Source organism: Paramormyrops kingsleyae, chromosome 4 (genome assembly GCF_048594095.1).
Source record: "Paramormyrops kingsleyae isolate MSU_618 chromosome 4, PKINGS_0.4, whole genome shotgun sequence".
NCBI classification, from domain to species: domain Eukaryota; kingdom Metazoa; phylum Chordata; class Actinopteri; order Osteoglossiformes; family Mormyridae; genus Paramormyrops; species Paramormyrops kingsleyae.
This window is the reverse complement of record NC_132800.1, coordinates 11,625,333-11,769,511: the sequence shown is the minus strand read 5'-3', so window position 1 is coordinate 11,769,511 and position 144,179 is coordinate 11,625,333. Positions and strand designations below refer to the sequence as shown.

The 144,179-nt window shown below is 43.7% G+C and overlaps 1 protein-coding gene and 1 long non-coding RNA gene across 2 annotated transcripts; one reads left to right on the top strand and one right to left on the bottom strand.

Moving 5' to 3' along the window:
• Positions 1 to 26,714: 26,714 nt before the first annotated feature.
• Positions 26,715 to 46,643, bottom strand: LOC140588725 (tripartite motif-containing protein 16-like). Its single transcript, XM_072710651.1, has 6 exons — positions 46,020 to 46,643; positions 40,254 to 40,349; positions 39,439 to 39,672; positions 39,109 to 39,268; positions 38,671 to 38,730; positions 26,715 to 27,678 (listed from the first exon to the last, which is right to left on the bottom strand). Exons 1-6 carry the CDS (start codon positions 46,608 to 46,610, stop codon positions 27,149 to 27,151), a joined length of 1,671 nt encoding a protein of 556 aa, XP_072566752.1. The 5' UTR covers positions 46,611 to 46,643; the 3' UTR covers positions 26,715 to 27,148.
• On the top strand, positions 46,285 to 136,057 carry LOC140588726 (uncharacterized). The gene is made up of 4 exons (XR_011989899.1): positions 46,285 to 46,431; positions 46,525 to 46,693; positions 46,913 to 46,987; positions 135,769 to 136,057. It is a non-coding gene; the product is annotated as an uncharacterized lncRNA (long non-coding RNA).
• Positions 136,058 to 144,179: the final 8,122 nt, after the last annotated feature.

The following is a 144,179-nucleotide window of genomic DNA, read 5'->3' as shown; positions in this document are numbered from 1 at the left end:
AGGAATAACCAAAGTATGTATTTCAGAAACCTTTGCAAATAGTTGTAAATAAAAGTTTCACCCTTTGTGCAGTTTCATCATTGTGGTTTCATTTTACCTTTCGATTTATTGACATTCGTCCGTAGATCCCTTCGTACTTTCCGCTTTTACAGCCACGGCTTTCACTGTCAGTTTTATTTCTCTCTTTTGAGTAACACCTATTTCATCTTCATCATTACTATCCATTTCCCCTGATTTGCCAATACGTACACAACGGATTAAGACATTCACCACCTGACCTGTAGTGACAATATCAGCTGAACAACTTCCCCGTACTTCATCTTCCATAGCAGCATTCACTGATTTTCCTGTAATGTCCGCTTTAAAACGTGTTTTTACCGCATTTGTAGTTTGTATTATTTAACTTATCTGTATAACTTGGCCGCTTCGTCCTATAGTGCTGCTGCGCAGCTGGGAGAGTCTGCTTGATGCGTGTTTTCTTATTTGGAGAAACTTACCCATTGATATGTTAGCTTGATTTATTAAACGCTGACATTTTCTTTGTCCTTCATTCACAATATACACAAATGTGCGCCTATTGCACTGAGCCCAATACCCACATGTTTACGTGAATAAATAAACATACCAAATTAACACATATAACAGTTAACAGAAAGTTCTGAATCCCTGCTCACTTACACTCCAATAGTAAAAGATAAGCTAATTATTTAAATTTCATACTTCAGTTTATTCATTTATTTTCTTTATTATTTCTGCCGATTGAAGTCCCAAAACGGGTTTGTGAAAGTCATGCAGTAAAGCCTAGTTCATACCTCACCTTTCTGCGCGCACTATCGTGCACTTTCTAGCTGGGGACGGTCGTGCTCGTAACCAGCTCGTGTTCATACTATATTTGGCTGCGGATGGTCGTGTTCGGTGCTGCAAACAGCAGTGATATTCCATCACACCAGGAGAGGGCAGATGTATTCCAACAAACACAAATACAAGCAGTATATCGAGACGGGGAAACGTTTTTGAACAGTTGAAGTTATTACTCTAGGTTTGAGCGGTATTACAGTGATAAGGCATATTGTGGTATTTTGAAATCCTTATGACAAAATTAGCTGGGACCCCAACCCCCCCACCGGCTCAGCGAATTTTATGGCCAAGAATTCAAAATGCCAGAGCAGTGTGGTTTTTTCAAATGCTGTATACCTCAGTATAATGTCTGGACAGTATGAAAAATTAGATATGCAGGTACCTCTGACCCTCCTGATAGAACTGCTCACTAAAACTACTACAACAGCAGCTATTCTTCCTCTACTCTTTTGTCGTTGAGCCCTGATGCGTGAAAGTCAGTGCTGCCATCTACTGGAAACATCTAATCAATTATCATGCACACACACGGTCCATGTGCATGGATGTGCAAAGTTTCCACTAGACATAAAAATCTGGGCCACACGTGCAGCGATCACAGCTGTCCGCTGCCAACCCCTGATGGTGAAATACATGTCATGCCCTGTCGTCCGCAACCAAAAGCGCACGCGGAAAAGTGAAGTACGAATTGGCCTTTAGAAGGAAGAAATCATTGTGTGATATAATGAGATATTAATAATAGATCTCTGAAGCATCCTCCGCCTCCATGTCAATGATCCTCAGACTCTTGACGTTGTAGTAGAGCTGCAAGAATTGCTCAAGTTGAGCAGCACCCTGTAGCAGAAATAGTAGCATCAGCAGGGGTCACAGTGATTCCGACACATCCCTCACGTCACAGTATTTATCTGTCTGATACCCTGCTGGTATTAGCTTTTGACTCCAAAAATATCTCTGGAAACATCAAAACTGTGGCCTGAGCCTGGGTAGGTCAGTGTCTGCCTGTGAGCTTAAAGTCACATCTGAGAGGATGTTGCACTGGCCAAATGGTTCTTTGTTTAAGTTGGCATGTCTGTGGGGGGGGGGGGGGGTGGTTGCATGATCTCCTCATACTTCCAGGTCCGAGTTGAATTCTCACCACCTGGTCTATGTCTGTGAAGTTTGCATCTTCCTTGTTCTTGTGTGGGTTGCCCATGGCTATTGTAGTTCTGCCTTAAATGAACTGGGGCCCAGGGTGTGAAATTGCATGTAAGCAACTCACACTCGCGGAGCAGGAACATGCGTCACTGCAGTGGTAGAGCTCCAGTACTCACCGCGTAAATCGCATTGTCTACTTCGTACATGTTGATGGTACTTGGAGCCCGGAGCTTGAGATTCAAGTTGATAAACACCCTTATATCTGTAACGAGAAACGAGAGGCGCTGTTTCTCTGCCCTTATTCTGTCCTGAATGCTGGTGGAGTTGTGTGCATTTTCCACATGACACCAGGAAAACATGCAATCTCTACACAGAGAGGGGAGAGAGGATTCAAAGCCCCCAGTCCTGGAGATGCAAAATTGAATGACACCGTTATGGCATTAATAAGTATTTTTCAAATTTTGCTTAGAATTCATAAGTATGATGCTAGTTTTATTTAAACAAGCCCATAATGCAATATATTAGGAGTTATTAGGTCTACAGCTTACCTGGAGGCTGAGATGGAGTTGTAGTCGAAGGAGGCGGAGTTGTAACTGGGCCAGTTGTAGTCGAAGGAAGCGGAGTTGTAACTGGGCCAGTTGTAGTCGAAGGAAGCGGAGTTGTAACTGGGCCAGTTGTAGTCGAAGGAAGCGGAGCTGGATATGTGCCAAGCGTTTTAGTGTCACTGATGTAAGGTACAATCATATAAGAATAATCAAGCTATGTTTTGGTAGAATATAATCCATTTAGGTAAGGGGCCCTCAACTAGTTTTCTCTAAGGGCCAAATTCCATCAGCAACACAAAGCCCAGGTCCACTGCCTCTGATGAACAAAAATATGCCACTGCTGATAAAATTTGCCAAACTGGGTGTGGCGGCACAATCTGGATGACTTAGGTTATATTCTGACCTATGCCGCTTTCCCACTGCCACCAAGAACCAAGCCGTAAGGCAAACTGACGGTTTCCCATGTATTAAATGAGTCGTACCTGAGCCAAACCTATGCTGACATGGACCCGCTCTGGTCTGTTTGTACTCAAAGAAATCTTCTGGTTTAATAAGGATTTACAAAATAACTCTGTTGAACAAAACAGAAAAAAAACCTGCACCTGTCAGCGACTTGCGTACAATTTGACAGAACATAGCTCAGGGCTCTTCCTTACAGAATATTTACAGACAAAGACATAATTTTACCACGCCCGATTCAACGGGTATGTAACCTTTAAATAAACCACAGCAGATGTAGCCAAACCCAAATCTTACGCCAGGAGTATTTCTGGATGATTACCCCCTACGACCAGCAAACCCCCATCCTTGACTTTCGTCATGGGTTTACCCAATTCAGCTGTCAGGAATACACAATTAGCTATGGGCTAATTAAGCCATTTACAAGAACAACAACTGATACATAAATCCTATACGGACGATGCTGTGACCACATAGATGGCATCACAGGCCGTGGAACTAAACGGAGGCCATGGAGCGGCAGCTGAAGGTGATTAACACGAGGGTTAGGAATGAGAGGCAAGACAAACGAGTAACAGGTAAGGCTTGTTAGGGCCATGCTGGGGAGGAGACAGGGGGGTCACGAGGACATGGTGGGCAGGAAGGGACACAAGTAACTAGTTATCTAATTAAGATGAGTTTGCTTAAGAAGTGGACTGAGAACCACAGAAGTAAATTACAGTCTAAGCTGCACCACAGTCAATTTTTCAACAGCAATTGTGAGTCAAATAATGTCTCTGGACTGTTCATCAGTCCATCATGGAGTAGCAATCAGTTCTCTTTCTTCCCCGTCCCCTAAGACATAATTTACCTGTTGTGGACTGTCCTCTCTCCACCAGCAGAAGAAGCAGGAACACAGCGATCACAGAGAAGCTGCCCATCTTGATTCCTGACAGTCAGTTCCACAGTGAAACGTGATGAAACCAAAACTGTCCATTTATCCCATCCACCCACTCTTGGTGGGAGGGGCTTTGTATGCTGGTTCTTCTCAGTATTTAGCTTAGTCAACTCTTGTTCGCTCTCAAGTTTGCCTCTCCCACAATTAGGAAAAAGGAACAAATATTAAGAATTGTAAATATACATGTAGTGCTCCTAAATAGCTCCTTTACTTCATTTTCAATGGCCAATGCAAACCCACTACTGGTTCCTACTGGGGGGTGGAACACTGCCCCTAACATAATTAACCAGAATGAGGCTTATCAGGATGGGTCCACATACTACACAAACACACCAGTCTGGCCAGTAACTCAGGCCGGGCAGGTACAGATAACAAATTCACAGATAGTATTGTAGTCACTCGAAGCACAGGAATACCTCACCACACACACACACACACACGCACACACACACACACACACACGGCACTCAATACGCACAGGAAATGTTAAGGCAAAGTTACATGTACACGCATTGCGGCAGACTAGCCACCGGTGTGGTTTACAAAGAAAAAAAAAAAACGCAACAACCATAAAAAAATCAATAAAAAGCGACAAACCAATGATTCAAACGAAAAATACAAGACGCACACAGAGTTAGTTCCGCTCTTATGACCGGGCCGCACACGCGGAGCCACACGAGCCAGAGAGCACTGGAGGGACGACCCCACATGCCACAGTCCGGAAGAAGGAATTCCTCTGCTCTGGGAATGACCGAACAAGATCACCATATAGCCTATTGGTATAGGCAGTACCAAGTCAATCAGGGCCCAGTTAACGTAAACATCACATTGATTAGGAGGTGTAGGAATTATTAGCTCAGGTAATTTTAATATCTCCACCAATATGTTTGAAATTAATTAAAGCTTAATTAATTATTATTTAATGCTTATTATTAACCAATCGTTATGCCGAATGGTCGGCTCCTCCAAACTCAATTGCGGTATCCCTGTGAGTCTGTTAATGTGAGACTTAAATGGGATTCACTAATTACCAGTATCGCTTAGTAACCTGGGTTAGAAGGCTCGTCCAGCGAGCTGCATCACCAGGTAATGTAAACGATTGGTAGCGAAGCTCCCCTCACAGCTGATGAGAGAGAGTCTCGCGATGTTTCAGGCAAGTTTGAGGTTCAGACTCAAAGCGTGTAGCAAGATCGCACAAAGGCAGGAACTTATTGTGGAACACTCAATGACGGAGGCTAAAGTTGTGTAAAAGACATGCATTTATTCCTAGCTGACACTACAACTAACATAAGACAGACATTACACCTAACACAAACAACAAACACGAAATAACGGAATAAAACAAACGATGTAATTATGAAAATGCAATGACCGGATTTAAATGAGTAACCTTAAATGGGAAATACTGTTCTGCAAAGCAAGCACAGTTTGTGGAAACACGACCCTAAAGTCTTATAGCAGGTTAACAGAACAGCTTAAGTTGTTAGAATGAAAGGAACTTGGTTTACTTGGTTGAAGAGTGGGGGGGGGGGGGTCTTGGCAGTTGATGGCAGAGCTGCTGAGCTGATGGCACTCAGGAAGGCGCGGCGTTTGGAGCAGTGGAGTGGAGTCCCTTTAGATCAGGGGTGTCCAAACTTTTTGAAAGGAGGGCCAAATTTGATAAAGTGAAGATGTCCGGGGGCCACTAGTTCCTTCTGACATTTTTTTAACCACAAAAGTTACATGAAAATACACACTGTTGTAAAACAATTTTCATTGTCACGATTACCTTTATTTTTTAAATGCCAATGTAACCAAACATAACATCAACAGTTATAACCAAATCTTATTAGAGTTTAATAAAATAAGTGACATAAGTCTAAGTTTATTATTGTGCTTTAGGCTTTTCATTGTTAATAGTGACAGATGTTACCGTTCAAAAAACACTCAATTTCAGATTGAACAAGGAACAGATAACTTGCTGATACTAATGAGAAGGGTGATACTGAGATCTAGATTTCAGTAAAGAGACCAGGTCTGGCTTGAGGGCAGTGGTTGAGATGCGTAAAATGTCACGTAAGTGGGAGTCAGTCATCCTTGACCTCAATCGGTTCTTGTGCAGATTCATGACTGAGAATGTTTGCTCACACAAATATGTGGAGCCGAATAAGCTCAGCATTTTCTTAGCGAGTGATCGCATTTTTCAGTCCCGCTCCCGCAAGATTCTGTCCCGCTCCCGCAAAAAATATATATTATTTTCTCCCGCTCCCGCCCGCAGTATTCAAGTTTTGTCCCGCTCCCGCCCGCAAAATCCCGCAGGTAAAGATATAAGTAGTTTTATTTTTACCGCTTCTTCCCGCTACTCTGTTATTTGTTTCACTTGCTTCCCTTTTGAGTATATATAAAAAAGAAACAGAAAACAAACAAATATGTTTCGTTTTATTTGAGTTAAATTAAATGGAATGATGAACATGGACACGAACGAGGATATAGATATAGCCTATAGTTCCGCGCATGAACCACGCGAGAATTAGCTTCCAACCTTGTGCCTGTAAATTATTATTTTAATTTAGTCGTTCTTGTTGCTTTTGTGCAGTAGATAAATAATAGAGTATTTGTTTTTAATAAATTAATTTTAAGACAATTCCATTTTGCGGGAGTCCCGCGATTAATTCTATTCTCCCGCAACCCGCACATACATGAGGACCTTACCGCCCGCACCCGCATTCACCCATCAAATCTTGTCCCGCGCCGCACTCGGTGTGTTGGATCCCGCGGGAGTGCAGGTCTCTAATGCAGAGCCAGATAGCATCGGAACCGTGTGGTGAAAGGAGGAATTACATTTTTAAAGTATTTATTTATTCTGACAGAGCTAGTGGGCCATAAATAACACATTATGAGACCGAAGCTGCGGGCCGTATGAAATCTGGCCGAGGGCCGTGATTGGCCGAGGGCCGTGATTGGCCAGCGGGCCGGACTTTGGACACCCCTTCTTTAGATTCTCTCTCCTGGTGAAGCTTTGTCTTGGGTGCTGTTCTCTGTTCAGCTGGGCCTTCACCGGAGGGTTCTTGTGGGCTTCTCTTCTCCCGGGCTAATGGTCTTTTCTGCGCTTGATGATCTGTTTGCCCCGGCTGATGTTCTCCTTCGGGCTGGCGGTTATTCTCTGCGCACCTTTGTTCTGAGGTGCTAGATTTTTATGGTCTAAAGTTCATGAATAGGGATGACCAGGAATTCGACTCCTGGCCCAATGGCTGGCCATCCATTTGGCAGGCTTTCGGAAGCTGGTCTGTATCAGTCCTTTTGGGATTTATGGCCCGACTGATTCTCCCTTTACTGATGATTTTCATTAAGCTGTTATAACTTTTGATACATCCACTTTTATGGTAATCACTGACCAGATTTGGAATCAGGGGTGATTAACAATCAGTTTGACACCAAACATGCCATACCAGCTTCACAGGTACATACCTCATACCATCTGTATTAATTGATTAAACAATTAATTATTTTATCTATGTGACTGATTCACATCAGTATAGGATACAGGTGTTTTGGGTTGCACCTCAACAGATGTTACACTTTGTGCAGACATTACATCAAATATTCATATTACAAACAGCACATCTTATCCATAGATAGGCGTGGCCATTAGTTTGTGGTAATATCAATATAAGTTGCACATCTGGACACAACATATCTTGGTTGGTGTGGCTTATTCTAATTGATCTTCTCCAAAATGGATAATGTACACCTAAATTCAGTTCTTTTAACATAGCATGGTAGAAACAAAGAAACTTGGTAACCGTTCACCAAGATCAGATAAGGACCACAAAGGAATGTTGGAAGAGAAGGGGGGGTTTTTAACAAAGAAGACTCTCTAAAAGTTAGGACACATTGGTTACACTCACTTTCCAGATTCTTCTGGTATACCATGAGAACATATATACAATGGTAGCTATACCTATCTATTTATTTAAATTTATATGTGTTCAAGTGCAAAAGGGTAAAATAGGTGATACTTCGTGAACATGGTTATAAGGGTGGCACACAAAAAACTAAGATTGTCTAAGGACACATACAAACATAACCTATCTGTATATTGAGACTAGTAGTCGTGAGTAAATCAATATACAGGGTATACAAAAGCCAAACTTAAATGAAATTTCCTTTAGGGTGTTCGTCTGTTGGGTGAGTGAGATGTAAGGCAGAGTGTATGTGGAGGGGGGTTGTGTGCCAAGTCAAGGGCAATAAAAGTTGGAGTGCTGGCCTCCCTTGTTATCTGTGTGTGTGTGTTCATGTGTGTAACCCCCTTTTGGTGCCTCTCGTACCAGGCTCGGCCTTGTCTCAGGCCACCTGGAATTTAGGCCCTGTGATATGTGCATGTGTGATCCTACAGAGGCTACATACCAGCAGATAACAACGAGGCCACGCAACACTCGCTGTTCAGCACGAGAGCGTTCTAATTCCGGACACAGTCTCTGAATGCTTCCGAAGCATCACTCCAAACTGCGCCCTAGCCCACAGGGAAAGCTTAGAACGTCTGATCACAAAGTACGATCACAGGGTATCCCTGTTTAGACATACATACCTTTAACGGAGCGGCGCCCAATTATCACCAGCTATTACACACAGACAGGCTCGTCTTTAAAGGGACGCGCACTCCATTTCAACCCAATACATACACATTGTGCCATTTTTGTGCAAATATGTTTTGGAGCCTATAGCTATTTCTCTCTATGAATGTTTATTGCTGGCTGACAATTTATCACAAATATTTATAACACGCCTCAATTCAAATGCAACCAGTCAGACGCATCTATTTTAAAAATGTTACGCTGTATACATTTTCTCAATGGACACTGCCAGCGCTTCACAGTCCATACACATCATACACATCGCATCATGGCGAAGTCGGCAAAGAAATGTCCGAAAATATCCACGAAGTCGCCAGTAATTTACTCTTACAGGTATTTTACATTCATTAGAAAGCACGGTCTTGGAGGTGCAAGTCAATCTGGAGGCTCATTCTCTTCAATTCAAAGCAAGGGATCATTACATAGCTGTATTCATAGCTTACCCGAGGCCTCTGTCCCTGGTATAAGAGACTTAATATGAACATCTTTCTGGTACATCCCATCTCTTTCCCTTGACGAGGTCTGATAAAATGTTTATAGGAGAGGATTGCTGAGAATATTATTTTCCATCAGGCCTTCTAACTATGACAAATCTGGGAGGTTTTAAATGAGAGACATATGGACAATATAATTGAAAAGATAACATGAATTTGATTTAACAAGTAGTGACACTTTACAGCAATGCCTATTTTCTCTACAGTTGATCTGAGTAATGTGATGTTGATTCTAGCCCTAGTCTGTTTTCGGTCTTGGTCTTGGTCTCGACCAGCCTTGGTCTTGCTCTCGCCTTAGTGTGTCTTGGTCTTGGTCTTGGTACCCTCATGTCTCAGCAGTGTCTTGGTCTTGATAGCCTCCGGTCTCGGCAATGTCTTGGTCTCGGTCTTGACTACAACACTATTAAACATTTATAAGTACGGGGGGGGGGCATTGGCCTCTTTGGAAAAGAAAGTTAAGATAGATCACTACAGTTCAGCCTTCCACACTGAGGGGGTTAAGGCCCATGTTCTGGAAAAACGATGTCAAATGTTTGGGTCCCTTTGGTCCCCTTGGTGAGTGAAGAAAGTATGCAAGTAGAGTGAAACAAAGCAGAAAGATATGAGAATGGTGAAATACCTAGATCACTGCAAGATCCCTGTGAGATATGACAAGAGAGGCCGCGTAAACACACTTGGCGTCCTCTAAACCAGGACTGTACATAAATTTTATGCATTTATGAGTTACTGAACTTTTGTGTGTCATCTGCTGGCCTTCACATGTCGTCTGTCGCTTTTGCAAAACTCCTAGGGAATTCCTATTAAATTTCTTATGCTGATCCCATGATGTGGAAACTGCAATGGGGAAAGACACGATACAGAAGGCTATCCTGTATATTTAAATTATTACGTTGTATCCCAACCCCAAACAAACTTTTTCCTACATTGTTGGATTTGTTCCTTCATGGTTCTCAGGAGGTGTGCCAACAGAAGAAGAATATTTTCATAAACTGAAATAATATATGAAAATACAATTTTAAACTGCAACTACACAAAAACTACAGACATTGTTTCTGAAATTAAATAAAATGTGAAATACTTTCTGTTATTATTTTAAAATATGTTTTAGCTAAAGTAATGATTTGTTTATCTTTCTCTCCTTACTGGAATACATTTATGGAAACATACCCCCCTGTATTACCTTTGGATGGCCCTCTTTTGGGCAGTACACTTGAACTAGCTGTGAACTAGGCATGTAAATAGCCACTAGCCCTACATAGTGAAATTTTGTAGTACCTACAGTAGCTAGTGTGAGACACTGTGTGTGAACATGTGTTAAGTGTTTTGTTTGCTGAATTTTCAGTGGTTATCAGGAAGTTCAAACTTGAATATCGGACACAGAGCCAGACATAGTGGCATTTGAGTTCTGTGGACTGAACAACAAAACAGATCTCCTCAGCATACCTGAAACCCATACTGTGAAAAGCCAGGAGAGCTGAAAAACAGGTCTTCAGCAGCTTCAGACTGACCCAATCTTCCGTCTTCCCCGCAACAGACACACGAGGAATCCATGTGATGGCCTTGCTATACAAAGGGAAATATGACTCTCAGATGACACAGGAGCACCTCAAATTCAGCCATTTTCTTTTCATCACACTACTGTATACAGGTTCAAGATGGTGTTTCCTGCTTGGCCTTCTGCCTGTTGCACCTCCTCCAGTGCACTTTGGGTCAGATGCGGGGTCGTCAGCTGGTGCCACCTTTCACCGATGTTTCGCCCCCTAACCAGTACATCTCCAGGTGGGGGGGCAAGTGGTTTCCTAGGGACGTCTCCCTACCACTCCCTGCATCTGACCCTATTGAGGTGTCTGTCCCCATATACTGTCCTTCCTCCGTAACCACAACCAGTAGCTTGCTTTCTCCGCTTCCTCCGCTAGCTCCTTGACCGCTTGCTGCAGCCTTGCCCCTGTTGTTCCTGTCGCGCGTAGGAGCTGGATCACTGACCTGCCTACAAAGCCCCTGCACCCAACCTCCACCGGGTGGATGGATGCTGCCCACCCTGCCTCTTTGCATTCTGCTGCCAGCTCGGTGTATTTGAGCCGCTTTAGCTCATGTGCAGCTGGTATGCCCTCTTCCCAAGGAACAGTCAATTCAATAATGAGGACCCGCTTGGCAGCTGTGGACCACATCACAATGTCTGGTCTCAGAGTTGATTGCGCGATCTCACTTGGGAAGACAAGCTGCCTGCCAAGGTCGACGCGCATCTCCCATGCCTTTTCAGGGGTCAGCAGTGATCTTATCTGCCCCCCTTGTGGCTTCTGCTGGATCTCTCCTGGTCGGACGAAGGAGACACGTTTGGCTGCTTGGTGCGGTGTTTGCAGTTGCTCTGCTCATCTCCAGGTGCTCTGCTAGTTTCCTTAGGACTTGGTTGTGCCGCCATCTGAGACGCCCCTGTGCCAGTGCCACTCCACATGATGACAGGATGTGTTGGAGGCCTGCATTGTCTCTTTCACACAGGGGGCATTTGTCCTCACTCCCAAACCACGTTGAGAGGTTTTGTGGGCAAACGAGGGTGTCGTACGCTGCCCTGACCGTAAAACTGAGCCGTGCCTGTGGGGCTTGCCAGATATCATTCCAGGTGATGGCCCTGTGGATAATGTCCTCCCACCGGGTCCATGCCCCCTACTTGCCCTGGGACACAGCCTTGATGAAGTAGTGCTTCTGCTCCACTCGAGCGACTTCTTCTACGATCATACCCTTCCTCTCCTTTCTCGAGGCTTTCGACCAGAACCTGATTGGTTCTCCCCAGCTGACTCCGGCCCGGCCTTCCTGGACCTTCCCCATGACCTCCCAGTCCTGCAATCTGCTGACAGCCTGGTCTACCTCTGCATGGGCCCTCCACTTGCACCCTGTCCGGACAACTACTGCCGCGCCTTTTATTGTGTGGTCCCTGGACTCCTTCAGCTCAAACACCAAACGGACCTTCTCCTGCTTGTACCCAAGGCCCACAGACTTCAATGGAAGCTGCAGTGCATTCTTGCCAAAGAGTCCTGCGTTGGAGAAGCATTGAGGAAGGCCTAACCATTTCCTAATATAGGTGTTGGCAATGCCGTCCAGCCTGCTGGCCATGGTAGATGGGATTTCACACACCTTTAACGGCCACATCACACGCTGGAAAAGTGTGAACTGGTAGCACCACAGCTTGAGTTTCCCGGGGAGTTGGCTGCTATCAATCCTTGCCAGGCCATGTACCAGCTGCTTTTGCACCAGCTTGCCCATTTGTCTATCGGAGAGGTCAGCGGTGTACTCTCTCCCAAGGCTTCTAATGGGCTGTTCCGATAGCAGGGGGATCTTCTCACCACCTGCCGTAAACACTATCCTATCAGTCCTCACTCCTCTCCTGATCGAAAGGATCCGGGACTTAGCAGGCTTGATTTTCATCCTTGCCCATTGAGTGAGCAGACGATGTCGTCCTGTTGGCTTCATCTGCTGGGGATCTCCAGCATGCACTGGGGCGGTTCGCAGCCGAGTGCGAAGCGGCAGGGATGAGGATTAGCACCTCCAAATCCAGTACCATGGTTCTCAGCCGGAAACGGGTGGTTTGCCCTCTTCGGGTCGGGGAAGACGTACTGCCTCAAGTGGAGGAGTTTAAGTATCTCAGGGTCTTGTTCACGAGTGAGGGTAGGCGAGATCGCGAGCTGGATAGACAAATCGGAGCGGCGTCTACAGTTTTGCAGGCGCTTAACCGGTCCGTCGTGGCTAAGAAGGGACTGAGCCAAAAAGCAAAGCTCTCGATCTATTGGTCCATCTTTGTCCCTACCCTCACCTATGGTCATGAGCTATGGGTAATGACCGAAAGAATGAGATCGCGAAAACAGGCGGCCGAAATGAGGTTTCTCCGCAGGGTGTCTGGGCTCTCCCTTAGGGATAGGGTGAGAAGTTTGGATATCCGGGAGAGTCTCAGAGTAGAACCGCTGCTTCTTCACGTCGAAAGGAGCCAGTTGAGGTGGTTTGGACATCTGGTGCGGATGCCTCCTGGGCGGCTACCTGGAGAGGTTCTCCGTGCATGTCCTACAGGGAGGAGGCCCCGGGGCAGACCCAGGACTCGCTGGAGGGATTATATCTCTCGGCTGGCCTGGGAACGCCTCAGTGTCCCCCCCGAGGAGCTGGTGGAGGTTGCTGGGGAGAGGGAGGTCTGGGTGCCTCTCCTGAAGCTGCTGCCCCCGCGACCCGAACCCCGGACAAGCGGCAGATGATGGATGGATGGATGGATGTTCTGCCTTTTCCGTAATCCTTCCATTTGTAAATAGTGCTGCATAATTAAGCTAATCGTGATGTCAGCCTGATCAACTCTAGATAATTATCAGTAAGGTTTTCAACAGCATCATAGTACAGAAACTGCCCTCATAAAAGTACTGAATGACATTCGCCTGAATACAGATGTAGGTAAAATAACTGTACTGTTCCTATTAGATCTGAGTGCGGCTTTTGACACTGTTGACCATAACATACTGCTAGACAGGTTGGAAAATTCTGTTGGCTTCTCAGGCACAGTACTCAGATGGTTTAGGTCATACCTAGAAGGCAGGAATTACTTTGTATCAATCAGCACATGTGAATCTGAGAAAACTGCCATGCCTTATGGAGTCCCACAAGGATCCATTCTTGGGCCAGTCCTGTTCAATCTGTATATGCTTCCACTGGGTCAAATTCTTACAGAGAATAATGTGTCCTATCATAATTATGCAGATGATACTCAGATCTACTTAGCGCTTTCCCCAAGTGATTTTGGTCCCATAGACTCACTGCTACAGTGCCTTGATAAAGTACATAAATGGATGGACCAAAATTTTCTTCAATTAAATAAGTCTAAAACTGAAATAATCTTGTTTGGACACAAAGAGGGGAGATCAAATCTCAGCAATTATCTTGAAACTAGAGCTCTTTCAGCATTCTGGCATCTTAAAAACATAGCGAAAGTAAGAGATTTTGTGTCCCACCAGGATTCAGAGAAACTTATCCACGCCTTTATTTCCTGTAGAATAGACTACTGTAATGCCCTCCTCACTGGGATTCCCAAAAAGTCCATTAGACAGCTGCAGCTCATTCAAAATGCAGCTGCCAGAGTCTTAACCAAAACTAAAAATCACTCCAATTCTCAGGTCTTTACACTGGCTTCCAGTTCAGTTCAGGATTGAATTCAAGGCACTACTAATTGTGTACAAATCACTTAATAGTTTGGGCCCCAAATATATTTCTGATATGTTTGATGTGTATAATCCAGTGAGGTCTCTGAGATCTGTAGGCACTGGACAGCTTAGGGTGAGAAGAGCTGAAACTAAACATGGTGAAATGGCTTTTGGTCACTATGCAGCCGAACGCTGGAATCAGTTACCACATCATATCAGATCTGCCCCAACAGTAGCCATTTTTAAAAACCTGTTAAAAACTGCACTGTTCTCTACTGCTTTTCCTTAAACTTATGGAACCCATAAATCCTGGGTAAATTATTATTATTTTTTTTTTCCCTATACAGTGTTGTTTTTTGGATTTTTAAAAAAATATATGTTATTTTATATTAACCCCTCGTGCTTTTATATTCTGCCATATATTATTGCTTTTAAATTTATTTTATTCTCTTTTATTGTATTATACTTTCTGCTTTGCCTTGCTTTGTAAAGCACATTGAATGACCTCTTGTAGATGATAATGTGCTATATAAATAAACTTGCTTGCTTGCTAACTGCAAAAAACTGTGATTTATTAAATAAAAAATGTAGGTGTGTGAACGTGATAGCTTATTCTTTGTTTGTGTGCAGTCTGCTCATTATCATTTCTGAAATGCAATTGCAAATTGCATTCGCAATTCCTTTTGAGAAATGTCCGGGATTTCCCTCCATACACTCACTCATTCATGCAACAGAAGTAAAATCCAAGCGCTGTTTTGCAAAGTCGCGTCACACGTTATCGAAAGCGTTATCAGATCACAAAAAACACAATAGGATTCTGGGGATGCATGACTTTCCCGTCCCTTAGTCACCAGTTAGCGCTCATAGTGGCGGTGTTAGGCACTGCCCATTAAAACACATAGGGAGGGGAAACGTTGCCCCAGCACGTAAAAAAAGCCGAAAACATGATCACAGCACGTTTAAATAGATTTTATGTCGTGATGGCTGCACGAAAATTCGTGAGACCGGGTTGAGCCAGGAGTCCTACAGTACAGGCAACAGTGATCCCTGATGTGACAAGCTCACACATCAGCAGAGAGGGGTATTATCTCCAATCGCCTGGCTTCCTCTTGGGCAGATATTGTGGAATGGAGGGCTGGTAGTGAGGGCCTGAGTACACCCCAACAGCATGGATGGGGTTATGATCTGGGGTTGTGGGAGGTGGTACATCAAAAAGATGGGGCTGGCATTAGCATTCACTCAGGTGGTTGTCGACCCCAACAGCCTGAGAGAGAGCTGACTCCAGGTCCAGGCACAGCTCATGTGAAGCCACCTCGTGTTTATGTAACTCTGCGCATCTCAGAAATGTTCTGGTTGAGTTCATGGTTCCTAATGGCTGTTCCCAAGGTTACCCATCAGCAGAGAGATTATGCATACCACGTTAGCTCTGACTAAGGGATAGCTGGATCTCAAACTCAAAGCAGAGCATGCACTATGTTAGGAAAATCTGACACCTACTTGAACTGCTATTATACCTCTGTCAGTCAGAGAGGTACGTGTCAGAAATGCAGGGCTTGATGGAGGTTTTGCTGCAATGTTTTGCCCTCCAGGGTCTTGCAACTGACTGTTTGATCCAGCTCGCCCATGGTGTTCTGCTGCTGGAGACAGGAGATCTCTGCCAGTTGTGCTGCTGGGCAGAGATCTAGAAGCAAGGATAGATCAGACCAGGATTTAATGAAGGTAAAACCAAGGTACAGGACAGCAAAGGCAAAGACAGGGGGCATCTAGACTAGGACTAACTGAGGCAACAACAAGGAGAATCAGATAGGAAACTCAGAAAGCAAGGACTAGTGCAGACAAGGAAACAAAAGCTAGTGGATCAATGAACAAACAAGGACTGCTGGAGAGCTTGGGCTTAAAAAGGCAGAGGGGAAATGGGGGAACTAGAGAGGGTGTGCTGACTGGAACTGGTAGAACTGGTCTGGTGAGCTTGAGGAGGGGCATTGAGGACAGGCAGTATGTGCCCTCTGCTGGTACAGATATACAGATAAATAACTGTAATGTTAATGGAACCATGACTGTTAGCACCAAGTCCATCACATATGACCTTAGGTGACAAATCCTAGATAAGCATGAGTCAGTGTCCTCAAATTAGCTCAGGAATTTGGAGCAATAGTGTCCATCTGACATCCTTCATCACAGAAAGTTAAACTGGAAATGATCTACCTCACGTGCACTAGTACTGGGGGATCCCTAACCCTATTGGGGAGACTGCGGAGGAGCTGGGTGCTGGGCAGACCGCTGGGGAACCTGGGACTGGCCGGGTCACAGGGGAACCTGATGCAGGAGGTGCCAATGGTACAGCAGGAGGTACCAACAGGACAGCTGGTGAGACGTAGAGCTCTTAATTCCAACCACAGATTCTAGCCAGTCCAAATGAAATATTATGGTCCACAGTATCGAATGCTGGAGTTAGATCTAGTAACACTAACAAAGATATACAGGCACGATCAGGAGCCATAAACAAATCACTCATTACTTTGATAAAAGCTGTTTCTGTGCTATGGTTTGGTCTAAAGCCAGAATAAAATAATTTATTAGCATTATTTTTCTCTAGGAATGTAGACAGCTGATAAACAACATCTTTTTCCAGGAACTTAGAAATGAAAGGAAGATTTGAGATAGATCTATAATTTCCTAATTCACTAGGTTCAGATTTGGTTTCTTTAGAACAGGTATTTTAAAAGGTTTTGTAACATATCCAAGCCTAAGAGACAAGTTTAACAAGTTTAGCAGGGTAGTGCTGCTAATCAGTGCAATCTCCTTGAGGAGTTTTGTAAGAATTGGGTCTACAAGGCTAGTAGAAGACTTGCAGGAAGAAATTAAGTTAAAAGTTGAATGTTTTATAGGAAAGAAAGATTCAAAGGTGTTATTATCAGTACAAATAGGACTACTGTAGCAGAAGGCTGGTAACTGTATGTAGCTACAGACGTGCTCTGGATGGTTTGTCTAATCTTGGTTATTTTACCATTAGAAAATGTAATAAAGTCATCACTCAAAAGCTTGTGGGACTATGGAAGTTGGTTGCCATTTGGTCGAGGGTTATGATTAGAACTGCAATCAGCTGGAGTCGATTCATTTAGTGCCATCAATTCATTTGGTTTAAGGCAGGTCTCAGTAAAGCAAGGACCAAGACTAAAATCAGCAATCATTTCATTTATTAGTATTGCCTTAGGAGCCAGTGATCTTACATTCAATAGTCCAATTTTTTAAACCTTGCATTACACCTATTATATAATAGCTGTTACGACATACACTATGGTGGAATAGACCTCCATGATTAAAAGTGCGGGGAACAGAGACTGTCTCAATAGTATGAACCCTAAGTGATGATTCTAAGCAACTAGCAGGCAGTCGGTTATGCTGGATTGTCTGCCACCTGGACTTGGCTCTGGCTAGTCAGCGATTTGCCTGGAGACTATGAGCGATGCTTCTGGACAGGAGATCGGCACCAGCCCACAAGGGGTGAATACCGTCCCTCTTCAAAAGTACCAGCCCTAAACCAGAACGTCCACCAATTATCTATAAAACCCACACTGTTTGGAATGAAGTCTGGCGCGCACAGGGAGATGGGCGCTGACCCCGGCATACGTATGTGTTAATGTGCTCACACAATGACACTGCAAATGCTCTCATGGCTCTGAACACAGTGGACTTGTATACATGCATCGAATCACCCATAAGACTGTGAAAAGAGCCAGAGGCAAAGTACCTAAGCACCAGACATACTTGTGAAGATGGATTGAGGCTCTATTTCTGTTGGTGTCGTGTTGCAGATCAGCAGCTAGTAGATGGTTGTCTTTTTGCAATCTGGCATGACGAAAACGAGAGTCCCTTACAAAAAGTTATCATGGTATTATCATGTCAGTATCGATGTACTGGATTATACATTCAGTGTTTTTCTATTTTTTGCATGGTACATTTATGGTGTTATGATACACAGTACTGTGTAAAAGTCATAGGCAGGCAAAGAAAATGATGTTTAAATTATCCTCGTATTGGTGTAAAACTATGATATTATGCCTGTCAAAGTGTGTCCGCTTAGCCATTTCAGAACCTCAAATCATCCCAGTATTTGCAGTGACCATCCAGTGCAGCCATGTATTTTTTGACTTGGCCACTAGCCCACCTCATACAGCTAGTCAATCTGTCACTGACTTTTTAAACCAATTCATTTAATTATTTAATTGAGCTGTTGGTGAAATATAACAAAATCATGGAACGGCTGATGTGCCCCCTAGGAGAGGTTTGGGAACTGAAGCAGTGTTCATCTAGCCATCCAACTAGATATCAGTAACTTTTTAGAAAACAGAAGAAATTATTACTAGCTTTTATTGTGTTACTCTTAATTTGCACATGTTCTAATGTTAAATTGTGTTTTTTGTTCTAAGCCAAAGTACACTTGCTACCCAGATAAACAGCTTTAAACATTTCTTTGGACTGCCTAAGACTTTTGCACAGTGCTATACATATGGTTTATATGTTCCTACTATTTGAACAGTAGCCTGTTTTATTTTATACTATGGGATTTTTTTCTGATACCATAATATTCTGCTATGTCTAATGGTATTAATTTTCATCCTGATTCAGTAGTATGGAATTTAGTACTCATGATATTACCAAGAAGCACATATTATATAGTTCCCCTTACAAAAAAGTAACTGCATTGTGGACTGTGATCATTTCAGTTGTACTAGTGGAATTCTGAGAATTTCACCTAAGCCACTTGCAGAATCAGCAATTATTATCTTGCATTTTATTGTCACCATTACAAAATGAACAGTTTTATTTCTGTTTTTTGAACATGTATCTTAAAGTTTCTTTCAGTTTTTGCCTTTAAAACACATATTGGTAAGTGGTTATTGGTCTGATGCATGTGGCTATTAAAGTGTTTTCTTCACTAAGCCTAAACATTTCATGCAATTTTAGTTCTGTATCATAATAATACTATAATTAAAATTACATAAATAAAATAAGCTTATAGGCTATTACCATAGTATAGCATATTTAAAACATGTTATTACCATAGTTCAATACAAAAAGCTTATAAGATTACCATTGTATTTTAACTGAGGATGCATTAAAATGCTATGTAGTATACCATGGTATTTCTGGTATAGGTTGTCATTCCATAGATTCGGACTGGGAGAGCATGGGGAGTCAGGGGGTCGCTGGATAGGGGTGTGTGGCACTCCTGATATCTTTGTAAGAGGAAGAAGGTCCAAGTCTTTAGAGTGCTGGTGCTTCCTGTTTTGCTGTATGGCTGTGAGAGATGGACGCTACCCAATGACCTGAGACGAAAACTGGACTCCTTTGGTACTGTGTCTATTCTGTATAATCTGTATAAATTAGATGTATCCTTATGTTTATTAAATTCGGTTAGTGGAACATGCCACATGATTTACTGCATGTTTCGGTAAATCATGGAAGCTGATAAGCACTGAAGTGGCGGTGAAGAAAGGAACAGCTCAACAGCCACAGCATATTTTAAAAGAGGAGATATTGTTGATAAACAAGGTCAACCGTGGTCAATTAACATGTCGGACTTTAAAGAAAATAGAAATTTAGGATTTCACACAATCACTACAGTGCAGGGGGGGGGGCATGGACATTTTCATAATTTGTATTTATTACTATTTATGAACTCTACATTATGGTCTCATGGTCATCTCTCTATTATAAGGATGCTTCTTAAAGAGAAAAGGCATTAAAAGATAATTACCAAACCATAAACAAGTTGACTTTGCAAACAAAGGTGGAAGTGACCTGCACTGCGCTGGTGCGAAGTGGGCAGGGAAGGTGTAACATCACTGCCTATACTGCCCGCAGTAACAGCCCACAGGGAAGGTGTAACATCACTGCCTGACCTGCCCACAGCAGCAGCCCACAGGGAAGGTGTAACATCACTGCCTGACCTGCCCACAGCAGCAGCCCACAGGGAAGGTGTAACATCACTGCCTGAACTGCCCGCAGTAACAGCCCACAGGGAAGGTGTAACATCACTGCCTGAACTGCCCGCAGTAACAGCCCACAGGGAAGGTGTAACATCACTGCCTGAACTGCCCGCAGTAACAGCCCACAGGGAAGGTGTAACATCACTGCCTGAACTGCCCGCAGTAACAGCCCACAGGGAAGGTGTAACATCACTGCCTGAACTGCCCGCAGTAACAGCCCACAGGGAAGGTGTAACATCACTGCCTGAACTGCCCGCAGTAACAGCCCACAGGGAAGGTGTAACATCACTGCCTGAACTGCCCGCAGTAACAGCCCACAGGGAAGGTGTAACATCACTGCCTGAACTGCCCGCAGTAACAGCCCACAGGGAAGGTGTAACATCACTGCCTGAACTGCCCGCAGTAACAGCCCACAGGGAAGGTGTAACATCACTGCCTGAACTGCCCGCAGTAACAGCCCACAGGGAAGGTGTAACATCACTGCCTGAACTGCCCGCAGTAACAGCCCACAGGGAAGGTGTAACATCACTGCCTGAACTGCCCGCAGTAACAGCCCACAGGGAAGGTGTAACATTACTGCCTGAACTGCCCGCAGTAACAGCCCACTTGGTACAATGGGACCATGTATTTTGTATTTTGGTAGTTCGTGGTTTAATTTAGCTCTGTTGAAGTCCCCAAGGATGATGAAGAGGGAGTCTGAGTGCTTCTTTTCCAGGCTGGATATCTGCTCGGCCACAGTTTGCAGTGCATCCTTCATGCTGGCCTGAGGTGGAATGTACACACCGACCAGGATGAAGGAGGAGAACTCCCGTGGTGAATAAAATGCCTTGCAGTTGATGAACAGTGTCTCCGAGTCCTTGTTGCAGTGCTTGGCTAGTACAGTGAAATCTGTACACCGACCTTCATTTACGTAGAAACAGATGGCGCCACCCCTCGTCTTTCCCGATAGCTCAGATACGCGTGGAGCAGATGAAAGCCCGGCAGACGCAATCTGTTGTTGGGGATCGTTTCACTGAGCCAGGTTTCAGTGAAACGAAGGGCAGCAGAGCACGCAAAGTCCTTATTAGTTCCGTTTAGGAGAAGCAGCTCGTCCATCTTGTTGGGCAGAGAGCGGAGATTCGCAATCCTCGCTGTCACAGCTTCACTAGTGCACCGCCGCGCTTCCCCCGTCAGCGTCTCCTCCATGTCCCGCAGACCGCCGCAGCTCCTCCGACTAAGATCTCCAGAAAAGCTTCCAGGTTTGTGCAAAATGGTGGGAAACTGTCTGGAGTGCACTGCCTAAAGTTCTGCAGTTCTTCTTTAGAAAAAGTAACTGGGTTTGGGTTACTGAACACACAGAAAACTAACAAAAACAAAGAAAGTACTAGAGAGCTCAGTGCCGAGGCGACCATCCGCTGCGCCATCTTGGTTGTACTCATAATACGTGGAATGATGAACAGTTTGTGAATGTGCATCTATACAGTGGTATATACATAATGCATTAGTATATACTGTACATTGAAATGGTCTAGAACCGCCACTGTCCAGAGTCTAGTGGCGGTGTGTTTTACACCACTCCATCCAATGCTTGGAACAGTGTTTGTCACAAATGTTTGTGAACCTGACTGCATGACTAGGAGCTTGATTTTATACACCTGCGGCAATAGGTCTGAGTGAAACACCTGAATTCAATGATTCATAGGAGATTATGGGCACAAGTCAGGAAACATCCTAGGACAGGGTTCCAACCCATGACAGGGCGTATCCACACACCATTCACGCACACAAGCACGCGTAAGGACAATTTGGTAACAATTAACCAGTGGACATTGCCAGTTTCAGCTTTGAATTTTGGGATTCTGTGCAATGTCATAACCTCACATTGTTTATAACCAGGAAGGTGTATTGTAGGTCACTATTAAATAGTTTTGCTCATACTATTTGGATATCAAAATACTGCATGCATTAACAGGAATCGAGAAATAATAATGTTTTATGAATGTAAAATTAACACAATCTGTTAACAACAATCTGTTACATTTCCCGGCCCTGATAGCAGTGCAGGTATTCCTGTTTTGCCAGTTTAGACGTTGCACACACATTCACATGTTGTGGCTTAGGAGTCTCTGTCTGTAGGGTCACTGGTTCAAATCCCCTGTCTGGCAGAATAATCACATCACTCTGAGCAAGGACCTTATTCTCAAACCTGCCCCAGAGACAAAGGAAATATGGACGGACCCTGCTCTCTGATGCCAAGATTCACCATCACAGGAGAGCAAAAGAGATCTACAAAAACCAAAGTTCTCCTGTGTGCTTGTACAAAAGGCAAATAGAGTATTAATATATTTAAAGCATAGTTTTTTTGCATGTTCTGTAATTTGTGGATTTCAGTTTATGAGAAGTCACTGAATTCTTTCTGAGAAGAGACTCCTCCTTGTCCTCCCTGCTAAAAAAGATAATAATGCAGAAAGAGACAAGAGGTTCAAATAAGTTTTACCAGTTTGTAGATTTTCCACATTGTTACAAAAGATAGGGTGGTAATGCGGAAAGAGACAGGAGTCTCAAATACGTTTTACCAGCCTGTCCGGTTCGTATTTTCTGCCCTATAGCAATAGGTCCTTCATGCCCCAAATTCATGTGTGAGGGACGTCAGCCATCATTCCCAGACTGCCTAAGTGAGAAAATCCCTCCAGGCTGATTGGTTACCTCACCTCTGGTGCATGGAGCACTCATGCTTACCCATGGCTATGGGCAGCCCATAATCACGTGGAAGGGCGTCCCTGGAGACCATCTCTGCTTGGACACCAGTCAGACTCCTACAGGGACTGTCCCCAGCACCCCTGCCCACTGCAGCCTGATAAATCAATCGTAACACTTGGTAAACCAATAAAAACGTCAACAACTGGAGCAGAAACGTAGCTTTTTAAAAAAAATAATGATGGCTATGGCTTGCGGAATTCTTCTTTAGAACTGTCTGTTATGAGTGTTATTATTATTATATTCTTGGCCACTGAACTTTTGTTTTTTTTAATAAAGGGACAATGGTGGTGGTGCAAATTAGCAGTGATGGTCACCTGTTTTTCCAGTCTCCGTGGAAAACAATCGATCGGCGGGCTGGTTTAAAAACCAGCAGCACTTTTTATACCATGTATCCACCTCAGAAAGTATTGCGTTCATGAAGACGTTGTTGGGGGTGTCAGAGACATAGGCTTTAAGGCTGAATTGGAAGCAAAATGATAATCTGATAAATCTCACTCTCTCTCTCTCTCACACACACACACACACACACACACACACACAGTTGTGTAATCATATCTTTATGGGGACCGCTCATTCAAACACACACACACACACACACACACACAATCATATCTTTATGGGGATTGCTTATTCATTTCTTTGGAAAAAATGCTAATGCTAACTATGATAGCCTTAACCCCCACCCAGCCCTAACCATAACCATATGTAACCAAACAAAATACAAGAGTTTTTGCATTTTTAGTTTTTTCATCGCAGTCACAGATTTTTATAAAGTACAGTTTTCCCATATGGCTGTCATGGTGACGAGGGAGCTGAGCTGAAAGGCGTAATGGTCAATTTACCGGCAAATCTACGCGACCAAAATAATGAGATTGAGGATGCAAGCAGCAGAAACAAGATTCCATTGCAAAATCTGTGGGCTCAGCCTTAGAGTGAGGAGCTTGGACATCCAGGAGAGGCCTAAAGTAGAGCCGCTGTTCCTCCGCATCGAAAGGAGCCAGCTAAAGAGGTTTTAGGATGCTTTCCTGGGGAGGAGCTCCAGGTATGTCCAACTGGGGGGGGGAGACCCCGGGGCAGACTCAGGACATGCTGGAGAATTTATCGCTCTTGGCTGGTCTGGGAGTGTCTGGGTAACCCTCTGGAGGAGGCAGCTGGGAAGAGGAAGGTCTGGGCATCTCTGCTCCCCACGATGTGGATAAGTGGTGGTGAATGGATGGATGGACATTTGGTGATCATGCCAGACACTCATTCTTCATTGATACTGAAGTACTCCAATGGCCTTTCACATGATCCTTGACAGTAAATCATGTACCAGCAACATCACAGACAGAAATACATTAAGAATTATTCAAGTATTTATGCTGTTTAGTTATACACTTCAACTAAATGAAACATAATACATTTCCACACATTTCCACAAAATGTTGTTCTTAGCGTGAAATAGGGGAAATCTAACTTGTCTGATGTACAAGAGGCTCCCATTAAACAAGGAATAATATAGTTTACCTACAGCTGATGATAACATGATTCCCTGTTTCATAGGATTGTGTTCTGACAGGAGGCTTATTGTGATACAGACTGATCAGTTTAAATGGTCAGTTTAAATATAACACTTTATATTTATTCATTCCAATCCCGTTGCTATTGTGAACATGTCCACATCTATGCATACCTGGTCCTTTACACACATATTGCACTCTTGCACAACTTGCCTAATTTGCACAACATAACTTACTCATTTTACTTACCTTGTATATTTACATTCAATCACATTCAGATATTTATATGTAAATAGGTGTAATGTAAAAATTATTGCCCCTCTCATCCTCATTGTGATCTGTCTTGTGTGTTTTATGTTGCACTCATGGTCTTGGAGAACGATATTTCGTCTCACTGTATACTTTATTGTGTATTGTTTGAGATGACAATAAAGCTCTACTTACTTACTTACTGAGCTTCCTGATTATTTCCACTAGGGGGCGACCTCTGCAAATCACATTGCACCATATTATATGGATCTTCTTTCCGGACTGTTGGTGTATAATTAATTTTTGGTTCATTGACTTTTGATTTTAATGTCATGATTATGAAGGTGAGGAAAGTCATGCAGTTGTTGAAAAGCCCCCTTGTACATATTGTGAGTGAGTGAGTGCATGAGCGTGAGAGAGAAATAAACTCAATCAACAATCAAGCTGTTTATTAAAATATCTATTAATGTTTATTAATATGTGTCACGCCCCGCTCCGTCCGCTCCTAGTGTGTGCCACGCCCCCTCATTATCCACGTGTGCTTCCCCGATCGTGCCCAGCTGTTTCCTGTTTCTTTTGCCTTGTCCTCTGTATATGAGTCCACGTCTCCCCATGTATGCCAGATCCGTCATTGTATTGTTACGTGTTGTCCGTCAGCGTCCAAATAAACCCCGTTCCCTTACGTTTTGGCTGCACGTCGCCTGCTTCCCTGCTCCACTACAGTATATTTTGTATTGTGTGTATACATATATATACATATACATATATATATATATATATATATATATATATATATATATATACATACATACATATATATATATATACATACATATATATATATATATATACATACATATATATATACATATACATACATATATATATATACACATACATACATACATATATATATATATACATACATATATATATACACATACATATATATATATATATAGACACACATACATAATATATATGGAGGTAAATTCACAAAATAGCTTTAGCGCGGTAAGCAGTCCGTTAAACCCAGCTAACAAACGGGCCTCACTGGCACGTGCATTAACATATCCAGCAAAGCTTCACTTACAGTTACCTGAATGCTACATATACCTTAGCGGAACTCTAACTTACATTGAGAAGTTATTATAAATCACTGCAAAATACTATCGACATACCTGAAAGAGGTATGGTCTGCTCCAGTCACCAGCTGATCTTGCTTTCTGAAGTGTACGTCACTGTGGATAAAAGCATTTGTTAGATTATATATATAACATAACATAACAGAAAAGGACAATGAAACACTGCTGCAGAGCCGAAGCCAGCGTGGTGGCTGCCACAGGATCCATTCCTCCCCCCTTAGCCGGGAACCCACCTTATAGACCCACCCCCAGGGGAACAGGTGCACCACGTCTAAATTAGACAGGGGGGAGAGAAACAAACAAGCGGCCAGCAGAGGCAGCAGCACAGAATGTGGAGCTCGTCACTAGAGGACGGGGAGGGACGTCAGAGTAAGAATCCACCTTTCCACTATGTTATATATCTGTATTGCTGCAATGCCGCTGTGAGTGTATTGTGGGACACATTGTGGCTGACAGTCTCATTCCTAAATTGTAAAAAAGAAACTTAAAAAAAACCTATATAAATATACATATATATATATATATTAGGATTCCTAATGAAACAGAATTCATGCTTTTTCTGGTAATTGGTAATCACCTACATGCCATCATTGATGATCAGGTGTTTTTTTGCAACATCACAAAATTTTTGTTGTAGTACTACTTTATTAAGATTTAATGTCATTTATCTTTACTTAGTTAACATATGATTAATTTGATTATATTATTTGTCTTTACTCAGTTACCTAAGGACCGCTGTAGGTTTTGAGTTAATAAAATGTCTGCCGTCTGCCGCCCCCTGCTGGCCAAAGCATCGCCGCTGCGATATCAGCTGCTGCGACCAGAGACGCGGATTAAGTGTGTTACTCAGTTACGCTTTGGGCAGCGCTGAACCGGGACATTAATAGGACAGAATAGGAAGCCTTTATTGTCAGTGTACAGGTAGCAAATACAATATATAGACAGAAATATATAAAATGTACATATAAAGGGGAGGGGAAAAGTCCCCCCACTCATCAGGATTACATTTCATTACATTTTATTTTATTCAGAATCAGAATTCACTTTATTGGTACAACTGCATGTACTATGAATTTGTTTTGGCAGTTTTTGTGCATTTACAGACAACACAGAACAGAAGTCAGAGAAAAACAGTCATTTTGCATGAGTTTGGCAACTGAACAAACATTCATTTATTTTTGTCTGACACGTCACACTTCAGACAGAGTAAAAAGGGTTATACTGGTTAAAAAGCAGAGATTTTACCTTTTTGCCATGGAGAAGCAGCGACATGTGACACTCTGATAAGGTAAAAATGATTCCTCCAGCACACAGTGAGCTATCCCAGCATGCACAGGGATACGGAGGAGTTATAAACATAAAACCCTGGATAGAGGGGTTCAGTGAATGAGGAGGTGAAGCTGTACAGGAGGGTCAGTCCATCAGAGGAGACTCTGTAGAAGGACAGAGTACCAGCCGCCCGGTCCAGATACACTCCTACTCTGCGGGAGCCTGAGGGCTTTATGGGTATGACAGTCTGTTTACTATTGTGACAGACAGAGTAACTGTCAGGAGAGCAGCTCAGACTCCATGATTTGTCATTGGCTCCAAGCCCACAGTCAGCACTGTATCCTTTCCTCCTGATTCCGTTATAAGTCACTGCTATCCAGGCTACATCTCCACTCCACTCAGCCTCCCAGTAACAGCGACCAGTCAGACTCTCTCTGCACAGAACTTGGGGCCAGTAGTCAAATCTCTCTGGATGATCAGGATATGGCTGCTTTGCCCCCTCTGTCACCTTCCTGTTCCCCTCTGACAGAGACAGGTGGCTGTTTGCTGTGTTGGGGTCCAGCGTCAGCTGGCAGGAGTCTGTAGGCAAGAGGAAGAGCGATTAATCCCATCACGAAGCCCAGCATCTCCATCATCATCACTGTCACACCTCACACACTCACTAACACAGAACTCGCTCCAATACACACATTTTATTCCCAATATACTCATGTAGCCGCCCGAGTCTGCGGCGCTCCGGCTGCCCCCTGCGCTGTGAGACGCCGCGCTGAAAGACTCGCTGGGGACCGAACTGCACTTTAGCAGGATGCCCGTGCGACGACGGCAATAAGACGCGCCAAAATGATGCGCTTGTTAAACTAATATGCTTAATTACAGGTAAATAAAATTACAAACAGCATTCATCAAACGTTAATCATATAATTATACGACAAAGATTACCACTAAAAGTGAACTTCTTTCAAACCACTTTGGACACACACCTCTCTCCAGCAGCGAGCCGACGCAATGCTCCCAACTCGGACGCGGATGCATCTAGGCTGGTTCTCCGCAAAGCGCAGCACTCGCGTATCTACACCGCGCATGCGTACACGGAAACGTTAATAGTTCTCCGGTCAAGCTGTGTACTTTGCATATGCGCACGTGTCCTATTTACGTATTATTATTAGTAAATTATTATTATGATATTCCCTGCACACGTACCACAGCAGTGAGGTCTGTGTATATTTCCATACATTTTACAAATTCAAAGCGCCAGTTCACAGGGCTGCCAACTTTGATCAACTGGCTGGCGTGAGATTTTCACGCATTTATATGCATGTGACAGTTTTATTACCTTGTAAATTGCCTGTAGGGTTTGCAAACTACCATGCTTCGTCTGTGCATCTACATGAGGATAACGCGACGCATGCGCAAGGTGCAGTACCACCAGAAATTGGGGTGGCAGTATGGTCACGTTTTGTCACGGGACATTGTCATGATTCATAATGATTGACATGAGTGTTATGGAGCAGTAGTCATTCAGGCTAGTCACTGATGGCTTCTTCCACACTGGGATGATGATGGTTGATGTGAAACATGCTGGGACAGACGACTGGCTTAAAGAGGTGTTGAAAATGTCTGTGAGGACACCAGCCAGGTGGTCAGTGCATTCTCTCAGCACATGGCCAGGTATGTTGTCAGGTCCTGCAGCCTTGTGTGGGCTGACTCTGGATAGAGTACTCCTCACATCAGCTGTGGACAGACAGAGTACCTCGTCACTGGGGGGAGGTGTCGGCTCCTTATTCTGTACATCAGAGTCTGCAAAAAAGTTGTTCAGCTCGTCTGGAAGGGAGACATCACTACCACTGATGTGTGGGTTGGGCTTGTAGATCGTGATTGGCTGAATGCCCTGCCATATGCGGCGTGTGTCTTTGGTGCAATTAAAGTGTTCATTGATCCTCTGTGCATGATTAGCTATCCTCAAAGCTCGGGACACGGTTGCCTCTGGGCGTCCTGAGGGCAGCCTTGTCTTTAGATCTGAAAGCTGCATTTCTGATTCTTAGCTGTGTGCTCATTTCCCCCATCATCCAGGGCTTTTGGTCGGCTCTCGTGGTCATCGATCACAGAGTTTATATACTCCTCCAGGTTAATGGCATCACCATTTATAGCAGCCTCCTTAAAAATGTCCCAGTCAGTAGATTCAAAGCTTGGAGAGCTGAGACGGCACCAGCTGGCCACACTCTTACTGACTGGTTTGTTGTGCTTCAGCAGGGATTTATACGCAGGAACCATGAACACAGAGACACGGTCTGAGTAGCTGAGGTGAGGGGGGGGGGGGGAAGGGCCTTGTAGGTCACAAACGTTGTGTAAACATTGTCCAGACAGTTTCTCTCTCTAGCTGGGAAGTTCACATGTTGGAAGAATTTGGGGAAAACTGGCTTCAAATTTGCCTGATTGAAGACTCCAGCAATAATGAAAAAAGTCTCTGGATTAGCTTAAGGACCTAGTGGTAGGATTGGAACTCGGTGGTTAAGTGAGGAGTGTCTGTATAGAAGATGCTGCAGCAGGGCTACAAGATTAGCAGCTCCCTGTGGAGGCAGCGATTGTACAACATTTTTTTCCCCAACTTTTATGTTTTTCCCCATTATATGTCAAAACAAGATAAAACACAACAATACAGGTAATGCATCATGAAATTGTTCATATACTTTTATACTAGCTGAAAGCGGAAGAAAAGAGAAGACGAGAAAAGAAAGAAGGAATAACAAAGAAGGAAAGAAAAAGAAAAAAGAATGAATAGCACAGGGAGAGACAGGGAGAGGGCAAACAGAGTTCAAATTCCTTTTTAAAACTGTAAAGGTCAGGTTGTTATGTGTGAATTTACATTTATGGATATAAAATTTGCTGAGAAATCACATTAAATTAATAATAAAATAAGCATTTTTCTTTCTATTGTTGGAGCAGTGGCAACCTAAAATAATATGTCTAAACGAAAGCTTAAAATTGGGCAGGACATCATTCCCTATGAATGTGTTTAAGTCTTTCCAAAGATTGTTTGTGAAGTTACACTTCCAGAATAGATGTGATATGGTTTCTGGGTACAGACTGCAATGTGAGCATGTGGGATGCTCATTTTGGTCAGGCGGGGGCTTCAGATTCGTATTCGCAAATTGGGAGGGGTTGCTGACAGCAGGTTCTGTTATGTTCTTTCTGACCTGGGGGGCAGGAAGGTCTGTTTTGTTGCTGCTTATGCTCCCCCCCCCCCCCCCACACACGGCTCATTCTTCTTGGATCTGTCTAATTATATTCTTAAATTGCAGGAATTCAAGCTTATTATTGGTACTGATGCCAACACCGTCCACAATCCTGCCCTGGACAAACCCCCCTCTCTCCTGGGTAGCCGGGTGCCCCCCCTCCTCCCGCTCCTTGTGTAAATTTATGCAGGACTTGAATTTAGTCGACTCATTCTGTTTAATTAACCCTCCGCCAGAGAATTCTCCTTCTTCTCTCCTGGCTTCCAGTCCCAGTCTCGTTTAGATTACATCCTTGTTTCTCTCTTGGCTTCCAGTCTCAGTCTCGCTTAGATTACATCCTTGTTTTTCTCTCTCTTCCACCTGCTGTTTCTAATGCTTCTCTGATTTCTTCTTCTCTATCTGATCACAAGTCTGCCTTCCTCCAGTTGGCGCTGCCTTCTCTACCTCCTCAGGCCCCGCGGTGGAAATTTAATTCTTCTCTGCTTTAAAACCCCAAACTCACAGCTTATTTAACCCCCAGCCTCGAAGAATTTATTTCCATTAATATCGGCTCAGCTGATGACCCAGCCTGCTGCTGGATGCCTGTTAAGGGCTTCCTTCCTGATGCCATGGTCGCCTTTGCCAGCGGTTTGGCTCGCGGTGGTCGATGGTGCATGATGCAGATATTCTTCAATGCCAGGAATTACTACTTTACTCTAAAAAAAATGATAAAAGCTTAACAAGTGAACCAAACAGTTTTGACAGACACAAGAAACTTCTATGTACACATGAACTGTATGTACAAGTAGTGGCATCGCGTCAAATTGGACCAGCTTCTGATGATGTTCGGTATGTTTCTGCTTGCAGATCCTGGGTCTGGTCTTCTCCATGACCATGTTCTCCTCAGGCAGCTCCTTTCCCTTCCCTGCTGCCCTTCTCTCCTTAGATGCGCAGAAGGCATTTGACAGGATGAATTGGACTTTCTTATGGAGGCTCCTCGATCAAATGGGCATCGGCATGTATTTTATCAACTTGGTCCAGACCCTCTACTCCTCTCCCTCCTCAGTCCTCTTGACTAATGCCAACACCTCTCCTCCTCTTTGACTTTCTCAAGGTGCCAGGCAGGGCTGTCCCTTATCTTCCTCACATCCTTAATTTGTTTTAAACATATGAATCCCTCTCTGGCTATAAGATTAACAGGTCAAAGTCTTCTCTCCTTCCACTGAATCTTGCCTGTCGCTCTTCTTCATTTCCTTCTTCTATTCCTCAGATGGACTCTTTCAGATACCTGTGGTTGGACATCTACCCCTCTGTCCCGGAGCTTACAGCTGCTGGTTTCCGCCATGTTCTGGAGGGTATTAAAATCTCGATCTCCTCATGGTCTCTTTCCCTTTCATTCCAGGAGAGACTGGCCATTATTAAAATGAACGTCCTCCAGAGGACTAATTTTGTTAGTTCCTTACTTCCGCTTCCTCCTCCACCTAGATACTGGGCTTCTGTTAAGTCTGTAGTTTCTGCATTTCTTTGAGATGGTAAGAGACCTTCTGTTAAACATTCCACTCTAACCCATGACCGGTTAGATGGGGGTGTCGCCCTCCCACATTTTGAACTGTACCACCATGATTTCACCCTAAGGGAGTTGGATCAATCCTCCCCAGAATCCCCCTGTCTGGCTTCTCATCCAAGCAGGATGTCATTCCCCACTGTCTAACCTCTCTCCCTTTCTTGCCCATTAAATTAAAATCTATCTTGTCCTCTGTTGGTCCAGTTATTTCCCATGGCCTTCGTACATGGAGGAGGGTTGAGCGATTGCTGGGCCTCTTCCCGAAGTGACACCCCCGCACTCCGCTGTTCCACAACCCTGTCCTGAACATTGGAGGCCCCATCTCCAGCTCACCATGGTCATCGTCAGGCATTTCTACTCTCCGTGATATTTTTGACAGCTCGGGTCTCAAAACGTTTCAGTCTCTTGTGTCCATGTTTAACCTTCATTCCTCTTTGTATTCTTTTTACCTCCAGCTGAGATTTGTGCTTAGGGCTTGTAGTCTCTCTTTCTCCTCTCCTCTTCCTCCTCATCCGCTCTGCACATTTGCTTCGACTCTCTCCCCCAGTTCTAAGCCCGTATCCAGTCTCTATTCCCTTCTCCACAAATCCTCTTACAAACCTCTCTCTGTCACTTCCGTCTGGCAGATGGAAAAAACTGTTGTAAAAATCCAAATCATCAGCAAACACAATTTAAATTTGTCCATAGTTTGTACCCCACTCCCAGGAAACGCCATCTCATGGGTTTAGAGCCTGATCCATTATGTCACCTCTGTCCCCTTCCAGTCCCTGGCACCTTTCTCCATATGTTCTGGGACTGTCCTCCTGTTGCTGCTCTTTGGGATTACGTAGCTAGATCTCTCACATCGCTTTTTTCCTGTTCTATTCCTCTCTCCCCTGCAGTCCTTCTTCCTCTGGACTTCTCCTCTCTCTCCCTTTCTCGCTCCCAGCAGAGGCTCCTGATATCCGCCTCCTTGGCAGCTAAGTTGTTATTAACCTCTCACTGTAAATCTCCTGACCGCCTTTCCCTCTGTCTGGACGTCTACCTTCTTTAACTTGCTGCTGCTCGCACTGTCTGCGGCCTGAATTAATAATCCCTCTAGCTCTACTCTTCAGAGCTTCAACATGGGCAGGTAGTCAAGGGCTGGCTGGGGGTCACTGCGTGAGTCTGCATTATTTATTTATTCATTTATTTATTCATTTACCTACGATCTACTCATCTATTTTAAATAAATTATCTGACTCTGTTATGTCTTTATTTTCACTGTTTCTACTTGTATCGTTGTTTTATCCTCAGCTTTCAGCTGTGCTCTCTCTGGGGCTGGGTGTGCCGGCGACTTGATGGATGATATATATATATGTGTGTGTGTGTTTTTTTCTTTTCGCTTACATGCTGTCTTAGGGTATGGGGGGCGGATTGTTGTGTTTTGTTCTATGTTAAAATTGTTACATAAAAATTTGATCACAAAAAATGCCCAATTGAGCGGGAAAACCATGGACCTGGCAACCCTTCATATGTAATGGTTTATAGATACACCTGTAAAGTGTGAGATGTCTGAATGTGGTTATACTCTGATAACGGCACTCACAGAACGCCTCTCGTCCAATCAGATTTCTTGGTCGGAACTAACTGTTATGTAATGCATTATGAATGTTATTACTAAAAATATGGCCTTCAGTGAAGTGTTACCAAAACCTTTTATTACATTTAAACAGATTACACACAACTCTACATTACAGTGTCCCTATGTGACTATAGTGTCACATGGGAAGGGGGGGGGGGGGTGTAGATATCTGTTTTCTTTCTCCCTCTTTTCCCAGATCTGTCAAGAACAGGACTGCTGCTCCTGGCTGTTAAGCCCTATCCATCTGAAATACAGGGCAACCCATCATTGGTGCTCAGTGTTCCAGTGGAAGATCTAACCAATCCGACTGGTCTCTTCCTGATGGGAGGGGCCAAGCATTCAAAGCTGGCTGTGTCTATGTGTCTAGGAGGGGAGATATGGATGTGCTGTTAGTGTCATTTGGTGAATTTGTTGTCTTTGATACTCTCCTCCTGTCTTCTGCAATCCCCCCCCCCTTGTGAAATTGAACAGGTAAGAAGTGTGTGCACATACATTAACACGTAGGTCCTCTCTCTGTATAAACACACTGGGTTAGAGGTCGAGTGCCACCTTCTGTATTTATGTTCGGGTGGGTAAGCCTAGTGTAGTCTGGGTTTTTATTTTCAATCTTTGATTTTAGTTATAATCTTAACACGGTAGGGAAGAGGTGTTATGTTTTGTTAATTTCTTTCCTTTGTTCTGGAGTGAGCGTCCATGTTTTTTTCCCTGGGTCTGGCCCATCCTCCTGTGTTCCCAGCAACCAAATCCCTCTATTGGTTCAGTCAGAAAGACTGAAAGCTATTGCTCACCATGAATCCATGACACTGAAACCTACAAATCAAGCCAGAAATCTTGGTGTAGTTCTGGACTCAGACCTAAATTTCAACAGTCACATAAAAACAATTACAAAATCAGCCTCCCACCACCTTAAAAACATAGCAAGAATGAAAGGATTTCAAGATACAGAAAAGCTTGTTCATGTGTTTATTTTCTGAAGGCTAGACTATTGTAATCGTGTCTTCGCAGGTCTTGGTAATAAATCAGTCAGACAGCTGCAGCTCATCCAGAATGCTGCCACCAGAGTCCTCACTAACACCAAGGAAGTAGAGCATATTACACAGGTCCTAAATCACTGCACTGGCTTCCTGTGCCTCCTCTTTGGATTGCCACCTTATCGTGGTGGAGGGGTTTGCGTGCCTCAGTGAAGCTGGGGGCTATGTTGTCGGGGGCAATAGCCCCTGGTAGGGTCTCCCAAGGCAAAACGGTCCCAGGGGAGGGGCCAGACAAAGAGCAATCCAAAAGAACCCCATGAAAAAGTATAAAAACAAAGTCCCATTTCCCTCGCCTGGACTAGGGTCACCGGGGCCCCACCCTGGAGCCAGGCCTGGGGGAGGGGCCCGCTGGCGAGCTCCTGGTGGCCGGGCCTTGGCCCGTGGGGCCCGGCCGGGCACAGCCCGAAAGAGACATGCGGGACTGTCCCCAGGTGGGCCCACCACCCGCAGGGGGAATGTCAGGGGTTCGGTGCTTTGTGGATCGGGTGGCGGCCAAGGGAGGCCCTGGCGGTCCGATCCCCGGCTGACAAAACTGGCTTTCGGGACATGGAATGTCACCTCTCTGGTGGGGAAGGAGCCTGAGCTTGTGCGTGAGGTTGAGAGGTATCGACTAGATATAGTCGGGCTCACCTCAACACATAGCTTGGGTTCTGGAACCAATCTCCTGGAGAGGGGCTGGACGCTCTTTTATTCTGGTGTGAGCGACGCTGGGCTGGGGTGGGGCTATTGGTGGCCCCACAGCTCGGTGCATTAACAACGGAGTTTACCCTGGTGAACGAGAGGGCTGTTTCCCTGTGCCTTCGGGTCGGGGATAGGTCTCTGACTGTCATCTGCGTTTATGCGCTGAATGTCAGTTCAGAGTACCCGGCCTTCTTGGATTCCCTTAGCGGTATGCTATTTGGCGTGCCGCGGGGGGAGTCCATCGTTTTGTTGGGGGACTTCAACGCTCACGTGGGCAATGACAGTGTGACCTGGAAGGGGGTGATTGGGAGGAACGGCCTCCCTGATCTGAATCCGAGTGGTGTTCTGTTATTGGACTTCTGTGCAATGCATGGTTTGTCCATAACGAACACCATGTTCGAGCATAAGGGTGTCCATAAGTGGACATGGTACGAACATGCCCGGGGCTACAGGTCGATGATCGATTTCATAATCGTATCATCTGATCTGCGGCCTTCCGTCTTGGACACTCGGGTAAAGAGAGGGGCAGAGCTGTCAACTGATCACCACCTGGTGGTGAGTTGGCTCAGGTGGTGGGGAAGGAAGCCGGTCAGACCTGGTAGGCCCAAGCACATAGTGAGGGTCTGCTAGGAACGTCTGGCAGAGGTTCCTGTTCGCTGGAGTTTTAACTCGTGCCTCCGGCAGAATTCCGACTGCATGCCGGGGGAGGTTGGGGACATTGAGTCTGAATGGACACTGTTCCGGACCTCCATTGTGGAAGCGGCCGTACGGAGCTGTGGCTGCAGGGTGGTCGATGCCAGTCATGGCGGTAACCCCCGTACCCGATGGTGGACACCAGAGGTGAGGGGGGCCATGAAGCTGAAGAAGGAGGGTTACCGGGAATTATTAACCCGGGGGTCTCCGGAGGCAGCTGACGGGTACCGGCGGGCCAGGTGAAACGCAGCTCGGGCGGTCACAGAAAACCCGGGCGTGGGAGGAGTTCGGTGAGGCCATGGAAATTGACTTTCGGTCGGCCTCAAAAGGGTTCTGGCAAGCCATCCGGAGTATCAGGAGGGGGAAGCAGCTCCTGGTTCCTACTATTTATAGTGGGGGGGGGGGGGGTGCTGTTGACCTCACCTGGGGACATCACCCGGAGGTGGAAAGAATACTTTGAGGACCTCCTCAACCCTGCCTCAGATATATCTACGCACGCTGCCTTTGAGACATCTGAGGGCACAGAGCCCGAGGGTGCTGGGGGGGGCTTGCACATCACTGGGGCTGAGGTGGCCAGGGTGGTTAAAGAGCTACGTGGTGGCTGGGCCCCGGGGTTGGACGAGATCCGCCCGGAGTACCTGAAGGCTCTGGATGTTGTGGGGCTGTCGTGGCTGACACGCTTTCTCAACAGTGCGTGGAGGTCAAGGACAGTGCTGTTGGATTGGCAGACCGGGGTGGTGGTCCCCTTATTTAAGAAAGGGAACCGGAGGGTGTGTTCCAACTACAGGGGGATCACACTTCTCAGCCTTCCTGGGAAAGTCTATTCCGGGGTACTGAAGAGGAGGGTGAGATCGATAGTCGAATCTCGGATTCAGGAGGAACAATGCGGTTTTCGTCCTGGCCGTGGAACACTGGACAAGCTTTATACCCTTGCAAGGGTACTGGAGGGGGCCTGGGAGTTTGCCTATCCAGTCTACATGTGTTTTGTGGATTTCGAAAAGACTTACGACCGGGTTCCCTGAGGTGCTCTGTGGTGGGTGCTTCGGGAGTATGGGGTCCAGGGTCCGCTGTTGTGGGCGATTCGGTCCCTGTACGAACGGAGCAGAAGCTTGGTCCGCATTGCTGGTAATAAGTCAGACGTGTTCCCAGTGCAGGTTGGGCTCCGCCAGGGCTGCCCTTTGTCATCGGTCCTGTTTATAATATTTATGGACAGGATTTCTAGGCGCCTTGCTGCTTTTTGCAGATGATGTCGTCCTGTTGGCTTCATCTGCTGGGGATCTCTAGCAGGCACTGGGGCGGTTCGCAGCCGAGTGCGAAGCGGCAGGGATGAGGATTAGCACCTCCAAGTCCGAGACCATGGTTCTCAGCCGGAAACGGGTGGTTTGCCCTCTTCGGGTCGAGGAAGACGTACTGCCTCAAGTGGAGGAGTTTAAGTATCTCGGGGTCTTGTTCACGAGTGAGGGTAGGCGAGATCGGGAGCTGGATAGACGAATCGGAGCGGCGTCTACAGTTTTGCAGGCGCTTAACCGGTCCGTCGTGGCTAAGAAAGAACTGAACCGAAAAGCAAAGCTCTCGATCTACAGTATTAGTCCATCTTCGTCCCTACCCTCACCTATGGTCATGAGCTATGGGTAATGACCAAAAGAATGAGATTGCGAATACAGGCGGCCGAAATGAGGTTCCTCCGCTGGGTGTCTGGGCTCTCCCTTTGAGATAAGGTGAGAAGTTCGGATATCCGGGAGGGTCTCAGAGTAGAACCGCTGCTTCTTCACGTCGAAAGGAGCCAGTTGAGGTGGTTTGGACATCTGGTGCGGATGCCTCCTGGGCGGCTACCCGGAGAGGTTTTCCGTGCATGTCCTACAGGGAGGAGGCCCCGGGCAGGCCCAGGACTCGCTGGAGGGATTATATCTCTCGGCTAGCCTGGGAACGCCTCGGTTTCCTCCCCGAGGAGCTGGTAGAGGTAGCTGGGGAGAGGGAGGTCTGCGTGCCTCTCCTGAAGCTGCTACCCCCGCGACCCCGGACAAGTGGCAGATGATGGATGGCTTCCTGTGCATCACAGGATTGATTCTAAAATATTATTACTTGTCTACAAGGCACTAAATGGCACTAATTTCCTTGAACGTTGTGAAGCATCCAGACCCCTGAGGGCATCTGGCAAAGGTTTACTCAGAGTCCCAGAATGAAGACCAAGCAGGATGAAGCAGCTTTTAGTCTCTATGCTCCCTGTCTGTGGTACAAGCTTTCTGAAGACCTGAGGTCTGCAAACACTGTCAGCTCATTATAATCAGGGCTTCAAACATTACTGTTTGCTACAGCTTTTCAATTTTCAGTTAAATTAAGCAGTAATTGAGTTTAGTAATACACTGCTTCTACAATGTAACTTCTTTTTAGTTAACTATTATTTAGTTTTTTGGGCTTTTATGCTTTTTAAAATTATCTTTTAAATCGACAATGAATGCTTTTGCAAGTCCCACCCAAGGTACCAAAAAAGAAAGGATACTTTGGGTACTGGAACTTTTGGTACTGGTACTCAACTGGAAGTCAATGGAAAAGGGAAAGTACCAAAAGTACCGTACCTGATGCAGTGGAAAAACACCCTGAATAAACTTGTCTTGCTTTGCAAGTGGATTCAAAAGTTACTGACAAAAAACAGCTCATTAAAATGTGAAAGGCCAGGAGGCAGCAGGAGAGAGAAAGAGAAGCTCCACTAGCAGAAGAAAACGAAAGACAATAAAACACACTCCACCTCATACAGGGAGAGAGAAGCGTGTGTGTGAACAGACTCACATTGTAAGAATTCTGCTCTGGTCCTGGGCACTAATACCGGTAGGATGGTGTCTTTGGTACCTAGAAGGAGACAGAGAGAAACAGGGATGTGAGTAAAAGGAATTTACTTGTGGGAGATGGACTCCACTCACTGTGGAGATAACAGTAGGGGGGTATTATCATTATGAGGGACAATAACAGGCATTTTAACAAACTGCAAATCATGGTAAGTTACACTTGATACAGATATTTGGATTCTGTAATGTAGAAGAAACATGAATTGTGATCTGGGTTTTGTATCCTGTAGAATTTAGAGCTCATTAGTTTTCATAAAGATTTAATCTTATTGGAAACAGAAACTGACTTGGTGACACAAACGTGAGGCTGACTGTACTGCATACTCTCTCTGCATGGTCTATATTAACAAGAACAGACTGAAAAATGTTTTTATTTATCAACCTGTATGATGGATCTCTGCCATTTTCTTTTTGCAAACATTCTCCAGTTGATCCTTCAGCTCAGAAACCACCTTCCTCATGTTCTCTAAAGAGCAGCGTGGACTGATGGAGATTCTGGGTCCAAATCCAGCTTCAGGGGTGACAGGAAGACCCTGGCACCTCTACAGACACACAGTCTGATTAAACAGCTTCATCAAAACAAATGTTATGGAAATCTAATTAACAAGACCATTAACATCTGACAAATGACAGACTAGCTGAAATACAAATGAGAACATGCATCCATTTGATTACTCTGGTTTTCTTATTGTAAAAGTAGCTGTTCTGTTACCTGGAGGAAATGGATGTGATCCTCTGTGTGTGAAAGCTGCTCCAGCTCAGAGTGTCTCCTCTTCAGTTCATCAATATTCTGCTTCAGTCTCTGCATGTCTCCTTCTGCCTGACTCACTGCAGCCTTCTCCTGATCTCTGATCAGCTTTGTCACCTCAGAGCGTCTTCTCTCAATGGAGCGGATCATCTCAGTGAAGATCCTCTCACTGTCCTGTACTGCTGACTGTGCTGATCTCTGTTGGTGACACAGGGAGCAGAGGACAGTAAATTACAATTGGCCCCTTTTGAGACTCCAGAGAGCCTCATTGTACAATAGTAATGTGAGCTGACAGGAGGTATAAAAACAGCACAGGGCTGGGGTTTGGAGCGTCACGATGCTGGATGCCTCAGGTACTGAAACCCAGCCAGCACTGATTGGAAATGATCCCTCATTAAGCTCATACACTGTGAGCTGCAGGGATTTGGCAGAGACTGGTGGCTGTATGGGGCAGGTTGGTTGCCACCATTAGGTCTCAGTTTAATAGGTGACTTTCTTGGTGTTTATTTGCATTATGCTGGATTGAGAAAAGTTGCATTTTTCTCAAATGGGCATTTTATTGTATTTTTCTAAATACATAAGCTACTACTGCTGCAAAACTTGGTTAACCTCTGTTATCTAGCAACTTTATCCCATTAAATCTCTGACACAGAACAACCCACAGCAGCATTAATTTGATTAATCACAACAAGTCTATAAATCTGCAATGTGTTGAATCTGAGAGAAGATTCAACATGATCACAAGCCAGCTGTTATCTTCTCCTCAGGTTCATACTCACTGTGATTGAGGACACAGCCTCTCTCAGCTTCTGCAGCTCCTTCTCTCTCATCTGAATTCTCTGCTGAAATTCCTTCTGTGTTTCACAAATTTGTTTCTACAGACAGGAAACAAGATGACAAAATAAATTTGTTTCATTAGCTGAGATCATATTCATTAATCATCCTGTCCAGCGTGGACCCCAGCCTTGGGCCCTTTGCTGCCTGGGAAAGGATACAGGTCCCCATGACCCTGACTGGGATTACTGGTTAGGAGATGGATGGATAGATGGATATTCATAAATGAGTTATTGACTGTAGGTAGGATAAACTGGACATAGACCCTTTGGTCCTGTTTCCACCTGGTATTAACATGTGTCCTGGGTGATCCAATCACAAGTGCACAGCGCTAATTACAGGTGTGAACGCACCCAGGACACATTGAAGATGCACTGAGATCCGATCACTCAACCCACATTGGGAGGTGGTCTGGGCCGCTATGGCCATATTCTTATAGCAATGTGAAGGCGAATGTGTCCTGGGCTGCATTGCAGGACCGGCTACTCAACTGACGTCCTATTTGATTTATGTCAGATCGCATGTCAGTTGAGAATGAGCCACTGTACAGTAAACTGCACTGTGAACAACAATAATGCATCATTTCTCCTGTGACACTAAAAACTCTGAATCTGCTGGGGAGTTGGTTTAATATTGGACTGTTGTGACCCATTCATATGGAATCCGTGTCATAGTGTGCATCACTGATGTTACATGCAAATTCAGAAAAGGAAATGTGTAAAAATGTGATTATTAAAGATGTTTCAGAATTTGCACAGATCATATATTTAATGTGCATGTTGGGGCGCGGCCTGGTGCAGGCAGGGAAACAAGGTGACGATCCACTTAAAAGCTCCAAGACAAAGGGATTTAAGGAAACTGAGCAAAACTGGAAAGACACAAAATAAGGGAACAACAAGGGGTCAGAACTCACCAGGGAAAAAGTAGCTAAGAAAACGACACGCAGACTAACAGAGGGAATGGGGCAGCTAGTGATGTTAAGCTTGACACCGAAGCTCTGAGATATGTGCCAAAAAACTGATACACTGCATTCTGAAGCACAGCTTTGAGGTTTCCTCCATTCCTCCCTAAACACGTGACCATGGTCATCTGAAGCTTGGTTCTGCCCTCAGCCATGTGGCTGCTTTGGAAACTGAAAATCAGGCGAAAACCTCAATGCCGGTTTCAAACAAGCTGTAGAGCAAATATATCAGCGCACACGCACTGCAGCGTAAGTTTTAATCATAATCATAATATAATATTAATATATGGTTAATAATTTAATAATAATAACCATTAGTCATTATTGTGTTCAAGGTTCAGTTTAATTGTATGAATACATAATATCAGATTTGGGTGAGGGTATTACCCCATAATCTGTATAATATTCCCAGTATAGAGACCAAGAAGCAAATGACTGATGAGGCTTCGGTCAATATGATTGTGAAGGATTCACAACCCTTCACCATAGTGGACGATGCTGGATTTACGGAGTTTGTGGGAATCCTGGATCCAACCTACATTCTCCCATCCAGGCAAACATGAAAGGGTCTGGTGGCAGAAATATTTAAGATAGAAAAAGAGAAAGCAAAGGAAGAGGTGAAAAAGGCCAAAGCAGTAAGTCTAACATCTGACACGTGGACATCCATACATATGGAAGCTTATTTAGCAGTCAAATGCCATTTTATAAAGGATAAGACTGAGCTGTCTGCCGTATTATTGGGAGCAGGAAAATTCCCAGAGTCTCATTCTGCAGAAAACATGGCTGCAGTCAAGGCAGCCTTGATGGAGGAGTGGGGAATACAAAATAAAGTCCGATGCTTGACACTGACGCTGCACAAAATGTGATTACCTGTGTCAGACACACAACCTGCATTGTTCATACACTGAATTTGGTTGTGAAGCCATTGATCAGACACAAGGACCCTGACAATATCAGATCCAAGGAAGGACAGATGGTGACCTACTTCAGAACAGTACAACTGCTAGAGAAAGGCTTTGTCAAATCCAACAGCAGATGGGCAGACCCACTCTCAGAATGGTTCAAGAAGTGGAAACCAGCTGGAATAGCACCTATTCGATGCTGCAATGATCACATGATTAAGAAGAGCCAGATGGTGCTGCATTGGTCACTCTGAGGACAGAGCTCACAACCCTGACCACAGAGGAATATCGCGTAATTTATGAGTGTCTGGGTGTTTTATGACATTTCAATGAGGCAACTGTTGCACATGATCCAAGGAAATTCCTCTCATCCGCAAGCTTAGACATGCTGTGAATCTGAAACTGTCCCAGACACAGAATGTCAAGGCCCAGCAGTTGTGCAAGAACCTCTTGAAGTTGATCAGTGAGAGGTTGTCAGTCTTTGAGACCATCAGCATAATGACACTGGGCACACTGCTGGATCCAGGATATGAAACTGCAGGTTTCTGTAGCCAATCAGGCACCAGAACCAGAGCCTGCAGGAACCTCATCTGGTACTGCAATGCATTCCGGTACTGTTGCAACCTTTCACGTTTTAATGAAAATGTTCAATTAAACTGAACTGCGTTTACAGTTATTATTGCACAGTATAAAATACACAGTGTATATTAGTGCTGTGTCGATAAAATCGATTCTTTGATTCTTAATCGATTCTCATAATAATTCCTAAAGATCGATTTGTACATCCAAAGATCGATTTTACCCTTTAACACTTTCTGCCCTTTTTACAGCTAAAATAGGAAAAAAAAAGTCCAGACGGGCATTTCGAGGCTTAGGAGTTAAAGGGTTAATATCTTTAATCACGCGCATCGTGAATTCAATGACGCGACAGTAGACCTAAAGTTCACCGGGGAAAACTTTATTAATAACATGGCGTCGGACACTAACGATGGTTTTAAAACGCCCGTAACTTGAAAAGCTGCGGTCTGGCAGCATTTCGGGGTCAGAACGGACAAACAGACAACAAAAGCAAAGCGATTTTCAAGACATGCCAAATGGAGGTGAAGTGTTCTGGAAATACGTCCTGGATCCAGGGACGGATTATGGGTTGTGTGGGCCCCTGGGCAAAACGTTCGCGAGGGCCCCCCCCCCCTCAAAAAAAAAACAAAAAAAAAAAAACGCCAGCCTTGTCTGGGATGGCTAGTTGCTACGTCATCATGCCACTTGTGGGTCCAAACTAGTGCGGCGTACCGTGTTGTAAAAGCAGAATGATGTTGACAAAACTATTTTTTGCCGCTTTTTACCTTGGAAAAAGTGAAAAGAAGGTGGCTTAAGTTGATACAGTAAGTTGGATCTCAAATTATAATCAGTACAGCCTAATGCCATTACCTCACGTTAATGTTAGCACCAGGTTACCCATCTCTGTTTATAGAGACAGGTAGCAACGTAGCACAACCAGATCGTACCATAACAAACATTATTTGTTTGAATAATCCAGAATGTGCTAGTTCGAAATAGAAAGTCATTATTTCTCTATGGAGAGTCGGCGAATTGGCCAAACAAAGCAAATTCACTGGCAGCGAAGCGAATTGGGCGACTAGAGCGAAAAAGAGAAGTTAAAAGTCAGTTAACCTTATGTAATGAGTTATGACGCGGTTCGGTGAAAACCAATTCTAATATATAGATTTAAATCAAACATTCCAATGAGCGAACAAAGTGAATAAAGCAAATTCAACAACGAAGCTTCTTCAACGACCTTGGCGACGTGTTCGCTTTGGTCTCTCCTGGTGTGAACGTACAGTGGGAGCCATGTTGGGGCACGGTTAGTGATCACACTACATGTGTACCGTGTCCAGCTGAACCATGCCAGAATCCACCTGTGTACCATATCCCCTTACAGAACGGAGTGATCAGTGGTGTAGTGGTAAAATAAGAGGTGGGTGAACTACGAATTCTGTGATCACGTTTTGTGCATAAACTATACTATGATGTGCATTTAGATCAATTGAGAAGTGGGTAAACTCTAATTCTGAAATTTCAGAGGTGGGTAAACCGTGTTTACTTGCGTTTAGCCTCCACTACAGCCCTGGGAGTGATTACACTGGTCAAACTCTTACACTGCTACACTGGTCTGGGGGCCACTCAGCGGGCAGGTTAACCGCCTCCATCCCACCATGCTACCGCTCCCTAGTCAGAGGGCCTTCTGTAAGGCTGTTAACACGCCCCCCTCCCCTCCCCCCAGAAGCCAGGGGCCCCATGGTAGGGGCCCTTGTAATCAGATGGCCCTCTAAAGGTACACTACACCCTCCTCCCTAGGGCCTCCTAGTAGGGCCCTCATAATCAGAGGGCCCTCTAAAAGCCCCCAAAGCCCCCATCCTCCCTAGGACCCCCTGGTAGCCAGAAGCCAGGACCATAATAGGAGGGCCTAAGAGGGCCTTCTAAAAGTAGGCTCCCATGCACCCATTTCCCTTTAAAGTTCCTATAGCAGGGCCGGGGGCCCCCTGAAAGCATCGATTCTTGAAATTTTAATCAATACCCAGCACTAGTGTATATAATGATCCATGTTTTGTCATTTTAGTTCCAGGTCTGTAGGATCTTCTGGACAGTGATGTGATGGGGGAGAGCAAACGGGTCAAGGGTTCTACAGCAGATGCTACTGTGGAGGTTCAGCAGCACCTCAGTGACCCAAATATACTGCGTTCTGAAGACCCTTTGCAGTTCTGGGATATGCAGAAGGCTGTGTAAACACACATGTGTGCGATGGCTGCTGGCCACGCGGGGAAGAGACACAAGGACAGCGCACTGTGACGAAGCTTCATTATTTATGTCAAAGCTGCTTCACGCTTCATTAATATTAGTGAAATGTGCCAGTAAAAATTACATGAAGGTAAAATTAAAGCATGTAGGTAAGAATGTGTGTTCGGTAGCCTAGAAAATGGATGCTTGAATAGAAACATATAATAACAGTGCAATTGTTTATATACAGTAGTTTTATACTGGGCTGGTCAGAAATTCAGTCCCACACCAGCCCTGACTACTTTGCTCCTTTTACTGCACACTCTGGCTGTTTCATGTTTACTGCACCATTCTCAGTAAACTCTACACACTGCAGTGTGTGAAATTAAAATCCCAGGACGGTGGCTGTTTCTGAGATGATGGAGCCGCTACTCTTATGCTGAGCTCCATTTACCTCGGAGGTCGGAACTCAGAGCTGGGAATGACGTCACAGACGAGTTAAACACGTTCCAGTGCAGCAAGTCGGACAGCCATTTAGCAAAACCAGGGACCGGTTTCAAAAAGCAAAATTTCTTGCTTAGCCAGATAACTTGTTGAATTTAATGTGCCCCAGTTTAAATGAACTTTTTCTTTATTCACTTATATTTAGTCCAGATTAACTTAAATCTGACAAGCTGTCTGACTGAGCAAGACATCCTGCTTTCTGAAACGGGCCCCAGTTAATTTTAGCCCAGTTAATTGTTAGCCACTGTATGTGTGATCACACCATATTTAAACCCTCTTAGCTCACACATCTCAGCCATTCAGATGCTCAACCAAACAGTAAGTGAACCTCTTGACCCTGTTTGCTTGCTGTATATTCAGCTGCAGCCACATGATTCGATGTTTGAAGGAGTTTCAGTAGCAATTCAATCAGAACTTTTTAAACTTGCACTTTCAGTTAATTTTTCTTTCATTTTACCAAACCAGACTTGTTTTGAGTGATTTGTGGTAATTACACAAACAATTGTTAAGACAAAATCCGTTTATTTAAAATTAACTTTATATTTATATAAGAAAACTTCTGGCCTGACCTGTAGCTCCTCCCTTTGTGAAGCAGTTGAGACTGTATCATGGCCTCTGTGTTCATCCATTGTACAGAGATAACAGATACACTGCTGGTCGGTACGGCAGTAGACCTCCAGGGGTTTGTCATGGTGGGAACAGATCTTGTCCTGCAGACGTCCAGTGGCATCAGTCAGCTTGTGCTTCTTAAAAGCTGGAGACTCATAGTGAGGCTGGAGGTGAGTTTCACAGTAAGAGGCCAGACACACCAGGCAGGACTTGACAGCTTTGTGTTTTCTCCCAGTACAGAAATCACACTCCACATCTCCAGGTCCAGCATAATGGTCAGCAGGAGTAGTTGCTTGTAGTCCAGTCTTCTTCAGTTTCTCCATCACCTCAGCCAGTATGGTGCTTCTGTTCAAAACAGGTCTGGGTATGAAGGTGTGTCTGCACTGGGGGCATCTGTAAACTCCAGCATGATCCTCCTGATCCCAGCAGCTCTTAATGCAGCTCATACAGTAACTGTGTCCACAGGCTGTTGTCACTGGATCCTTCAGTTGATCCAGACAGATTGGACAGCTGAACTGGTTTGGATCCAGTGCGGAATTGGCTTCTGCCATTTTGCAACAAACACTGATAGGATTCAGTTTCGTCGTCTGTGTGTGAGAGTGAGAGGAACTTCCTGCTTCTCAGTCTGCAGTAGGTGTGGTTTTGGACTGAGTAAAATATTACATTATACAAACTGTACACACAACAGACATTTATTTAACTTTTATATGTATAACTGTTACTAATTTCCCAGACAAGCTTAGGATTTGATTTTTTTTTATGTAGAAATTAGATAGAATGGTATAAGAGAGCAGTTTTATTGAGAATGAATTTCTGTGTTTGTTTAGAACATTGTCTTTCCTTTTTTCTCCAGATGAAGCAGATTTACTGGAAAAACTAATTTGATTTGGAGTTGAAACTATCATGTGCTATGAGGTATAACATACAGGTACTGTATGTGCAATTATAGGTTAGGACATCAGTTTCGTTAAACACTATTAAGTTAAAATCTCGTATTTAAGCCATAAGTTAATTGATCAGCTTCAGCCAACCCCAGGAACAGAAAGATTAAATACTAGATAAAATATCCAACAAATACCAATAACTGCTTATCCTGTACAGGGGGGTGGGGGCCTGGAACCTGTCCCAGGGGGCACAGGGCGGGGGACACGATGGATAGGATACTAGTTTATAGCAGAGCACACACTCACACACACAATCACACACTAAGGACAGGGGACACGATGGATAGGATACTAGTTTATAGCAGAGCACACACTCACACACACACAATCACACACTAAGGACAAGGGGCACGATGGATAGGATACTAGTTTATAGCAGAGCACACACTCACACACACAATCACACACTAAGGACAGGGGACACGATGGATAGGATACTAGTTTATAGCAGAGCACACACTCACACACACACAATCACACACTAAGGACAAGGGGCACGATGGATAGGATACTAGTTTATAGCAGAGCACACACTCACACACACAATCACACACTAAGGACAGGGGACACGATGGATAGGATACTAGTTTATAGCAGAGCACACACTCACACACAATCACACACTAAGGACAGGGGACACGATGGATAGGATACTAGTTTATAGCAGAGCACACACTCACACACACAATCACACACTAAGGACAGGGGGCACGATGGATAGGATACTAGTTTATAGCAGAGCACACACTCACACACACAATCACACACTAAGGACAGGGGGCACGATGGATAGGATACTAGTTTATAGCAGAGCACACACTCACACACACAATCACACACTAAGGACAGCTTAGAGATCCCAATCGGCTTAAGTCATGTTTTCAGTCTCTGAAGGACGAGGAGAAAACTCCTATTGGGGGAACATGCAGACTTCACATACGGAGTGGGGGGGGGGGGGGGGCAGAGCCAGAGGTTACACCCTGAAGCCCCACACCTCCCCACAATCACACATACTGTTAGGATTTATTTAAAGTCACAATTTAATGCTACGGAATTTTGAATTAGTATGAACTTAATTTTTAAGAACTGTGTTGGAATTTTAGCTGACTTTTAGAATGTTAACTAACCGGATTACCTGTTTCCACACCCTTTACCTAAGCAGGCGTGATCTCTCTGCCTTCAGACATAGCTCACATACTCACTTGCACATATTTACATTTACATTTCAAGTATATAGCAGATACAGTTGCCAAAAGTGGCAAACAAATGAGTCAAACATCACACTGCAAACATACAGCTGTCAATGTGTTGCCCAGGCACAAGTGCAGCTAAGCTGATATTTCTGAGATCTGCAGGTATATGACAGGGGCTTGGGGCTAAGGCTGGGTTAGGGGTTAAGTATGGATGGTCCTGAGACTTTCCTGCAGAACCCCTGGGCTGGAGGGACGTCCTTCATCCCTTAGCTGGGGAAAGAGGCTCCCAACCTGCGGAGGCTTTCACTAGGACCCTGGAGCTCCATGGGTCTTGGTACTAAGACTTCCTTGAATCTTTACCTGGGGAATGAGGCGCCTTAACTGAGGGACTTGGGCTCCAGAGCCTTTGCCTGAACCCTGACCCTAGTGCCAACCTTAACCCCATAGACTTAAGGGGCAGTTAAGGGGTGGTTAAAGGAAGCCTAGAAATCCCCAATTCAAGCCATTTTAGACAGAAGTTTGGGGGCATGATTAGGGCTCACTTAGGTATTACTGACGTCTTTTCTTAACTTTGTTTTTAATGTAATTTTCGACAGGAATCATGTGTCACGGCTGCACTTGGAAAATAAATTTTAAAACATTGTTATTCTCAGAAAGAAGTTCCACGCTTTCCTGGGTCAAATAATTGGTCCATTTCCACCAAAGTTTCTGTCCTTTTTATTCTTCCAGTCTTAACATAAAGGTCATGCTTTCCATATTAAACAATACTGATCCATTCAGACACTGTGGGTGGTTTTCAGTCAGCCGTCCCATTGCTTTCTTACTTGCAGCTAGCAGAACCTTTGACAAGTGTTTATCTTGGTTGTACAGTTCTTTAGGTAGCTCACAGAGGTACTAAAATACAAAAGTATTATCGATCTTAAAGCCCATTGTCTAACAAGGAAAATTTCAAATTTAATTGCAATATGATTGAATAACTGGAAAAATCCAAAAAATATGTGCATGATCTACCATTACTGACCCGCATTTCCTCCAGCAAGGACAAAGAGTTTTAACCATTCTTCCCTGTTGTTTGGGTGTTATAATGAAACACACACAACTCTTACAGCAAAATTCTCTCCAAACCTTTGAATTGTTGGAGATAATTTGGCTTTCCCACCCTTTCTCTCATACTTCCTTGGAAATTTATATCCCCAATTACTTTTTGCTTCTCTCTTTAATATATTTTGTTGAATGTTTTTTCAAAAATAAAATACTTTGATTCAATAAATATCGAGATAAGAGGTGTACATTTCCTAGAATTACCCAGCTAAATGTCTTGCAGAAAATAACGGTGAAATAGCAGAAACTTATAGAAATCGGATTTACCCAAGTTATACTTATTCACCAGGTCCTGAAAACTTCAAATTTCTCCTCTGATTAAAGCTGTACAAACAAACCCCATGTTACACCAGCAGAGCAGGAGCCTTAATTTAGCAGCATTAAAATAACCTTTAAGACAAGATAGGGCCAAACCCCGGATCTATAAAGTTAAATATCTTGTTCTAGGTCTCTTTCCCCTCCATATGAATCATGAAATCCTTCCATCCCATTCTGTAAATTGTGTTAATGGCACTTTTACTGGCAGAGACTGGAACAGATAAATGCCTAAGAAAACATTAATTTTAATAGTTTCAGTCCTGTTACTAAAATCTAATGGAAGTGAATTCCACCTGTTCAAGTCACAATAAAAGTTTTTAGTGAGTGGTGTATAACTCACCTCATATAGTTTGGAAATATTACAGTGCAGCTACACACTAAGATATTTAATATTTTTCAAATGCTAATTAATGGGGTTTAAGTTTTTCTGAAGGGTAAAATTAAATAACAAAATCTGAGTTTTACCGAGATTCAACAAATGACCTGTTTATTGCCCACATACAGTAAAACTGGTCTAAGTCGCCGGCTTGTAACTCGTCAATGTGCACAAGTCGACGCTCAAGCAAAAGTCCCGATTTTTCCTAATGATGTTTCCTTTAAAATTCCTGGTGTAAATCGCCGCTTGTAAGTCGTCACCTAAATCCCGGTCCCGAACAACACAAATTAATGGATTTTCCTACCTGTAAGTCGACACCCCAATCGCTGCATTCCCGCCGCCTGCTTCACACCGTCATGTCAAGACCCTGACATGAACGCTGCACTCGAAGAGTAGTGTGATGCAATTATGCTTGCTATAGCGCTCCATACAATTAACGGCAGAGCATGATTCATCCAATGCGTGCAGCAGACCTGTCAGTTCTTCCGTTAGCAATCCGTGACAGAGCACAATAGATTGTTTTGAGGGTTCAACATTCAGCTGAAATTGGACAGACCGGGGGGCAATAACATCATGGCAGTCTGTAAAAGACTTGGATGGCTTTATAGGAACCCAAACTGCATGTACTGACTGGTCAAGGAAGGATGCCGAGGCCGTGATGAGTAGAGGTATGGTGTTATATTTACTAGTCGGCAAAACGGCGAGTTAGACATAAGTCGCCAAAGTGTCGACTTAGAGAATTGACGAGATACACCTAAGCTGGTCCCGCGAGTGTCGACTTATACCGGTTTTACTGTATATCCAAAAGCTGCATTAGGGCTGGAAGGCAGCGCTCTGGATTGCTAAGATACACCATCACATCACCAGCACACACAGAAACCTTGTGTTCTCTTTCCCTTATTGTTACACCCTCTACAGAGAGACCTTGTCTTACAGCTTCGGACAGCAGTTCTATATACAAGTTAAAAAGGGTCGGTGAGAGCGGACACCCCTGCCTCGTCCCTCTCTCCAGGGTGATAATGTGTCATATGTGTCCAGTAAGTTTAATTCTGGCTGAATATATTGTTTTAATGCACTGAATAAATTCCACACTAAAACCAAACTTTCCCATGACCTGGTATAAATATTCCCAGCATACAGAATCAGATGCCTTCTCTGCATCTATGCTGACTAACACAGTGCTAGTCTTTTCCCTGATGACCTGGTCAATCACATGCAGAGTCCATGTTATACTGTCCTGTGTTTGTCTGTGTTTAATGAAGCCAGTCTGGCCCTCACTGTAGGATCACACATGCACATACAGTATGACAGAGCTTAAATTCCAGGTGGCCTGAGACAAGGCCTACCCTGGTACGAGAGGTACTCGCTGGCCTAGGCACCAAAGGGGGGTTAGTGACCCCACACACACACACACAGATAACAAGGGAGGCCAACAAGTTTTAGGAACCTACAGACAGCAGAGTGGACCTCAAGGACAGGGGTCCCTCGACTTGGCACACAGCCCCCTCCCCAGACATCCTGCCTTACATACCACTCACCCAACAGACCAACACCCTAAAGAAAGTTTCTTCTAAGTCGACTTTTGCAGACCCTGTATATTTCTTTGCCTATGATTGCTAGTCTCAATATACAGGTTATGTTTGTATGTGTCCTTAGACAATCTTAGTGTTTTGTGTGCCACCCTTATAACCATGTTCATGGAGTATCACCTATTTCACCCGTCACACTTAAACACTTATATAAATTGGAATAAACAAATATGTATAGCTGCTACTGCATGTATGTTCTCATGGTTATACCAGAAGAATCTTGAAAATTAAAGTGTAATCAGTGTGTCAAAACTTTCAGAGATTCTTCATTCTTTGTTTAACAACCCCCCCCCCCCCCCTTTTCTTCCACATTCCTCGGTGGCCCTTATCTGATCTTTGTGCAAGCTCTTTGTGTTCTACCATGCTATATTAGAAGAACTGAATTAAAGTGTATATTATCCATTCTGGAGAAGATCAATTGGGATAAGCCACACCAAACGTAATATGTCGTTCCCAGATGTGCAATTTAAATTGGTATTACCACAAACTAACGGCCACACCTATCTAAGGGTAAGATGTGCTGTTTGAATGTGAATATGTGAAGTGTAACATCTGTTGAGGTGCAACCCAAAACACCTGCATTATATACTGATGTGAGTCAGTCACATACATAATATTACTTGTTAATCAACTAATACAGATGGTATGAGGTGTGAACCTGTGAAGCTGGTATGGAATGTTTGGTATCAAACTGATGGACAATCACTCCTGATTCCAAATCTCGTCAGTGCTTACCATGAAAGTGGATGTATCAAAAGTTACACCAGCTTAATGAAAATCATCAGTAAAGGGGGAATCAGTCTGGTCATAAATCCCAAAAGGACTGCAACAGACACCCCTCCGAAAGCCTGCCAAATGGATGGTCAGCCATTGGTCCATGAGTCAAATTCCTGGTCATCCCTATTCATGAACTTTAGACCATAAACACCTGGCACCTCAGAACAGGGAGAGGAGCAGATAGAACATCAACCCGAAGAGTGAGGTGAAAGCACATCAGCCCAGGAGAAGAGAAGCCCACAAGAAGCCCTCCTCAAGCCTGCCGGTGAAGGCCCAGCCGGACAGAGAACTGCAACCAAGACAAAGCTTCACAAGGAGAGAGAATCCAAGGGGCTCCACTCCAACTGCTGCTATCTATCTATCTATCTATCTATCTATCTATCTATCTATCTATCTATCTATCTATCTATCTATCTATCAACGCCACCGCGCCTCCCTGAGTGCCATCATCCCATCGGCTCATCAGCCTTTGCAACCAACTGCCAAGACTCCCCCCCCCCTGCAACCAAGTAAACCAACTTCCTTTCATTCTAACAACTTAAGCTGTTCTGTTAACCTGCTATATGACTTTAGGGTCGTGTTTCCACAAACTGTGCTTGCTTTGGAGAACAGTATTTCCCTTTTAAGGTTATTCATATAAATCTGGTAATTGCATTTCCATAATTACATTGTTTATTTCAATTCCGTTATTTAGTGTTTATTGTTTGTGTTAAGTGTAATGTCTGTCTTATGTTAGTTGTAGTGTAGTTAATAGGAATAAATGCATGTCTTTTACACAACTTCAGCCTCCGTTTCATTGAGTGCTCACAATATTCCCTACCTCTGTGCGATCTAGCTACTAAGCTCTGGAACCTCAAACTCACCTGAAATATCGCGAGACTCTCTCTCATCGGCCCTGACGGGAGTTTCGCTACCAATCGTTTACATTACCTGGTGATGCAGCTCGCTGGACGAGCCTTCTAACCCAGGTTACTAAGTGATACTGGTAATTAGTGAATCCCATTTAAGTCTCACATTAAACAGACTCACGGGATACCGCAATTGAATTTGGAGGAACCAATCATTCGACATAACGATTAGGCAATGATCGTCATTAAATACTAATTAAACTTTAATTACTTTCAAAACATATTGGTGGAGATATTAAAATTTACCTGAGCTAATAATTCCTATATTACCAACCAGGTCTGGAATCACCGATTCTTATCTTTTGGCCAGAATCAAAGCATATAATTTATAATCCACATTTAGGGCACTAACTGGTCGGTACGCATTACATTATAATTTATTTTTACCTTCCTTAGGTGTCACTGATATGATGGCCTCACCCCAAGCTGGTGGGATCTCTCTCTTTCTGAGAGTCCATGTAAAAGATAATGTTACCTCCTGCTGATCCATCTTACCCTTAATAATTATGTAACATTCCTCCTTATCTTTCAATTCTGAAACTAATTCGAAGACAGTTGAATTTGACAATAGTATTACAACTCCGTGTACAGACCTTCTTATAAGAGGAATGTGTTCCTAAACTCCATTTTTTTAAGCTTGTCATGCTCAGAGTTTGACAATTTTTTGACCTTTAGAAAGATTTTCATTTTTGTAACTGCCCATTCACATTCAAGGATATTGTCACGGCGTGACGCCATGCTGGAGAACATAATCCACATTATGAGCACCTGTAACATAACGGATATGCATGGACTGTTGGGATGTTCATCCACTGTTTCATATAAGTGCCAGCAAAATAATAATTTGTCTGTGGAACGGAGGTAGGAAACCATATGCCATGTTTGTCCTTTTTGTGTGTTTGAAATTTGGTTCGGCATTTCTTTGAATTTTTTTTCCCCCAGAAATCTGTTTTAGCATTGATGCAGCCAGACACATTCTTAAACTGATAACACAGAATGATAAGGGAAGTACAAAACTTAATTTGAACTATATACATTTGCAAGACCTGCAAATAAGGTGTGTAGTTCCTTCTGAAAGCTGAGGGGAAAGGGCCTATCTGCAGATTGGGGCCCCCTCATACAGCTTTGGGAGGGACATATGGTCACCTCTTCATTGGTGGAAACAGTCTAAAAATTACAGAAAAAATAAATCAAGACGTCAAAATCACTGCAAATAATTAATCCCCAATTTGCTCAAGTTTTAAGCTAAAGATGAAGTTAAATATATAATTGCTGTGGAACAACCGACAGAACAGGACCATGTAAAGACTGTTTATCAAAAAATAAGTTTGGCCCCAAGCCTAAAAATGAGACATTTATATACTCAAAACTGTCACATCGAGCTTCACTGTGCTGTTTGTTCTTCTCTGGAATCGACAGTTTCTCTCGAATTCGTTGCTGGCAGAATGATCCTTCTTCATGCCCACAGCTGCCCTCCACCTCCTCCCAAGCTACTGTAAGAGCTGCTTCAGTCTCTCCTGCTGCCTGTCAGACATTTTCATTGGATCCATCTGGAAGCCTTTCCTGTTTAAACCCTCAGTCGCCTCTTCAGCACTTTCATAAAGCACAGTGTCATGATTGCGGGCGGCTCGGGCGCGGGAGCGAGGCATCAGGCACAAAAAGGGGCGGACGACCCACTGGCGGCTCCGAGAATTCAAAAAACGGGGTTTATTAAACAAAACAGAAAACAGTACAAACACAACAAAACCAAAAAGACCACAAGGGGTCAAAAACTAAAAAGGGATTCATTAACAAAAAGCGGATACACATCTAACATCAACTATGAACCATAATCCACAAGAGCACATACAACACTGAACCACTGGGGAACTGAACAGAAGCAGGAACTAAAATACTAAGGGGTAACGAGACTAACACAGGACAGGTGAGGCTAATTAAGAAAGACCAGGGAAACAGGGCACAGGTGAAACTACTAAACTCAAAGGAACTAAACAGGGAAACTAAGAACTGACCAAGGAATCAGAACACTGGGGAATTACAGACAGGTAAAGACAAGCAGGGGCACAAGGAACAAAACCAAAAACCAACTACAAAATCACCAACTGAAATAACTAGACAAACTCAACTGAAACACTAGGGAGCAAAATACAGGAGGTGGGATTCAAACACAGGACAGAAGGTACAAAGACAACTGGATGCTCAAGGTGTTGAGCCATGAGGCCAACAGAACAGGGGAAACTCAAAGACAAACATGAAGGACGGGATGACCAGCAATGCCTGCTGGCCAAACAGGGAAGGGACACAGAGTGAGACAACAAGGGCTGAACCTGACAGCACAGTGCAGATGATCAGAAACACTCACATCCCAGCTGGTTACGGGGTCTGGAAGCAGATGCCCTTTGCTTTTAATGCTGCTTAACAGGGCCGTTTTCTTTCCTCTTCCTCAGTATATCTACCGCTTAGTCGTTAAGGTGCATCAAACACCCTAGTTTTTTTCCTTTTCACATGTCTTGCAAACGTATAAAATTTTGGGCAGATAGCATTTAGTTGATGGGGTCCTCCTGTCCTGCGATGGGTTGGTACCCCATCCTGGGTTGTTCCCTGCCTTGTGCCCGTAGCCTCTGGGGTCGTTCCGTACCTCCCACATCCCTAAATAAGACAAGTTTCAGAAAATGGATGAATGGATGGACAGATGGATGGATGGATTTGTCCTCCTTCCTGAAGTTTTCACTAAGGCGGTAGTGGAATGCTCGGTAGCGGAATGCTTACATACAAATGACTTTTTCTTGTCTTAATAAAAATTCATATTGATACTTATATATGGAAAGCATGATGTCAAAGCATTATTTTAGGCAGGTATTTAATTTTTGTAAATTTTGTCATAGGCAATAATTTTGACCGCCTGCAAGTTATTATGAGAAACTTAACTTTTAGTTTTGTAAAAGCCGACACAAAGCCCACATGGTTCAGTCCTGTCAAGCAAGAAACTTAATGATGTAATAATCAGTATCACAATAATATCCAATCATCTGTCATTTTTAAATTGATACTAAGATGTTTGGACTATTGCCTTTAAGTCCTATTTTGTACTATTGAAATTTAAAATATAAAGTAATACTGCAACATTTCAACATGTTCAAGTGAATTTCAACTATGAAAACCAAACCTGTTTTTGTTACAGTTGTTGAAGGCAGTGCAAAAGAAAACAAGGAAGTCTGCTGAAATATTCAGACTAGGAAATGCCATTACTGAAGATGATACAGTGGTAAAAGGGGCACGTTTACCGACTTATCGACAGGGTTTGAGATTCCTGATGTACCGTACTCAACTGGCAGAGAATCTCAGATAAATAAGTCAGTATGGAAAGCGGCTAAGTTTGTGCTTGTGTATATGAATGAATTCTATGAGAAAGCTGGAACACCAATCATAACACAAAGCAAAGCGTGTGAATGCATGTTGACATATCTGGAGGAGAACAGCAAGCTGCACAGCATTCCACTGCAAAGAAGGGCGTCTCACACAACAAGAAGAAAATTCTTGAACCTGAAGTCGGAGAAAACATTTCCTCTTTGGCCTGTAAATTCCAAGAAGTTCATTAAGAACCCAGAAGACTTCACCTTCTTAAAATCAATGAAACGATCACTTGGCAACATTCCACAGGAAGGACAAAATATTGGCTGGCTGTGTGACACATTTGTTGAGCTCGCAACACGCCTCAAAATGACACCTTTGCTGCAGGACATTTACACTATAGCACTGATTGAGGAAGCCTAGGGAGATAATTCAAAGGTTTCAACATCTTACGCCACTACAGACAGATCACATCGCAAGGGAACTGAGTCAGTAGCAGAGTCAATAAGACAGCAGTGGATTCCACCTGAAATGGCGACACTTCATTGGGACTTCAAGATCATTTCCTCACTGCATGATAAATGTAAAACAGAAGAGGCTGTTATAGTAGGCAATGCTGACAGAATACAGCTTCTTGGTGCACCTCAATTTCAGCTTGACATTTCATAACATCATGACATTTGATACAATGGGTTGATACAAATTATCATGCATTTTAACCTGTATATGGTAATTCGTACTTCATTTGTGGTAGCACGATAATTTATTGTCATATCAGCGCAAATACACATAAAATACGTACGCATTTGCACTGTCACAGCAATCGATTGCCACACATATCGCTTTTAAAGGTGAATGCGTACTTGCGCACCAGTTATCTGCAGCCCTGGATATAGGCTATCATGAAATTATTTTCAGAACTCTAATTTCCCACAAATTGCATTTCCTAATAAATAATCAGATATATGGATAAATACATATATGCATAAACAAATAAGTTGATTAATTGAAATAAATAAACCAATTAAAGAAAAACAGGAACAAAAAATCCCCGTTCTGAATAAATCAATAGGCTAAAACATTATTAATCATGTTTGTTTATAAATAATCTGTATTCACATTTATTATGTTGATAACAACAATGTTGATATTTGTAAATAAAACTATATTTCCTGCACCTGTCAAAGTCGTCCACATGACGTAAAAAAAAATTACGTTCGAATGTTGAATGTCATATTGACGTACAAGTTAGGTCATGGATGGACCTTCAAATTGTGGACCTAGTTTGGACGTTGTATAGATGTCCAGAATTGGTCATGGATTGACGGACCCAATATAGACATGATCTGCACGTCTATCCGACGTCCAGTGTTTAGTGGGTGCAGTTTGGGCAGTTGCATGGTGCGTTATTTACAATGACTCTGAGAGAGCAATATACCCCACAACAAGTGCTGGACTTGCTGTGGAATATTGATGAGATGGAATCGGAGGGCGAACAATGTGAGGTGTCAGATGGAGATGATGAGAGAGAGGACGGGAGTGAATTCAATCTGAATCTTGAATCTGATTCAGATTCTGACTCAGACTCTGAAATTGAGTATGTTGCGGACTCATTTCAAGAGGCGAGAGATGGTACGGAATGGGTTGAACAACAAACCCTCGGGATAGAGCGCCAGAATGCAATATAATGAGAGAAACTCCAGGGCCCACATGTTATGCCAAGGACAATGTTACAAGTATGTTGTGTGTATTGTCGGGCTGGGGTGGTGGGGGAACCACATGTGTGGTGAATCTGACACTAAAGAAGGTCCACTTTGGCTTTGGCGGAGAATAGGTGCTGCCTGTGACTCTGGTAGACAGATCATAGATTTGTGTTACCTGTTATGTACACACACAAAAAACACGTCATGTTTGGAGAATATTAAGGGGATAGTGCGCGGGAAGAGGAGAGCAGTTTATCTTGGAAAATACATGAACAGCTTCGCTTACAACCTGTCTCGAGTCTTCCTTAAAACGTGACACCATCTGAAATGGTGTCACTGCTGTCGTTGTGGGGATGCTACTGAGGCTGTGAGTGTTAATGCTGAGGCAGATTGTCGGCCTGTTTAGGGGAAGATAAGACTCGGAAACTCTTCAACATATTTCATACTGGCTTACTTCTGTGTTTAATCCCCACCTTCCCCAGCCATTGAAACATGCCAGTACACAGATAGATATTCTGTCATGTTTGTTATGAAAGACAGGAATGCAGAAAAAGAGAAGAGGTTCAAATATTTTACCAGCCTACAGGTTTGTATTTCCTGCCCTACAGCAATAGTGCCTTAATGCCCCTAATTCTATGGTGTAGCTGGTGGAGATGCTTTAATCCTGCTCACTTCTGAGTCGCCCCATTTCCTTTGACTCATTGCCAGCGGTGTGAGTAAGGTAGTAGTAGTAGCTGTTTTGCTTCCTTTTGGCTACATTGATTGTTTGTTTGATTTTGATGGCGGTGCGACGCAGTAACTCTGATTGAAGGCATCGTGCACACCGCTTTGTAGCAGGACAGTCTGTTTCTCAGTGTGACACCGGTATGGTGTGTCTTCCTCTGCTGCGTGTGATTGAGGGCGCTGCCTGAGTGGTATGTATACCTGAGAAAGTTATCAGTTTTGCCCACTTTCATGGCTGTAGCACATAAACTGTATATATTTCTCTAATAGATGGTGTCTGGAGGATTTAACGCTGCGGGGACTTTGTAGGACCACTGCTACTCTGCTGGACCTGTTTATGTTTTGGTTTTATGTTTCTTTTCATTAAATGTGTCTGGTATTTAATGTTTAAAACATGAGTTTATTGGCGTTTATCAGTTTGTGTGATGTGAATTCTTTTGTTTCTCTTTTGATAATTTTATGGGAGTGTTCTTTTTCCCTGTTTGTGTGCTTGTGCACTCTAAAAAATCTGCACTTTAAAAAAAAAAAGTCAACATTATGCATACAGATTTCTGAGTAAACTGAACTTTTGGTTAGAAACTCAGATTGTTGAGTTTACATTCACTGTAAAAAAACAGAAAATGTACTGAAATGTACCAGAAAATTTTCCGTTAAGTTAACGGACTCTTCCTTCAAGTCTCAAGGAAAATACTATCAATGATGAGCTCCTTGGTCTTCCCTGTGTTGAGGGACAGGTTGTCCACTGAGCACCATCTCACCAGACTTTGCACCTCCGCTCTCTAGGATGATTCGTCATTATAGGAAATCAGACCAATCACTGTTATCTGCAGATTTTATAATGGTATTAGTGGTGAATGCAGATACACAATCATGAGTGAAGAGGGAGTAGAGAATGGAACTCAGTACACAACCTTGAGGTGTGACATAACAAGGAGAACTGGGTCACAACTACAGGATTGGTCTGGGTTGGGGACCCAATATGATGCTTTCAGGGGCCGAAAATCTCTAGTGACACCACTGCTGGTAATACTGAACAGACCTTTCTGGCTTTGGGAAGAATTATGTTATAATAGCATTAACACAGACTTAAAACAGCGCCCTCTGTTGGTCCAGTAAATATATATTATTTAGTTTTTCCAGAATTCTGCTGGATTTCTTTAAAGCTTCCTGGTTTTGGCTGGTTTTCGGTGTGTGGCCTGATTCCAGGTTTAGCATCCTGGTTACTAATCCCCAGACCCTGCTATGTCCCTCACCTCTGTCATCAGTAATACCCATGGGGTCCTCCTCAGCCACCTCAGCTATGTCCCTCACCTCTGTCATCAGTAATACCCTCCTCAGCCGCCTCAGCTATGTCCCTCACCTCTTTCATCAGTAATACCCATGGGGTCCTCCTCAGCCGCCTCAGCTATGTCCCTCTCCTCTGTCATCAGTAATACCCTTGGGGTCCTCCTCAGTCACCTCAGCTATGTCCCTCAGTGTATGAGACCCACGTCCTGTCAGTACTGGGCGGCACAGACTGACAGGCAGAGAACCTGGCTACACCTGTGTGGGCTATGCCATTCTCTCAGGTCTTGCCTCAAAACAGAAGCTTAATAGGTCTTTCACAGATCCTGCCTCATGTTCTCCTCCATGCAGTATTTCTCCAGCTGTCAGACTTTCCTACCAGCCACCTTTTTCGTGGGATCCCTGTCATTTTATCAAAATCTCCAGAAACCAGTTATATGGGCATGGCATCATAATCATGAGTAATGCATTCTGTTCTCACAGGGCAAAAAGCAGTGGAAACTGACATATATCGGCTTGGCAAATTCCCATGCAATGTCATGAAACTTGGATGTATGCGGGAAACTACAGATACACATAAAGCAGAACAGCAAATCTCCATTAAAATCTACATATCCTTTGTATACTGCAATTTACGGGAGTCCAGATACTTGTGCAGACATTTCCAGGTGTAAATTCAATGTTTTACCTTGATTTACAGACACCCTGGCTTGGCCAGTGCAGACACAACAGCATTCTATCTAGTTTCTGTTTCACTAAGCACAATAGGGCTGACAGACTACAAGTCATGGAAAGGGGTGTGAGAAATTGCATGACACCGGTTAAGCAGGAGTGAAGAGACGGAATTTGCTAATAAGTGTTGCTGTAGCCCAGGTGGCCATGTACTTCAAATGGCATCTGGACAAAACAGAATGAAACACGTCGACAAGAACAATCTGCTGCACATTTAAAACATCCCTGCCACTGTTCATTATATGTCACGCCACAACCCTAGAGGGCGCAGAAAGCTTTTGATGCAGCAAACCCACATACAGGGTGCAAATAAAAGTATCATAGTGAGTGTATGAGTCCTTTAAATAAAGGAGATGACAGCTCTTTTAAAATGGAAGCTGATCTCTTTATTAACAGCAGTATTGGTTTAGTATTAGAAGCAGCACAGACAGGGAAGCCAACCATTTAAACAACATTCACGGTTACACGCTAAGAGACACACACACATTCCACAGCAAACATTACACGGTTAAGACATTTACTATAAACAGAAATACACAAATACAGACATTAAATTACAATATGTACAATGTGGTGAAGTGCAAAGCATGCTGGTAACTGCATAATTAGTCCCCTGCTGACCAACCCATGACATCATATTTATGCCAGCCAATCGTGGACAGTTCAAATTGGGGTCCCTGCTCAGGCACTGTGCTGAATCAGTGATCACGGCTCATATAACGTCAGTTCCAGTGTATACGGCCACCTTAAACCCTCTGAAGTCTGTCAGCCATTTTTGAGGTAGTCTGACATGCCTTGACATTTTAAAATATTTCATCTATCTAAAAAACATTAATCTCAAAGTGCTACAGATGCTTTTATTCAGCACCAATAATCTGAGACCATTTACAATGTCATTCTTCTATTTTTTTGTTTAAATCAAGTTGAAACATACACTTTTCAATAATGCATTTTCAGAAGTCCTAAGAATTAGTAAAAAGTACACAGTATAAACATTTCTAGCCAAGACTTTTCAGCTACGCAGCTTATAGCCATAGGGATTGGCTACACACAGGTGACTGAGGCATTCAGAAATTTCATATGATTTGATAATTCAGAAAGGGGGCCAGAGGATGTGTTCTGACTTCAGGGCAATCACACTCCTCAGCCTCCCTGTGAAGGCCTACGCCAGGGTGCTGGAGAGGAGGTTCCATCCATTAGTCACACCTCAGATCCAGGAGGAGCAGTGCAGATTCCATCCCTGGTCCAGGACACTGGAACAGTTCATTACCCTCACAAGGATACTGGAGGGTTTATGGGAGTTTGCCCAACCAGTTTACATGTGTTTTTTGGACCAGGAATGAGAAATTGAACAGGCGTTCCTAATAATCCTTTAGGTGAGTGTACATGTGTATAGTGACAATAAAAAAAGGCATTCTATTGTGAGGCATTCTAAATGTGTAGTTTTCTGGAACTTAATTTGAAAGTCAGTTCATCGTTTATCCAGAAGGTGGCAGCACATGAATACTGCAAAACTGCAAGCTTGGCATGTCGCTTCTTATACAATAGTGCGCTACCCGTATATTTAAAAAAAACTACATAATTACCATCCATCCATCCATCCATCATCTGCCGCTTGTCCGGGGTCCGGGTCACGGGGGCAGCAGCTTCAGGAGAGGCACCCAGACCTCCCTCTGCCCAGCTACCTCCACCAGCTCCTCGGGGGGGACACCGAGGCGTTCCCAGGCCAGCCGAGAGATATAATCCCTCCAGCGAGTCCTGGGTCTGCCCCGGGGCCTCCTCCCTGTAGGACATGCACAGAAAACCTCTCCGGGTAGCCGCCCAGGAGGCATCCGCACCAGATGTCCAAACCACCTCAACTGGCTCCTTTCGACGTGAAGAAGCAGCTACTCTACTCTGAGGCCCTCCCGGATATCCGAACTTCTGACCCTATCCCTAAGGGAGAGCCCAGACACCCTGCGGAGAAACCTCATTTCGGTTGCCTGTATTCGCGATCTCATTCTTTCGGTCATTACCCATAGCTCATGACCATAGGTGAGGGTAGGGACAAAGATGGACCAATAGATCGAGAGCTTTGCTTTTTGGCTCAGTTCTTTCTTAGCCACAACGGACCGATTAAGCGCCTGCAAAACTGTAGACGCCGCTCCGATTCGTCTATCCAGCTCCCGATCTCGCCTACCCTCACTCGTGAACAAGACCCCGAGATACTTAAACTCCTCCACTTGAGGCAGTACGTCTTCCCCAACCCGAAGAGGGCAAACCACCCGTTTCCGGCTGAGAACCATGGTCTCGGACTTGGAGGTGCTAATCCTCATACCTGCCGCTTCGCACTCGGCTGCGAACTGCCCCAGTGCATGCTGGAGATCCCCAGAAGATGAAGCCAACAGGACGACATCGTCTGCAAAAAGCAGCGAGGCAATCCTGAGGCCACCAAACTGGACACCCTCAACACCCTGGCTGCACCTAGAAATCCTGTCCATAAATATTATAAACAGGACCGATGACAAAGGGCAGCCCTGGCGGAGCCCAATACGCACCGGGAACACGTCCGACTTATTACCGGCAATGCGGACCAAGCTTCTGCTCCGTTCGTACAGGGACTGGATCGCCCACAACAGCGGACCGCGCACCCCATACTCTCGAAGCACCCCCCACAGAGCACCTCGGGGAACCCGGTCGTAAGCCTTTTCGAAATCCACAAAACACATGTAGACTGGATAGGCAAACTCCCAGGCCCCCTCCAGTACCCTTGCAAGGGTATAAAGCTGATCCAGTGTTCCACGGCCAGGACAAAAACCGCATTGTTCCTCCTGAATCCGAGATTCGACTATCAATCTCACCCTACTCTCCAGTACTCCAGAATAGACTTTCCCAGGGAGGCTGAGAAGTGTGATCCCCCTGTAGTTGGAACACACCCTCCGGTCCCCTTTCTTAAATAAGGGGACCACCACCCCAGTCTGCCAATCTGGATGGTTTGCCAGAACCTTTTTGAGGCCAACCGAAAGTCACTTTCCATGGCCTCACTGAACTCCTTCCACGCCCGGGTTTTTGCATCTGCAACCGCCCGAGCTGCGTTCCGCCTGGCCCGCCGGTACCCATCAGCTGCCTCCGGAGATCCCCGGGCTAATAATTCCCGGTAAGCCTCCTTCTTCAGCTTCACAGCCCCCCTCACCTCTGGTGTCCACCATCGGGTACGGGGGTTACCGCCACGACTGGCACCGACCACCCTGCAGCCACAGCTCTGTACGGCCGCTTCCACAATGGAGGTCCGCAACAGTGTCCATTCAAACTCAATGTCCCCAACCTCCCCCGGCATGCAGTTAGAATTTTGCCGGAGGCACGAGTTAAAGCTCCAGCGAACAGGAGCCTCTGCCAGACGTTCCCAGCATACCCTCACTATGCGCTTGGGTCTACCAGGTCTGACCGGCTTCCTCCCCCGCCACCTGAGCCAATTCATCACCAGGTGGTGATCAGTTGACAGCTCTGCCCCTCTCTTTACCCGAGTGTCCAAGACTGAAGGCCGCAGATTATATGACACGATGATAAAATCGATCATCGACCTGTAGCCCCGGGCATGTTCGTACCATGTCCACTTATGGACACCCTTATGCTCGAACATGGTGTTCGTTATGGACAAACCATGATGTAACATAATTACTTACATCAATAAATATTTTTCCTTCAAAAAAGAATAGAAGCATGTCTACACAATATACCCAAATCTAAGAATCCTCCTTGGCAGCATGTTACGCTGTAGTTTGGTTTTGTTTAAGCTCCATAAGTCCCCGAAATAATTACCCTGGACTGCTTCCAGTACTGAAGCTCAGAGAATCAAACACGGAGCTCACATAACTTGGAATGAGGCCTCTGAATTACCTAAAGTGGACGGAGTTTTTACTCCGGCCCATGGGGATTCAGAGCAGACACAAATGATCGCGAACCCATGTCTGATGACTCCGCCGAAGCAGGGGGGCCGGGAGGCGACCGACATGGAGCCAGAGGCGACGCCGAGGACTGGCACCAAGGCACCGGGAGGGGACCCGAAGGCGACCGCCGACCCCGAGCCGGAGGACCCGCAGGCAGCCACCGAGCCACAGCCAGGGGCCGAATGGGCGAGCCAGGGGGCAGGGTAGGCGGGACCCGGGTCCGACGCCTGTGTCCCCGTCCCTTACTGGAAACTTGAAAGGCGGGGTCTTGGGGGGCGTCAGCCTTGCCGGGGTAAGGGCGAGGGAGTCAGGGAGGTCCCCGAGGGTGGAGGCTCGGGCAGAACAGGGGGCATGGCCACACGCAGTGCAGCCGGAGCCGCGGGCTGGACGGGAGAGCCGGGCCGGACGGGCTGGACTGGAGAGACCGGCAGATCAGGCGCCGGCAGGACAGGCGAGACAGGCAGATCAGGCGCCGGCAGGACAGGCGAGACAGGCAGATCAGGAGGGGGCGCCTCGGCGGGCACCTCGGTTACTTGACCACCAGGGTGCGCCTCGGCAGGCACCTTGGCCGTGAGTCCACCAGGGGGCGCCTCGACGGGCACCTCGGGTGTGCGGCCAGCAGGGGGCACCTCGGCGGGCGCTGCCTGCACGTGGCCAGCAGGGGTTGCCGCAGCAGGCACCTCGGGCAGAGTGGCGACGGCAGCTGCAGCAGGGGTTGCCGCGGGCCAAGCGGCAGCAGCTGCAGGAACCGCAGGCAGGACGAGCAGGTCAGGCAGGACAGGCGGGTCAGGCTGGACAGGCGGGTCAGGCAGTGCCGCGAGCAGTGCGGCGGCAGCAGCAGCAGGCGGTGCCGCGGGCAGTGCGGCGGCAGTAGCAGCTGATGTTGCTGGCAGGTCCGGAGCAGGCAGGTCCGGAGCAGGTAAGTCTGGGACTGCCCCTTTAAGGGCTTTAGGGACCTGGGGAATGCCGTCTCTCACGGCGCGAATTCCGCCATGCCCCAGACGCTCCGGCAGATAAAAATAAGCCTCCAACGGAGGCGGCTGCTGTCCGTTGAAGCTGGCAAGGCGGGCAGAGGCGATGTCATCCCAGGCGGGTGGTGAGCCCTCGCACTCACAGGCAGGGAGCAAAGTGCAGGCTCCCAAGCGGAGCGTCGGGATCGCCTCCCGTCGCTCGGTGAGCCGGCACTGCAGGCGGCGGAGGCATTTCCGTGCCCTCTGGAGTGGATAGTCCTGTCCAGGTGGGCGCTCCTTCCCGAGCAGGTCCGTGCCCTGGTTGGCCAGCTCCAGGGCTACAGGGTCCTCCTGGACCTCGGGCTGGGATTGCCAATACACAAAGTCTTGCAGCAGACCGAGCCGGTGGTGCTCGGTCTGCTGCTTTGTGCTTTCGCGGAGATCCATCATTCTGTCACGTTCGGGTATGTCGGCAAGCAGGGAGGCAGGACAGCGAGCCAGACTAACGGGTAATCAGGAGATTTAATGGTGACAGGAGAGACAGGCGTGGACATCAACGGACAATACAATGACGGATCTGGGTAGACTGACTGAGACAAGGACTAAATACAAGCGACAGGCTAAGGGTAACGAATCACAGGTGAGAACAATCAGGGAATCACATGAGGTAACGAGGTGGGCGTGGCACACATCAGGATCGGACGGAGCGGATCGTGACACTGATGCAGAGCCGAAGCCGGCGTGGAGGCTGCCACAGGATCCATTCCTCCCCCCTTAGCCGGGAACCCACCTTATAGACCCACCCCCAAGGGAACAGGTGCACCACGTCTAAATTAGACAGGGGGGAGATAAACAAACAAGCCACCAGCAGAGGCAGCGGCACAGAACGTGGAGCTCGTCACCAGAGGACAGGGAGGGACGTCAGAGTAAGAATCCACCTTTCCTTTGTGTTCAGTGTTATATCTGTATAGCTGCAATGCCGCTGTGAGTGTATTGTGGGACACATTGTGGCTGACAGTGTCATTCCTAAATTGTGTGGAGTAAAAAAGAAACTTAAAAAAACCTATATATATATATATATATATACACTCACCTAAAGGATTATTAGGAACACCATACTAATACGGTGTTTGACCCCCTTTCGCCTTCAGAACTGCCTTAATTCTATGTGGCATTGATTCAACAAGGTGCTGAAAGCATTCTTTAGAAATGTTGGCCCATATTGATAGGATAGCATCTTGCAGTTGATGGAGATTTGTGGGATGCACATCCAGGGCATGAAGCTCCCGTTCCACCACATCCCAAAGATGCTCTATTGGGTTGAGATCTGGTGACTGTGGGGGCCATTTTAGTACAGTGAACTTATTGTCATGTTCAAGAAACCAATTTGAAATGATTTGAGCTTTGTGACATGGTGCATTATCCTGCAGGAAGTAGCTATCAGAGGATGGGTACATGGTGGTCATAAAGGGATGGACATGGTCAGAAACAATGCTCAGGTAGGCCGTGGCATTTAAACGATGCCCAATTGGCACTAAGGGGCCTAAAGTGTGCCAAGAAAACATCCCCCACACCATTACACCACCACCACCAGCCTGCACAGTGGTAACAAGGCATGATGGATCCATGTTCTCATTCTGTTTACGCCAAATTCTGACTCTACCATTTGAATGTCTCAACAGAAATTGAGACTCATCAGACCAGGCAACATTTTTCCAGTCTTCAACTGTCCAATTTTGGTGAGCTTGTGCAAATTGTAGCCTCTTTTTCCTATTTGTAGTGGAGATGAGTGGTACCCGGTGGGGTCTTCTGCTGTCGTAGCCCATTCGCCTCAAGGTTGTGCGTGTTGTGGCTTCACAAACGCTTTGCTGCATACCTCTGTTGTAATGAGTGGTTATTTCAGTCAAAGTTGCTCTTCTATCAGCTTGAATCAGTCGGCCCATTCTCCTCTGACCTCTAGCATCAACAAGGCATTTTTGCCCACAGGACTGCCGCATACTGGATGTTTTTCCCTTTGCACACCATTCTTTGTAAACCCTAGAAATGGTTGTGCGTGAAAATCCCAGTAACTGAGCAGATTGTGAAATACTCAGACCGGCCCGTCTGGCACCAACAACCATGCCACGCTCAAAATTGCTTAAATCACCTTTCATTCCCATTCTGACATTCAGTTTGGAATTCAGGAGATTGTCTTGACCAGGACCACACCCCTAAATGCATTGAAGCAACTGCCATGTGATTGGTTGATTAGATAATTGCATTAATGAGAAATTGAACAGGTGTTCCTAATAATCCTTTAGGCGAGTGTATATATTTACTAATGAAACAGAATTTATACTTTCTCTGGTAATTGGTAATCAGCTATATGGCATCATTGATGATCAGGTGTTTTTTTGCAACATCACAAAATTTTTGTTGTAGTACTACTTTATTAAGATTTTATGTCATTTATCTTTACTTAGTTAACATATGATTAATTTGATTATATTATTTGTCTTTACTCAGTTACCTGAGGACCGCTGTAGGTTTTGAGTTAATAAAATGTCTGCCGTCTGCTGCCCCCTGCTGACCAAGGCATTGCCGCTGCGATATCAGGCTGCTGCGACCAGAGACGCGGATTAAGTGTGTTACTCAGTTACGCTTTGGGCAGCGCTGAACCGGGACATTAATAGGACAGAATAGGAAGCTTTTATTGTCAGTGTACAGGTAGCAAATACAATATATAGACAGAAATATATAAAATGTACATATAGAGGGGAGGGGAAAAGTCCCCCCACTCATCAGGATTACATATCATTACATTTTATTTTATTCAAAATCAGAATTGACTTCATTGGTACAACTGCATGTACTATGAATTTGTTTTGGCAGTTTTTGTGCATTCACAGACAACACAGAAGAGAAGTCAGAGAAAAATTTTGCATGAGTTTGGCCACTGAACAAACATTAATTTATTTTTGTCTGACAAGTCACACTTCAGACAGAGTAAAAATGGTTATACTGGTTAAAAAGCAGATTTTACCTCTTTGCCATGGAGAAGCAGCGACATGTGACACTCTGATAAGGTAAAAATGATTCCTCCAGCACACAGTGAGCTATCCCAGCATGCACAGGGACACGGAGGAGTCTATAAAAACCCCAAACCCTGGATAGAGGGGTTCAGTGAATGAGGAGGTGAAGCTGTACAGGTGGGTCAGTCCATCAGAGGAGACTCTGTAGAAGGACAGAGTACCAGCCGCCCAGTCCAGATACACTCCTACTCTGTGGGAGCCTGAGGGCTTTATGGGTATGACAGTCCGTTTATTATTGTGCCAGACAGAGTAACTGTCAGGAGAGCAACGCAGCATCCATGACTTGTCATTGGCTCCAAGCCGACAGTCAGCACTCACTCCTTTCCTCCTGATTCCTTTATAAGTCACTCCTATCCAGGCTCCATCTCCACTCCACTCATCCTCCCAGTAACAGCGACCAGTCAGACTCTCTCTGCACAGAACTTGGAGGTACCAGTCAAATCTCTCTGGATGATCAGGATATGGCTGCTTTGCCCCCCCTGTCACCTTCCTGTTCCCCTCTGACAGAGACAGGTGTCTGTGTGCTGTGTTGGGGTCCAGCGTCAGCTGGCAGGAGTCTGTAGGCAAGAGGAAGAGCGATTAATCCCATCACGAAACCCAGCATCTCCATCATTATCACTGTCACACCTCACACACTCACTAACACAGAACTCGCTCCAATACACACATTTTATTCCCAATATACTCATGTAGCCGCCCGAGTCTGCGGCGCTCCGGCTGCCCCCTGCGCTGTGAGACGCCGCGCTGAGAGACTCGCTGGGGACCCAACTGCACTTTAGCCTGCGCTCTATTATTCTGTACAGTGCTTGAAGTGGGAAAAAATAAGTGCAGGAACTCTAATTTTCCGACATTTGACATTTGTGCGGTAAAAAAAGTCAAGTCTTTAGGATGTGTTGGTTCAAAAACTATTTTAATTTAATCATTCTTCCAAGCAATAACCTATAGGCATAGGCTACTTTTTTCTAATTGACAAATGGAGTACTGAAAAACCATTAAAACAACATGAACCAGACCAGTGTGATACTTGTAGGCCTAACAATAGACTAGGGCTAAAGCTGATGCGATTGGTTGGGACTCAGTGGATGCATATGATAGGGCACTGTCGTGGCTCGTGGGTAATGTAGTCTTTTATCGGTCTTGTGATATTGTCTATTCTCGGGCCACTGTCGCTGCGTCGGATCAGTTTCAGTAAGTACCGGAACGCAGAAAAAAGTGGCGGAACCCAAAAGACGAAAATACAGAAGTTCCGGAACTGCATTCCGGCTCACTTCAAGCACTGATTCTGTACGATACATAAAATATAAAAATGAAGCAGGCATTCAAGTATGTGAAATACCTCAGGAAATGTCGGATGCCCGCGCGACGCCGGCAGGAATATGCGCCAAAATGATGCGCGTGTTAAACTAATAGGCTTAATTACAGGTAAATAAAATTACAAACAGCATTCATCAAACATGTTAAGCATAAAATTATACGACAAAGATTACCACTAAAAGTGAGCTTGTCTTTACGTCACAATATGAACTTCTTTCAAACCACTTTGGACACACACCTCTCTCCAGCAGCGAGCCGACGTGATGCTCCCAACGCGGACGCATCTAGGCTGGTTTAGAGATGGGGAGTCGACTCCAAAAGAGTCGATTCCTCGACTCTCACTAGCCCTAGTGTCGGAATCGACTCCAGGTCAGGAATCGACTCCCAGTGTCGAGTGTTTTTTTCAAGTTCAACACAGCAACAGTTCATTATAACGAAAAGATTATAATGAATGTAAAGATACAGAAATTAAAACAAAAAGATAAAGAAATGAGAGGAAAAAATAAGTAATGCCAGGAAAACAAAGAACAATAATGTATAGATAGATTTTTTCTGTTGGGTCTGTTTTGCGGCTCAATCAATCATGATGTGGTTCAATACAGTCAATTGGTTGTGATTGGCACAAAACACTGCAGTAGGTTTTACGAACCAATCATGTACCAGTCCTCAGGGTCAGAGTGGGACATGCCCATAATTGGCAAGTGGTGGTTGATTGAGTGATACTGTTGAGTGATGACTGTTTTTGAATCCAGTAACGTTAACTTATAATGGCAACCCCGACCTCAACCGTGTGGAATTAAAGAATTTAGATGTCCTACATGAGAGCGGAGCTCGATCGGTTTCAGGGTCGTAGGATATACGAGCGAGAAGTGAGGAAACGAGGAAGCATATTGAGACGCACCTTCTGAATCCTGACCCTATTTTAATTCAAAGTAAATGGAGTCGAGGAGTCGATTCCACCGACTCCAAAATTAGGAGTCGGGAGTCGGAGTCGACTCCAAAAAAACCGGAACCGACACCCCTAGGCTGGTTTTCCGCAAAGCGCAACACTCGCGTATCTACACCGTGCATGCGTACACGGAAACGTTAATAGTTCTCCGGTCATGCTGTGTACTTTGCATATGCGCACGTGTCCTATTTACGTATTATTATTAGTAAATTATTATTATGACATTCCCTGCACACGTACCACAGCAGTGAGGTCTGTATATTTCCCTACGTTTTACAAATTCAAAGCGCCAACTTTGATCAACTGGCTGGTGTGAGATTTTCACGCATTTATATGCATGTGACAGTTTTATTACCTTGTAAATTGCCTGTAGGGTTTGCAAACTACTATGCTTCGTCTGTGCATCTACATGAGGATAACGCGACGCATGCGCAAGGTGCAGTACCACCTGAAATTGGGGTGGCAGTATGGTCACGTTTTGTCACGGGACATTGTCTTTACATACGGTACAGATAGTATTAAAGTGGCATCTGATTTTTTTAAGAATGAGTGGCCAGACGAACTGTATATTATCAGAGGCAAGAAAGAAAATATTCCAAACATTATTGTGTCCTTCTGTATACAGCGGCTTCAGAATTTAAAGGCAGTATAAGTTTATAAGAAAGCAGTGTCATATGTACAAAGTACAATGGAATTTTAACTTGAAATTCTTACTTGCCTACTTTCATAAGTAGCGTTATTTTTCAATACAGTTCCATCCATCCATACATCCATCCATTGATCCATCCATCCATTTTGTGCCACTTATCTTATCTAATATATATAAGATATAATCTATAATGTAGTATATATTATATATAATCTCTCAGGGTATATATAATATATAATCTCTGGGTCTGCCCCAGGGCCTCCTCCCGGTTGGACATGCCCTGAAACACCTCCCCAGGGAGCCGTCCAGAAGGCATCCTAGATAGATGTCCGAACCATCAGCTGACTCCTTTCAATGCGGAGGAGCAGCGGCTCTATTTTGAGCCCCAATGTCTGAGCTCCTCACCCTCTCTCTAAGGCTGAGCCCAGACACTCTGCTGAGGAAACTCATTTCTGCTGCTTGTCTCATTTTCTCGGTCAGTACCCAGAGCTCATGACCATAGGTGAGGGTAGGAACGTAGATCAACTGGTAAATCGAAAGCTTCACCTTCCAGCTCAGTTCCCTCTTTATCCAAATTGTTGCACCGTAAACAAGACCACGAGATCAAAGTCAAAGTCAAAGTGAACGTTACTATCATCTCCTCCATATATAAGTATACAGAAAGACGAAATGGCGAAGCTCAGGGACCACAGTGGACCACAGTGTAACATTAACATAAATATAACAAACAAGACAAGACAATGTGCAAAGGACATACAGGATAGTGCAACTGAGGAAGAGGAAAACATTGTGCAATATACAGTAATGTGCAATATTGTTAGAACTATAATAAATATACAATGTTTTTATTTAATCAGTTAGACCTGAATTCACCATTATCTACACTGTAACAGCCTGAGTTCACAGTGTAAAACAGTGTATGATAATAGTAGTAATAGCAGTAAGACGTCTAAAATTTCTAACAGCCGAAAATAGGAATAGAAGCAGAATAATGGAGCAGACAGAGAATAATGGGGATTCTTCTTATCGCCCCCATGTCAGAGTGACAAAGTGTTAAGTGCAGTGCAGCGCTTAAGGGTCGGTCTGTGGCCTTTAGTTGTGGGGTAAGGGGGGGTTGAGGCAGTGATGAGGCAGAGTGAGGGATCCTGGGGGGGCAGCATGGTGTTGAGGAGCCTGACAGCCTGGGGGTAAAAACTGCCACGCAGCCTGGCAGACCCGGCTCTGATGCTGCAGTATCTTCTCTCAGATGGCTGGAGTGACGAAATGACCATGTGAGGGATGTGATTGGTCCTGCACAATGCTGCAGGTCTTGTGGACACTGAGTTTGCAAGAAGTGGCTTGTAGGGAAGGGAGAGGCATCCCATAATGTTCTCTACTGTCTTCACTACTCTCTGCTGGCACTTGTGGTCAGATTTGTTGCAGCTGCCATAGCAGATGGTGATGCAGTTAGTCAGAACACTCCTGATGGTGCCTCTATAGAACATGGTGAGGATGGGAGGGGGAAGGCTTGCTTCTTTCAGCTGCCCAAGGAAGTATAGTCTTTGCTGAGCTTTCTTGAATAAAAATGTCGGCTCAGCTGATGACCCAGCCTACTGCTGGATGCCTGTTAAGGGCTTCCTTCGTAACGCCATGGTCGCCTTTGCCAGCGGTTTGGCTCGCGATGGTCGATGGTGCATGATGCAGATATTCTTCAATGACAGGAATTACTACTTTACTCTAAAAAAAATTATAAAAGCTTAACAAGTGAACCAAACAGTTTTGACAGACACAAGAAACTTCTACGTACACATGAACTGTATGTACAAGTAGTGGCATCGCTTCAAATTGGACCAGCTTCTGATGATGTTCGGTAAGTTTCTGCTTGCAGATCCTGGGTCTGGTCTTCTCCATGACCATGTTCTCCTCAGGCAGCTCCTTTCTCTTCCCTGCTGCCCATCTCTCCTTAGATGCGGAAAAGGCATTTGACAGGATGAATTGGACTTTCTTATGGAGGCTCCTCGACCGAATGGGCATCGGCTTGTATTTTACCAACTTGGTCTAGACCCTCTACTCCTCTCCCTCCTCAGTCCTCCTGACTAATGCCAACACCTCTCCTCCTCTTTGACTTTCTCGAGGTGCCAGGCAGGGCTGTCCCTTATCGCTCTTACTCTTTAATCTCTCATTAGAGCCCCGAGCTGCAACCCTCTGTCATTCCGATCTTATTTCTCCTATCCTGGTTAAAGATGTTCCTCAAAAAGTCTCCTTATATGCTGACGATCTGCTGCTTTATCTTGGCAATGCCTCCACTGATCTTCCTCACATCCTTAATTTGTTTTAAACATATGAATCCCTCTCTGGCTATAAGATTAACAGGTCAAAGCCTTCTCTCCTTCCACTGAATCCTGCCTGTCGCTCTTCTTCATTTCGTTCTTCTATTCCTCAGGCGGACTCCTTCTGATACATCTACCCCTCTGTCCCGGAGCTTACAGCTGCTGGTTTCCGCCATATTCTGGAGGGTATTAAAATCTCAATCTCCTCATGGTCTCTTTCCCTTTCATTCCAGGTGAGACTGGCCATTATTAAAATGAACGTCCTCCAGAGGACTAATTTTGTTAGTTCCTTACTTCCGCTTCCTCCTCCACCTAGATACTGGGCTTCTGTTAAGTCTGTAGTTTCTGCATTTCTTTGAGATGGTAAGAGACCTTCTGTTAAACATTCCACTCTAATCCATGACTGGTTAGATGGGGGTGTCGCCCTCCCAGATTTTGAACTGTACCACCATGCTTTCACCCTAAGGGAGTTGGATCAGTCCTCCCCAGCATCCCCCTGTCTGGCTCCTCATCCAAGCAGGATGTCGTTCACCACTGTCTAACCTCTCTCCCTTTTCTTGCCCATTAAATTAAAATCTATCTCGTCCTCTGTTGGTCCAGTTATTTCCCATGGCCTTCGTACATGGAGGAGGGTTGAGCGATTGCTGGGCCCCTTCCCGAAGTGACACCCCCGCACTCCGCTGTTCCACAACCCTGTCCTGAACATTGGAGGCCCCATCTCCAGCTCGCCATGGTCATCGTCAGACATTTCTACTCTGGGTGATATTTTTGACAGCTCGGGTCTCAAAACGTTTCAGTCTCTTGTGTCCATGTTTAACCTTCATTCCTCTTTGTATTAATTTTACCTCCAGCTGAGGTCTGTGCTTATGGCTTGTAGTCTCTCTTTCTCCTCTCCTCTTCCTCCTCATACGCTCTGCACATTTGCTTCGACTCTCTCCCCCAGTTCTAAGCCTGTGTCCAGTCTCTATTCCCTTCTCCACAAATCCTCTTACAAACCTCTCTGTCACTTCCATCTGGCAGATGGAAAAAACTGTTCTAAAAATCCAAATCATCAGCAAACACAATTTAAATTTGTCCATAGATTGTACCCCACTGCCAGGAAACGCCATCTCATGGGTTTAGAGCCTGATCCATTATGTAAGCTGTGTTCCCTTCCAGTCCCTGGCACCTTTCTCCATATGTTCTGGGACTGTCCTCCTGTTGCTGCTCTTTGCGATTACGTAGCTAGATCTCTCACATCGTTTTTTTCCTGTTCTATTCCTCTCTCCCCTGCAGTCCTTCTTCCTCTGATCTTCTCCTCTCTCTCCCTTTCTTGCTCCCAGCAGAGGCTCCTGATATCCACCTCCTTGGCAGCTAAGTTGTTATTAACCTCTCACTGTAAATCTCCTGACCGCCATTCCCTCTGTCTGGACGTCTACCTTCTTTAACTTGCTGCTACTCGCACTGTCTGCGGCCTGAATTAATAATCCCTCTAGCTCTATTCTTCAGAGCTTCAACATGGGCAGCTAGTCAAGGGCTGGCTGGGGGTCACTGCGTGAGTCTGCATTATTTATTTATTCACTTATTTATTTACCTATCTACTCATCTATTTTAATTAAATTATGTGACTCTGTTATGTCTTTATTTTCACTGTTTCTACTTGTATCGCTGTTTTATCCTCAGTTTTCAGCTGTACTCTCTCTGGGGCTGGGTGTGCCGGCGACTTGATGGATGATATATATGTCAGGATTCGCGGGACGGGCGAGCTGGAAAGCAGGTGAGCGAAGCCGTGACGTCGGGCAAACAGGGTTTTATTGCTCGAGAGACAGACAGGTACGAACATCCACTGACACTACAATGACGGATCTGACGAGACATACTCAGACGTGGACTAAATACATAAGACTAGCCAGAAATAACAGGACATATGTGATCACAACCAGGAATTGACATGAGGTAATGAGGGGGCGTGACACACACAGGGATCGGACGGAGGTGGGCGTAACAATATATGTGTGTGTTTGTGTGTGTTTTCTTCTTTTCGCTTACATGCTGTCTCAGGGTAGGGGGGGGGGGGTTTCTTGTGTTTTGTTCTATGTTAAAATTATTACATAAAAATGTGATCACAAAAAATGCCCAATTGAGTGGGAAAACCATGGACCTGGCAACCCTTCATATGTAATTGTTTATAGATACACCTGTAAAGTGTGAGATGTCTGAATACGGTTATACTCTGATAACGGCACTCACAGAACGCCTCTCGTCCAATGAGATTTCTTGGTCGGAACTAACTGTTATGTAATGCATTATGAATGTTATTACTAAAAATATGGCCTTCAGTGAAGTGTTACCAAAACCTTTTATTACATTTAAACAGATGACACACAACTCTACATTACAGTGTCCCCATGTGACTATAGCGTGTGTAGATAATCTGTTTTCTTTCTCCCTCTTTTCCCAGATCTGTCAAGAACAGGACTGCTGCTCCTGGCTGTTAAGCCCTATCCATCTGAAATACAGGGCAACCCATTATTGGTGCTCAGTGTTCCAGTGGAAGATCTAACCAATCCCGACTGGTCTCTTCCTGATGGGAGGGGCCTAGCATTCAAAAGCTGGCTGTGTCTATGTGTCTAGGAGGGGAGATATGGATGTGCTGTTAGTGTCATTTGGTGAATTTGTTGTCTTTGATACTCTCCTCCTGTCTTCTGCAATCCCCCCCCTTGTGAAACTGAACAGGTAAGAAGTGTGTGCACATACATTAACACGTAGGTCCTCTCTCTGTATAAACACACTGGGTTAGAGGGCGAGTGCCACCTTCTGTATTTATGTTTGGGTGGGTAAGCCTAGTGTAGTCTGGGTTTTTATTTTCTATCTTTGATTTTAGTTATAATCTTAACACGGTAGGGAAGAGGTGTTATGTTTTGTTAATTTCTTTCCTTTGACACGTCCATGTTCTTTTCCCTGGGTCTGGCCCATCCTCCTGTGTTCCCAGCACCCAAATCCCTGTATTGGTTCAGTCAGAAAGACTGAAAGCTATTGCTCACAATGAATCCATGACACTGAAACCTACAAATCAAGCCAGAAATCTTGGTGTAGTTCTGGACTCAGACCTAAATTTCAACAGTCACATAAAGACAATTACAAAATCAGCCTCCCACCACCTTAAAAACATAGCAAGAATGAAAGGATTTCAAGATACAGAAAAGCTTGTTCATGTGTTTATTTTCTGAAGGCTAGACTATTGTAATCGTGTCTTCGCAGGTCTTGGTAATAAATCAGTCAGACAGCTGCAGCTCATCCAGAATGCTGCCACCAGAGTCCTCACTAACACCAAGGAAGTAGAGCATATTACACAGGTCCTTAAATCACTGCACTGGGTTCCTGTGCATCACAGGATTGATTCTAAAATATTATTACTTGTCTACAAGGCACTAAATGGCACTAATTTCCTTGAACGTTGTTAAGCATCCAGACCCCTGAGGGCATCTGGCAAAGGTTTACTCAGTGTCCCAGAATGAAGACCAAGCAGGATGAAGCAGCTTTTAGTCTCTATGCTCCCTGTCTGTGGTACAAGCTTCCTGAAGACTTGAGGTCTGCAAACACTGTCAGCTCATTATAATCAGGGCTTAAAACGTTACTGTTTGCTGCAGCTTTTCAATTTTCAGTTAAATTAAGCAGTAATTGAGTTTAGTAATACACTGCCTCTACAATGTAACTTCTTTTTAGTTAACTATTTTTTTGTTTTTTGGGCTTTATGCTTTTTAAATGTATCTTTTAAATCGACAATGAATGCTTTTGCAAGTCCCACCCCAAAGTTCCAAGGTACCAAAAAAGAAAGGGTAATTTAGATACTGGAACTTTTGGTACTGGTACTCAACCAGAAGTCAATGGAAAAGGGAAAGTACCAAAAGTACCGTACCTGGTGCAGTGGAAAAACACCCTGAATAATCTTGTCTTGCTTTGCAAGTGGATTCAAAGGTTACTGACATAAACAGCTCATGTAAATGTGAAAGGCCAGGAGGCAGCGGGAGGGAGAAAGAGAAGCTCCCCCAACAGAAGAAAACGAAAGACAATAAAACACTCCACCTCATACAGGGAGAGAGAAGCGTGTGTGTGAACAGACTCACATTGTAAGAATTCTGCTCTGGTCCAGGACACTAATACCGGAAGGATGGTGTCTTTGATAACTAGAAGGAGACAGAGAGAAACAGGGATGTGAGTAAAAGGAATTTACTTGTGGGAGATGGACTTCACTCACTGTGGAGATAACAGTAGGGGGGTATTATCATTATGAGGGACAATAACAGGCATTTTAACAAACTGCAAATCATGGTAAGTTACACTTAATACAGATATTTGGATTCTGTAATGTAGAAGAAACATGAATCGTGATCTGGGTTTTGTAGCCTTAGAATTTAGAGCTCATTAGTTTTCATAAAGATTTAGTCTTATTGGAAACAGAAACTGACTTGGTGACACAAACGTGAGGCTGACTGTACTGCATACTCTCTCTGCATGGTCTATATTAACAAGAACAGACTGAAAAATGTTTTTATTTATCAACCTGTATGATGGATTTCTGCCATTTTCTTTTCGCAAACATTCTCCAGTTGATCCTTCAGCTCAGAAAACCCCTTCCTCATGTTCTCTAAAGAGCAGCGTGGACTGATGGAGATTCTGGGCCAAAATCCAGCTTCAGGGGTGACAGGAAGACCCTGGCACCTCTACAGACACACAGTCTGATTAAACAGCTTCATCACAATGAATGTGTATGGAAATCTAATTAACAAGACCATTAACATCTGACAAATGACAGACTAGCTGAAATACAAATGAGAACATGCATCCATTTGATTACTCTGGTTTTCTTATTGTAAAAGTAGCTGTTCTGTTACCTGGAGGAAATGGATGTGATCCTCTGTGTGTGAAAGCTGCTCCAGCTCAGAGTGTCTCCTCTTCAGTTCATCAATATCCTGCTTCAGACTCTTCATGTCTCCTTCTGCCTGACTCACTGCAGCCTTCTCCTGATCTCTGATCAGCTGTATCACCTCAGAGCGTCTTCTCTCAATGGAGCGGATCATCTCAGTGAAGATCCTCTCACTGTCCTCCACTGCTGACTGTGCTGATCTCTGTTGGTGACACAGGGAGCAGAGGACAGTAAATTACAATTGGCCCCTTTTGAGACTCCAGAGAGCCTCATTGTACAATAGTGATGTGAGCTGACAGGAGGTATAAAAACAGCACAGGGCTGGGGTTTGGAGCGTCACCATGCTGGATGCCTCAGGCACTGAAACCCAGCCAGCACTGATTGGAAATGATCCCTCATTAAGCTCATACACTGTCAGCTGCAGGGATTTGGCAGAGACTGGTGGCTGTATGGGGCAGGTTGGTTGCCACCATTATGTCTCAGTTTAATAGGTGACTTTCTTGGTGTTTATTTGCATTATGCTGGGTTGAGAAAAGTTGCATTTTTCTCAAATGGGCATTTTATGGTATTTTTCTAAATAAATAAGCTACTACCGCTGCAATGCCTGGTTAAACTCTGTTATCAATCATCTTTGTCCCATTAAATCTCTGACCCAGAATAACCCACAGCAGCATTAATTTGATTAATCCCCACAAGTCTATAAATCTGCAATGTGTTGAATCTGAGAGAAGATTCAACATGATCACAAGCCAGCTGTTATCTTCTCTTCAGGTTCATACTCACTGTGATTGAGGCCACAGAATCTCTCAGCTCCTGCAGCTCCTTCTCTCTCATCTGAATTCTCTGCTGAAATTCCTTCTGTGTTTCACAAATTTGTTTCTACAGACAGGAAACAAGATGACAAAATAAGTTTGTTTCATTAGCTGAGATCATATTCATTAATCATCCTGTCCAGGGTGGACCCCAGCCTTGGGCCATATGCTGCCTGGGAAAGGATCCAGGTCCCCATGACCCTGACCGAGATAAGCGGTTAGGAGATGGATGGATGGATGGATGGATGGATGGATGGATGGATATTCATAAATGATTTATTGACTGTAGGTATGATAAACTGGACACAGACCCTTTGGTTCTGTTTCCACCTGGTATTAACATGCGTCCTGGGTGATCCAATCACAAGTGGGCAGCACTAATTACAGGTGTGAACGCACCCAGGACACATTGAGGATGCACTGAGATCCGATCACTCAAACTACAGTACATTGGGAAGTTGGTTTAATATTGGACTGTTGTGACCCATTCATACAGAAACCGTGTCATAGTGTGCATCACTGATGTTACATACAAATTCAGAAAAGAAAATGTGTAAAATGTGATTATTAAAGATGTTTCAGAATTTGCACAGATCATATACAGTATTTAATGTGCATGTTGGGGCGCGGCCTGGTGCAGGCAGGGAAACAAGGTGACGATCCACTAAAAAGCTCCAAGACAAAGTGATTTAAGGAAACTGAACAAACCTGGAAAGACACAAAATAAGGGAACAACAAGGGGTCAAAACTCACCAGGGAAAAAGTAGCTAAGAAAACGACACGCAGACTAACAGAGGGAATGGGGCAGCTAGTGATGTTAAGCTTGACACTGAAGCTCTGAGGTATGTGCCAAAAAACTGATACACTACATTCTGAAGCACAGCTTCGAGATTTCCTCCGTTCCTCTCTAAACACGTGACCATGGTCATCTGAAGCTTGGTTCTGCACTCAGCCATGTGGCTGCTTTGGAAACTGAAAATGAGGCGAAAACCTCAATGCTGGTTTTCAAACATGCTGTAGAGCAAATATATCAGCGTACACTAGAGATGCGCGGATGGCGGTTATATCCGCGGGCGCTGCGGATAATCCGCGGGTTGGGTGGGTCGGGTAATAAAAAAATACATTTTAATTAATTGTGGGTGGGTCGCGGGTGGATGAGATCAGTCATTAATGATGCAAATATCAACTACATTCTCTAAAATACGAACATGTTTTAAATGCATTTTTTATCAGGCAGACAGTCGCTAATTTGCGCTCTCATTTAAAAAAAATATGTGCGTGGCGGAAGGAGGGGGGTCCATTTCTTAAAGCAGAAATGGAGGCGAAACAGATCCGAGTCTTCCGAGAGAGACTAAAAAAGGGAGAATTAAAAACAAAACAAAAGGAAGGAAACAAAAATGCTGTGTGGGAGTGGTTTAGCGAAGTGCCTATCGCCTGTTACCTATCGTCTGTATAAGTGCCTACGAGTTTATTTTTTGGGAAAAAAAGTTCTTAATTGTTCTCTCTTTTTTTAATCTATTTGGAAAGCATAACATTCTGTATTATTTGAATAGATAGGGCTAATAAATTTGCCGTTATCCAGTCATTGTGTGTTTATGTGTTGCAGCGACAGAAACGGTGATATTCCCATTTAAGTCTGAATGGAGTAGGCTAAAGACTGTTTATTTTATTGAGAAAATGTTGGTTAATCTGCATGGCCAAAGACAAAATTTGTTTTATGAATAAATGTTCATTTAAAGCAGCATACGATACGCGTATTATTTTACTATCAGAGATGCGCAGATTAGCTCTAAAGTCACTGAATCTGCTGTTAAAAACGAAGAAGCGGGTGCGGATATCTACACTCACCTAAAGGATTATTAGGAACACCATACTAATACGGTGTTTGACCCCCTTTCGCCTTCAGAACTGCCTTAATTCTATGTGGCATTGATTCAACAAGGTGCTGAAAGCATTCTTTAGAAATGTTGGCCCATATTGATAGGATAGCATCTTGCAGTTGATGGAGATTTGTGGGATGCACATCCAGGGCACGAAGCTCCCGTTCCACCACATCCCAAAGATGCTCTATTGGGTTGAGATCTGGTGACTGTGGGGGCCATTTTAGTACAGTGAACTCATTGTCATGTTCAAGAAACCAATTTGAAATGATTCGAGCTTTGTGACATGGTGCATTATCCTGCTGGAAGTAGCCATCAGAGGATGGGTACATGGTGGTCATAAAGGGATGGACATGGTCAGAAACAATGCTCAGGTAGGCCGTGGCATTTAAACCAGTGTTACTCAAAGTGTGGTCCGCGGACCACTAGTGGTCCGTGAGCGACCTCAAGTGGTCCGTGAAGTGATATCATCTCTAAAAAAAAATACCTAACCTAACATTGACTGAAGGGTAAAGCGAATTTATTCTCGGAACAAAAATGTATACATTTTATTTAAAAAAATGTATAAAAATAAATGTAGGCTAAAAATAAATCTGAATTGGCAGTGCCTAAATTTTTGCCTATCAACCCCGCCAATTTCGTCTCCTAAACAACATCCGCTGTCAGGTCAGTAGGCTAAGTGAAAAGAAGCAAAAAGCAGTAAAAGCATTGAACTTTAACTAAAAAAAATACACAGATAGTATGAAACAAGGATGGATAGATGGCTGAAGAAGGGATCAGTTAAAAGAAAGGCAAATGATAAAGATACCGACGTGCATAACAGTCATGTTACTTGCCATTTTGAATGTGTGAAAATTGAAAACAATATTTCGAACAGGAAACTTTAAATAAAATTGAAAAAGAAAAAAAAAACATTCCAAACCATTGGTTAACCATTGTTAGATGTTTTGTACAATAAAAGGTTCAAAACATTTATGCTTGTTTTTTTCCTTTTTTTTTTTTTTGGCGTGGGACGGGGGTGGTTGGATGTGGTCCCTGATTTTTTTTTTTTTGAGAAAGTGGTCCTTGGTCTGAAAAAGTTTGAGTAACACTGATTTAAACGATGCCCAATTGGCACTAAGGGGCCTAAAGTGTGCCAAGAAAACATCTCCCACACCATTACAGCACCACCAGCAGCCTGCACAGTGGTAACAAGGCATGATGGATCCATGTTCTCATTCTGTTTATGCCAAATTCTGACTCTACCATTTGAATGTCTCAACAGAAATCGACACTCATCAGACCAGGCAACATTTTTCCAGTCTTCAACTGTCCAATTTTGGTGAGCTCGTGCAAATTGTAGCCTCTTTTTCCTATTTGTAGTGGAGATGAGTGGTACCCGGTGGGGTCTTCTGCTGTTGTAGCCCATCCGCCTCAAGGTTGTGCGTGTTGTGGCTTCACAAATGCTTTGCTGCATACCTCGGTTGTAACGAGTGGTTATTTCAGTCAAAGTTGCTCTTCTATCAGCTTGAATCAGTCGGCCCATTCTCCTCTGACCTCTAGCATCAACAAGGCATTTTCGCCCACAGGACTGCCGCATACTGGATGTTTTTCCCTTTGCACACCATTCTTTGTAAACCCTAGAAATGGTTGTGCGTGAAAATCCCAGTAACTGAGCAGATTGTGAAATACTCAGACCGGCCCGTCTGGCACCAACAACCATGCCACGCTCAAAATTGCTTAAATCACCTTACTTTCCCATTCTGACATTCAGTTTGGAGTTCAGGAGATTGTCTTGACCAGGACCACACCCCTAAATGCATTGAAGCAACTGCCATGTGATTGGTTGATTAGATAATTGCATTAATGAGAAATTGAACAGGTGTTCCTAATAATCCTTTAGGTGAGTGTATATCAGAGAAAATTATAGGTGCGGGCGGGTGGCGGGTGGATGATTTGTTTAAAGCCGCGGATTCGGGTGACATTTTAGCTGATCCGCGCATCTCCAGCGCACACACACTGCAACGTAAGTTTTAATCACAATAATAATTTTATATTAATATATTGTTAATAATTTAATAATAATAACCATTAGTCATTATTGTGTTCAAGGTTCAGTTTAATTGTATGAATACATAATATCAGATTTGGGTGAGGGTATTACCCAATAATCTGTATAATATTCCCAGTATAGAGACCAAGAAGCAAATGATTGATGAGGCTTTGGTCAATATGATTGTGAAGGATTCACAACCCTTCACCATAGTGGAAGATGCTGGATTTAGGGAGTTTGTGGGAATCCTGGATCCAACCTACATTCTCCCATCCAGACAAACATGAAAGGGTCTGGTGGCAGACATATTTAAGATAGAAAAAGAGAAAGCAAAGGAAGAGGTGAAAAAGGCCAAAGCAGTAAGTCTAACATCTGACACGTGGACATCCATACATATGGAAGCTTATTTAGCAGTCAAATGCCATTTTATAAAGGATAAGACTGAGCTGTCTGCCGTATTATTGGGAGCAGGAAAATTCCCAGAGTCTCATTCTGCAGAAAACATGGCTGCAGTCAAGGCAGCCTTGATGGAGGAGTGGGGAATACAAAATAAAGTCCGATGCTTGACACTGACGCTGCACAAAATGTGATTGTCTGTGCCAGACACACAACCTGCATTGTTCATACACTGAATTTGGTTGTGAAGCCATTGATCAGACACAAGGACCCTGACGATATCGGATCCAAGGAAGGACAGATGGTGACCTACTTCAGAACAGTACAACTGCTAGAGAAAGGCTTTGTCAAATCCAACAGCAGATGGGCAGACCCACTCTCAGAATGGTTCAAGAAGTGGAAACCAGCTGGAATAGCACCTATTCGATGCTGCAATGATCACATGATCAAGAAGAGCCAGATGGTGCTGCATTGGTCACTCTGAGGACAGAGCTCACAACCCTGACCTCAGAGGAATATCACGTAATTTATGAGTGTCTGGGTGTTTTATGACATTTCAATGAGGCAACTGTTGCACTTTCTGAAGAGAAGAGAGTATCAGGATCCAAGGTAATTCCTCTCATCCGCAAGCTTAGACATGTTGTGAATCTGAAACTGTCCCAGACACAGAATGTCAAGGCCCAGAAGTTATGCAAGAACCTCTTGAAGTTGCTCAATGAGAGGTTGTCAGTCTATGAGACCATGAGCATAATGACACTGGGCACACTGCTGGATCCAAGGTATAAAACTGCAGGTTTCTGTAACCAATCTAATGCTCAGGCTGCTGTGAAACACCTTACAGCAGACTGTGCATCCAGCATAAGATTACAGGAGGCCCAGCAGAACCCATCCACAGCCACATACATCCAGGCACCAGAACCAGAGCCTGCAGGAACCTCATCTGGTACTGCAATGCATACCGGTACTGTTGCAACCTTTCACGGTTTACTGATAATGTTCAATTAAACTGAACTGGGTTTACAGTTATTATTGCACAGTACAAAATGCACAGTGTATATAATGATTCGTGTTTTGTCATTTTAGTTCCAGGTCTGTAGGATCTTCTGGACAGTGATGTGATGGGGGAGAGCAAACGGGTCAAGGGTTCTACAGCAGATGCTACCGTGGAGGTTCAGCAGTACCTCAGTGACCCAAATATACTGCGTTCTGAAGACCCTTTGCAGTTCTGGAATATGCAGAAGGCTGTGTAAACACACATGTGAACTTGCGATACAGTTTTTATGCACTCCAGCATCCTCCATTCCGTGTCAGTGGATATTCTCTAAAGCAGAAGTTGTGAATAAACAAAAAACGTAACCAACTTAGTCCCCACACTGTTCAACAAATACTGTTCCTCAACAAACATCTGTAGTCCAATACCCCCTCGAGTTATGCAAGCACCCCTTCCCAGGTAATTCACAGGTAGCCCAATCCATAAGAAACTGCACAGTCCAACTTATCCAGTACATTCATGTTCATAAAGCACTACAGACCACTTGAATGTTTGCCTATTTGTATTTATTTTGATGCACTACACTCAGTCAAAATGAACTGCTATTTACTTATTTGACCACCTAGTGTCACTAATGTTCACCATTTAGAAAAGCTTCGAGTACTGAACAAATTTTTCGAAACAATCACTTTGGAAAGCTTTGTTTTGCCATCACTATGGGCAACTAAGGGAAAATAATCAGGAACAGCAACCAGGTAGAAAAACAGGCTGTAACTAAAGACAATGACCTAACATTCCACCAGCAACACACAAACAATGAATCAGCAACAAACAGGAGGACAAGCACTTAAATACAACAGACAACCAAACTAACGAAGAGGCAGATGTGACACATAAGACAATTAACCAATAACAACAATAACAATAACCAGGGAAAACAGGCAACAGGTGCAGTAACTCATACTAATGAACACAAGACTAGGAAAACTCCAACAAACACTGAAGGTAAGAAACATTAATCACACACTAGGAATTCAACACAGAAAATACAGAAACATATAGAACATACAGTAATAAAACAAGGCACAAGCTTCACAAGGAGAACACAGAACTAATAAACATTAGGAAGAGAAGAAAACCACTAATGAAATATTAGAGGTTAGGTTGGTTCCTGACCAGCCTCAAACCCATGACCAGATAGTCCCAGCTTTTGTGCCACACACTCAACCCGAGTCAAATGCAGCCATGTGGGGAAATGGAAGAACACACTAGGACCAAAGACAATGAGACGACAAAGCGGATGGACAGCGATGGCTGCTGGCCACACGGGGAAGAGACACAAGGACAGCGATGGCCGCTGGCCACACGGGGAAGAGACACAAGGACAGCGATGACCGCTGGCCACACGGGGAAGAGACACAAGGACAGCGATGACCGCTGGCCACACGGGGAAGAGACACAAGGACAGCGATGGCCGCTGGCCACACGGGGAAGAGACATAAGGACAGCGATGGCTGCTGGCCACACGGGGAAGAGACACAAGGACAGCGATGGCTGCTGGCCACACAAGGAAGAGACACAAGGACAGCGACGGCTGCTGGCCACATGGGGAAGAGACACAAGGACAGCGATGGCTGCTGGCCACACGGGGAAGAGACACAAGGACAGCGATGGCTGCTGGTCACACGGGGAAGAGACACAAGGACAGCGATGGCTGCTGGCCACACGGGGAAGAGACACAAGGACAGCGCACTGTGACGAAGCTTCATTATTTATGTCAAAGCTGCTCCACACTTTATTAATATTAGTGAAATGTGCCGGTAAAAATTACATGAATGTAAAATTAAAGCATGTAGGTAAGAATGTGTGTTCAGTAGCCTAGAAAATGGATGTGTGAATAGAAACATATAATAACAGTGTAATTGTTTATATAGTTTTATATTGGGCTGTCAGGGGGCTTGAATTCCTGGTCAGAAATTCAGTCCCACTCCAGCCCTGACTACTTTGCTCCTTTTACTTCACACTCTGGCTGTTTCATGTTTACTGCACCATTCTCAGTAAACTCTACACAGACAGGGGACACGATGGATAGGATACTAGTTTATAGCAGAGCACAAACTCACACACACAATCACACACTAAGGACAGGGGACACGATGGATAGGATACTAGTTTATAGCAGAGCACACACTCACAAACACAATCACACGCTAAGGACAGGGGGCACGATGGATAGGATACTAGTTTATAGCAGAGCACACACTCACACACACAATCACACACTAAGGACAGGGGACACGATGGATAGGATACTAGTTTATAGCAGAGGACACACTCACACACACAATCACACACTAAGGACAGGGGACACGATGGATAGGATACTAGTTTATAGCAGAGCACAAACTTACACACACAATCACACACTAAGGACAGGGGACACGATGGATAGGATACTAGTTTATAGCAGAGCACAAACTCACACACACAATCACACACTAAGGATGGATAGGATACTAGTTTATAGCAGAGCACAAACTCACACACACAATCACACACTAAGGATAAGGGACACGATGGATAGGATACTAGTTTATAGCAGAGCACACACTCACACTCACAGTTACACAGTAAGGACAGGGGGCACGATGGATAGGATACTAGTTTATAGCAGAGCACACACTCACACACACAATCACACACTAAGGACAGGGGGCACGATGGATAGGATGCTAGTTTATAGCAGAGCACACACTCACACACACAATCACACACTAAGGACAGGGGGCACGATGGATAGGATACTAGTTTATAGCTGTAGAAAAGGCTGTTAAGTGAGCGGTTTCTTTAATTGTGCAGTGTTTTGAGCGGGCATTATTTCGGCCATTGGAGGCGTCACGCAGGACCCCACGTTGGTTTTTTTTCTCTTCTTCGCTTTCCTTTATAGGCTGGATGCAGAGTTCAACATAGTTATACAAAGTTTTGCTGGGTTTATGGTGCAGTTGTGCGTGTATGCTGAGTAAGTATGCAGTTCATTCGTACTGCAACTATGCTTTGTAACCGGAGCAGATGTTTATTGTTTTATGCGTTTGTAATTTAAAATAAACATATCGCGCTGATCGCAGTTCGCGTTTTGCTGCGTTAATGCCGCTCAGTTTTGAGTATTGTACTGTATGTTTATTTGCGTTTTGTAATACAAATGGTTAATATAACTTAATATCTATATTTGTTTAATGTTTGTAAAACTATGTTACCTGTGAGCGGTAGTTATATGTTGATTCCTATGTTTTTATTTCTGTTTCAGTAAACCACAATTGCATAATCCCCCAACGAGTATCCGGACTGCTTTATTGGTGGTGTACGTGTTAATGCGCTACTATCCAACTATAGACCTTTTTCCAGTGTTGCCAACTATTTTCAATGGAAAGTAGCTAAAGTCTGCTCGAAAAGTCGCCAAATGTCGCTAGATGACGTCATGCGTATATTTGCATATCAATGACGTAATTACGTCGTATTTGCATTCTGCGTGTTTTCCCTAATCCTTCCTCACATGTCCAATATAAAACTGTTATCAATTACGTTACATATTTTCTGTCAGACAACATTTATATTATACGTATATATGTTTTTTTATGTGTATATGAGTTTAATAAGTTTAATGAAGTTTATCGTTGTGTATGAGTAAGTAGAATCACGTACAGTCAATCAGATGTAGCTCAGTAAACAATCTCAGACGAGTTCAGAAACTGGAATGAACTTAAGCTCTGTAACAGTGAGTAATATAAGTGCATCAGAAGAAAAAATAAATAAGAAAAAATAAGAAGAAACGGCCAAATTAAATAGTTTTATTTCAAGCAAAGGAGAAGCAGGTAAGTGATTGGTCCGTGGCAACACCGTTTGCACATGCGCAGCTCATTCACATCTATGTCAGCTGCCGTGCGGTCACGGGAATATGCTGCTCCTTTCAGCCGGAGCTAGCGCTCACTGATCAGAGTAGACACAGGGAGATGAGTAACTGTACCGGGAAAGCAAGACCTCGCGCTTACAGGACAGTACTGGCGACATTTGGAAAGTTGCTAAGGTTTGTCCAAAAGTCGCTAGATTTGTCGCTAGGCGCTTTTTTTGAAAAAAAGTCGTCAAGGGGGTCTGAAAAGTCGCTAAATCTAGCGACAAAGTCGCTAAGTTGGCAACACTGCCTTTTTCACGAAAACCGGAAATACGTAATCGTAGGGTAAACTTAGTTCCGGTCAAGCGTCAATGCATTAGAAAACCCGGGATCAGAGAAAATTCAGCAGAGAATATATACAACCTATCTGACAAATTTGCCCAAATTTACATTTGCGGATGTTGCTAAACTCGTGGAGGAAAACTCCGTCACGAGAAAGAGCAAACTTGATAAAGGCTACAAATATTTCCACGAAGAATTTGTCCATAAGTATCAAGGTAACTGTTACTGAATTGCTCACCACATGTAATTTTTAAAGGAAAGACATTAACGGCTTTTGTTAATGTTTAAAGGTAGAAAAACTTTAGATGTATTTGTTAATAGGCAAACAAAAATGTGTTGTTTTAAATGAGCATAAATATATATACCTTAACATTAGACGCAAGATGAACATCCTACACACGCACACAGAAAAGCCCGGACATTTGCACAAACGCACAACCAAGAGTGGGGCTTTAGAGTTTGATAATCAAAAAACACTTAAAATGTATAAGGATCGCTTTGTTGTAGAAAAAAATTTAAATAGTGTGAGCGTGATGTAAATCATTTAGGCAACAAGAATTGAGTAGCTGTAGGAACTAGTGAGCAAAATTTAGCAACAAGCATCAAAAAACATTTTAGCTGTGTTTTGTTAATTTTAAAGAAGTTGGCCCCGTTTTTAATTACATTTATTAGCTATAGGAACTGGTTCCCGGTATATTAGACTAGTGCCATGTTTCAAATAAACCCCTTAATCATAACGTTTTTAAAGTAACGAAGCACTTTTCGGCAAATGTGTTATTTTAAATAAAACACTCTAAGCACATCGACGGAACTCAGAGCCGCTATCAATGGATCTTCGCGTTTGGTGAAATACTTTTTGTATTTTACAATGAAATAAAACTGTTAAGCTGATTACGGCTTTCTCTAGTTTTTAAAAACTTGGGCTAAAATATTTGTGCTTGTTTCGCATTTGCTCTTTTTGACAGTGTTTCGCTTGGGCATGCCTCTAGTTGTTTAAAAGTTTGGGCCTTGTGTCATTTGTGCTTAAAATACGGTGTTTGCTTCTGTCTGAGGTGAAGTGTCTGCTGCAGACGTAAGTGCTCCCCTTTTTAACTGTGAAGTTTGGTCCTTCATCCCGCCGGATAGCCTGAATCCATTTACGTCGAACTTCACCATTAACAGGGAAGGAATGAAAAGATAGATGTGACTGCTTTTGGGCATTACAAGACCAGCCCGGTACTCTGCAAGAAGAAGAGGTCGCTGCATGCGCTATTTTTTTTTACACCTACAATTACGTACGTATTTCCGGTCAAAAATGCAGAAGTTGTGAAAAAGGTCTAAAGAATAACCTGCCATAAGTAGGCAAACAAACCCAGTGTTCTGATCGGACACTCTGTAAAGGTTACCAACGGGAGAGAATCGGCGCCCCCCCTTTTTTTTAATAGCAGAGCACACACTCACACACACAATCACACACTAAGGACAGCTTAGAGATCCCAATCGGCTTAAGTCATGTTTTCAGTCTCTAAAGGACGAGGAGAAAACTCCTATTGGGGGAACATGCAGACTTCACATACGGAGTGGGAGGGGGGGTCAGAGCCAGAGGTTACACCCTGAAGCCCCACACCTCCCCACAATCACACATACTTTTAGGATTTATTTAAAGTCACACTTAAATGCTACAGAATTTTGAATTAGTATGAACTTAATTTTTAAGAACTGTGTTGGAATTTTAGCTGACTTTTAGAATGTTAACTAGCCGGATTTACCTGTTTCCCACCCTTTACCTAAGCAGGCGTGATCTCTCTGCCTTCAGACATAGCTGACATACCCACTTGCACATATTTACATTTACATTTCAAGTATATAGCAGATACAGTTGCCAAAAGTGGCAAACAAATGAGTCAAACATCACACTGCAAACATACTAGAGCCCGACCGATTTATCGGCAGGCCGATATTATCGGTATCTGCATTTATAATGGCCGATAAATTAATATTTCAAAAATAAAATAAAAACGGACGAAACACCCTTCAACCATGTCATGAGTGTTGGCGTTGTATAGTTTGTCCACCAGAGGGCACTCTACACCGTCCCTGTTGGCAACACTCCTGTATTCATGTGTTCATGGTGAGTTGGTCACGAGACATACATTGCTTGAATAACAATTAAAAGAACATTCCCATCAGTTCTCTTAACTCAAATAAAAAATTTGTGACTATCATGTCCAGTTTTGCTGCTGTTAAATAAGCCGAGAGTGAAGCGGAATTAGCTAGTAATTACGTTACGTTGTTACAGTGTAGTTGACTGACTGTCCTTTTAACTTTTGACAATGAGACTAAAGTATTTCTTTAATAGCGTGACAGTTATAGCAGTGAAACGTATCATCTCTCCTTGGCCTGTTATATTGAAAATGTATGTTTTACAATTGGCAGTATGACGTTATCCATTGCTAAATTATGGCTCATCATAGACTAGCTAACCACAAAGCTAGCTAATGCCACTATCAGTGGAAGACCGCTAACGTTAACATTAATGAGCTTGGAAACCACAACGAACTTATTCTGCCTAATTAAAGTAATGATTACTGTATTTATAACTAGCATATCTCTAGTTACAGTCCCTGCATTGTAAAATGTAAGTTAGACATTTGCGAGGAGTGAACATTTAGACATAGAGAAAAAGTATCAAACGTAGCTTGTGCATAAAAGTTCTATTGCTTGTGATATTCAAAGTTATATTTATGAAGCTTTATGAAGTCTTTTAAAACTGGTAACTTTGATTTGGTTGTTGTTTTTGTGTTTTTGTTCAAAGGACTTTACGTTTCATATCTTAAGTTTGTATTTTTATATATTTTATTTATCAGAACTTTAATATATTTTGATGTTCCTCTGTTCTGTTGTGACAATAAAAGAAACAAGTTTCTTTTTAAAATGCATTATCATATTATGTTAGTTAAAACTCATAAATAACTACAAATAACTAATGTTAGGAAAATCTGTTAATGTTTTGTTGCGCGTTTCTGAAATAAAATATATATATATATATATCGGCCGATATATCGGATTTTAAAACCAACAAATATTTGTATCGGTATCGGCCTTCAAAATCCTTTATCGGTCGGGCTCTAAAACATACAGCTGTCAATGTGTTGCCCAGGCACAAGTGCAACTAGGCTGATATTTCTGAGTTCTGCAGACATATGACAGGGGCTTGGGGCTAAGGCTGGGTTAGGGGTTAGGTATGGATAGTCCTGGGACTTTCCTGCAGAACCCCTGGGCTGGAGGGACATCCTTCATCCCTTAGCTGGGGAAAGAGGCTCCCAACCTGCGGAGGCTTTCACTGGGACCCTGCTGCTCCATGGGTCTTGGTACTAAGACTTCCTTGAATCTTTACCTGGGGAATGAGGCGCCTTAACTGAAGGACTTGGGCTCCAGAGCCTTTGCCTGAACCCTGACCCTAGAGCCAACCTTAACCCCATAGACTTAAGGGGTAGTTAAGGGGTGGTTAAAGGATGCCTAGAAATCCCCAATTCACGCCATTTTAGACAGAAGTTTGGGGGCATGATCAGGGCTCACTTAGGTATTACTGACTTCTTATCTTAACTTTGTTTTTTATGTAATTTTCGACAGGAATCATGTGTCATGGCTGCACTTGGAAAATAAATGATAAAACATTGTTATTCTCAGAAAGAAGTTCCACGCTTTCCTGGGTCAAATAATTCTGGTAGGTTTGAGAGAACACCATTCTCACCTCCTGCATCCCCCCTCTCCCCAACTCCTGAGAGAACACCATTTACACCTCCTGCAACCCCCCTCTCCCCCACTCCTGCTGTATTGATCAGTGAAGATGAGGTGCGCCAGGTCTTCAAGAAGAACAAAAGAAGGAAGGCACCAGGCCCAGATGGTGTGACTCCAGCCTGTCTGAAAACCTGTGCTGACCAGCTGGCCCCCATCTTCACTCAGATCTTCAACAGATCACTGGAGCTGTGTGAAGTCCCCTCTTGCTTCAAACGCTCCACCATCATTCCTGTCCCAAAGAAACCCAAAATTACTGGACTTAATGACTACAGACCTGTAGCTCTAACGTCTGTGGTCATGAAATCATTTGAAAGACTGGTGTTGGATTATCTGAAGGACTTCACTGGACCCTTACTGGACCCCCTGCAGTTTGCTTATAGAGCAAACAGGTCTGTGGATGATGCAGTCAATATGGGACTGCATTATGTACTGCAACATCTGGACAAACCAGGGACTTACGTGAGGATCCTGTTTGTGGACTTCAGCTCTGCCTTTAATACCATCGTCCCATCACTCCTCCATCCCAAATTAACCCAGCTCTCTGTACCTAGCTCTGTCTGTCAGTGGATTACCAGCTTTCTGACAGATAGGCAACAGCTAGTGAGAATGGGTAAAATCACATCCAGCACCCGTATGACCAACACTGGCGCCCCTCAAGGTTGTGTTCTCTCCCCACTGCTCTTCTCCCTGTACACCAATGACTGCACCTCTAAAGGCCCCTCTGTCAAGCTCCTGAAATTTGCAGACGACACTACACTCATCGGCCTCATCCAGGACGGCGATGAGTCTGCTTATAGACAGGAGGCAAAAAAGCTGGCTGCCTGGTGCAGTCTTAACAACCTGGAGCTCAACACGCTCAAAACAGTGGAGATGATCGTGGACTTCAGGAGGAACCCCCCTGCTCTCCCCCCACTCACCATCATGGACAGCACTGTGGCTACAATAGAGTCATTCAGGTTCCTGGGGACCATCATCTCCCAGGACCTGAAGTGGGACACTCACATTGACTCCATTGTGAAAAAGGCCCAACAGAGGTTATACTTCCTTCGTCAGATGAGGAAATTCAACCTGCCACAGGAGTTGCTGATACGGTTCTACACCGCAATCATTGAATCCGTCCTCTGCTCTTCTATAACTGTCTGGTTCGGCTCAACTACCAAATCTGACCTTAGAAGACTGCAGAGGGTAGTCAGGACTGCTGAGAGAATCATTGGAACATCCCTCCCCACTCTCCAAGATTTGTACTTATCCAGAGTGAGCAAAACGGTTAAGAAAATCACCCTGGACCCCTCACACCCAGCACACTCCCTCTTAATCTCAGGGTTCTTACACCTTTTCCAACTTCAAATTCCAGCACTTTTCAAGCACTTTCAAGGTGCATTTTTATGCTTTTCCAGCACCTAACAACCGCGGTAAATGACGTTTATATATGCTGTATGTACTTTTTCACATTTAAATCCATTGTGCTATTAAAAAAAAAACACAATATGACATTTCAACTGAAATTGTTGAATACTTTCGCGTGAATTACACGATCAATAACAAATTGGCAAGGAAGTGCCCTTTAGACTGTTATCGTGCATTCCATTTGCCCTAGGAACTCGGATTCCGAGTTTCGAAGCCGGAAGTGATGACATGCGCGCTCCCATTTCTCGGAGATCCGAGAAATATCTCGGATAACGCAGAGGATCCCGAGTTCAGAATCGAAGATGGCTGCGCCCTTTATCAACAGAAGGGAAAGTTGTAGCTTTATCCTGTTTAAGCACTACTTCTCATTTGTGGCTCATTAAATCGGTCGCACACACTATATCGTCCAATTTATCTGTGGACGTGTTGCTACGGAGTTTTATACGTGAAGCACCGCGCGTAATGTGTTATCAAGTGATATTGGTAACAATGGCTACCAATTAACCGTTCTAGAATTGGATTTCATGATTAGTCGGATTATTTGTCGGATTTAAGGTAGTTCGGGCTAATTGTAAGTGAACGAAGATAAAGGCCATTTAAACTGAGGTACCTTAAATCCGACAAGTTGTCCGGCTAAGCAAAAAATCTTGCTTTTTCCATATGGATCCATGGTATTGCTACTATATCCAACTCGGTTTTCCCGAGTTTTTAGCGGATGTGACGTAATATCGGAATCCGAAAATCGGATCCCGAGGCAAATGGAATGCACGATTACACCACTACAGCCACAAGCGCGGACTCGAGCGGAGTTATTTTCGTTACGTGCAAAATGCATTTTTAGCTAAAAGGAAAACTACTCCGTAAGATAACGAATTATTATGAAAGCAATGCAATTTCAAATTCAAGCAGGTTCAAGCACATTGTCCAAAATCCAAGCACTTTTCTAACCTTGAAAACACTATATTAAAAATCAAGCATTTTCCAGGATTTCCAGCACCCGTACGAACCCTGTAATCTGCTGCCATCTGGTCGACGCTACAGAGCACTTAGCACCAAAACGACCAGACACAGGAACAGTTTCTTCCCCCAGGCAGTCCATGTCATGAACACTTAACAATGTCATGTACACTTAACAATACACGTGGTACACACAACACTAAAACAAATTATTTATTTAACACACACGCTTATTTATTTTTCATATTTTCACATAACATACCTATACAAACACATCATACTGGAATGTCTTCTTGCTATTTTGCACGCTACTTTGTATATCTTTGTATATCTGTATATAACTCTTTTATTACCTGTGTCTTGTCTTGTCACTGTCTTTCTGTTGCACTGTAGAGTTCTGTCACTACAACAAATTCCTCGTATGTGTCAACATACCTGGCAATAAAGCTTATAAAGCTTATTCTGATTCTGATAATTGGTCCATTTCCACCAAAGTTTCTGTCCTTTTTATTCTTCCAGTCTTAACATAAAGGTCATGCTTTCCATATTAAACATCTTAACAATACTGATCCATTCAGACACTGTGGGTGGTTTTCAGTCAGCCGTCCCATTGCTTTCTTATTTGCAGCTAGCAGAACCTTTGACAAGTGTTTATCTTGGTTGTATAGTTCTTTAGGTAGCTCACAGAGGTACTAAAATACAAAAGTATTATCGATCTTAAAGCCCATTGTCTTACAAGGAAAATTTCAAATTTAATTAATATGATTGAATAACTGGAAAAATCCAAAAAATACAGTATGTGCATGATCTACCATTACTGACCCGCATTGCCTCCAGCAAAGACAAAGAGTTTTAACCATTCTCCCCTGTTGTTTGGGTGTTATAATGAAACACACACAACTCTTACAGCAAAATTCTCTCCAAACCTTTGAATTGTTGGAGATAATTTGGCTTTCCTACCCTTTCTCCCATACTTCCTCGGAAATTTTTTATCCCCAATTACTTTTTGCTTCTCTCTTTAATATATTTTGTTGAATGTTTTTTCAAAAATAAAATACTTTGATTCAATAAATATCGAGATACAGTAAGAGGTGTACATTTCCTAGAATTACCCAGCTAAATGTCTTGCAGAAAATAACGGTGAAATAGCAGAAACCTATAGAAATCTGATTTGCCCAAGTTATACTTATTCACCAGGTCCTGAAAACGTTCAATTTCTCCTCTGATTAAAGCTGTACAAACAAACCCCATGTTACACCAGCAGAGCAGGAGCCTTAATTTAGCAGCATTAAAATAACCTTTAAGACAAGATAGGGCCAAACCCCCCCCCCCCCCATGTTACGGATCTGTAAAGTTAAATATCTTATTCTAGGTCTCTTTCCCCTCCATATGAATCATGAAATCCTCCCATCCCATTCTGTAGATTGTGTTACTGACACTTTTACTGGCAGAGACTAGAACAGATAAATGCCTAAGAAAACATTAATTTTAATAGTTTCAGTCCTGTTACTAAAATCTATTGGAAGTGAATTCCACCTGTTCAAGTCACAGTAAAAGTTTTTAGTGAGTGGTGTATAACTCACCTCATATAGTTTGGAAATATTACAGTGCAGCTACATACCAAGATATTTAATATTTTTCAAATGCCAATTAATGGGGTTTAAGTTTTTCTGAAGGGTAAAATTAAATAACAAAATCTGAGTTTTACCGAGATTCAACAAATGACCTGTTAATTGCCCACATACAGTAAAACTGGTCTAAGTCGCCGGCTTGTAACTCGTCAATGTGCACAAGTCGACGCTCAAGCAAAAGTCCCGATTTTTCCTAATGATGTTTCCTTTAAAATTCCTGGTGTAAATCGCCACTTGTAAGTCGTCAAATTCCCTGAGTCGTCACCTAAATCCCGAACAACACAAATGAATGGATTTTCCTCCCTGTAAGTCGACACCCCAATCGCTGCATTCCCGCCACCTGCTTCACACAGTCATGTCAAGACCCTGACATGAACGCTGCACTCGAAGAGTAGTGTGATGCAGTTATGCTTGCTATAGCGCTCCATACAATTAACGGCAGAGCATGATTCATCCAATGCGTGCAGCAGACCTGTCAGTTCTTCCGTTAGCAATCCATGACAGAGCACAATAGATTGTTTTGAGGGTTCAACATTCAGCTGAAATTGGACAGACCGGGGGGCAATAACATCATGGCAGTCTGTAAAAGACTTGGATGGCTTTATAGGAACCACAGAGAGACCTTGTCTTACAGCTTCGGACAACAGTTCTATATACAAGTTAAAAAGGGTCGGTGAGAGCGGACACCCCTGCCTCGTCCCTCTCTCCGGGGTGATAATGTGTCATATGTGTCCAGTAAGTTTAATTCTGGCTGAATATATTGTTTTAATGCACTGAATAAATTCCACACTAAAACCAAACTTTCCCATGACCTGGTATAAATATTCCCAGCATACAGAATCAGATGCCTTCTCTGCATCTAGGCTGACTAACACAGTGCTAGTCTTTTCCCTGATGACCTGGTCAATCACATGCAGAGTCCATGTTATACTGTCCTGTGTTTGTCTGTGTTTAATGAAGCCAGTCTGGTCCTCACTGTAGGATCACACATGCACATATGACAAAGCTTAAATTCCAGGTGGCCTGAGACAAGGCCTACCCTGGTACGAGAGGTATTCGCTGGCCTAGGCACCAAAGGGGGGTTAGTGACCCCACACACACAAACACACTTAAACACACACACACACACACACACAGATAACAAACGAGGCCAACAAGTTTTAGGAACCTACAGACAGCAGAGTGGACCTGAAGGACAGGGGTCCCTCGACTTGGCACACAACCCCCTCCCCATACACTCTGCCCTACATATCACTCACCCAACAGACCAACACCCTAAAGGAAATTTCATTTAAGTTTGGCTTTTGTATACCCTGTATATTGATTTACTCACGACTACTAGTCTCAATATACAGATAGGTTATGTTTGTATGCGTCCTTAGACAATGTTAGTGTTTTGTGTGCCACCCTTATAACCATGTTCACGGAGTATCACCTATTTTACCCGTCACACTTAAACACATATAAATTGGAATAAACAAATATGTATAGCTATGACTGCATATATGTTCTCATGGTTATACCAGAAGAATCTTGAAAATTAAAGTGTAACCAGTGTGTCCTAACTTTCAGAGATTCTTCTTTCTTTGTTCAACAACCCCCCCCCCCCCCCCTTTTCTTCCACATTCCTCGGTGGCCCTTATCTGATCTTTGTGCAAGCTCTTTGTGTTCTACCATGCTATATTAGAAGAACTGAATTAAAGTGTATATTATCCATTCTGGAGAAGATCAATTGGGATTAGCCACACCAAACGTAATATGTCGTTCCCAGATGTGCAATTTAAATTGGTATTACCACAAACTAACGGCCACACCTATCTAAGGGTAAGATGTGCTGCTTTTAATGTGAATATGTGATGTGACATCTGTTGAGGTGCAACCAAAAACACCTGTATTATATACTGATGTGAGTCAGTCACATACATAATATAAGTAATTGTTAATCAACTAATACAGATGGTATGAGGTGTGAACCTGTGAAGCTGGTATGGCATGTTTGGTATCAAATTGGGGTAGTTCCGTACCTCCCACATCGCTAAATAAGACAAGTTTCAGAAAATGGATGAATGGATGGACGGATGGACGGATGGATGGATGGGTCCTCCTACCTGAAGTTTTCACTAAGGCGGTATCGGAATGCTCGGTAGCAGAATGCTCATGCAATACAAATGACTTTTCTAATAATTTTGACCGCCTGCAAGTTATTATGAGAAACTTAACTTTTAGTTTTGTAAAAGCCGACACAAAGCCCACATGGTTCAGTCCTGTCAAGCAAGAAACTTAATAATGTAATAATCAGTATCACAATAATATCCAATCATCTGTCATTTTTAAATTGATACTAAGATGTTTGGCCTATTGCCTTTAAGTCCTATTTTGTACTATTGACATTTAAAATACAAAGTAATACTGCAACATTTCAACATGTTCAAGTGAATTTCAACTATGAAAACCAAACCTGTTTTTGTTACAGTTGTTGAAGGCAAAAGAAAACAAGACAGTCTGCTGAAATATTCAGACTAGGAAATGCCATTACTGAAGATGATACAGTGGTAAAAGGGGCACGTTTACCGACTTATCGACAGGCTTTGAGGTTCCTGATGTACCGTACTCAACTGGCAGAGAATCTCAGATAAATAAGTCAGTATGGAAAGCGGCTAAGTTTGTGCTTGTGTATATGAATGAATTCTATGAGAAAGCTGGAACACCAATCATAACACAAAGCAAAGCGTGTGAATGCATGTTGACATATCTAGAGGAGAACAGCAAGCTGCACAGCATTCCACTGCAAAGAAGGGCGTCTGAAACAACAAGAAGAAAATTCTTGAACCTGTAGTCGGAGAAAACATTTCCTCTTTGGCCTGTAAATTCCAAGAAGTTCATTAAGAACCCAGAAGACTTAACCTTCTTAAAATCAATGAAACGATCACTTGGCAACATTCCACAGGAAGGACAAAATATTGGCTGGCTGTGTGACACATTTGTTGAGCTCACAACACGCCTCAAAATGACACCTTTGCTGCAGGACATTTACACTATAGCACTGATTGAGGAAGCCTAGTGTCACACCCCGCTCCGTCCGCTCCTGATGTGTGCCACGCCCACCTCGTTACCTCGTTTTCAGCCCTGATTGTGATCACCTGTGTCCTGTTATGTCTAGCTTGTCTTTTGTATTTAGTCCTCGTCTGAGTCAGTCTTCCCCAGACTCGTCATTGTATTGTCCGTAGATGTCCGTCTTTCGTTGAATAAAACCACGTTTACCCGAAGTCCTGGCTGCAATTCGCCTGCTTTCCGGCTCGCCTGATCCCGAACGTGACACCTAGGGAGATAATTAAAAGGTTTCAACATCTTACGCCACTACAGACAGATCATATTGCAAGGGAACTGAGTCAGTAGCAGAGTCAACAAGATAGCAGTGGATTCCACCTGAAATGGCAACACTTCATTGGGACTTCAAGATCATGTCCTCACTGCATGATAAATGTAAAACAGAAGAGGTTGTTATAGTTATAGTAGGCAATGCTGACAGAGTACAGCTTCTTGGTGCACCTCAATTTCAGCTTGACATTTCATAACATCATGACATTTGATACAATGGGTTGATACAAATTATCGTGCATTTTAACCTGTATATGGTAATTCGTACTTCGTTTGTGGTATAGAGGTTAAAATGCACGATAATTTATTGTCATATCAGCGCAAATGCACATAAAATACGTACGCATTTGCACTGTCACAGCAATCAATTGCCGCACATATCGCTTTTAAAGGTGAATGCGTACTTGCGCACCAGTTATCTGCAGCCCTGGATATAGGCTATCATGAAATTATTTTCGGAACTCTAATTTCCTACAAATTGCATTTCCTAATAAATAATCAGATATATGGATAAATACATATATGCATAAACAAATAAGTTGATTAATTGAAATAAATAAACCAATTAAAGAAAAACAGGAACAAAAAATCCCCATTCTGAATTAATCATGTTTGTTTATAAATAATCTGTATTCACATTTATTATGTTGATAACAACAATGTTGATATTTGTAAATAAAACTATATTTGTCAGGGTCAGCCCCTGCTGTGGTCCTTCCGTGTCCCTTCCCCGTTTGACCAGCAGGCATTGCTGGTCATCCCGTCCTTCATGTTTGTCTTTGAGTTTCCCCTGTTACCTGTCTGGTCTTGTGGCTCAATGTGTTGAGCATGTGGTCGTCTATGATTGTCTATGATGTGTGTTCTGTTGTTGTTCTGTGTGATGGTTGTTGTTCGATGGTTTTGCTATTTTCAGTGTTTGATGTGTATTCGGTTTTGTGATTTAGTCTTAGTTTATTCCCTTTAGTGTTTGACCCCCCGTGGTCCTTTGTTTTTGGTTAGTCATTTGTAGTGTTTTCTGTTTTCTTTAATAAACCCCTTTTTTGTTCTTGGAGCCGCAAGTGGGTCGTCCGCCCTTTTTCGTGCACCATGCCACGTTCCCGTGCCCAAGCCGCCTGCAACCTTGACAGAATGAACCACTCCCAAGGACGATCCCCAGGCTCCACAACATCCCTCATGCTGGGATATGTCTCCTTAGCACCAGCTACTGGGCCTGCTGCGCTCCAGTTGGAGCACTCACCCCCTGGACCTGTTCCTGACCCTGACTCAGCCCGAGATGTCCATTCCCTAAGTGCCTATTATGGTACTCGTCTGGCTTTCAAATGTTCCCGGTCTCCTGTAGATGCCATCCCTCAAGTCCCCAAGTTCCCTAGAAAGGGAAGGAAAGCTCCAGCTGTTTTAACAGTGGAGCCTCTGCCTCTAGAGGGCCCAGTTCTTCCCTGCCTGCCTCCAGGGGTTCCGTTTATAACACCTGTTGAGGGGGAGGATGGACTGGAGACCCTCAATCATCGGCTGATGGATTGGGCCAAGGGTTTCTTGTGTCCAGTGTAAGGCCCAGCCGCCGCCTCCGCCGCTCTGCCCGAGCCCTGCCCTGGGGAAGCAGCCGCCTCCGCCGCTCTGCCCGAGCCCTGCCCAGGGGAAGCAGCCCCCTCCGCTGCTCTGCCCGAGCCCTGCCCAGGGGAAGCCGCCGCCTCCGCCGCTCTGCCCCGGCCTCCCGCGCCCGGCTCACAGGGGGTCGCCTCTGCTCTGCCCCGGCCGCCCGCGCCCGGCCCACGGGGGCCTCCTCTGCTCTGCCCCGGCCTCCCGCGCCCAGCCCACGGGGGGCCACCGCCTCTGCTCTGCCCCGGCCGCCCGCACCCGGCCCACTGGGGGCCGCCGCCTCTGCTTCTGCTCTGCCCCAGCCGCCCGCGCCCGGCCCACGGGAGGTCGCCGCCTCTGCTTCTGCTCTGCCCCGGCCGCCCGCGCCCGGCCCACGGGGGGTCGCCGCCTCTGCTCTGCCCGCTTCTGGCCCTCAGGGGGTCGCCGCCTCTGCTCTGCCCGCGCCCGGTCCTCAGGGGACCATGCCTCTTGACTTTACCCCTGCTTCTCCACCCAAGGCCGTCCTGGCCCCAAGCCCCAAGTCTCAGACTCCTACCTCCACCCAAGCGGACCTTGCATGGCGCTGGTGGAGGTCCAGCAGAGGGCCAGGCCGGTTCTCTGTCTCCCGAAAGGGGAGACAGGGACATACTAGGCGGTCCAACCGCCCAGACCCAGTCCCTTCCTCATCGCCCTCAAGTCCCAGTTCCTGCCCCAGTCCTGCAGTCCCTTCCTCGTCACCCTCCGGACCGGTTCCCGTCCTCATCCTGTAGTCCCTTCCTCGTTGCCCTCCTGTCCCAGTTCCCATCCTTGTCCTGCAGTCCATACCTCCTCGCCCTCCAGTCGGCCACAAAGCCCACATCCTATCCATCCTTTCCCTTTTCTGTTTCCTGGCCAGCTGCCCCAAGTCCCATTTCTGCCCTTCCCTTTCAGTTCGTCTGCCCCATTTCAGTCCCAGTCCCATGTCCCTGGTCCTTTTGTTCCTTTCCCTTCCGGTTCCCCTACACCATTTTGTTTTCTGCCTCGTGCCCCTGGCCCTGTTCCTCAGTGTCTGCGTCCATTTGTTCCTGGTCCCCAAGTTCTGCCCCCTACTGTGATCCCTCGTCTAGTCTTCTTGTCCCAGCTCCTGGTGTCTGCCCTATCTGTTTTTGTTCCCCTCTTGTCTGAGTTCTTTATTCTGTCTGTCCAGTTCCTTGGTTTTCGTTAGTGGTTTCCCCGTCCAGTTCTGTGTCTTAGTCCGGTCTGCCCGTTCTCTGTGGCCCTGGCAGTACCCTTGCGTGCGTCCGGTGTCCGCGCGTTAGGTGGAAGGTACTGTCAGAGTCAGCCCCTGCTGTGGTCCTTCTGTGTCCCTTCCCCGTTTGACCAGCAGGCATTGCTGGTCATCCCGTCCTTCATGTTTGTCTTTGAGTTTCCCCTGTTACCTGTCTGGTCTTGTGGCTCAATGTGTTGAGCATGTGGTTTTCTATGATTGTCTATGATGTGTGTTCTGTTGTTGTTCTGTGTGATGGTTGTTAAGAAGAACATAAGAACATAAGAAATTTACAAACGAGAGGAGGCCATTCGGCCCATCAAGCTCGTTTGGGGAGAACTTAACTAATAGCTCAGAGTTGTTAAAATCTTATCTAGCTCTGATTTAAAGGAACCCAGGGTTTTAGCTTCCACTACACCAGCAGGAAGACTATTCCATACTCTAACTACACGCTGTGTAAAGAAGTGCTTCCTCAAATTTGTTTTAAAATGTTCTCCCGCTAATTTCCACTTATGGCCACGAGTTCTAGTATTTAGACTAATATTGAAATAGTCATTTGGCTGAACAGCATCCAGACCCGTTAGAATCTTATAGACCTGAATCATATCCCCCCTTAGTCTCCTTTGCTCAAGGCTAAACAGATTCAGTTCCGCTAACCTCTCCTCATAAGACATTCCTCTAAGACCAGGAATCATTCTCGTAGCTCTTCGTTGCACCTTTTCTAAGGCAGCAATGTCCTTCTTGAGGTATGGTGACCAAACCTGCACACAGTATTCTAGGTGGGGTCTTACCAAGGAATTATATAAGTGTAACATCACCTCCCTTGACTTAAACTCCACACATCTAGAGATATAACCCAACATTCTGTTCGCCTTTTTTATTGCTTCCCCACACTGGCGAGAGTGGGACATGGAAGCATCAACATACATACCGAGATCTTTCTCGTAATCAGCTACCTTTATTTCAGTGGAACCCATAAAATATCTGTACTTTATATTTCTGCTCCCTGCATGGATTACCTTGCATTTATCTGTGTTAAATTTCATCTGCCAAGTATCAGCACATTCGCTATTTAAATCCATTACAATATGTACAATGTGGTGAAGTGCAAAGCATGCTGGTAACTGCATAATTAGTCCCCTGCTGACCAACCCATGACATCATATTTATGCCAGCCAATCGTGGACAGTTCAAATTGGGGACCCTGCTCAGGCACTGTGCTGAATCAGTGATCACGGCTCATATAACGTCAGTTCCAGTGTATACGGCCACCTTAAACCCTCTGAAGTCTGTCAGCCATTTTTGAGGTAGTCTGACATGCCTTGACATTTTAAAATATTTCATCTATCTAAAAAACATTAATCTCAAAGTGCTACAGATGCTTTTATTCAGCACCAATAATCTGAGACCATTTACAATGTCATTCTTCTATTTTTTGTTTAAATCAAGTTCAAACATACACTTTTCAATAATGCATTTTCAGAAGTCCTAAGGATTAGTAAAAAGTACACAGTATAAACATTTCTAGCCAAGACGTTTGAGCTACGCAGCTTATAGCCATAGGGATTGGCTACACACAGGTGACTGAGGCATTCCGAAATTTCATATGATTTGATAATTCAGAAAGGGGGCCAGAGGATGTGTTCTCACTTCAGGGCAATCACACTCCTCAGCCTCCCTGTGAAGGCCTACGCCAGGGTGCTGGAGAGGAGGTTCCATCCATTAGTCACACCTCAGATCCAGGAGGAGCAGTGCAGATTCCATCCCTGGTCCAGGACACTGGACCAGTTCATTACCCTCACAAGGATACTGGAGGGTTTATGGGAGTTTGCCCAACCAGTTTACATGTGTTTTTTGGACCAGGAAAAGGCATACAACTGTGTCCCTTAGGGGGGTTCTGTGGGGGGCTTCAGGAGTATGGGGCATTGGGCCCACTGTTATGGGCCATTAGATCCCCGTATAACCGGAGCGGGAGCTTAGTTCTCATTGCCAGCAATAAGTCAGACTTGTTCCAAGTGGGTGCTGGACTCCACTGGGGCTGCCCTCTGTCACTCATTCTGTTCATGACCTTTATGGACAGAATTTCTAGGTGAAGCCAAGGGGCAGAATGGGTCTGCTTCAGTAACCTCAACATTTTGTCTTTGCTTTTTGCAGATGATGTAGTCCTGTTGGGTTTCATCCAGCCGTGACCTCCAATTCAATTCAATTCAGTTTTATTTATATAGCACTTTTAACAACAGTCATTGTCATAAAGCACTTTACATATAACCGGGCCGAACCCCCACCAAGCAAGCCTGAGGCAACAGTGGCAAGGAAAAACTCCCTCTAGCAAGAACCTTGAGAGGAACCTAGACTGGGAAGGGGAGCCCATCCTCCTCTGGCCAACTGAGGTGCATGAAAACATATTCAAATTAATATTAGTATAAGCATTCACTCCATCATTCCCTGGGGTAGTTTTCAGTCAACTGTGAAGCAGCCGGGATGAGGATCAGCACCTCCAAATCTGAGGCCATGGTCCTCAACTGGAATAGAGTGGATTGCTCCCTCCAGGTTGGGGATAAGTAACTTCCTCAAGTGGAGAAGTTCAAGTGTCTCAGGTCCTGTTCATGAGTGAGGGAAGAAAGGAGCAGGAGATTGATTGGCGTATCTGTACAGCCTCAGCAGTTATGCAGACATTTTACTGGTCTGTCATGGTGAAGACAGAGCGGAGCTGAAAGGCGTGAAGGTCAATTTACTGGTCAATCTATATTTCATCCGTTACCTATGGTCACATGGTCTAGGTAGTGACCAAAAGAATGAGATTGAGGATGCAAGCAGCAGAAACAAGATTCCATTGCAAAATCTGTGGGCTCAGCCTTTGAGATAGAGTGAGGAGCTTGGACATCCAGGAGAAGCCTAAAGTAGAGCCGCTGTTCCTCCGCATCGAAAGGAGCCAGCTAAAGAGGTTTGGGCATCTGGGGGGGGGTACCCAGGGGCAGACTCAGGACATGCTGGAGAATTTATCACTCTTGGCTGGTCTGGGAGTGTCTGGGTAACCCTCTGGAGGAGCTAGAGGAGGCAGCTGGGAAGAGGAAGGTCTGGCCATCTCTGCTCCCCACGATGCAGATAAGTGCTGGCGAATGGATGGATGGATGGACATTTGGTGATCATGCCAGACACTCATTCTTCATTGATACTGAAGTACTCCAATGGCCTTTCACATGATCCTTGACAGTAAATCATGTACCAGCAACATCACAGACAGAAATACATTAAGAATTATTCAAGTATTTATGCTGTTTAGTTATACACTTCAACTAAATTAGACATAATACATTTCCACACATTTCCACAAAATGTTGTTCTTAGCGTGAAATAGGGGAAATCTAACTTGTCTGATGTATAAGAGGCTCCCATTAAACAAGGAATAATATAGTTTACCTACAGCTGATGTTAACATGACTCCCTGTTTCATAGGATTGTGATCTAACAGGAGGCTTATTGTGATACAGACTGATTCTGGTCAGATTAAATATAACACTTTATATCTATTCATTCCAATCCGCTATCGTGAACATGTCCACATCTATGCATACCTGGTCCTTTACACACATATTGTACTCTTGCACAACTTGCCTAATTTGCACAACATAACTTACTCATTTTACTTACCCTATATATTTACATTCAGTCACATTCGGATATTTATATGTATATAGGTGCAATGTAAAAATTATTGCCCCTCTCATCCTCATTGTGATCTGTCTTGTGTGTTGTTGTGTTTTATGTTGCATTCATGGTCTTGGAGAACGATATTTTGTCTCACTGTATACTTTATTGTGTATTGTTTGAGATGACAATAAAGCTCTACTTACTTACTGAGCTTCCTGATTATTTCCACTAGGGGGCGGCCTCTGCAAATCACTCAGCACCATATTATATGGATCTTCTTTCCAGACTGTTTGTGTATAATTAATTTTTGGTTCATTGACTTTTGATTTTAATGTCATGATTTTGAAGGTGAGGAAAGTCATGCAGTTGTTGAAAAGCCCCCTTGTACATATTGTGAGTGAGTGAGTGCATGAGCATGAGAGAGAAATAAACTCTATTAATCTTTATTAAAATATTTATTAATGTTTATTAATATGCTATACTACAGTATATTATGTATATTCCTTGTTTCACAGGATTGTGTTCTAACAGGAGGCTTATTGTGATACAGACTGAGCTTCCTGATTATTTCCACTAGGGGGCGAGTTCTGCATGTCACCCTGCACACTGCTGTTGGCCTCATCTACTTAATCTGCACCATTGTAGCTGTGATGAGAACATGGAGCTACTGCAGTAAGTAGCTGAATCGTGGCCTTTTAATTTTAAATTTGGATGATGAAACTAGAATATCTGCCATGTTTAATCATGCTGTTTCAATTGTGATTTGAGCATCAGTGATGTCATCAGAAGAGACTTTCCATGTAGTTTTAAACAGGCTGTGTGTCAGGAAGAAAGACAAAAAAGATGAAGATAGAGGCCCTACAGAGTTTATACATGAAACAAAGAGATAAACAAACAATACTGGCATCAGAAAATGAAGGAATCGTATTCATTTAAGATATCAGTGAAACTAAGATCACTTTTTCACCATGAGTAAGGGATCATCTACACACCCTGTAGTAACTGGCTATGGTTTAGGTCACATTACACACTGTCTGATCCCCATTAGCAGTTACCCAGTGCGGGGTCAGGAGGAACCTGGAGCAGAGGGCAGGGGATGGACAGGGACCCAGAGACAGACACAGACACAGCAGGGAATGTGGAGAGAGCAGCTCAGCTAAGCTGCAGGTCTTTAGGGGAAATAGAGAGATAGAACATACAAATGACACACGCAGACAGGAAGTGAGGTAACATGGTGCTCACTGTGTCACTGTGACCCCTGTTTTGCAGCCAGATAAATGTGTATTTTTTTCTGGGAGAAAAGGACACCGGAGCCACAAGATATAATTAGGCCAAGTTTGCATCGGTGGGCAGGAGGAAGTGACACGAGCAACAACTTCCTCTTTCATGCATTCTATTGTTCTGATGGATACAATTTCTTTCCTTTATCTTTTAAAATGCTGTTGTCACTGTTGGACAATACCGGTCAACACAATAGGTCACGAAGGGGGCTACATAGGGCTCCATCTTCTGAGGGGGGGCCAACTTAGCAAATTGCAAGCACTACCCAAACCCACGACCCGGCACAACTATCATGTACGAAATTAGCTACAAAAAAGTAACATGCGGCGCTAAAGTTTGAAGCTCGTCTAGGGCTTTGACCGGAACAGCTGTAGGATATTGTGCACTGGTCACTGCAGAATTTTGTTTTTAATGTGTAAAATAAAGATTCACACTAAGCATGTGATGGAAAATGTACAGCATGTTTTTACTTGCAAACAGATGTATTGATGTACGTGTCACTTGAGGTCGGATGTGAAGATTGACACTCTGTCACTACTGGCTTTGGCAGTTTTTTCCACCCTTTGAAGCTGGTGACCCACACTTACCAACACGGCTCTCTGTACAGTTTAGCGGAAGTAAAATGCAGGCAGGTGGCCGCACAGCCGAACAGAGGAGCGTATGCAGGCTTTGCTGAAGGCGATGCAGCTTAAGATGGTTTTGTGGTAATAAAACAGGCTGTTTTTAAGTTGTGTGTCTGTGTCATTCTGTCACCTCTCTGCCACAGTCATGTGACTCCACACTCAAAGATAAACATGTCAAACCCTTTGGACATCGGGTGGTATTAATAAGACTAATGAAGATGAAGCATATCGTATACAACCCCCTGCTGGGGAAAAGCTCACTTCACCTTGTTCTCTGAGGTCTTAAGTTCAGTTTGTGATTGAAGTTTGATACTGAAGTCACCCTGACACCAGCGGACTGTTAAAATGACCAGGAGAGACATATAAACTCTTTCAGGAGCATTTTTATAATGACACCCCAGTAACTTCTTAATGTAAACTTATTAGCCAAACTTAAAGTGACTATGAAATGCCTCCATCTGAATTTGCAGCAGCATCATAAACAGCTAATTAGTCGCAGTGAGTTAAATCAGGATGATTTGGGATTCTGCAGGAATCTGGTTTCTGGATCCTGTGTCATGACTGACTTTCATACTTTAAGAAATATTTCACAATCTTATATAAAAGTAATTAACTAGCATGTAACACTAGTGTTTTGTATACAGGAGCAGAGATAACAACAAACATGTCTGCCACTTCTCTACAGACCCTTGATGACGACTCATATGAAAGATGCAGAAACTGCTGAGAAACTGAAAATAGTTGCAGATGATTCTGGGTGTTTGATTGTGTGTGTGTGTATTAGGTTTATGTTACATTGTGAAGACCAAATGTCCCCCATAATGTGATAAAAACCTGTTTCTTTGACATTCTTTGACGGGGGCAATTTTTCAGGTCCCCACAAAGATCTGTGAATGCAATCAAAAACCTGAATGAAATGAATGGAGAGTCACCACAAAGATATAATTACAAACCTGTGTGTGTGTGTGTATCTGTGTGTGTGTGATCTCCTTCCTTTCCTCTCTGTCAGGCCCCCTCTTTAATGCACTGACACATTCAGAATGAGGACAGACAGTCACTTTATTACAGATGGATAGAAACAGATACAGCTAAAGGCCACAATCGACACCCCAGACATGGCTCCTCTCCTCTTCCTCCTCTTCATCGCTTTTTTAGCGTTACCAGGTAAAGCTTGGCATTTTATTCACATTCTGTTTAACTGATCAAAAAAAGAAGATAGAAGCAAGTATTTTGTTGTTAATCTTGTACTTTGATGAGCAACGTAGGTATTTATTTCATATTGATATATTACTAACTTCTATTGTAGCTTTTTCGTTGAAAGTAACATAACGGCATATTATCCTGAGCAAGTGAAGCTTTCAGCCACTGACCATAACTTAGTAAATTACAGACAAAGCTATTATCAGTGTGTAAATCCACCATGTTGGCTGGTTTTGCTCAAATTCATAAATTTAGCTTATGAAACAGCAAATCCATTAGGACTGCAAACAAACCTTGACAGGAAAATATCTGGTATTACCATGTCAGACTGGTGTGGCCACGTTTACCGGTGTGGACTTTCTCCTTTCAGATTATCGAAATGGCTAATTTAGGCTAATTTAGGATCCCTCTGTCTGATTTGTATATTTTCACTCAGTGCTCATATGTAATACTTTCCTCTACTGTTTTCTGACATTCATTCTTTCCCTCTCCTTTTTTCCTGTTTCATGCACCATTTTGTAAAAATGATGTAATAATGGATTGTCAAGTGCTGGGGTGACTGTGTTGTGGAAGGTGCTTTATGAAAATGAATAGACTTGAATTAGCTGCTGTACTGCAGGACAGCTGGACCCCCCAGTCATGTATACAGATCAGCAGGTTACTGTTACTAAGTGCTGTTTCTAAGCTTGTATACTGACATTCTGAGGGACTGAAGCTTCTTCTCTGCACCGTTCCTCATGTCAGAAACTCATATTCAGCACGGCTCCATTATCACTGATAGTGCATTATGTGTATGATACTGCAGAAAGGAGCATGTTAGACTGCAGAGGCATTCTGACTGTGTAGATGTAGATTCTACAACATCGGCTGATCTGTGAGCTTTTATTTGTCATTATATGGAATGTTATTCAGATCCTGCAGTATCAGCAGATCTTAATTATCTATTACAGGGATGTGAATTCTAAATTTTTTTTATTTAAACGTTTATTTTACCAGGCAAAGCATTAAGAACAAATTTTTATTTACAATGCCAGCCTGGCAAGTGCCCGAGGGCACTTCATAGACAACATAAAACAAAGACAATGAACAAAATTATATACAATACCAAATAATATGACATAGACAAAAACATTTAGCAGTTTAGAAACAATTGCATGTATCCTTAAATATGTCTGTTAGGTGTTTTTTAAAAGTAATAACATCTATAAAATTGTTCAGTTTTAGTGATAATTGTAATGAATTCAAATCAGTTGCGGCTGTAAATTGGAATGATTTACGACCGACAGAGGACCTAAATCTTGGAGGCTTCAATTTAATGAGAGAAGACGTACGTGTGTTATATGTAGTTTTAGGTCAAATCTGCAGCAAATCTGTGAAGTAGGGAGGTGCGAAACCAAGAAGTATTTTATAGATAAAAGAGAACCAATGTATGTCGCGACGAGTTTGCAATGAGAGCAATTGAGCTGCAGAATAAAGAAGACAGTGGTGTGTATTAAATGACGCGTTTGTAACAAATCGAAGAACTGAGTGATAAATTATATCAAGTTTATGTAAAATTCCTTTGCCTGCTGTTCTATAAATAATGTCACCATAATCGAATAATGGCAATATGGACATCTTGACAATCAAACACTTCGCAGAAGCAGTAAAAGACGTACGATTTCTATATAAAAAAACGAGTTTTGTTTTGACTTTAGACTGCAAGGAATTGATATGATAATTAAAGGATAGTGAGCTATCTAACCAAATGCCTAAATATTTATACACCGGAACCTGTTCAATGGTTGTGCCATCAATAGTAGTAATTTTTACTGATGGATGGTCGTCACCCTGAGCCGAACCAAACGTCATGGCTTTTGTTTTTGAAGGGTTAAGCTGAAGGTTAAGGTTACTAAACTGCTGAAGTAATAAAAAATTTTCCTGGAGGGATTTTATTGCTGTATCTAATGAAGAACCAAAGGAATAGAGAATAGTATCATCTGCGTATAGGTGTATATGAGATGAAGAAACAACTTTTGGAATATCGTTTATAAAAATGGAGAAAAGAATAGGTCCAAGTATTGAACCCTGAGGAACTCCTGACTGCACTTTAAGGGGTTTAGAGAGACTCTGTTGTATCATGACACGCTGTACTCGGTTAGTAAGATAGTTGGAGAACCAGGCCAAAGAATGGCCGGAGACTCCTATACTGTCTAACCTTTTTAATAAAAGGTCATGATCCACTGAGTCAAAAGCTTTAGTTAAATCGATGAAAACTGCTACGCAGCTTAGTTTATCCTCCAAGGCAGTAGTAATATCATTTAGAACTTTTAAAACAGTGGTAACACAACCAAAACGTGGGCGAAAACCTGATTGAACACTGGATAGAATGTTATTGACCTCGAGATGTTGAATTAGCTGCTTATTTATTAATTTCTCCATTACTTTTGAAATAGAAGATAAAATAGAAATCGGTTTATAACAGTTTAAATTTGTCAAATCTCCTCCTTTGAAAGTAGGCCGCACATAGGCTTCCTTCCAATCTGATGGTAATTTAGCTGTATTAATAGAGAGGTTAAAGATAACAGTTAATGGAGCAGCAATGATAAGAGCTGCGATTTTAAGAAAAAAAGGCGCAAGGCCATCCGACCCGGCCGATTTTTTATGATCCAGGGATTGCAGCTCTTCTAAAACCTCAAATTCCTTAATCGGTTGAAATGAAAATAAACTATACAAGGTATGATTTGCATTAAAACTAGTTGTATTAAAATTGATAATTTCTCTCTTTTGCGATTGAAAGGTGCAGGAACACTTCCTGACTTGACAAAATGGAAATTAAAAGAATCGGCCATGCTGTGCCTATCAGTTATTATGTTATTATCTACGTTCACTGACATAGGCAAACCTGAGGATTTATTTTCTAGTTGCTTTACAGTTTTCCAAAATAGATGTGAGTTTTTACCTGTGTGCGCAAATTTGTTCATAAAGTAGTTTGCTTTTGCCTGTCGGACTGCTTGAGTAGCCTTGTTCCTTATTTGACAGAATTTAATTCTGTCTATGTGAGAACCAGAGTTGTGCGCTTTCCGCCAGGCAGTGTTTTTCTGCTGCAGCAAGACTACTAAATCTTGCGAAAACCAAGGACTATATCTATCTTTAATTTGAAATTTCTTTATAGGAGCATGTTTATCAATAACTGCACAAAACTATTTTTAAATAGGTTCCATGCATAAGTGACAGAAGGGATCAGGCTAATCCTGTCCCAGTCTAGCTCTGCCATATCATATAAGAAGGCTTGGGCATTGAAATGTTTTAAAACTCTTTTATGCACAAACTGTCCATGGGACTTTGAAGAATGACCTTTACGAACACAGGCTATGAAATTATGGTCACTAATATCATTACAAAACACAGCCGAAAGATATAGATGTGGGGAGTTAGTATAAATCACATCTATTAGAGTAGATTTCTTATTATAAAATGAAACGTTAGCTTCTTGTCATAGTGAAGAAGAAAAGTAAAATACAGCAAAACTGACATAATCTTGTCTGAGATTTCAAAGCAGAATCACTGAGTTTTATAGATTGTAATCTGGCCTAACAGGCAAGGAATTGATATCAAGGAATTGTAGGTCAATATAATGGCCAAGGTCAGAAGCAATGTAGGATACAACGTTTACCAAAAGCAGGCAACAATCCATAAGCAGGATGAGAAGACAGGCTAGGTTCTAGAATCCAGCAATAGCAACACGGTTATCTATCTGTCTAACTATATAATTAGTTTTCTAAAGACTGTGACACATAACTGACAGGTTAGTTGTTTTTCTTGTAGCCATCGTCCCTGTAAGAAGCTCCAAACAGACGACATTAACAGGATCAGCAGGTGGATCCATCAGCATCCCGTGTTTCTATGGTCAGCAGTATAAAAACAGTGTGAAATACTGGTGTAAAAGGAAAGATATGTCATCCTGCAGCATTGTGACACCTAGTGACAGGGTGTCCATCACTGACGATCCCCATAATTTAGTCTTCATTGTGACCATGAGGAACCTGCAGAAGTCAGATGATGGCAGGTACTGGTGTGCTGTGGATGATGGCTGGAGACATAAGGCCACCTCTGATGAAGAATACATGCTGATTACTACAGGTATGTTATTTAATCATCTTCTTCCTAAAAGCACATTCATTTGTAGTACCTTGCAAAAATCTTGATCTTGCATTATAAGCAACATCACAACAATTATATAAAAATATATCCTTTGCACAGCGCTGGCTAAAATAGGATAAAATAAGATCAAAAATAGCAGAGGGATACATGAAGTGTACAGGTAGAAACACAAGTAAGGAATAATTGACGACGGGCCGTTGAATTATTAGAAAAATAATGCACACCCGAGGTGGTGATGGGTTACACTTCGGGTGTGCATTATTTTTCTAATAATTCAACGGCCCGGAGTCAATTATTCCGCTTATACTACGGTTGCCACACCTCAAGACATCGATCAGATGATATATTTCAAGGGATTCGTCCGGTTTTTCTACTTAAATCGCTATTGTGAGTAGGATTATTTCTTCCGCATCTCATCCAACGACTCTTTTGCTAGTTCCAAAACGTCATTTTAAAGCTGGCAATGGAGGCTTGAGCCGTTGATAGCAGACTAATGCAGTTAATAATGAAGTTATTTGTCTAGCTGTTCTTCCCTGATCGTTTTATGTCTTTTGTTGTTGCCGGCTGCCTTCCGTTTATGTTGTTTTTCATCTGGACTGTCTAATACTGCTGCAGCCCAGTTGTTGAAAGTTTCATATTCACCGTAAATATAAAAATTTACTTTCGGAAAATCGTCTGTCATGTTGTTGTTTTTGTTAGTCCTGTGTGCTGTATAGGTACTGTATGCTAATTTCCGTTATTACAGTTAACTATGCGAAGTGATATGTAATGCGGTCAATAGAGCTGCCTGGAACTACGTTCGCCGTGCGTTTCCCTGAAAATAATTGCACACCTCAGAACGTTCGTCAGACAATCAGATTCAAGCATTCAACGGTCCCGTAGTATAAAAGGCAACAACGAAGACAAAGTGCAAAGACAGTGTAAACAATATTGATCAGAAAATAAACAAATGAAAGTTAATCACCATGTGGTGCATGTGCAGTTGACATAATGACAGACTGGTGCTGCCTGTTTTTACAATGAAACGCCGTCCTGACGCGTCCTGGCTGGGGGTGATAGCTGGGGCATCGGCAGGATTCACGCCTCCTGGTTTATGTTAAATATTCCTACAGGAGCCTGAACACCTGAATATTTACACACGGCCCCCAATAGTACATGTGCAAATGTATATATGATAAGCAGATGGAAGCCGGGTGAATCATATACTTTTCCAATGATACAGTAATTCTATGACTGACTGTTTGTTTTCCTACAAGCTAAAGAAAGAAGTTCCACCCTGAAGACATTCAGTTATTTAAGAGGACAAACGGGAGGATCCATCACCATCCCGTGTTTCTATGGTCAGGAGCATAAAAATCTAAGGAAATATTGGTGTAAATCAGGAAATAGTCCCCCCTGCACATCAGCTACTAAAGCGACACAGACCAAGGGGACCATCGCTGATGATCCCGATAACTTAGTCTTCCTAGTTACCATGACGAACCTGCAGCAGTGGGATTGGGGAGATTATTGGTGTTCTGTGGGTGAAGGAGAAACTAAGGAAACGTCTGTCAGTCTGTTCTTCCTGGTTACTCCAAGTAAGCTAATATAATCTCTGTCTTATTAATGTCGATGTAATTTCACCCCAGCTTCGGTTCATTGCTGCTAATGATGAGGCTTCAAAACCATTTATCAGTCTTGTAGGAAATATATTGGGTTGTGAATCATCTCCTACATCTATCTTCTGTATTCCTTGCCTCTGTGTAAAACAGACCCCAGTCTCTACGTCAAACTCAGGCCTGTTAACCCTTTATTGACCAGGACATTTCATCTCACTTGGTTGTTCCTACCTGATTCTACAGTCATAAGTTACCTGCATGTTCATTCTGTATTATTATATGTTTCTGATGCTCCGTCATTCATGTTCTCTCCCCATAGATGCTCAGAGTGTGAGGACTGAGAGCTGGGTTTCTGCACCGAGAGGAGAATCTGTCACCATCCTGTGTTACTATGATCAAAATTATAAAGATAAAACCAAATACTTGTGTAGAGGATATGACTGGGATTCCTGCTCCAGAATAGCACAGTCAGATGGGGAACAGAGTAGAGGGACAGTGTCAGTCTCTGATGACCGTGACCAAATGGTGTTTAATGTGACCATAAGGGACCTGCAGGAGGAGGACTTTGACTATTACTGGTGTGCTGTGGAGGCGTCTGCAGCACAAAGCGATGGTGCCTTTATGCCCCTGATAGTCCGGGAAGGTAAGATGTCGGTTCCTGAAGGTGCTTCTGTTTGACCCTGAGACACACAGAGGGAGAGAGCTGTTCCTGGGCTGTGATTCACACTAAATGAGTCCATGGTGACCTTGTGCTTCTGCCTGTCACACCGTGATAAAGCCAGAGGGTGTTTTTCCATACAGCGTCAACCAATCAGAACCAGAGTTTAATGCTGTCACTCAAAGACAGATATCAAAATATATACTGGTCTAGTATGAACACAGTCTGTGGCTGTAATGCAGCTTATTTTGTATATTTATATTAGGGCTGTCAAAATTAATGGGTTAACGCGGATTAATCCATCATCATGATTAATCTGATTAAAAGTTTTAACGCAATTAACCCATCTGCAGCGCAGAATGACAGAAAATCCCTGAAATGTCTCTGTCAACCCATTTCGGGCAGTTTTGGTGCGTTCCGTTTGCCCTTGGAACTCGTATTCTGAGTTGGATTCCGAGTTTTGAAGCCGGAACTGACGACATGTGCGCTCCCGTTTCTCGGAGATCCCAGAAATATCTTGGGGCAGCACAGAGGATCCCGAGTTCAGAATCCAAGAACGCTGCGCCCATTATCAACATAAGGAAAAGTTGTAGTTTTATACTGTTTAAGCACTGCTTCTCATTTGTGGCTCATTAAATCGGTCGCACACACTATACCATCCAATTTATCTGTGGACGTGTTGCTACGGAGATTTATACGTAAAGCACCGCGCGTAATGTGTTATCAACTGATATTGCTAACAATGGCAATTAGCCAGGCTAGAATTGGATTTCATGATTAGTCAGATTATTTGTTGGATTTACAGTAGTTCGATTTAATTTTAAGTGAATGAAGATAAAGACCATTTAAACTGAGGTACCTGGAATCCGACAAGTTGTCCGGCTAAGCAAGAAATCTTGCTTTTTGATATGGGTCCATGGTATTGCACTTCTGTGGCAGATGGAATGCATCCGACTCGTGTTCAAGATGTTCAATAAACATGTTAAGTGCATATATATTCCCTTTTTACTTGAGTTGTTTGGTCATGCAAAATGAAATGCAATTAATATAGATTAAAAATGAAGGATATTTAATTGCGATTAATCGAAATTAATCCACAACAACCCTGTGATTAATTTGATTAAAAATTTTAATCGTTTGACAGCACTAATATATATATATAAGAATTCCTAATGAAACATAATTTATAATTATTGGTAGTCACCTACACTGCATCATTGATGATCAGGTGTTTTTTTGCAACATCACAAAATATTCGTTGTAGTACTAACGTGATTTATTAAGATTTTATGTCATTTATCTTTACTCAGTTACCTCGATCAGGACCGCTGTAGGTTTTATAAAATGTCTGCTGTCTGCCGCCCCCTGCTGGCCAAAGCATCGCCGCTGCGATATCAGGCTGCTGCGACCAGAGACGCGGATTAAGTGTGTTACTCAGTTACGCTTTGGGCAGCGCTGAACCGGGACATTAATAGGACAGAATAGGAAGCTTTTATTGTCAGTGTACAGGTAGCAAATATAATATATAGACAGAAATATATAAAATGTAGCTATAGAGGCATGGGCGTAATTTCCAGGGGGATTAGGGGGGTCATGACCCCCCCAATAATCATGTTTCCCCTGTAATGGGTGGAGACCTCGACCCCCCCCCAATGTTCCAGCCAAAGTTACGCCCTTGTATAGAGGGAAGGGGGAACCCCCACCCCCCCACTCATCAGGATTACATTTCATTACTTTTGATTTTATTCAGAATCAGAATTCACTTTATTGGTACAACTGCATGTACTATGATTTTGTTTTGGCAGTTTTTGTGCATTCACAGACACCACAGAACAGAAGTCAGAGAAAAACATTTTGCATGAGTTTGGCAACTAAACAAACATTCATTTATTTTTGTCTGACATACGTCACACTTCAGACAGAGTAAAAAGGGTTATACTGGTTAAAAAGCAGATTTTACCTTTTTGCCACGGAGAAGCAGCGACATGTGACACTCTGATAAGGTAAAAATGATTCCTCCAGCACACAGTGAGCTATCCCAGCATGCACAGGGACACGGAGGAGATTAAATCCACCCCAAACCCTGAGCAGAGGGGCTCAGTGAATGAGGAGGTGAAGCTGTACAGGTGGGTCAGTCTATCAGAGGAGACTCTGTAGAAAGACAGAGTACCAGCCGCCCAGTCCAGATACACTCCTACTCTGCGGGAGCCTGAGGGCTCTATGGGTATGACAGTCTGTTTATTATTGTGCTGGACAGAGTAACTCTCAGGAAAGCAGCGCAGCATCCATGACTTGTCATTGTATCCAAGCCCACAGTCAGCACTGTCTTCTTTCCTCCCGATTCCTTTATAAGTCACTCCTATCCAGGCTCTAACTCCACTCCACTCAGCCTCCCAGTAACAGCGACCAGTCAGACTCTCTCTGCTCAGAACTTGGTAATAGTAGTCAAATCTCTCTGGATGATCAGGATATGACTGGTTCCAAAACCGCCATGTCACCTTCCTGTTCCCCTCTGACAGAGACAGGTGTCTGTTTGCTGTGTTGGGGTCCAGTGTCAGCTGGCAGGAGTCTGTAGGCAAGAGGAAGACTGATTAATCCCATCACGAAGCCCAGCATCTCCATCATTATCACTGTCACACCTCACACACTCACTAACACAGAACTCGCTCCAATACACACATTTTATTCCCAAAAAAACAAATGCACCATTAGAGTTGGGCGATATGGCAAAAAAAATTATCACGATATTTCTTCCTGTATTGACTGATATCGATAATTACAGTATCAATATTATAGTTTCCATGTAATAATGTAATAATCAAAATAATAATAAAAATAACCCTATTCTGGATTGAATAATGAATACATGGAAATAAACAATATTAGTAAACAAATATTTATTTTCCAATAAATTTTACTGTTTCAAGTATTCAAAGAAACATAGCTCAAATGAACAAAACCATATAATAATGCAACAATGTGCAAAACTGTATAATATTGCAAATATGTTAAAGGGCAAACATAAAATAAAGCAGGACAGAAGAGACTGCAACAAGTATCTTCCTCTATTCTTGGTCTCTTAAAAACTTTTTAAAATTCTGAGGTATAAAACTATCTAAACCAAACAAAAGACAGTTATTCAAAAAAATGTCAAATCATGGTTAGATTCTTTTGGCTGGCGCTGCAAAAAGTCACCACGCGTCACCATGTCACATGGTACAAAATCCTCGTGAGAGCAAGATGACTTGAGACAGACCATGCAGCACAAACTTGAACCTCCTCTGTGACGACACAACTTTGCCCTTATTGGCTGAAGATTTTAGTCACATGCATGACGTTTGTATCCCAGGAAGTTCCAATGCGTTATCTGCTATTTCTCCCGAAAAACACATAAAGCAGTGAGAACTGTTTTCAGTTCATATACCTGGTAAAATAAAGTTTAAATAAATTACATAAATGCTCTAATAGTACACGTAAGTTAGTGGTTTATTTATTGTCAGTTACTGTAATGTTGCGCTGCTTTATTTGTTTAATCGTCCAGTCTGTGAAGAAGGCATTCAAGTAAGAATTGCATTGTACTCTGTACATGACAATAAAAACTTTGAATCCTTGAAATATATGTATTTGATCTTTTTCCTTGCAGCTATCGTTTTACACAGAGCCACTATACACAATTTGACAATAGTTTTATTTACTGCTAACAGTTTGTATCAAGAGTTGGTTATTGTAAAAGAAGTAATGTGCATGCAGGTGATATTTGTATAGGTTTATCTACACCCTTCTGGCAGTGCTGCCATTGCAGTCAGGTCTCGCAGACTACGAGGAGTAGAAGTTGTCGGACTTGGCCGCAGTCAGTTTATACTCCACCCCTGCAGCCGATGGATAGATCGCGCTCCATGCACTGTTGCCAACTCCTCAGCAAGGAAAGTCGCTATTGGTTGACCCATAAGTCGCTAGAAGTCGCTATTAGGGATGGGCAGGAATGGGTTTTGAAAATTTGGCGGTAAATTGGACGGGAACGGAAAACCCTCCAACGGAATGGGACGGGACGGGAACCAAAAACCTTTCCCGTGCGCATCCCTAGTCGCTAAATGCCGCCATCGCCTATTTTGCATAATGTAATTATAATGCATTTGCATGTAATTATAATGGACGCTGTAGGAGAGAGGAATAATGTCGTGGGAGAGACAAAAGGTGGTTAAAAACACCCTAAATACGTTTAGAACTGCAAATGAACTTTCTTCTGTCGATTCTTGTTTTTTTATATCACAATTCCAACCATTGTCCTATATCCGGGCTGTGGACCGGCAAAAGTTGACCACAAAGAGACACTGGCGGAGTTACTTATTCTTGAAAACTGTCATTTAACTGTTTACTTGGCAGAGTTTTTGGCAATAAGCCAGGGCAGGATCAGCCAGTGGTGGCTTCGCGCATGCGCGATTCATTTGCAGTCTGGATGCGGAAGGGTGAACATCTCCTGCTCTGACTGCAGCTGGGCGGGGCTGCGGCGCGAGGACTGTCCACCTGTGGATGCTTTGGGACAGGAGGCGAGCCCACGGCAGCACCTGCTGCTCGGTTCTTCCATGTCAGTCTCCAAAAGTCTCCAATAACACTAGAAAACGTCACTAGATTTGTCGCTTTTTTGAAAACGAGTCACTAGAGAGGTCTAAAAACTCGCTAAATATAGCGACAAAGTCGCTAAGTTGGCAACACTGGCTCCACGTCGCGTCAGCACTGTTGCCAACTCCTCAGCAAGGAAAGTCGCTATTGGCCGTCCCAAAAGTCGCTAGAAGTCGCTAAATGACGTCATCGCCTGATTTGCATAACGTGCATGTTCATTATAATGGATGCCGTAGGAGAGGAATAATGTCGTGGGAGACACAAAAAGTGGTAAAAAAAAAAAAGCCTAACTACGTTTAGAACTACAAATGAACTTTATTATTGTTTTTTTATATATCACCGCTGCTCGGTGAGGAGAGTAAGAATGATAAGTCTCCAATAACACTAGAAAAAGTCACTAGATTTGTCGCTAGTCGCTTTCTTGAAAACGAGTTGCTAGAGAGGTCTAAAAACACGCTAAATATAGCGACAAAGTCGCTAAGTTGGCAACACTGCGCGTCAGCTGCAGACAGACCTAGCCCAAGGCACCCATTTCTTCTTTAAGGGAGGATGGGCAAAATTACAACATCGTCGGTGATTGGCTGTTGTGCTGGCGTTCAGTTAACCTCTGCTCGATAGGCCATCAAGTTGTCTGTCTCAGCGCATTCTTTAAAACGGAGCAAACTTGGTTGATCGAGTTTTATAGTCTGTGTGTATCATCGTGATCGTCCTAATTTTTTATCGATAAAAAATCGAGATCGTTTTATCGGCCAGCACTAATGTATGTCATTAATTGGTTGCATTTGAGGGGCGCGAAAGGCGAAATAATAATAATGTTTCAGTATCGAACAGTACGTTGTGTGTCATGGATACTTTTCACTCCAAATCTCCCAACCACTATGTCGATCTGAGACAGCAAGACCAAGACAGCGAGACCAAGACAAGACCGAGGGATCCGAGACCAAGACAAGACCAAGACAGCGTAAAAGTGGTCTTGAGACCAAGACCGGTCTCGAGACATCCAACTGTAGTATCACCATGGTGAGATCCAAAGAGCTTGCTGAGGCCTTCAGAAAGAAGCTTGTAGATGCATATGAGTCTGGGAAGGATATAAAAAGATCTCAAGAGAGTATGGAATCAGCCATTCCACTGTCTGGAAAATAATTTATAAGTGGAGAACATTTAACACAACTGCCAGCATGGCCAGGGCAGGCTGTCCAAGCAACTTCAGGCAAAGAACCGACCGCAAGATGCTGAAAGAAGTCTCCAAAAATCCTAAAATGTCATCACGGGTCATACAGGAAGCTCTTGCCACAGTTGATGTCAAGGTACATGCATCTACCATCAGAAAGAGACTGTGCAAGATTGATTTTCATGGGAGCTGTGCAAGGAGGAAGCCCTTGCTGTTAAAAAAAACCTTCTGGGCAACACTGAAGTTTGCCAGAGACACCTAGACAAAGACAGGGGCTTTTGGAATAACATGTTTTGGACAGATGAATCTGAAATTGAATTATTTGGGCGCAGTAACAGAGGACATGTTTGCCATAAACCAAAGAAAACTTTTGAGCAAAAGAACCTCATACCAACTATGAAGGATGGGGGTGGAAATGTCATGGTTTGGGGCTGCTTTGCTGCAGCAGAACCTGGCCAGCTCACCATCATAGATTGCACTATGAATTATTCATCATAGGGTGCTTGAGGACAATGTGAAAACATCTGTCCAGATGTTGAAGCTGAAGTGGGGGTGGACCATGCAAATGAGAATGACCCAAAACTTTCCAGTAAATCTACCAAGGAATGGATTACAAGAATAAATGGAGAGTTCTGGTATGGTCAAGTCAAAGCCCAGATCTGAATCCTATTGAGATGCTATGTGGTGATTTGAAGCAGAAGTGCATACAAGACACCCTTCAAACATCACACAGCTTAAGGAATTCTGCATTGGAGAGTGGGGAAAACTTTCTGCCAGTCGATGTCAGAGATTCATAGATGGTTATAGGAAACATCTCATTGAGTTTATTTCAGCTAAAGGGGGAAATACTAGCTATTAGGGCACAGGGTGTCCTAACTTTTTCCTCAGTAGGAATTGGCATCTTAGTTAATTTCCTTTGTTAAATAAGTGAATATGTTTCTAGTTTCTGCATAGCTGATGCAATTACATCAGCTCTATCTAAATATGTAATTTGAACTAATATTTAATACTGATATTTTGATATTTCTTAATGGAGAATAACATATTTAATGGGGTGTCCTAATTTTTTCACATGACTGTATATAACATATAATCTATAATGTAGTATATATTATATATAATCTCTCAGGGTATATATAATATATAATCTCTGGGTCTACCCCAGGGCCTCCTCCCAGTTGGACATGCCCTGAAACACCTCCCCAGGGAGCCGTCCAGAAGGCATCCTAGATAGATGTCCGAACCATCAGCTGACTCCTTTCAATGCGGAGGAGCAGCGGCTCTACTTTGAACCCGAATGTCTGAGCTCCTCACCCTAGAGGATAGTGCAATTTAGGAAGAAGAATACATTGTGCAATATACAGTAATGTGCAATATTGTTAGAACTATATTAAATAAACAATGTCTTTATTTAATCAGTTAGACCTGAATTCACCATCATGTACATTGTAACAGCCTGAGTTCACAGTGTAAAACAGTGTATGATAATAGTAGTAATAGCAGTAAGACGTCTAAAATTTCTAACAGCTGAAAATAGGAATAGAAGCAGAATAATGGAGCAGACAGAGAATAATGGGGATTCTTCTTATCGCCCCCATGTCAGAGTGACAAAGTGTCAAGTGCAGTGCAGTGCTTAAGGGTTGGTCTGTGGCCTTTAGTTGTGGGGTAAGGGGGGGTTGAGGCAGAATGAGGGATCCTGGGGGGGCAACATGGTGCTGATGAGCCTGACAGCGTGTATGGCGTTAAATTAGTGCCAAAACTCGCGCGCATAAAAACCACGTGCGCATATGCGCTCGCGAGCAGAAAACCCATGCTCTCTACGCGCTCGTGTCTGCACAGCACTCGCTCGCTCGACAGGATGAATTTTGACACTTTGGAGGCGGGAACAGTGGCTAATATCTCCGCTCCTTTGATTGTTTTTTTTAAATATTGACTACGATTGGTTATTTGCTTTGGTAGAAGATGAAGATAACTTGTCACTGACTGCGGTTAAGTTAGCATCATATTCGATATTGTGTGCAAGAAGTGGCTTGTAGGGAAAGGAGAGGCATCCCATAATGTTCTCTGCTGTCTTCACTACTCTCTGCTGGCCCTTGTGGTCAGATTTGTTGCAGCTGCCAAAGCAGATGGTGATGCAGTTAGTCAGAACACTCCTGATGGTGCCTCTATAGAACATGGTGAGGATGGGAGGGGGAAGGCTTGCTTCTTTCAGCTGCCTCAGGAAGTATAGTCTTTGCTGGGCTTTCTTGAATAAGGAGGTGGTGGTTTTTGTCCATCTAAGTTCCTCAGTTATGTCCACACAGAGGAACTTGATGCTCCTCATAATCTCCACAGCAGTATTGTTGATGCTGAGTGGGGTGTGGGCAGGACGTGTCCTTCTGAAGTCCACAATTATCTCCTTTGCCACGTGAACGTTGAGAGATAGATTGTTGTCTCTGCACCTTGTGGACAGCCTTTCCACCTCTTCTCTGTGTGCTGATTCATCATCTCTGCTTATCAGTCCCACCACAGTTGAATCATCTGCAAACTTGATGATGTGGTTGGTGTTGTACGTGGCTGTGCAGGCCTGGATCAGCAAGGTGAGGAGCAGAGGACTAAGCACACAGCCGTGTGGAGTTCCGGTGCTCAGCGTGATGGTGTTGGTACTTACTGGGGCCTCTCTGCCAGGAAATCCAAGATCCAGTTGCAGAGAGTGGTGTTCAAGCTTAACCCCCTCAGGTCCACAATCAGCCTTTGAGGGACATATTGAAGTCCATGAATAACATTCTAACATATGTGATTCTGTTATGCAAATGTGTCAGGGAAAGGTGACGGGCAGAGGCTATGGTGTCCCCAGTAGACCTGTTGTACCGGTATACAAATTGGAGAGGGTCCAGAGAGGTAGGAAGATTGGTCTTTATGTCTGCCATGACCAGCCTTTCGAAGCGCTTCATGATGATTGACATGAGTGCTATGGAGCAGTAGTCATTCAGGCTAGTCACTGATGGCTTCTTCAGCACTGGGATGATGGTGGTTTATGTGAAACATGCTGGGACAGACGACTGGCTTAAAGAGGTGTTGAAAATGTCTGTGAGGACACCAGCCAGGTGGTCAGTGCATTCTCTCAGCACACGGCCAGGTATGTTGTCAGGTCCTGCAGCCTTGTGTGGGCTGACTCTGGATAGAGTACTCCTCACATCAGCTGTGGACAGACAGAGTACCTCGTCACTGGGGGGAGGTGTCGACTCCTTATTCTGTACATCAGAGTCTGCAAAAAAGTCGTTTAGCTCGTCTGGAAGGGAGACATCACTACCACTGATGTGTGGGTTGGGCTTGTAGATCGTGATTGGCTGAATGCCCTGCCATATGCGGCGTGTGTCTATGGTGCAATTAAAGTGTTCATTGATCCTCTGCGCATGATTGGCTATCCTCATCTCATTTTCATCTCATTGTATATGTAAAAATGTATAATGACAATAAAAGGCATTCTATTCTATTCTATTCTATTCAAAGCTCGGGACAGGTTGCCTCTGGGCGTCCTGAGGGCAGCCTTGTCTTTAGATCTGAAAGCTGCATTTCTGATTCTTAGCTGTGTGAGCACTTCCCCCCGTCATCCAGGGCTTTTGGTCGGCTCTCGTGGTCATCGATCACAGAGTTTATATACTCCTCCAGGTTGATGGCGTCACCATTTATAGCAGCCTCCTTAAAAATGTCCCAGTCAGTAGATTCAAAGCTTGGAGAGCTGAGACGGCACCAGCTGGCCACACTCTTACTGACTGGTTTGTTGAGCTTCAGCAGGGATTTATACGCAGGAACCATGAACACAGTGACACGGTCTGAGTAGCCGAGGTGAGGGGGGCAAGGGCCTTGTAGGTCACAAACGTTTGTGTAAACATTGTCCAGACAGTTTCTCTCTCTAGCTGGGAAGTTCACATGTTGGAAGAATTTGGGGAAAACTGGCTTCAAATTTGCCTGATTGAAGACTCCAGCAATAATGAAAAAAGACTCTGGATTAGCTTAAGGACCTAGTGGTAGGATTGGAACTCGGTGGTTAAGTGAGGAGTGTCTGTATAGAAGATGCTGCAGCAGGACTACAAGATTAGCAGCTCCCTGTGGAGGCAGCGATTGTACAACATTTTTTCCCCCAACTTCTATGTTTTTCCCCATTATATGTCAAAACAAGATAAAACACAACAATACAGGTAATGCATCATGAAATTGTTCGTATACTTTTATACTAGCTGAAAGTGGAAGAAAAACGAAGATGAGAAAAGAAAGAAGGAATGACAAAGAAGGAAAGAAAAAGAAAAAAGAATGAATAGCACAGGGAGAGACAGGGAGAGGGCAGACAGAGTTCAAATTCCTTTTTAAAACTGTAAAGGTCAGGTTGTTATGTGTGAATTTACATTTATTGAAATAAAATTTGCTGAGAAATAGCATTAAATTAATAATAAAATAAGCATTTTTCTTTCTATTGTTGGAGCAGTGCAACCTAAAATAATACGGCTAAACGAAAGCTTAAAATTGGGCAGGACATCATTGTCTGCCCAATGTCTGAGGGTTGAGCGATTGCTGGGCCCCTTCCCGAAGTGACACCCCCGCACTCCTTTGTTCCACAACCCTGTCCTGAACATTTGAGGCCCCATCTCCAGCTCACCATGGTCATCGTCAGGCATTTCTACTCTGGGTGATATTTTTGACAGCTCGGGTCTCAAAACGTTTCAGTCTCTTGTGTCCATGTTTAACCTTCATTCCTCTTTGTATTCTTTTTACCTCCGCTGAGGTCTGTGCTTAGGGCTTGTAGTCTCTCTTTCTCTCTTCTTCCTCCTCATCTGCTCTGCACGTTTGCTTCGACTCTCTCCCCCAGTTCTAAGCCTGTGTTCAGTCTCTATTCCCTTCTCTGCAAATCTTCTTACAAACCTCTCACTGTCTCTCCTGTCTGGCAGATGTAAAAAACTTTTAGTAATACACTGCCTCTACAATGTAACTTCTTTTTAGTTAACTTTTTTTTTTGTTTTTTGGGCTTTTATGCTTTTAAATTTATCTTTTAAATCGACAATGAATGCTTTTGCAAGTCCCACCCCAAAGTTCCAAGGTACCAAAAAAGAAAGGGTACTTTGGGTACTGGAACTTTTGGTACTGGTACTCAACTGGAAGTCAATGGAAAAGGGAAAGTACCAAAAGTACCGTACTTGGTGCAGTGGAAAAACACCCTGAATAAACTTGTCTTGCTTTGCAAGTGGATTCAAAGGCTACAGACAAAAACAGCTCATGTAAATGTGAAAGGCCAGGAGGCAGCAGGAGAGAGAAAGAAGCCTCACCTACAGAAGAAAACTAAACACAATAAAACACACTCCACCTCATACAGGGAGAGAGAAGCGTGTGTGTGAACAGACTCACATTGTAAGAATTCTGCTCTGGTCCTGGGCACTAATACCAGTGGGACGATGTTTTTGGTAACTAGATGGAGACAGAGAGAAACAGGGATGTGAGTAAAAGGAATGTACTTGTGGGAGATGGACTTCACTCACTGTGGAGATAAGAGTAGGGGGGTATTATCATTGTGAGGGACAATAACAGGCATTTTAACAAACTGCAAATCATGGTAAGTTACACTTGATACAGATATTTGGATTCTGTAATGTAGAAGAAACATGAATCGTGATCTGGGTTTTGTAGCCTGTAGAATTTAGAGCTCATTAGTTTTCATAAAGATTTAATCTTATTGGAAATAGAAACTGACTTGGTGACACAAACGTGAGGCTGACTGTACTGCATACTCTCTCTGCATGGTCTATATTAACAAGAACAGACTGAAAAATGTTTTTATTTATCAACCTGTATGATGGATCTCTGCCATTTTCTTTTTGCAAACATTCTCCAGTTGATCCTTCAGCTCAGAAACCACCTTCCTCATGTTCTCAAAAGAAGAACGTGGACTGACGGAGATTCTGGGTCCAAATCCAGCTTCAGGGGTGACAGGAAGACCCTGGCACCTCTACAGACACACAGTCTGATTAAACAGCTTCATCACAACAAATGTGTATGGAAATATAATTAACAAGACCATTAACATCTGACAAATGACAGACTAGCTGAAATACAAATGAGAACATGCACCCATTTAATACTCTGGTTTTCTTATTGTCAGAGTAGCTGTTCTGTTACCTGGAGGAAATGGATGTGATCCTCTGTGTGTGAAAGCTGCTCCAGCTCAGTGTGTCTCCTCTTCAGTTCATCAATATCCTGCTTCAGTCTCTGCATGTCTCCTTCTGCCTGACTCACTGCAGCCTTCTCCTGATCTCTGATCAGCGTTGTCACCTCAGAGCGTCTTCTCTCAATGGAGCGGATCATCTCAGTGAAGATCCTCTCGCTATCCTGTACTGATGACTGTGCTGATCTCTGTTGGTGACACAGGGAGCAGAGGACAGTAAATTACAATTGGCCCCTTTTGAGACTCCAGAGATCCTCATTGTACAATAGTGATGTGAGCTGACAGGAGGTATAAAAACAGCACAGGGCTGGGGTTTGGAGCGTCACGATGCTGGTTTCCTCAGGTACTGAAACCCAGCCAGCACTGATTGGAAACGATCCCTCATTAAGCTCATACACTGTCAGCTGCAGGGATTTGGCAGAGACTGGTGGCTGTGTGGGGCAGGTTGGTTGTCACCATTAGGTCTCAGTTTAATAGGTGACTTTCTTGGTGTTTATTTGCATTATGCTGGATTGAGAAAAGTTGCATTTTTCTCAAATGGGCATTTTATGGTATTTTTCTAAATAAATAAGCTACTACTGCTGCAACACTTGGTTAAACTCTGTTATCTAGCAATTTTGTCCCATTAAATCTCTGACCCAGAATAACCCACAGCAGCATTAATTTGATTAATTCCCACAATTCTATAAATGTGCAATGTGTTGAATCTGAGAGAAGATTCAACATGATCACAAGCCAGCTGTTATCTTCTCTTCAGGTTCATACTCACTCTGAATGAGGCCACAGCCTCTCTCAGCTCCTGCAGCTCCTTCTCTCTCATCTGAATAGTCTGATGAAATTCCTTCTGTGTTTCTCCCATTTTTTTCTACAGACATGAAACAAGATGACAAAATAAGTTTGTTTCATTAGCTGAGATCATATTCATTAATCATCCTGTCCAGGGTGGACCCCAGCCTTGGGCCCTATGCTGCCTGGGAAAGGATCCAGGTCCCCATGACTCTGACTGGGATTACTGGTTAGGAGATGGATGGATGGATGGATGGATATTCATAAATGATTTATTGACTTTAGGTAGGATAAACTGGACATAGACCCTTTGGTTCTGTTTCCACCTGGTACTAACATGCGTCCTGGGTGATCCAATCACAAGTGCACAGCACTAATTACAGGTGTGAAGGCACCCAGGACACATTGAGGATGCACTGAGATCCGATCACTCAACCCACATTGGGAGGTGGTCTGGGCCGCATATGGCCACATTCTTATAGCAATGTGAAGGCGAATGTGTCCTGGGCTGCATTGCAGGACCGGCTACTCAACTGACGTCCTATTTGATTTATGTCAGATCGCATGTCAGTTGATAATGGGCCACTGTGTAGTAAACTGCACTGTGAACAACAATAATGCATCTTTTCTCCTGCGACACTAAAAACTGTAATTCTGCTGAGAAGTTGGTTTAATATAGGACTGTTGTGACCCATTCATATGGAATCCGTGTCATAGTGTGCATCACTGATGTTACTGCAAATTCAGAAAAGATAATGTGTAAGATGTGATTATTAAAGATGTTTCAGAATTTGCACAGATCATATATTTAATGTGCATGTTGGGGCGCGGCCTGGTGCAGGCGGGGAAACAAGGTGATGATCCACTTAAAAGCTCCAAGACAAAGGGATTTAAGGAAACTGTGAAAAACTGGAAAGACACTAAATAAAGGAACAACAAGGGGTCAAAACTCACCAGGGAAAAAGTAGCTAAGAAAACGACACGCAGACTAACAGAGGGAATGGGGCAGCTAGTGATGTTAAGCTTGACACCGAAGCTCTGAGGCATGTGACAAAAAACCGATACACTGCATTCTGAAGCACAGCTTCGAGGTTTCCTCCGTTCCTCCCTAAACATGTGACCATGGTCATCTGAAGCTTGGTTCTGCACTCAGCCATGTGGCTGCTTTGGAAACTGAAAATGAGGCGCAAACCTCAATGCTGGTTTCAAACATGCTGTAGAGCAAATATATCAGTGCACACACACTGCAGCGTAAGTTTTAATCACAATAATAATTTAATATTAATTTATTATTAATAATTGAATCATAATAATAATTAGTCATTATTGTGTTCAAGGTTCAGTTTAATTGTATGAATACATAATATCAGATTTGGGTGAGGGTATTACCCCATAATCTGTATAATATTCCCAGTATATAGACCAAGAAGCAAATGATTGATGAGGCTTTGGTCAATATGATTGTGAAGGATTCACAACCCTTCACCATAGTGGACGATGCTGGATTTAGGGAGTTTGTGGGAATCCTGGATCCAACCTACATTCTCCCATCCAGGCAAACATGAAAGGGTCTGGTGGCAGAAGTATTTAAGATAGAAAAAGAGAAAGCAAAGGAAGAGTTGAAAAAGGCCAAAGCAGTAAGTCTAACATCTGACACGTGGACATCCATACATATGGAAGCTTATTTAGCAGTCAAATGCCATTTTATAAAGGATAAGACTGAGCTGTCTGCCGTATTATTGGGAGCAGGAAAATTCCCAGAGTCTCATTCTGCAGAAAACATGGCTGCAGTCAAGGCAGCCTTGATGGAGGAGTGGGGAATACAAAATAAAGTCCGATGCTTGACACTGACGCTGCAAAAAATATGATTACCTGTGTCAGACACACAACCTGCATTGTTCATACACTGAATTTGGTTGTGAAGCCATTGATCAGACACAAGGACCCTGACGATATCAGATCCAAGGAAGGACAGACCGTGACCTACTTCAGAACAGTACAACTGCTAGAGAAAGGCTTTGTCAAATCCAAAGGCAGATGGGCAGACCCACTCTCAGAATGGTTCAAGAAGTGGAAACCAGCTGGAATAGCACCTATTCGATGCTGCAATGATCACATGATCAAGGAGAGCCAGTTGGTGCTGCATTGGTCACTCTGAGGACAGAGCTCATAACCCTGACCTCAGAGGAATATCACGTAATTTATGAGTGTCTGGGTGTTTTATGACATTTCAGTGAGGCAACTGTTCCACTTTCTGAAGAGAAGAGAGCATCAGGATCCAAGGTAATTCCTCTCATCCACATGCTTAGACATGCTGTGAATCTGAAACTGTCCCAGACACAGAATGTCAAGGCCCAGCAGTTGTGCAAGAACCTCTTGAAGTTGCTCAGTGAGAGGTTGTCAGTCTTTGAGACCATGAGCATAATGACACTGGGCACACTGCTGGATCCAGGATATAAAACTGCAGGTTTCTGTAGCCAATCAGGCACCAGAACCAGAGCCTGCAGGAACTTCATCTGGTACTGCAATGCATACCGGTACTGTTGCAACCTTTCACGTTTCAATGAAAATGTTCAATTAAACTGAACTGGGTTTACAGTTTTTATTGTACAGTACAAAATGCACAGTGTATATAATGATTCATGTTTTGTCATTTTAGTTCCAGGTCTGTGGGATCTTCTGGACAGTGATGTGATGGGGGAGAGCAAATGGGTCAAGGGTTCTACAGTACAGCAGATGCTACTGTGGAGGTTCAGCAGTACCTCAGTGACCCAAATATACTGCGTTCTGAAGACCCTTTGCAGTTCTGGGATATGCAGAAGGCTGTGTAAACACACATGTGAACTTGCGATACAGTTTTTATGCACTCCAGCGTCCTCCATTCCGTGTCAGTGGATATTCTCTGAAGCAGAAGTTGTGAATAAACAAAAAACGTAACCAGCTTAGTCCCCACACTGTTCAACAAATACTGTTCCTCAACAAACATCTGTAGTCCAATACCCCCTCGAGTTACGCAAGCACCCCTTCCCAGGTAATTCAGAGGTAGCCCAATCCATAAGAAACTGCACAGCCCAACTTAACCAGTACATTCATGTTCATAAAGCACTACAGACCACTTGAATGTTTGCCTTTTTGTATTTATTTTGATGCACTACACACAGTCAAAATGAACTGCTATTTACTTACTTGACCACCTAGTGTCACTAATGTTCACCATTTAGAAAAGCTTCGAGTACTGAACCATTTTTCGAAACAAGTGCTTCGGAAAGCTTTGTTTTGCCATCACTATGGGCAACTAAGGGAAGATAATGAGGAAAAGCAACCAGGTAGAAAAACAGGTTGTAACTAAAGACAATGGCCTAACATTCCACCACCAACACACAAACAAGGAATCAATAATAAACAGGAGGACAAGCACTTGCATACAACAGACAACCAAACTAACAAAGAGGCAGATGTGACACATAAGACAATTAACCAATAACAATGGTGCAGGGAAAACAGGAAACAGGTGCAGTAACTTATACTAATGAACACAAGACTAGGAAAACTCCAACAAACACTGAAAGTAAGAAACACTAATCACACACTAGGAATTCAACACTTAGAAAATACAGAAACATGTGGAACATAATAAAACAAGGTACAAGCGTCACAAGGAGAACACAGAACTAATAAACACTAGGAAGTATAGAAAAGCAATAATTAAATGAAAGAGGTGAGGTTGGTTCCTGACCAGCCTCAAACCCATGACCAGATGGTCCCAGCCTCAGTGCTACACACTCAACCCACTGAGCCAAATACAGCCATGTGGGGAAAAGGAAGAACACACTAGGGCCAAAGACAATGAGACGACAAAGGGGATGGACAGCGATGGCTGCTGGCCACACGGGAAAGACACACAAGGACAGCGATGGCTGCTGGCCGCACGGGGAAGAGACACAAGGACAGCGATGGCTGCTGGCCACATGGGGAAGAGACACAAGGACAGCGATGGCTACTGGCCACACGGGAAAGAGACACAAGGACAGCGATGGCTGCTGGCCACACGGGGAAGAGATACAAGGACAGCGATGGCTGCTGGCCACACGGGGAAGAGATACAAGGACAGCGATGGCTGCTGGCCACACGGGGAAGAGATACAAGGACAGCGATGGCTGCTGGCCACACGGGGAAGAGACACAAGGACAGCGATGGCTGCCGGCCACACGGGGAAGAGACACAAGGACAGCGCACTGTGACGAAGCTTCATTATTTATGTCAAAGCTGCTCCACACTTTATTAATATTAGTGAAATGTGCCAGTAAAAAATACATGAATGTAAAATTAAAGCATGTAGGTAAGAATGTGAGTTCAGTAGCCTAGAAAATGGATGTGTGAATAGAAACATATAATAACAGTGTAATTGTTTATATAGTTTTATATTGGGCTGTCAGGGGGCTTGAATTCCTGGTCAGAAATTCAGTCCCACTCCAGCCCTGACTACTTTGCTCCTTTTACTTCACACTCTGGCTGTTTCATGTTTACTGCACCATTCTCAGTAAACTCTACACACTGCAGTGTGTGAAATTAAAATCCCAGGACGGTGGCTGTTTCTGAGATGATGGAGCCGCTACTCTTACGCTGAGCTCCATTTACCTCGGAGGCCGGAACTCTGAGCTGGGAATGACGTCACAGACGAGTTAAACATGTTCCAGTGCAGCAAGTTTGACAGCCATTTAGCAAAACCAGGGACCGGTTTCAAAAAGCAAAATTTCGTGTTGGATTTAATTTGCCCCAGAATAAATGACCTTTTTCTTCATTCACTTATATTTAGTCCAGATTACCTTAAATCTGACAAGCTGTCTGGCTGAGCAAGACATCCTGCTTTCTGAAACGGGCCCCAGTTCTAGCCCAGTTAATTGTTAGCCACTGTATGTGTGATCACACCATATTTAAACCCTCTTAGCTCACACATCTCAGCCATTCAGATGCTCAGCCAAACAGTAAGTGAACCTCTTGACCCTGTTTGCTTGCTGTATATATTCAGCTGCAGCCACATGATTCGATGTTTGAAGGAGTTTTAGTAGCAATTAAATCAGAACTTTTTAAACTTGCACTTTCAGTTAATTTTTTTTTCATTTTACCAAACCAGACTTGTTTTGAGTGATTTGTGGCAATTACACTAACATTTGTTAAGACAAAATCCGTTTATTTAAAATTAACTTTATATTTATATAAGAAAACTTCTGGCCTGACCTGTATCTCCATCGTTCTTGCAGCAGCTGAGACTGTATCATGGCCTTTATGTTCATCCATCACACACAGCAGACAGATACACTGCTGGTCGGTACGGCAGTAGACCTCCAGGGGTTTGTCATGGTGGGAACAGACCTTGTCCTGCAGACGTCCAGTGGCATCAGTCAGCTTGTGCTTCTTAAAAGCTGGAGACTCATAGTGAGGCTGGAGGTGAGTTTCACAGTAAGAGTGCAGACACACCAGGCAGGACTTGACAGCTTTGTGTTTTCTCCCAGTACAGATGTCACACTTCACATCTCCAGGTCCAGCATAATGGTCAGCAGGAGTAGATGCTTGTGGTCCAGTCTTCTTCAGTTTCTCCATCACCTCAGCCAGTATGGTGCTTCTGTTCAGAACAGGTCTGGGTATGAAGGTATGTCTGCACTGGGGGCAGCTGTAAACTGCAAGACGATCCTCCTGATCCCAGCAGCTCTTAATGCAGCTCATACAGTAACTGTGTCCACAGGCTGTTGTCACTGGATCCTTCAGTTGATCCAGACAGATTGGACAGCTGAACTGGTTTGGATCCAGTGTGGAATTGGCTTCTGCCATTTTGCCACAAACACTGATAGGATTCAGTTTTGTCGTCTGTGTATGAGAGAGTGAGAGGAACTTCCTGCTTCTCAGGCTGCAGTAGGTGTGGTTTTGGAGTGAGGCCAGACTGAGAAGAGCAGACTGGGCAAACACTGGGTTTTGAAGTTTATGAGTAAAATATTACATTATACAAACTGTACACACAACAGACATTTATTTAACTTTTATGTGTATAACTGTTACTAATTTACTAAGCTTAGGATTTGATTTTTTATGTAGATAGAATGGTATAGGAGAGCAGTTTATTGAGAATGAATTTCTGTATTTGTTTAGAAGATTGTCTTTCCTTTTTCTCCAGATGAAGCAGATTTACTGTAAAAAAGTAATTTGATTTATTTTATCGTGCTATGAGGTATAACATACAGGTATGTGCAATTATAGCTTAGGACATCATTTTCGTTAAACACTATTAAGTTAAAATCTCGTATTTAAGCCATAAGTTAATTGATCAGCTTCAGCCAACCCCAGGAACAGAAAGATTAAATACTAGATAAAATATCCAACAAATTCCAATAACCGCTTATCCAGTACAGAGTTATGGGACAGAGCCTGGAGCCAATCACAGGAAGCACAGGGCACAGGGCAGGGACACCCTGGATGGGATGCCAGTCCGTCACAGGGCAAACACTCACTCACACGCTGAGGACAATTTAGAGACACTAATTCACCAAACTGCATGATCTTGTACAGCGAGAGGAAACCTGAGGAAACCCACAGGAACATGGGGAGAACATGCAAGCTGTACATGCAGAACCAGGAGTGGGAACCAGACCCACAAGCCTGGAGGCGTGAAGTGAGAGCAGCTGGTCTGAAGTCCTGAAGGGAGCTGGAGCCCTTTCTTTGGAACAGTGTGGATCCGTCCTCCATTACTGCTTATCCTCTATGGGGGGGAGGGAGTCTGTCCCAGGTGGCACAGGGCGGGGGGCACAATGGATAGGATACTAGTTTATAGCAGAGCACAAACTCACACACACAATCACACACTAAGGACAGGGGACATGATGGATAGGATACTAGTGTATAGCAGAGCACACACTCACACACACAATCACACACTAAGGACAGGGGGCACGATGGATAGGATACTAGTTTATAGCAGAGCACACTCACACACACAATCACACACTAAGGACAGGGGACACGATGGATAGGATACTAGTTTATAGCAGAGCACACACTCACACACACAATCACACACTAAGGACAGGAGACACGATGGATAGGATACTAGTTTATAGCAGAGCACACACTCACACACACAATCACACACTAAGGACAGGGGACACGATGGATAGGATACTAGTTTATAGCAGAGCACACACTCACACACACAATCACACACTAAGGACAGGGGACACGATGGATAGGATACTAGTTTATAGCAGAGCACACACTCACACACACAATCACACACTAAGGACAGGGGACACGATGGATAGGATACTAGTTTATAGCAGAGCACACACTCACACACACAATCACACACTAAGGACAGCTTAGAGATCCAAATTGACTTAAGTCATGTTTTCAGTCTCTGAAGGACGAGGAGAAAACTCCTATTGGGGGAACATGCAGACTTCAGATTCGGAGTGGGGGGGGGGGCGGGGGCAGAGCCAGAGGTTACACCCTGAAGTCCCACACCTCCCCACAATCACACATACTGTTAGGATTTATTTAAAGTCACAATTTAATGCTACAGAATTTTGAATTAGTTTGAACTTAATTTTTAAGAACTGTGTTGGAATTTTAGCTGACTTTTAGAACGTTAACTAACCGGATTTACCTGTTTCCCCACCCTTTACCTAAGCACAAGTGATCTCTCTGCCTTCAGACATAGCTGACATACCCACTTGCACATATTTACATTTACATTTCAAATATTTAGCAGATACTGTTTCCAAAAGTGACAAACGAATGATGCAAACATCACACTGCAAACATACAGCTGTCAAAGTGTTGCCCAGGCACAAGTGCAGCTAAGCTGATATTTCTGAGATCTGCAGGTATATGACAGGGGCTTGGGGCTAAGGCTGGGTAAGGGGTTAGGTATGGATGGTCCTGGGACTTTCCTGCAGAACCCCTGAGCTGGAGGGACGTCCTTCATCCCTTAGCTGGGGAAAGAGGCTCCCAACCTGTGGAGGCTTTCACTGGGACCCTGGAGCTCCATGGGTCTTGGTACTAAGACTTCCTTGAATCTTTACCTGGGGAATGAGGCGCCTTAACTGAGGGACTTGGGCTCCAGAACCTTTGCCTGAACCCTGACGCTAGAGCCAACCTTAACCCCATAGACTTAAGGGGTAGTTAAGGGGTGGTTAAAGGATGCCTAGAAATCCCCAATTCAAGCCATTTTAGGCAGAAGTTTGGGGGCATGATCAGGGCTCACTTAGGTATTACTGACGTCTTTTCTTAACTTTGTTTTTAATGTAATTTTCGACAGGAATCATGTGTCATGGCTGCACTTGGAAAATAAATGATAAAACATTGTTATTCTCAAAAAGAAGTTCCACGCTTTCCTGGGTCAAATAATTGGTCCATTTCCACCAAAGTTTCTGTCCTTCTTCCAGTCTTAACATAAAGGTCATGCTTTCCATATTAAACATCTCCTTAACAATACTGATCCATTCAGACACTGTGGGTGGTTTTCAGTCAGCCGACCCATTGCTTTCTTACTTGCAGCTAGCAGAACCTTTGACAAGTGTTTATCTTGGTTGTACAGTTCTTTAGGTAGCTCACAGAGGTACTAAAATACAAAAGTATTATCGATCTTAAATATCATTGTCTTACAAGGCAAATTTCAAATTTAATTCCAATATGACTGAATAACTGGAAAAATCAAAAAAAAAATATGTGCATGATCTACCATTACTGACCCGCATTTCCTCCAGCAAGGACAAAGAGTTTGAACCATTCTCCCCTGTTGTTTGGGTGTTATAATGAAACACACACAACTCTTACAGCAAAATTCTCTCCAAACCTTTGAATTGTTGGAGATAATTTGGCTTTCCCACCCTTTCTCTCATACTTAGAAATTCCTTTTCCCATCTCTCTTTAATATATTTTGTTGAATGTTTTTTCAATAATAAAATACTTTGATTCAGTAAATACTGAGATAAGAGGTGTACATTCCCTAGAATTTCCCAGCTAAATGTCTTGCAGAAAATAACGGTGAAATAGCAGAAACCTATAGAAATCGGATTTGCCCAAATGATACTTATTCACCAGGTCCTGAAAATGTTCAATTTCTCCTCTGATTAAAGCTGTACAAACAAGCCCCATGTTACACCAGCAGAGCAGGAGCCTTAATTAAGCAGCATTAAAATAACTTTTAAGACATGGTAGGGCCAACCCCCCCCCCCCCTCTCTTACGGATCTGTAATGTTAAATATGTTATTCTAGGTCTCTTTCCCCTCCATATGAATCATGAAATCCTCCCATCCAATTCTGTACATTGTGTTAATGGCACTTTTACTGACAGAGACTGGAACAGATATATGCCTAAGAAAACATTAATTTTAATAGTTTCAGTCCTGTTACTAAAATCTAATGGAAGTGAATTCCACCTGTTCAAGTCACAGTAAATGTTTTTAGTGAGTGGTGTATAACTCACCTCATACAGTTTGGAAATATTACAGTGCAGCTACACGGCAAGATATTTCATATATTTCAAATGCCAGTTAAGGGGGTATCTATGTTTAAGTTTTTCTGAAGGGATAAAAATGAATAACAAAATTTGAGTTTTACTGACATTCAACAAATAACCTGTTAATTGGCCACATATATCCAAAAGCTGCATTAGGGCTGGAAGGCAGAGCTCTGGATTGCTAAGATACACCATCACATCACCAGCACACACAGAAACCTTCTGTTCTCTTTCTCTTATTGTTACACCCTCTACAGAGAGAGGGAGCCAACACCATTGACGTTGGTGCCACTTCATATGGCTGTGAAGGCCAATGCGGGAACCACACACTCGCTTGCAGATGGGGCAAATGTGTCCTGATGTTGGAGCGATTCCGGCTGCCCGCTGGTGTCGTTGGGCACGTCTCTCGGCCCTTCTTTGAAAAAAGATGTTGCTGATTTGTTCAGTTGCCTTGATGCAGATGTCATGCCAGGTTGGTTTGGCGCTTCAGGAGTTCCTTGGTATAATCTTTATAACGCCTTTTCTGCCCACCAGCAGCCCGTTTAGAGTTGGACAATTGCCCATAGAGAGTTTGGTGGGGAAGACGATGGCCAGGCATGCGGATAGTATGCCCAACCCAGCGCAGGTGCCTTTTTGCCAAAGCAGCTTCCATGCAAACGGTGTTAGTTAATGACAGAACATCTGTATGGGGGGTTCGGTCTTTCCAGGACAGATTGAGGATTTTTTGCAGGCACCTAATGTGAAACATCTCCAAGCTGTTTATGTGACGCCTGTATGGGGTCCATGTTTCTGCCCCATAGAGCAGGGTGGAAACACATACTGCATTATAGACTGCGATTTTGGTACTGATCTTTAGATTTTTGTTATCAAACACCCTTTTCCGAAGTCGCCCGAATGCTGATGCGGCATTGTTGACGCGGTGATTAATTTCCATGTCAAGAGAACAGTCTGATGTAAGTGTAGAACCAAGGTAGGTAAACTGGTGGGCAAGGTTGAGAGGGCTCCCATTAATACAAAAAAAGGATGGTGAGGGGAGTTGGATGGAGAGCTGAGCCATGACCTCGGTTTTCTTGACATTGATGTGGAGACCGAAAGACTGATATAGGCTGGAGATGGTATCTAGAGCATGCTGCATGCAGTCTGGGCTGTGTGCCAAGACAGCACAGTCATCAGCATATTGAAGCTCATAGATTTGACAGGTTTTTGTCTTTGTGTGGGCCTGGAGTCGCTGGATGTTGAACAGGCTGCCATCAAGGCGGTATTCCAGGTGAACGCCATCGCTGTGTTTCATGGCATGGTGAAAGAGGCGGGTGATTGCTGAGAGGAGGAGGTTGAACAGGACTGGGGCCAGGACACATCCCTGCTTTACCCCTACGTTTACCTTGAAGGGCTCTGACTGGAGTCCTCCCATAAGAACTCTGGCTTGCATCCCATGGTGCAGTTGCTGCAGGATGGATAAAAACTTGGGTGGTATACCAAGTTTATGGAGCTGTTTCCAGAGCAGCTCACGGCTTATGGTATCAAAAGCTTTGCTGAGGTCAATAAATGCTATGTAGAGGTCTCTATGCTGCTCGCTACTCTTCTCAAGCAACTGCCGCAGAACAAAGATCATGTCGATAGTGGATCTGGACTTCCGGAAGCCACACTGCGTTTCAGGAAGTGTAAATTCTGAGATGTATTCCACCAATCGGTTGAGCATGATCTTTGCTAGTACTTTCAAAGTGGTGGAAAGAAGTGAGATTCCCCGGCTGTTGCCACAGTCTGCTCGATCCCCTTTTTGCTTATAGAGGACAACAATGTTAGCATCCTTCCAGTCCTGAGGGACTTTCTCGCACTTCCAGATATGAGTAATCAGGAGGTGCAGACGGCGTGTAAGGAGATAACCACAGTGTTTAAGAACCTCAGCTGGAATGGCATCAGGTCCTGGAGCTTTGTTGTTCTTTAGGCCCCTGATGGCCTGTCGGGTTTCAGAGAAGTGTGGTAAGGTATCCAGTTGTGGGATTTGTGGTAGGTCTGGCAGTTTATCAAGAATGTTTAAATCAGCTCAATTTGTATAATTAAGAATAGTTTTGAAGTGATTTTCCCAGCGCTCAATGATTTCTTGCCGGTCCTTGAGTAGGTTGTTTCCATCTTCAGATCGAACAGGGGTAAAAATCTTCCTCCTGGGACCGTATAAGGTTTTAATGGCATCATAGAAGCCCTGGGTATCATTGCAGCCAGCAAAATGCTGGATTTTTTCCGCTTTTTGCATCCACCAGCTGTCTTCCATGGTCCGAAGAGCCTGTTGAATTATAGTTCTGGTCTTGGTGAAGCGTGATTTTAGACTGAGGGATCCTGGGTTGGAAAGGAGAGCTTTGTGGGCATTATGCTTCTCTTCTAAAAAAGATTGGATTTGTGCAGAATTACTGTCAAACCAGTCCTGTTGACATTTTTTTCTTGTACCAAGGGCTTCTGAGGCTACAGAATGGATGGCTGCAGAGAGAGCAGGCCAGTCATTGGCATCCCCCTGTAACTGGGCATGGCTACATGCGAGGAGTCTGCGAAGAGTGCCTATGGTGTTGGGATTACCTGCGCAATTGAGTCTTTTGTTTGGGGCCATCTTAGGACGACCGGGTGGAACGTCTAGGCGAATTTTGGACCTGACCAAGCGATGGTTAGTCCAGCACTCAGCCCCACGCATAGCTCTGGTAATAAGAACATCCTGTCTATCCACTTGACGGACAATGATGTAATCAAGAAGATGCCAGTGTTTTGATCTAGGGTGTTCACAGGTGGTTTTGAGCCTGTCTTTCATCTGGAAGATAGTATTTGTAATGACCAGCTGATGTTCCGCACAGAGGGAGAGAAGCCGGTGCCCATTGCTGTTCATTTTTCCCACCCCGTGCTGGCCTATGATCTTATTCCAGACATGATGTTCTCTACCCACTCTGGCATTGAAGTCACCCATAATAATTAGTTTGTGTGTAACTGGGGTTTTCTGAATGGCTGCATCTAGGCTTCTATAGAAATCTTCTCTGATGTTGGGCTCTGTGACCAGTGTTGGTGCATAGGCACTGATGAGAGTGGAAAAGCGTTTCTTTGCCAGATGAATTCGCCATACCATTAGCCGTTCACTAATGCCTACAGGGGATTCGGCGATGTGTTGTAGTAGATGGGTCTTCACGGCAAACCCCACACCACGGATGCGGCACGTGCCTTCAGGAACCCCCTTCCAAAAGAATGTGTAGCCTGCACCAACTTCTATCAGGGAATCAAGGAGCAAGGGGCTTGCGCAAAGGAAAGGTTTTAGGTGAGAGTGTGGGTGCGCAGTCCTCACTTCCACCATCTTCGCCCTGCCAGAGTAACTTCCAGTGGCATGAGAAGCTCACGACGACCTTCACTGTGGCATGGGCTGCAGGGGCCTGCCGGTAATCCAGTCTACTGGACACCGCCTATTGCCTGTCCCCAACTGCAGGTTTGTGTTCGGGGTTTACTCCCCTAGCCAGCATACCTTTCAGGGTTTACCCACGTGGCAGTGGGGCAGTGGTTGGTGGAAACACCTCTGGGGACCACTGCAGCTCCGAGATCTCCCACTAATTCAGCCTGGAGTCACAAGACCCCAGTTACCATGGGCTGCCACGTGGAGGCATAGTGAGAGTCTTGGTGAGGGGGAGGCTGTGTACTGACCACGGAAGATTTACAAGTTGCTTCCTTGTACCCCAAAACTGGGGTGGTCAGCGTCAGCAGCTTAAGGAGGGGTGCTGCAGGCATCCCTACATGCAACAGCTCACACAGCAGGCTGCACTAGACGCTTCACCGCACCCTGCTGACATTTCAGCCAGCCAGCCCACTAGAGCACACACACACACACACATACAGCTCCGAGTTAGAGCACACACACACACACACACACACACAGATAACAAGGGAGGCCAGCACTCCAACTTTTATTGCCCAAAGATTATGGGACCTACAGACAGCAGAGTGGACCTAATGGACAGGGGTCCCTCGACTTGGTACACAACCCCCTCCCCAGACATCCTGCCTTACATACCACTCACCCAACAGACCAGCACCCTAAAGAAAGTTTCTTTTAAGTTTGGCTTTTGTATACCCTGTATGTTGATTTACTCACGACTACTAGTCTCAATATACAGATAGGTTATGTTTGTGTGTGTTCTTAGACAATCTTAGTTTTGTGTGCCACCCTTATAACCATGTTCAAGGAGTATCACCTATTTTACCCGTTACACTTAAACACTTATATAAATTGGAATAAACAAATATGTATAGCTACGACTGCATGTCTGTTCTCATGGTTATACCAGAAGAATCTTGAAAATTAAATAGTGTAACCAGCGTGTCCTAACTTTCAGAGATTCTTCTTTCTTTGTTTAACAACCCCCCCCCCCGCCTTCTCTTCCACATTCCGCAGACTGCCTTGTTTTCTTTTGCACCACCTTCAACAACTGTAACAAAAACAGGTTTGGTTTTCATAGTTGAAATTCACTTGAACATGTTGAAATGTTCCAGTATTACTTTGTGTGCACATAAATATATTTTAAATTTAAATAGTACAAAATAGGACTTAAAGGCAATAGTCCAAACATCTTAGTATCAATTTAAACATGACAGATGATTGGATATTATTGTGATACTGATTATTACATTATTAAGTTTCTTGCTTGACAGGACTGAACCATGTGGGCTTTGTGTCGGCTTTTACAAAACTAAAAGTTAAGTTTCTCATAATAACTTGCAGGCGGTCAAAATGATTGCCTATGACAAAATTTACAAAAATTAAATACCTGCCTAAAATAATGCTCTGACATCACGCGTTCCATATATAAGTATCAATATGAATTTTCATTAACACAATAAGAAAAGTCATTTGCATTGCATGAGCATTCCGCTACCGAACATTCCGCTACCGCCTTAGTGAAAACTTTGATTATTGCAGTAATGGAGATGAGATGTAACAAGAGCATTAACCAAAATAGCTGTATTATTAAGAGAGAGTGACGAACGTAGACAGTTAATGTTACGAAGGTGAAAGTAAGCAGCCCGAGTAATATTATTAATATGTGGAACAAAAGAGAGAGTGCTATCAAAAATAACCCCAAGGCTCTTAACCTGGGGGGAAGGAGAGAGAGATGCACTTCCAATGGGGAAAGAAAAGGTGCTAAGATCTGAAAGTGTGGACTTTTTACCAACTAAGAGAATTTCAGTTTTGGACCCATTTAATTTAAGGAAATTATGAGAAAACTAAACTTCTATTTCCTGAATTGCTTTCAGAAGAGGCTCAGGTGGAAACACACTA

Bases quoted from the DNA above. Each gene is read 5' to 3' on its own strand.
- LOC140588725 (XM_072710651.1), bottom strand. From the start codon at position 46,610: ATGGCAGAAGCCAATTCCGCACTGGATCCAAACCAGTTCAGCTGTCCA. The intron at 40,350-46,019 runs GTCAGGCCAGAA...TCCTGTCTGTAG, and splicing joins CACAAAGGGAGGAGCTACAG to AAACAAATTTGTGAAACACA. The intron at 39,269-39,438 runs GTAACAGAACAG...GTGTGTCTGTAG, and splicing joins ATCACATCCATTTCCTCCAG to AGGTGCCAGGGTCTTCCTGT.